Source organism: Festucalex cinctus, chromosome 11, assembly GCF_051991245.1.
Source record: "Festucalex cinctus isolate MCC-2025b chromosome 11, RoL_Fcin_1.0, whole genome shotgun sequence".
Classification (NCBI taxonomy): Eukaryota; Metazoa; Chordata; class Actinopteri; order Syngnathiformes; family Syngnathidae; genus Festucalex; species Festucalex cinctus.
The window spans coordinates 24417859-24561528 of record NC_135421.1 but is presented as its reverse complement, the minus strand read 5'-3'; the positions used below and the strand labels follow the sequence as shown (position 1 = coordinate 24561528).

Sequence of the window (143670 nt, the reverse complement as noted above, 5' to 3'; positions counted from 1 at the left end):
ATCTATACCACAATAAATATATAATATAAAACACACTATAAACCTTCAAATAAAACTGATACTTCTAACTAAGGAGAATTAAACACCAAAATGTTCAACCAAACCTAATCATTTTGTCTAATGAAAGTATGCTAGCTTAATGCTAACATTAATGCTAACCGTGTAATGGCAGTCGCTTTACTGACAGGGTTAGCATAGAATAGTATATACTAAAGTAATCTATACCACAATAAATACATAATATATATAAAACATACTATAAACCTTAAAGAAAATGATACTAACACACACGGACACACAAGAGAACAACTATCCTCCTCTTCTTCTTCTTCTTCTTAGTAACGCTGCATCTCTTCCAGGAGCGCCTAGCGCCACCTGGCATGTTGTGGCATAAAGTGGTACTACAGTGAAGTGACTGAAGTGCGACCCACACCATTTGAAAATTCAGATTTGCTCGTACAGTTTATTTCATTCTATGACTTGCTTGTAACTCAAAACATTCAAATTTCAGATAAAATCATTCTTGTCCTACAAAAATCACTACAAAAATAACGCTATACGTTTACAGCAACAACATAGTTGAATAGAACAGAACGTAAACAGTTTATCATGATTTATCATGATTTAATGCATTCACACTCTATCTGTGGCTCAAAGTGTTCTCATGCTAATTTTGTTAGCTTGTCTATGGGGTTAGCATTAAGCTAGCAGGCTTTCGAAAGTGTTTGTTTTGTTTAAACTTCAACTGGGAATGTCAAAAACCATCTTGAAGCAAGCACTTGCCCTCTTTTTTGAAGAATTTCTCATTGTCTGCTGCTTGATGTCAAGTTCGCTCACTACTCATGGTAAAAAAAAAAAAAAAGTCAGCCGAGTGACAGCGGGAAAAAAAAAAACGTAAGTGAGGTCACTCGCAAGTTGAGGTACCGCTGTATACTACAAGTCACCATAAAAATGATCGCTTAAAAATCCTCAATATAGCTGTGGCGCGCATGATGAACCGATAAAGCGGACAGTTCACGGTACACACCTTTTATCTTTTGTTTTTTTTCCTGACTGCTGGTGTGTGTGCGTGAAATTCCAAGGTGGTGAGCAGCACTTGATGAGCTAGCTCTGGAGACCTCTGAATTTTAATGATGTTGGAGATGATATTGTGTGTCCTTCAGCTTGTTATACTGACACAAGCACTCCATAAATCATCATACCTAGCTATCGTAAAATCAATAGCAAAGTGCTACCTCAGCGCTAAGCCGTAATAAGTTTTTCAGCCATCTAACGGCTTAAACTTTGCTGGAACGCCGTTCGACCTATATGTTAAGATCAGAGCACGCTTAATTTGTTTTGTAATAGAGACTTTCTAATCCTTAATGAACCTCCTATTAGGGAGGCTTTTGTTGCCATGGCGGTGATCAGTTGGCGGAACAGCCGCTGCAATTATGTTTGAATCTTTGCAAAAAAAAAAAAAAAAAAGGAAACAAGAGAAAAGAAAGCTTGAACAATCGTCAATAAATGTTAATCCAGTCAGGGGTTGTCTGTGCCTTTGAACAGGACTCACACTGTGCCCCCCCCCAACACATGCACTTGTTTCATCCTTCTCATCCCTTAAGGATACTGCTGGTGATCTCGACAGCAGCAGACTTCCCCTCGCTAACAAGAGCCCAGGTGTTAAGTAATATTGTCCACATCAAACACATCAGTACCGGGCTTTGTGTAAATCATCAGCCATAAGCGTACTTGCCGAGAGAAAATATACAGCAATCTTCATGAAGATATTTCATTCAATGGATCCTGCATGCGTCACTATAAATGTGACTTCCCCCCAAAAAATGCCGGTGTAAAGTACTTACGTGACCATATTTACATTTTTAAAGCAATTCTATAGGGGCCCTATTTGCACATAATGATAAAACATTTTAACACTTTAAGATTATTTTAGAAGTAATTGAAATCATGATTATTCAAATGTTTTTTTTGTTTTTGTTTTTTTTTTAAACAAGAAAATGTTTAAGCATTTAAAAATATTAAAACTTTTTTTTTTTTTTTTTAAATAGAAACACTATAATTATGTAAGTTCCTTTTGGACCAAACGGATTTTGTAATAATAATAATAATAATATTTATGTATGTATTTATTTATTTATTTATTTATTTATTTTGACAAAAACTTTAAGTTTGAGCGCAAGATGATTTTTTTTTGGGTACAAAACGAGAAAATTTCAAGCGTAAAAAAAACAATTAATAATAAATATTAAGACAAATAAAATTCTTTGAAACACTATAATTATGCAAGTTCCTTTTGGATGAAACAAAATTTATTAAATTAGTGATTTAAAAAAAAAAAAAAAAGAAGGTTCAAATGTATTTAAACAACTCACAAAAAGAGTATTAATAATCTTGTTTTTTTTTAACGATTATACTGATTTTGTAATTGTGGAGTGTAATAATTGAAATTGTAATTGAATTTTTATTAATTTCACAGCCCTATTGTGTTGTATTTTTAACTGTACTTAATCCTGCGAAGTGCATTTCTCCAACATTGGAAAAGCTTGTGGTGGCCTAAAACTTTTAAACTACCTGTCCAATTTGTTGTCAATTTTGTTCATAGTTCATATTTTTGCCAAGAAAAAACATCCTATTATGCTGTACTGAAAGACCAAAGAAGATACAAAAAGAACAAAACTTTAAATGACAAGCCCATGTTCCACCTTTTTTTTTTTTCTTTTTAAGAATGATAGCTATAACTGGGGCAGCAATTCTGAAACACACAACATATGTAAAAGCCTTTGCACAAGAGAGAAGCCACTGCCACAATTTCTGAAGCGTAAACACCTTATGAAAGTCAAATGGATGGTGTGGCATAATCTGACACGGAGATTCGCCGCTTCAAAAACATCCCTAACAAACCGCCGTGCCACACAACTGAGACCATAGTTACATACCCCCCCTATTTTTTTATTTTTTATTTTTTTTAAACGCTCCGCAAGTGATCGAGCGATCAAGCACTCACAAGTCAGCAAATGAAAGAAACGGAATATTTCTTTTTGACGAGTATCTCAGGAGTTGTTATGAGTAAAACTGTATTTTATGAATGTCCTTCCGTGTTACATGCTAGAGGTCAGACACTGACATGAGTCATAACCTGGAAATTTCAGCTTCCAAAGCATTGGAGCATCGTGGCCCCACATCAGATGTAACTTTTTTTTTTTTTTTTTTTGGTACATCCACATCACACTGATGTGTGATTTACATGCATAAAGAGGCGGTGACCAATTGTCGGAGGTCTTGCTGGCTGACCCGGAAACATCTGTGTTTTGGTTCTGTGTTTTATTACACACAGAGGGCCAGGCTGAAGGTATAATGGAGCAGATTTAGTATGACATGTCGTTTTGTTATTATCTAATAGTGAATGCCGCGCTTGTCAAACGTTTGACACCAAATACCACCTAAAAAAAAATAGTTACTCTCCAAGTATCACCATCCTGACCAATACTGTACTGCAGTAGTGTAGTGGCCTAACAGTTCATCAAAAAGGCATTTTTTTTTTTCAAACCTAAAAAGTACATTTATTATTATTGTAAGCGACTGTAACATTATGCATCATTTCAATGTTAACATAAACATAACAAAAAGTTAAAATAAATTTTGACCTAAATAAATGTGTGAAAACAAACATTTCTAAATAATTAACTGTATTACACTTAAAAGTTGAAAACTACGGAACTGTTCTTAACAAATGTATTGTACTGAATAAAAAAAAAAAAAGTCGAAGCCATTGGAACATTATGCAGTTTGAATAATTCTTTTGATCACCACTAGAGGGAGCCTGACACAATTTGAGAATTACTGAATTCTGTCATACGTTTGTGTATTTCTTGAACACGTATAAGTAGATGTTATTCATTTCTTAATTTTAATTGTGCATTTTTTTTTTGCATTGAATTGAATTACAACACATACTCACTGTTCCGCACTTGTGAATTTGCAAATTGCAGCTTTTCCCCCCCGCCATTTTTTTTTTTTTTCACAGAAATTCCATAATTATTTACCATGGAAAATGCTTACTGAATGTTTATCTTTTTTTTTTTTTTTTTTTTTTTTTTTTTTTTAAAGAATTTGGGTTTAATTTTTTCTCCAATACATTACAATAATATGCAGATTCTCACTATTATGTAATAGCGTGAGTCCGATGTATTTTCCCGTGTTTTTATTACGTCTTCTTGAGTAGCTTGATTCCTCATTGATTATAATTACGTTCCATGTAACATTCAGGAAAATATCTACGAAGGGATTTGCATTTTAACTTGAGTTGCTTTGGAATTTCAGAATAAAAAGTAGACTTTACACAATCAGGATTTTCGTGGCCTTCACCGTACCGATCACAAAATGTAGCAATAGGCCGATGTCAATTTCAATAAATTACTCAATCATGTACTTGATTGGATCGGCGATTTTAAGACATTAAGGCTAATCACAAAATTAACAAAACATCAGCAGAACTGATAAAACTAATTAGATGAGATCGGTGGAAAGTCTAATAAAAACACAACCTCAACAAAAAAAAAAAAAAAAGACATTTTGTTGCATGCATTGTTTATGTTGGTGTTCAGCAAAACAGCAACTAGACAAGCAGCGATAAATCCTCAACCCCGGAATGATGCATGTGTTTTGGTCCAGTTTACATTTTGCAGCATCGAGAGCCTGCGCCTGCCCTCCCTGCTGATGGAACCAGTCATGAACCTATAAAAAGATGTTGACATGGTGACTTTGCAGAGAAGTGCGTGTTTGAATACAAGTGTAAAAGTTGAGCTGCTATCTGGCGTGCCTGTCACAGGCCTCCCTTGTGGCTCTGATCGGCCTGTTAGGGACTGAAGGGGCCAAACGGGCAGCGAGCAATGGGGGTGGGGTGGGGTGGGGGGGCCACACGCGGGGCTGACCAGAGCTGGAAAACGTCAGTAGTTGCGAGGGGGAGGTTGGCGTGACCTGCCACCTTTGACAGAGATCTGAAAAGCGCGATATGACCCACAGTCTGAGGAGTTGTCCCTCACTGTCACCATCACGCCGTCTACGTTGTGTATATGGAGGACCAATACTGCCAAAATTAAAAATAAATAAATGACTAAATACCCGCGACCCTTGTGAGGAATAAGCGGTCAAGAAAATGGATGGATAGATAAATGACTAAATAAATAAATAAATACATAAAAGTGAAAATAAAAACAGACATAAAAATATAATTCAAAAATAAAAATAAATAAATACAAAAATAAATATAAATGGAAAAAAAATACATAGGACTGTCAGAAAATTTGAATATTGTGATAAAGGTCTTTATTTTCTGTCATGCAATTAATTAATTGGAATATTGCAAGCCTTTTATTATTATAATATTGCTGATTATGGCTTACAGCTTACAGCTTAAGAAAACTCAAATATCCTATTTCAAAATATTATAATATTTCCTCAGACGTAATAATAAGCTATATATATATATATATATATATATATATATATATATATATATATATATATATATATATATATATTTATTTATTTATATTTAATAAATAGCTAAAGTAACTAAAGTAATAATAAAGACAAAAAAATCAAGATTAACTCTTTGACTGCCAAAAACGTTTAATAACGATTCGTAAAATCACGATATATGCCGCCATAAACGTTATATTACGTCAACTATGTTTTATTTATATATTTATTTATTTATTTATTTATTTATTTATTTTAAATCAATGGACAATGCAACATCTTAGTGCAGCGTTGCCTGGTCAATAGGTTGTGGAATCAAAAACACCCACTAACTATGGCCAGCAGATGGCAGCATCGTATCTCTTTTCAATGGACTGCCGGTGTATGAAATTGCAATGAAGCATGACGAAATCTGATGAAATAGTACTTTTTCAAGGATGATGTGAATGATCATATTGAAGTTTTTTTGATAACGTGTGGCAGTAAAAGAGTTAAAAAAAAAAAACTATATAAAAATAAATGTCAAAATCAATATAAAAAGAAATATATAAATAGAAATAAATAGAAATAAAAATGCTCTGCTCTCACATTTATTTATTTATATCCATCCATCCATTTTCTTGACTCCTCACAAGGGTCGCGGGGGTGCTGGAGCCTATCCCAGCTGGCAATGGGCAGTTGGGCGGGCTACACCCTGAACTTGTGGCCAGCCAATCGCAATGCATATTTATTTATATATACTGTCTAATCATTTTTGTCAATTTTGGTCCTCCATAGCGTACTCTGTCGACCTATTTTAGTTTAGAGAAAGGTTTACCTTAAACCAATGTCAGCATCGCAAACACCAATTAAACCAGTGCGGCAGCATCCACCCCGCGCAGATGCAGTTTTTCACAAGTGTGTGATCCGCCAAAAAGTCCAGTCTCGCCCTTTGTTGAGCATCTAGAAACACAGCTAATAAAGGTCTCTTTATGATGAGGCTCCTGCACACAAAGCCACACACAGGAAAAAAAAAAAAAAAAACTTAAGAAGAAAGATCTATCAAGAGGTGGGAATTACATTGGCTTGTGCTGGGGTGGGAAAAATGAAGCAGGCATTTCTGAGCTGGCTGGCAACATAACCTTCAGAAACATCCTATTTTTCATTAGAGTTGTGTCAGACAGCTATGCCTTTAATAACATTCATCCCCGCACCAAGGAGAGGATAACTCAAGCTTTAGGCACATAATGAATGGGAGAGAAAAAAAAAAAAAAAAAAAGCTCTGGCACTGCACTGCTGCACACCGAGCGAGCCTTCGCGGCGCGCCATCCTCTCGCATTAACGTCATGCAAATGAAGAATCCGAATTCCTAATGCCGACCTGTTAATTATAGCCATTAGAAGACTAACAAGCCACCGTGCTCGTGATCTCTGCATTTGAATATCATCTCTGGTGATAAAAAAAATATGTCACAGTCCCTGCCAATCCCTGTATGGAGATTGCAAATTGGCAAATATGCTGACAGCGTTAAAAAAAAAAAAAAAAAAAAAAAGGATGGTTCTGCTGACTCTGAGGGGCGGGCCGATGATGGATGTATTCTTGACACAGTCTTGGTGTTGAGACTTAAGAAATAATGAGTATCAATGTCCCAGGCAGGCAGGATGAAAGAGCAACTGTGTGTTTAATTAAGGGAAGCAGAGGCAGGAGCCGCTCTCAGACAGTGACCCGACATGATCAGGTTCTTATTGCTGTCGTTTCTTTTCTTTTTTCTTTTTTTTTGTGTGCTGAAGTATGGACGATAAGGTTCGGGCAGTGCTTTAATAAGAACGACATCATGTCATAGCAAGCCAGCCCTGAGGCTGTGAGTGCACTGTAAATGTACTCAAGAGAAGTTCTTGCGCATGGGTAGAATATTGTAAAAGTGTTTTTAAATTAAAAAAAAAAATGGGGAAAAAGTTGTTCAATGACACAATTTTCAGCTAATATGTATTCATTTATCATTTGAAAGCTATTTATTTTTAAGATAATGTCAATTAAGTTTGATATGATATTGACCTGTGTTTCACACCACTAATTTTTTTTAAAAACGTGATTAATGACCACCTTACTTGGAAAGCTTGTACTGGGGGAATTCCAGTCGCAACGAAACAGACACGTCCACGTCAAAATTTAGCAGTAATACATTTAATAATAATACATATATTTAAGGAAACTGCGAGGGGTCAAGTTGTATTTTACAATTTTAAAAAGGTGCACAATTTCACAAGTTACTTTATGGTAACAATTAGCAATTAATATGAAAAGAAAAATGCACTGAGCTGTCACCAGCATCTTAAAAATACAATGATGCCATCTAGTGGCAGAATAATGACCTCAAAACAAATCAATATCACACTCGTTTTTTTTACAGTACAGTACATCTTTTTTTTTTTTTTTTTTTACTTAATTGTATTAATTATTATGAAATTACTGTATCAATGACTAAAAGATGCAGCCATATTTCTATTAGTTTAATATTTTTTCCTTTTGTGTTGAAGTATGAAAACTTATTTTATAGTACTGGTATAAAATTTGTGATTAGTCGTGAGTTAACTATTGAAGTCAAGTGATTAATTACACTTACATTTTTTTTTTTTTTTCATCGCCTGACAACCCTAGTTTAAATCAGTGATTCTAAAAGTGCCACCTAAGTATTACTACATGTGGAACATGGGCTCCCTCTAGTGGTAGACAAATGAATCAGTGACTTAAATTCTAATAAAATTCAGCATTTAAAATTAAAGTGTTCCTCGCTACTTCGCAGTTCGGTTATTGCGGATTCACTTTATCGTGGATTTTCATTGTAAATTGATAAGTATTGGGCAAATGTACCCGATCGTATCTAAACCTAATTGTAGCGTGCCGTGAAGTGGCTCTAAATGTGTCATTAAAACAAGCGGACGATTATCGTTTCCCGAATCAGTTTGAGTATTTTGTACAAATGCTCTCCAGACATTCGCACCCCTTAAAAGCTTACACTTCAGAGAGAAAACAAACACACCCAATTATATCTGTGATGCATCAAATCCCTCGTGGGGCTTTGAATTCTGACTCTCCTCCCATCACCCCGCCCCCCCAAAACTGGAAGACGACATAGTCAATAAAAAGTCCAACAAACGAGGCCACATTCTGGTTAATACTTCATTCCTGTGTTCTTTTTTTTTTTTTTTTTTTTCATACTGTCCTTCAAAATATGATGTTCTTAAGCACAAATCAAAGGCTCTATGTGACTCGTGTTAACGCCGCATAGAAAGATAGTAAAGCAGCTGCTGGGAATAACGAGGGACGGGCGGGGATGTGACACGGACAGGCTGAAACGGATAATTAGGACAGGACATTTCTGCGAGGCCGATGGCACTCCACATGAGTTAGGAATAGGATCATTAAGTTCTTCAATCAAATCTACTTTTGTGCAGGCAATTGCTCATCCTGTTCATGCTTTACATTACATTTGATTTTTATTACGACTATTTAACACAAGGTGCAGCTTGAGAATGATAAGTAAAACATAGTCAGAAAGGCCCAGAATTATGCAAATCATTAACTCTTTGACTGCCAAAAACGTTTAATAACAATAAGTAAAATCGCGATGTATGCCGCCATAAACGTTTAATGACGTGAACTACGTTTTTTTTGGGGGGGGGGGGGGGGGGGGGTTATCAATGGGAAGTGCAACATCTAAGTGGAGCGCTGCCTGGTCAATGGATTGTGGAATCAAAAAGATTGAATCTCTTTTTCAAGGGGCTGCCGGTGTACGGAACGTTTTCAAGGATGGAATGAATGATCAACGTCTTTGTCACATTAGAACTAATTTGCAGAGCGTCACAAAACAAAAATATTTTGTGTCAAAGTGACTGTTGTGGAGAAAATGTATCTTCACAAAAAGCTTGTTTTCTCATCTTTTCAATTTTTGCTCAATGTCACTCAAATGGTTATTATTACTAACGAACGGAATAAGGTAGAAACTTATTTTTTCCTAATGAAAGAATGGAATGCGAGCTTTCATTTGGTAGCCACAATATATATGTAGTAAAAGTACACAATATTCTGTTTGCCCTGAAAGATGAGTTAAAATGCTCAATTTTTTACATTTTTTTTAAACAATGTATGGCAGTAAAAGAGTTAAAATGTCCTTGGCAAAAAAAAAAAAAAAAAAAGTTGTTCAGTATAATAAAGGATACCAGCAAATCAGAGGACATATACACAGGATTTTACGGTAGCCTTTTTTTAAAAGGAGTTTTTGTCAATCGTAATTGCAATATTGAGCAAAAAAAAAAAAAAAAACGAAAAAAAAACAAAAACCCGCAATAACATAATTTGTTAAATTTGATGCTATTAAGCAGAGTTACAAATTTTGACCTGCTGAGGAAGTCCTCCACTCCATCGGTGTCCAATAGAGGGCGTGTCAAAATGGTGTCGTTGGCCTTTGAGGACGCCGCTCACATTTAAGGAGTGTTTCACACAGTTTTAGTCTGCTGAATAATGAGCTGCGTTTGAGGGAGATATCACTCTACGTTGCTCTATTATGATTAGATTTCTCCTTGACAATATGAAAAGATCAAATCAATATCTACTGAGATTTTAATGATCCGCGATCCAGCCGGTGTGCCCCTCCCCTGGTGCAAGTAAAAGAGCATCATCTGACACCAGCCAGCACTACAACGCGAGGCCTTTTTCAAGCGAGTCCACTCAAATATAATAACGCTTCATATTTCACTCTCGAGCTAAATATTTGGGATTTTTTTTTCTCCTAAATGTTACTGGTTATTGGATCTGTTGTGCTGGACTGTAAAGCAATTGAATTAGGAGTCATTAGTCCTCTTGAGTGATTACCAGTGGCCTATCGATAGCTAGGAAGGACACACTAATTAAAGGGCATTTAGATGCTTCTCTGCGAAGAGTAAAAGGGAAGAAACGGCGCATTTAAAGCGCAATTTGTAGGGAAATATCCTTGCACAGCAAATGACCGACATAACATGTTCACTTTGCTCTCTGCAAATTCCCTTTATAGACGCGTATATGCGAATGGACCCCGGAGGAATACTAAAAATGTGTTCTCACGAGAAGCGCCAAGCTGCTCGCATTTCGATGATAATTCAGGTAAATAAACTTGTTAAAAATGGAAAGAGCATGATTTGAGTGCAAGTGACATAAAATATCAAAATTGGGCATAAAACATTTCATTGTCTTTATCAATAACATGTTGACAGAAATATGTATGTATTTTGGAAATACAGATGACAAAATATGTGCATTCACCGCTAATACTGCTCACCCACAGAAGAGTGATGCTGCACCCCAGCACTCAAAGTGTGCTTTGTGTTAACATGGAGGGGGGAAAATATTGATTTAAGAATGATAAGAGGAAGCTTCAGTCCCAGGGCAGATCCACCATGATTAAATCTGTTGCACCAATGTTAAGACCTACAGTATTTCTCAGCAAGGAAAAGAAGCCCTCTGTAAGTATGGCAACATATATTTACGCTGCAATAAAAAAATCTGTCAAAGCCTGACAGTGTTTGAAATGAATGTAAATTATGTGGTTTTATAAATACATCTAGCATATCTTAAAAAGATGGCGACAAGTTGATTGGTTGCATCAAAGCCAAAACGTATTATACATCTTTGGGAGCATGGTAATAGTTAATATTTAAAATAGAACGTTTTTATATGTTTTGGGGAATAAATCAGTTAAGCACGATAATAATAATAATAATAATAATAATAATAATAATGATAATCTTTATTACAGACTCAAAAGGTCCAGGTAAAAGCAAAGAAAAAACATTACATAAAATAATACAAAAGACACATAAAAGAACCATTCACAACATATTTATAGGACAATTAGTTAAAAAAAAGAAAAAAAAAACACGAATAAAAAAATCAAAAAAACTCAGAGGAGACTAACATACCAATGCTTCCAAAATTTGGACAAATACCGCGTAGTGCTCAATTTGATGCTAGTCAAAGGCATTATTATGGAATTCTCTAATTTTTTCAGCCGACATATAAATTTATACATAAAACTTCTCAACATAGATTGCACTATAGTGACAGACATGAAAAAAGCCATTTTGACAGAATGGTAGAAAAACACTATTCTGGTATATTGCTCACCCCCCCAACCCCCCACATACCACAATAAAGTGCTTGTCCTTGGACATAAATGCCATGTTACCGACATAAAAACCTGCTGGGATCATAACAGACTTATGCCTTTAACATGCCAATAAGTCAGTCGAAGAAACGGGAATTCCGAGGACGTTTTAAGTCAAAAGCTCATTTGTCGCCCGGACATTAAATTCCAGATGATCCAAATTGCGCATGCCGACCGCATTGCTCAATTTGAGCTGGGCGGCCAAAACAACAGTGAGAAACGTCCCCTTGGTGTGACTTTTATTCCTCACCTCATTCCCAATGTCATTCATTTGCCACCCGAAGGTAACAAGGCTTTTCCACTCGCTGCTCTGTAACGGCAGACCTTTAATAGCCATTTCCCGGTGTGGCGAGGGGAGAGAAGTGGGGAACCGTGTTTATTTGTGCGTCTGCACATGCCTCTCCGGCGATTCTCTCCGCTCCACTCGCCCCCGCTGCCGGCTGCGGGAGTGATTCATGGGCCTGACAGATGCCGGGTGCAGCTGGATCTGTCCTTGATCATCCCAAAAGCCTGGACAGCACTGTCATTCACCATTGCCCAAATTATCTCTGTATTGACTGCAGAACCCTCTGTGACAGCGCCGTAATGGCTAATTACCCAGGATGCTTTGGGTACTTTTAAACCCCAGAGTGTTCTCTTGCTGCCTTTGCCATAAGGCTTCGAGCTGCCGACGCTCGGAGAGGCCTCCGCTTTCTCCGCTCGCACCTGAGTACCACGCTTTAAAGGGTCTCGCGGCGCTAGACACGTCATCCCTTCTGCCGAAAGTTGGGTAATAATTACAAAATAATAGCTTTATGTCTTAGAGAGGAGCGTAATTCAAGAGGTCTCGTTTGACTTTGAAAATGTTTGTTAAATAAAACAGTAAAAATAAATAAATTAAAAAAAACTAAAATATTAGACAGATACATGATGCTTTGACATCCAACTTGTAATTTTCAGTGACCACATTCGTAACTCAAAACGCTGATTTCAAATCACCCTTTCCCATTGAAATGAATGGAAATGCTATTAATCTGTTGTTTTTGTGTTTAATAATGAATGAATTTCACTCCATAATATTTCAGTATTAAAAACCATACAGTTACATGACATAATCAAATAGAATTCAAATTAATTCAACCGTTTTTGTCAAATTAATGGAAGGGCCATTTTGCGCCTCTTTCTGGTGGGCACACCTTGTCCATCTGGAGGGGGACATGCTGTTCATTGAGAGTCTTAACTCCTCATCAGTACGGCACTAATATTAGCCATTCTTTGCAGAAGATAAAGAATATATGACTGAGTACTGTTATACTGTCTGGCTACATGACAGGTGTCAAGCTCAAGGCCCGTGGGCCAGATCTGGCCTGCCGTATAATTTTATGTGGTCTGTTAAGCAAAATATGTTTGTTTGTTTTTTGTTTTGTTTTTGCTAATATGCTACAATTGCAAGTTGTATTCTTACATCGTAAAATTGAAACATTGCAAGCATTTTTTTTTTGTTACTAATACCCTTTTAAAATACATTATTTTTTTCTAAACTGGATTCTGATTTCAAAACCCGATATCCATCAATTTGTTGTGTGTGTTTTAACATAAGGCAATCATAAATTTATAGGGCATATGCGCCAAGGGAAGCGATAACTACGATGTGGCCTGCAACAATAGTGAGTTTGACACCTGCTGTAGTGTTTCTTTTAAATCCATTGCTTAAAGGGTTATGGCACCACAACATAGATCTAAATCACCATTAGCATTATGCTAGCTGACTGAAAGGCTGAGCTATGTTGTTATGTTTAGTTTGACAGTAAACTCGACCTGGGAGTGGCAATAAACATCTTAAAGGCCGAGTCTGCCGGTTTCACTCTGGAAAAGGCACTTTTTAAATACAGGATTTAAACAAATAAACAACTTCTCAATTTACAGATCTGGGTTTTTTTTAACGCGTGGGGGTGATTTTGTCCTAAACCCCAACACCCCCAATGTATTTTGCCATTTTGTGTTTGTTTTGTAAACAGCGGGACGTTTCTGTTGAAAGACAGTGTTTACAATCCTCCAGCCAATCGCAGAGCGAGGGTGGGTGGCGCGTCGCAAACGGGGCCGGGCGAACGTGTCGGCTGCGTGACGTCACTCGCGCGGCAATTTGAAAGCACGCACGGATTATTATTATTTTTCACTCACTCATTCACACATGTAAGTTTCTGTGAGTGAGTGAGTGAGTGAGTGAACAAAATTTCAGAGATTTCAGTTCACTGCCACCATATGGTGATCTCAAACTTTTGCTCGAAGAAAAAACGAAAATTTGTCCACAGATTGTATCTTAAAAAAAAACAAAACAAAAAAAATAGTTGTAAAATACACTATGAGACCCCAATCTCAGTGTCATCCTACCAGTAGCTTCGAGCAAAAAAAAACAAAAAAAACCATTACAACAAATTGGCATGTAAAAAAAAAAAAAAAAAAAAAAAAAAAAAAAAACGATTGCCAGAGCTAATATCGAAACCATCTACATTTCCAAGATGTGGTCAATTATGAGACGCCTTCAGGAGCGGTGTCAAAGAGAGGTGAAAGGATTTGAGAGCCAAGACAGAGAGGAGCAAGAAGAAGGTGCAGGGAATAGAAGGTACAAAATCCCATCCTGACTGTTAGAGAAGATGATGAGCTCCCTTGAGAACGCACCGAGAAAGGCAGAAGCATTTCCTCACAAAGACTCCAGTCATTTGCTTCATCCTGTCTGCGCACGCCGCATGGAAGCCCCTCCATCCTTAATTACCAGGCTAACAAACACATCCCCTCCCGTGCTCTTTTCCGTCTCGGGTCTCTCTTCCCTCACAGCCCAATGCGGCCGCCGCCAGCGCTTCCCGCGCTCCTCCTCCCCATCAATGTCTGCGGGGGGAAATGGATGGCCTCTACCGCCGTCTGCAGACAGTGGAACGATGGACACCAAATAAAGTGATAAAAGCCCAGAGAATGGCCCTGCCTCGGTTAACGGCTCTCATCTTGATGGACAGGGGGGCTTTAATGACACGGAGGCCTCACCTGACAGCCGCATTCGCTGGAGATTGGCCCCCTACCATCGATGGGGCAGCTAATGATGCTATTACTGTGGAAATCTGCTGATTAGTGCTTCCGATTGCAATACACCCACAATGAGAAATTGCACTATACTACAGAGTAGAAAATACATAATCCAGCATTATTAAAGAAGAAGTCAACCCCCCTCAAAAATTCTTGATAATAATATTTTCTATGCAGCCCCACTAGTCTAAATGCAGTATTTTGGTTAATATTGAGTTAGTGGAATATGAGTTAAGCAGCAAAATCCAGCAGTTTTTTATCAAATGACATCACTGCTACTCAGGTCAGGTAACAACCAATCACAGCTCAGCTTCAGAAAACAGATGAGCTGTGATTGGTCGTTGCCTGAGCCCAGAGGAACTGTGATGTCATCGTCAGTCGACAGCAAGTGGCAAAATGGCCGCCCCCTGAGAGGGATAAAAACGGCTGGATTTTGCTGCATAACTCATATTCCACAAATGTAATATTAATCAGAATGTCATGTTTAGACTAGTGAGGTCACTTATATTGTTGTCAAGAATTTTTTGAGGTTCCCTTTCAAGTATTCGAGCTGAACTATTAATCCAATTGAAATCGATATGAGCGCCTTATGGTCTTATTTAGGCACACATCAAGCCATTTATGATTAAAATTAAAAGTGTAAATTCTTTACTACACATACAAAAAAAGACAAATATTGCATAATCTTACTGAGATACTGAGTGGAAAAAGTACAATATTGAGAAACTATTTTTTCTTGGCGGGGAGACTGGAACGGATTAACGGCATTTCCATTCATTTCACAGGAGAAAGATGATTTGAGATACAAGCGTTTTCAGTCACATAACAAATCAAACTCACATCCCAAAATAGGGCTGTGCAATTAACACATTCACTGCCAGCCCAGAAAAAAACTACATCATTTGACGTCTTTTGCCGTCAATGGCAGTGAATGAGTTAATTGAAATTCAATGAAAATTTCAATTATTATATTCCACAATCCACAATCACAAAATTAGTCTTTTTTTTTTTTTTTTTTACATTTAAACATTTTCTTATTTTGCACCAAAAAAACAAACAAATGTTCATCCTAATCGTGATTTCAATTATTACCAATATATTCGTCATAATCCAGCAAGCCGACTGCACTGTATGCGCATTTCTGTGGCGTAACTCTCAAAACATAACACGGCGAAACATTGCACAGCGTATGGCGAGTAACGATGTTTCTGTCACCGGGCAAGGCGAGTAAAGGGGCCACGGCCTTTTCGTCTGGCCGTCGTCTGTCGTGCCCAAGATGGCGCCGTGTCTTGCGTGGCCTTCATTTGCATACGCCAGCGCCGCTTGCGTGTGCGATATGACGCCGCCAAAATCCAAACAATAGAGGAGAAGCGAAAGTGAGGCTTGCAGTTTATTTCCACATCCGAGCTCGGAGGGGCTGCATTAGGGCAGCGTTTGTGTGGCTTTTACTCCAAGCAGGCAGTGGGAGGGCCGGATATTCCCCGGGGTGAAGGGGTTATAGGGGGGGGGGGGGGTGTATGTGTTAGCAGTCACCTGCTGCTAAATCCTATTAGCAAGGCCCGGGGGTTAAACCAACCATCACCATTAAAGGCCTGTCAAGGGAAAGGCTGCAAATAATAGGGCTGATTGCTACAACTCACAAATAATAAGGTGCTTTGATAGAGGATAATCAATTAGTTCAAATAAGAGCCTTGACGCTGTGAGGGGGAGGCTGACAAAAGCTTCGGAAAGAACATGAATAGAGGTGTTAAATCCACTTCATTTTAAAACGTGTTTAGGGAATGTAAAAGAGATCAATTAAAACAGTAGTCCGCCTACTGCCCGAAGCCAGCTGGGATAGGCTCCAGCACCCCCTGCGACCCTTGTGAGTATAATAAACAATAATAATAAACGTAATAAACAAGTGCTATTGAAACATATGTGGCTATTAAGTGACAGGAATGTGTATTGCTATTTTGTTATATATAGAGAGTAGCATATGAATATTCTTAAATATTGTTGAGATATATTGAGAAAGAAATAGAGAGGGTGTCGGAACCAATCAAATTCAATTATTCATACTCCTTTTGGAACATGAAAACGATTGATTTTGTATTTATTGTCTTTCACAACTGATTCTTTTTGTTTGCTGTTTCATTTTCACAAGTTGATTTATTATACTTTTCTAACAGAAAGGTTTTTGTCACATCTTGCTATGCCTTTTGAACATAATTCATAATGAGGTCATTGTTTTGTTGTTTGGGAGATAATATATTATTCTTTTATTCATTACAGAATTCAGAGGTCATTTGTTTTCGTTTATTTAATAAACATGTTTAATAAACTTACTACGGCTCTTTATTTTTTTATTTTTTGTTTTCATACATGTTCAAAATAAACATATGAAAAATTTAATATTTTATGCATACAAAGGACAAAATTATTCATAGCTTTGACAAATTTTGAATTGACGTGAATAGTAATCTTTTTGGTATTTTTTTTGCCAAAAATCTTGTCTTAGCTATGCTATTTTATTAATTCTAGTAAGCTAATTATTTTTTCTTTACTTTGATTTTGAATGTCTTAAATTATTTTATTTGTAAATGCTGTAAAATGTTGTATCGTTTAATTATGTTAGGCACATTGAATTACCTCTATGAAATGCAATACATAAATAAAGATGCTTTGCCTATAAATGCCAGACTGTAAGAAGTTACTATAAACAACATCCATCATTTCCATTTTTTTTCATTTTTCATCTGAAATATTTTTGCACTAATTTTTAAAACATCTTTTAACTTTTTTCTAGAGCTGTCAAACGATTAATTTTTTAATCAGATTAATCACAACGTAGAATTATGATTAATCAAGATTAATCACTGACTTAAAAAAGCTTTTTTTTCCCCGCTGCACACGCTCATCCTGCTTTTTCTAATCAATTAATTATTTGCATAATTTAAAATGGGAAAAAAATGACCTACGGCATACGTAATCATTTATTAATTGATTTACTTTAATGCATGTAGTTATGTTTATTGCTCAAACTCCAACAGCTACCTTTAACGTAACCATCCACTGTCGGCTAAAAAGGATCATCTGCGGTCAAAATTAATAGTCTGATTAATCTGTGGTAATACAATGATTAATGCGATAATTTTTTTTGTGATTAATTAATTAGTTAGTTAAGAAAATATATTTAAAAAAAAATGATAATAATAACAATAATAATAATAATAATAATAATAATAATAATAATAAAATAAATAAATAGATAAATAGATAAATAAATAAATATGTCAGTCAGTCAGCCTATTTGTCACCTTTTTACGGGGCTTTCCCCACTCAGTGAGAACTACAGCAGTCGCAAAGCCTGTACATGCTGTTAATGGAGGATTAGCCCGCAGGCCTAAACATTTCCATATGCTTCCCAAAGCCGGCGAAATGACGTGAGAACAATTTGGCGACGCAAGTGTTAAATGAGATGAGAAGTGACAGTTTACATCTCCAGCCACAATTAACACGTTGATGGCGTTTTTCCGCCGCCCCCCCCCTCGCAGTGATAATGCCTGTTGTCAAATCTGTTTAGCGGCGCCAAGTCTCCTGGAGCCTTCGACGAGGCGCCGAGCTTTTGACAGATTGAAGGTTCAGAGATAGGCTATCATGGCAGATGGAAGCTGGCATGGATGTTCCGCTCTCGCCAATCGCAGGGGACCTGCCCCCCTTATTCTGCGGGGCGCAGCTCCGCAACCCCCCCCCCCCCCCCTTCTGATGGGAGCAGGGGATGGCATTGTTAAGCAGTGCATCTGTGAGACTCACTCTCGTCTGATGGAAGCATAAGGCAAAGAGCTCTCAAGCAAAAGACGGCCACTGCTGTAAGCACATTTCAGATATGATGGGAGGCGAGCACGGGGGAATAGAAGGGAGAGGGGAAAGTTTCTAACATTCTGAAAAGCCCACGAAGACCCAGGAGAGGAAAGAGACAGCGCTCAAGATATTCACGGGTGGCATCAATACGTTTTATCACCAGCTGAATGCTAACAAATACAGCCGCAGCACATGCTTGTAGCGTTGAACTGATCAATATTTTGTGACAATGTTCCCTCAGCCGACAGAATCTCACCTGTTCAAGCCGATACGGAGAGGTGTAATCAATTTAAAACTCATATGAAAAGATAATTAGCCCTCGTAATAGGGTTGAATGATTCAATTAGCCCATTATAGCCATAAAAAGTTCATATTTTGTCTATAATTAATTTGATACTTTCATTATTTTACACATACAATTAGTACCTTTAAAAATACATTTTGCAACTTGCTGTTTTCTAGGTTTGGTCATGTGACATTCACAATTTGAACTGTGATTGGTTACCAGAGCCCTTGTGATGTCATTTTCAGTCGACAGCAAGTTGCAAAATGTGTTTTTTAAAGGTACTAATTATATGTGAAAAATAATGAAAATATCACATTTATTATAGGCAAAATATTAATGTTTAACTGCCAAAAACGGATAAATAAGTAAAGTATCCCTTTAAATCGACATCGCAGTGTAGTAGAATGTAATTTTCATATAGTAAAAGTTGCAATTTGGGAAAAAATAAAAAGTAGGGATAGGGGCCGATTATCGGCGCCGATATTTGGCATTTTGACAAATATCGGCATCGGCCATGTTTTGAATCTGAAGGCCGATAAAGCTCACTGAGCAGGGGATACTTGCGAACGTAGCGAATTTGGGGTTTTCATCAGGATTTGTAAGATGTTCGCAGTCAGTTTTTATTTGTCGTAAACACATTTGGAACATATTCACACAATTTTTCACCGCAAAAATCTTTTTGAAACGTTTTTACGAACCCTAACAAAAAACCCAAATGAGCTACATTCACATGAATTTGTTACTCAGTGAGAAATTATATATAGTTTGAAAGAATTCCCCCCCCCTCCCCATTTTACTGCAAATGAATATCGGCTTGAAATATCGGTTATCGGCCGACTTGACTACAAATAATCTGTATCGGTATCGGCCTTGAAAAAACCATATCGGTCTATCACTAATAAAAAGTTATTTATGGATTTATTTATATAGTGTCTAAGTACAGTTTTTTAAAAGTGCATTCCACATGTTTACATATCATTTACTTTTTGTCACCGATACCAATACCAAGTACCGATATCACTAGTACTTTTGATACATAAATCCCCCCCCCCCCAAAAAATAAATAAATAAATAAATAAATAAGTGGAGTAGATAGACTGTCCTTCATATTAATTCACGGTTCATTTGCTTTCATATTAGCATTAGCCTAACCTATAAGGCCAAAACATTTATGTTTCATTTAGAGCAGGGGTGTCCAAACTACGGCCCGGGGGCCATTTGCGGCCCGCCATACATTTTTTGGCGGCCCGCGGCAAATACTAAAAATAATTTTTCAATGCTGTTTAAAAAAAAAAAAAAAAGAGGGTGGATTAAACATTTCTAGCTACGCAAAGACACAAATTTGCTGCTAATAATTCAGTTTCAGAAATAAAAATAGTTTCATCCACTTGTTGCTTAGTGTCAAGGTCCAATTTGTGAAAACGTCACATTAAATTAATGGTTCTTAAGTGTGGTCAGTTTACTAGCGATTGTTCTTGTTGTGGTTCAGAAGGTCAAGTTTGGGTTCAGCTGCTGCTCAGTGGAGAGCCGTATCTATTATAGTGGCACACAGTGGTCACTATTTGCCTTGTGACTGTTCGCAGTTTTCAATAAGTAACTGTACATTATATCAACAATTTATAATTGCTTCATTGATTTTTACCATGTTTAACTCATTCACTGCCATTGACGGAAAAAGACGTCAAATGATGCATTTTTTTTGCTGGTCTGGCAATGAATGTGTTCATAAATAACTTTAAAAAAAAAAAATCAAAGTGGCCCTTGCAGCTTTCTATTTTTTCTGAATGTGGCCCTCAGAGAAAAAAGTTTGGACACCCCTGATTTAGAGTAATGTATTGCTTTTAAACGAAAACACAGGAAGGAGACCTTGAAATTTCATTGAATATTAAATCACAATCACTACCTCAAAATATCACCATTATATTTCAAAATGGTTCTGAATCTGAAATGGCGGCATAGGAAAAAAACCTCATTAAAACTGAGCTTGTTCTCATCAGACAGCCTTAAAAATGAGAGTGGAAAAAAAATGTACGAGGCCCTTCTGAAACAGAGGAGAGAACGCGATAATTACGTGCCATGCGCTGATGATATCACGAGCGTTAATGATGGCTATAATGACAGTTCACACCACACGGTTGATTTACAACACGCCTACTGCGAGGAACCACAGCGAGAAACGTGGCAGCAAACAGACCCAAGTGAGAACAGGAAGTTAAAAAGCTTCGACTGAAATTGTTTTTAAATACTCCGCCCACCTCCCCCCCAAACACAAAAAACACCAACTTTGAGATGCAGCATTGTCGGTTTACTTGCAGACGGCCGTTGTTTGCTCTCTCCCTCCCTGTTTAGGCGAACACATTGTTGATTCAGACCCATCATGTTGAGGTTTGAGGTCACCCTGTCTCAGGCTTGGCTAGTTAGCAGCAGCCCACCTGATGGCCCAGAGGAAATCACAGCAGCCGCACTCACAGGAGAGGGCCTGACAGCCAGGCCCTGTACCGGAGAGAGGGGTCCAGTCAGGGGGGTGGAAAGTGGAGGGTCAGCATGGGGGGGAAGAAGTGCAGGGGGTGGTGTGGTGGGGTTAACGTCTAAAGAGGACATTGGAGATGTTTTGCGGTGAGTTGTGTTATTGCCAAAGCAGTGAAAGTGAAAGTGAGGCTTAATGAACAAAGGAAAGTGAGTGATGATCACTTGACTTGACGTTCACCATAATTTTTTGGATAGAATTTGTTCAATCGGCAAACTGTCCCAGTCATAAATTAACTCATTCCCTCCCAAAAACGTATTTATACGTTTTTTTTTTTTATAGAGTTTTTGTTTGCTAGAGTTTTTGTATGAAGGCTTTGATGCAGTTTCTGACCTGGAGTGGTCACATAAAGCGATGGTAGTTATTACAAAAAAAAAAAAAAAAATGATACCAGTTAGCCCCAAGGACAACATGAGTAACCCATGGTTGTGTTCTAAAAATAGCTCAACGGTGATGGGACACTGAAGAATTTATTTATTTATTTATTTATTTATTCATTTATTTATCAAAAGGTAACAGGGTACATATTTCTTCCTTACCAAATATTCTACAAAATAAAATAAATTGTATTAAATTGTGTGTACCCGACTGTGGCACAAAAAAAAACAAAAACAAAAACTTGGGAACTGTGTCTAATCAACTTTGACTTTAACCTGGACTTAAAAACATTTATACTTGGTGCTGACATCACTCCTGTTGGCAACGTATTTGCATGCAGCATAACATCTAAACGCTGCTTCACCATGTTTGCTTTGAAAACTGGGCTCTTCTAAAGACCAGGAGCAGAAATTAAAAACTTATTCTACATCTAATCTATTCTAGGCAGGTACTCCGTCGCGGTTTACCAGTGCAGCTACAACGCTATAATTTCCCTACAAAAATTAGCACAAGTTATGGTCAGTATGTCCCTTGCTAGTAAACAGATCTTTGACTTTTGCAGAGGTTTCTTTTGAGTGGCTGGTCCACTTTCCGCAACACCTCACAGCGGCTTCTTCTCAAGCCGAAGCAAAAACTGCAGTGCGGAAATGAAGAGGGGCATCAGCGCAAGTTATCCTGGGGCACTGACGCTCCTCTCGCACAGAAAAGCTCGCCTGGAAAGTGGCGTGATGAACAGCAGACGTTTCCAGTTCACAAGTCTCCCAGTCTCTCTTGAGAGTCTGTTTCATCCCTATTATAGCCAATAATAGCCCATTGTAGTCAAATGCTCTTCCTCTTCACCGTGACTGAATGAGGACACATTATTTACCGAGACGAGACAATGCTAATACGCCACTGCAGAAAAGTGCTGACAGGAAGAGGGCAAAAATCAGAGGTTTTTGCCTCCTGGAGGACGTGACGCTTGCCTATATTTATAGTTGCAGTGAATAACGTCACGCATTCCGCCAACACAACACTTTCTCATTTCACTTTCTGCATTATGTGCGTATTGATAGTGATGCTTTCTTTGGCAAAATGCAGGCAGCGTACTTAAGTTGAATGTTTTCAATGATGCGCTCTAAAAAATGCTGGGTTGTTTTCCTAGACTGGGTAGCTGTGGATTTTGAGCAGATTGGGTATTTTGACCCAGCAGATTGGTTGAAAACTGTATTTGGGCAGGCTGAAGATCTGAAGCTGGTCGCCATTTTGGAAAGTAAATTCATATTTTTATACACTCCTAGAACTGCTGGGTCAAAAATAACCTAATATTGGTAAAATAAATAAATAAATTAACTAATCTATAATAATTATAATAATAATAATAATAATAATAATAATAATAATAATAATAATAATTGGATCACCCTCTATTTGGGTCAATTTGACCCAACTGTGTTTTTCTGTACAATAAAATAAAATAAAATTGTATTTAAAAAATAATAATAATAATAATAAAATAAAAAAAAACTTGGGTTATTTTGTAGTTGTTTTGACCCAACATTCTGGGTTATTCTGTACAAAAATAAATAAAAAAATAAAAAAAATTGTATTAAAAAAATAAAAAATAAAAGGTCAAATTGACCCAAGTAGCGGGTTTGTCCAATTTTTTTTACCAATATTTTTGACCCAGCAGTTTTAAGGATGTATTTTGTTCAAATTTATATTTTTTAACCACAGCTATACTGATCACCTGGTAACACATTTCTTTGTAGCTTTTTCTAATCGTTATGGGTAGTTTTTTTAATCCCTTGTTTGATCAAACTTTTGACCCGACACGCTGGATCAAATCCTCAACATAGTGTGCCGTGTATCAATAACCCAGCATTGGTCCTTCTCGAGTTGTCCCAATCCGATCATGTGATTGGAAATTAGGGGCAATCACGTGATTTTCAATTGATCACTTTTGGCCGGATATTTGAATTTTCTTAATTTCGAAAGTCAAGAAAGAAATTTTATTTGTTTACCTGATTTGAACTAGTGCTGACTAATAGCCATATAAATAGACATTTATTTATGTATTTATTTTTTTTTTTAAATTACTACTACTATAATACATTGCTGAGGTATCCGATGGAGACTCAGACTTGGTTGTGATCAGAACATCTCGAGGTCCAACCCTTTCTGCCTTCTTCACCCAGTTTTGATTACTTTTAACCCAGCAGTTTTTAGCGTGTAATTATTTTAACTGATTATTACAATATGAGCAATGCCCAAGTGAGAATGTGTAAAAGTAGCTAATCATATGTAAATGAGTTCTTTTAATGCCCATTTATCTTATTAACGAGCACTTTTCTTCAGAGGCAATTCAAAAAGACAATACCCGAAAATGTGCATCGAGCAAATCCGGTTTCCATGTGCCTTTGAACACAGATATGCTTTTTAAAGCTCCATTTTGTGCTCATGTGCGCAGGCATCCCGAGACAAATTCCTTACAACAAAGTCATACACCATTAATGCAGTCAGTGTTCCTGCAGCCTCGGAATCCTATTATCTAAGATGGTTCAGCCTCATTAGCTCCTCTATGCATATTAATAAATGGGAGTGTATCACTAGACCCCATTTAAGAGCGAAACACGCTCAAAGTACTCGCTGCGTGGACGTTATAGGACATAACTCACTCCGCAAATTGCTATCATCGGGCTGCTGGCAGAAGCCTGCTGTTTTCTTTACCCAAAAGCCCCTGGTTCCCTCGCACACTTTCATTAACCTGCACTCCATTCAGACACCATTATGGCTCTAATTATGGCACACGTTCTTGTGAGGAAATGCGCAGGTTCCCAAAGACTTTTATGTCCAGCGGTTGTCCTGTCGCCGAGTCCGGGGGTCACCCGCACTGCTGAACAAGTTCCAGATAAAAGGAGATGCGCTAATCTCCCAAGCATTGAAGCTGGCTTTGGAGACTTATGCGGGCGTATTAATCATGGTCGCAACGGCGTCCGGATATAAGACCTTAAGTTTGTGGGCACAAGAGTTGAAAGGAGAGCAAATTAAACACTTCTCATCGACCTCCTCAGCTGTGTCCAGGTTGCATCAGTATCAAAGAAGAAGAGAAAAAAAAACACCTTTGTACTAAGGGCTGTTACTCCAACTAAAGAAAGCCCATTTTAGTCTGCTGGTTCTTTGTGAAACTTAAAAAAAAAGTAAAATTATGGCTGATGATTTTGTGAAACTGCTATTAAATTATGAATAAATCATTTCTAGTGCTGTATAGTGCGAATTAATCGCATTATATTCCGTAATTAATCACGATTAATCTCGATTTAATCGCATGTTTTTACTATTAAATTGATTGAATTATTGGAATTGACATATAATCATTTGCTGTTAGATGCCCAAAGAGAGCCGGGATAGGCTCCAGCACGGCAGTGACCTTCGTGTGGATAAGATAATGGATGGATGATCTGTCAAAGACATACATGGTTTGCAACGTGCGCAAATTATTTTAGAATTTTCCAACAAGCATCTCGCAAGTAAAACAAAACGTAAAGCAACCTATAGTCCGTGTTTATCCATCTTCCCGCCAGTGACTTCTTCCGAGTTTGGCTCCAAACGTGAGCAGGAAGTAAATAAAACTGAGTTATTAGTTTTTTTTATTTTAATGCAAAAGGATTTAAATTAATCTCCAGAGTTAACGCTTTAATTTCAAAAGCCCAAATATTTTCGCTGTCATCAGTCCTGACAACAACTTGCTCATTGAAATACATTTCATTTCAGACTGTTTATTTATGGAGAGCAAAATGCCTCTTATTTCAAATCAATTTTACCGTATTTTCCGCACTATAAGGCGCACCGCATTATAAGGGGCACCTTCAATGAATGACATATTTTAAAACGTTTTCCATATATAAGGTGCTACAGTAGAGGCTAGGGTTTACGTTATGCATCCATTAGATGGTGCTGCGCTAAAGGGAATGCCAACAAAACAGTCAAATAGGTCAGATTATAATAGATTACAAACCAGCTTTCTGACAACTCCATTCACTCCCAAAATGAATAAACAGCTGTTTTATTATTTTCTCTGAGGGAAAGTATTCGTGTTAGCTAGCGATCCAAGATGGCGGGATCTTCTGCCGATCGTGCAGGGTCACCGATAGCGTCTTGACAGCGAGACCTGTTGCGGCTCAATATGGATCCATATATAAGGCGCACCGGATTATAAGGCGCATGGTCGGCTTTTGAAAAAATTGAAGGCTTTTAGGTGCACCTTATAGTTCGGAAAATACGGTACCTATTCAAATGAATTGAAATGCAATTAATCTTTTTCAGTTCACCCCAAAATGAAAGTGAAAAAAAAACAAAACTTTATGAACTTGTAAATTGGGTCACTCAAGACAGCACTGCATATTCACCCTAGTTTTCACGAACGCAGCAAAAGTACAACTTGGAAGTTGCTAAGAAACCAAATAATGATCGTGATTGACACTGTGAACTCACTTTATCGGCCCATATACCAATGAAGACCTTAGCTTGGGAATCAAATCAAAACTCTGTCCAGTATCTCATTATCCATCAAACTATCTTCACTGCTTCCTCCGGGTGATATGAGAGAATGAAAGTGCAGGAACGATGTGGAAAAATTCCCACCTTGAGGGAGAGTGAAATGGTTCCCTTAGCATTGCTCACTCGTAGCTGATAGCCAAGGTAAGAACATCGTTTGGCAGGTGCTGTGCGCTGTCAGAGCCCGAGATGAGTTCTGCTGCAGTATAACATCTCACCAGATCCTGCAGACTTGTCAGTTAGCAGCCTGACAGGAAAAAGGTGGACACCTACTAAGCTCTCTGAGAATGAACAAATACTTGTGGAAAGTTTTTGCTTTTTGTATAAAGTTTGCAAAGAGATCGGACTGCTGAGGGGACCAGAACATATTGTGATGCACGACATGGCTACAATATTTTCTATACCGCGTTTGGAAAAAAAAAAAAAAAAAGAGATCTTAATCAGCAGTCAAAACATCAACAAATGATGATTAATGGATCAGAACAAGCATCTAAGCCACTGAAGAGGTAGACAGGTCAACACTGGACTTTTAAACACAATGAAAAATTATAGATGATAATCAGATGGGATGGAATTTAAAGAGTAGCAAAGTATATTTTTAGGAATCATGATTGGTGAATATCTTCATATCGACACTATATAAAAGGAAAACAGATAAAGCTGTCATAATTTTGGTGAAAACATTAACAATGTAATGAGTATGTGTATAAATATAAAATAATATATAATTTATATACAATGTATATTTATTTTACAGAAACGATATTGGAAAATCATTAGTAACTGTCGCAAAATAGAGATCACTCAAAGCCATTATTGATACAATATAAAGGTTAAAAATTCCATTATTTAGTTGATTTTACAATATATAATGCTAATGAAGTTATCTTATTAATCATTATTTATTTTTAAAGTTATCAAAAAAGTGAAAGCTAAAGAAGCCCTTAAAATATGAAGCTTTACAACCAAAGTGATGGACATGAGACGTTATGGAATAATCAAATCAAATAAATGAGTTAAGATCAATGTACATACATACATATATATATATATATATATATATATATATATATATATATATATATATATATATATATATATATATATATATATATATATATATATATATATATATATATATACGTACATGCAGGTATATTAAATCTCATCAAATCAGTTATTAAATAATTGTGAAATTAAAAGTAACAATAGATCAAAAGTCAATTAATGTGATCTTTCACTTCATTGAAGAGGCTAAAAAGGAAATTTTAATCTAAAATGTAAGTGTGAAATTAAAAACAATATGATTTATTCTGCTCCTATTCATTTGAATAGTCCCTGCCTTTCAGGCAAAATTATAAATTTCCTCTCTTTTTTTCTTCTTATTTTTCCCTGTTCATATTATGAAACTAGTATGAATTGTTGCGCCTGTGTTCAATTGTACACTATTGTCTGAAATAAAATGTTGTTGATGATGATGATGATGATGAATGTTGTAATTTAGTGTCAACATTCAGTTGTTTTTTTGTTTTTTTTTATGTAACAAAAGAAATTCAGCAATTCCAGTCAGAGTGGAAGTTTCAAGTCAAATAAAAATATCGTATGGATGACCTTGAAAATAAATGCATACAAATAGTAGCCATGTGAAGGTAAGGACATTGTAGGGTATTAGCATTCAGGTACACTAATCCTATCAATCAACATTCTAATTGTGCAATTGAAATTTGACCATTACTCTCTTTTTTTTGACTGCATTTTATGAGCCTTTGAATAAACAGTATTTTTCCCAACACAAATTGACAATAGTATGATTCCAAAAGTTCAGGCGAACGTCTTTTTCACGTGGCTCTTTCCATGTTCTTTCCTAACAAGCCCAATTCATTTGAATTAATGAAACATCATGATGAAAATAAAGTTGACACACTGAGCAACACCAATTCCAATAAAACAAAATCCTATCTGAATAATTCCGCTTCAATTATAAGAGCCATAACAATGAGCCGCAGTGAGATAAATAAATAAGTTGACTGTCCTCCCTGGAATTGTGCTGATGCGGAGGCCTGCCTAGGCATTATAAAGCTAATTAGCAGAAGATTACTATGCAGTGTGCAAGGCTGTGGTCCAGAAAGACATCATTAGGTCTTCTGATGGGGATATGCCTTCAGCACATTGATTCTTTTTTTTTTTTTTTTTTTATTCCAAGAACAATGCAAGACTTTATAATTGGACTTGCAGGTCACTTGTGACCTCACTACTGTTAGGTGTGGCGGGCAATTTCATTCTAAACAAAGACAAATAACCAAAAATAACAAACAAAGACAACAATGAATTCCTGCTGGGCTCACAGAATGAAGGCTCAAATAACTACATAGACTTAAACAGTGGTTAATTCATGTCCCTCAATTAATGAACCAATACGCAGTCCGAGATGACCAACAGATTTGAATGACCAAATATCATAGACTGTAAAAAAAAAAAATAAAAAAAAAAAAAAATAAAAAAAAAATCATTTAATTAATTTACAAAAAATAAACTGATTTTACATGTCAATGTAAAATAACATGAAATCAATGTAATTGTCTAAACACAATATTTCTGTTTTGTTTTTGTTTTTTTGTTTTTTTTTTTGTTTTTTTTGTTTTTTACAAAAAGAATTATGGAAAAAAATGTTTTTACAAGAAAGTAATTTTCTGTTATTTCACAGTGTTTTTCTGGTGCACCAACTGCCAGAAAATTTACGGTGTTTTTGTTGTTGTTGTTGTTGTTGTTGTTTTGTTTTTGTTTTTTCTTAAAGTAATTTTTTGTTATTTCACAATATTTTTCTGGCGCCCCAACTGCCAGAGAATTATTGTTTTGCAAAATTTTTGTTTTGTTTTTGTTCATTTTTTTTGTTTGTTTGTTTGTTTTTTTAAACAAGAAAGTAATATTCTGTTATTTCACAGTATTTTTCTGGTGCCCCAGCTGCTGGAAAATTACTGTTTTTGTTTGTTTTGTTTGTTTTACAGTGTACATCGACAGTAAATTCCGGTGATCTTGAGCCCGTGAGCACTTCAGTCACATCTGGATCAATTGGATCTGGTTTGAAATTTTTTTTAAATACTGGGCCCAGATGATCTGAGTCAAATATAGTGACAGCCTCTATCTGTCCTAATTATATTTTGTTCACCCAGCCTCGCTTGTGTTAACTAACTTCCCATTCCTGCACGCGCTTTCAAAAGAGAGCTTGTTTAATCAACTTTGCTGCAGCCCGCCTATCCGGATTCATCAGTCCTGTCTCCTGAACCTCGTCGTTTGTGGCGGGCGTCTGCGGCGCGGCGCTACAGCCCCATTTGAGGTATGATAATCAGCTGATTAGCCGGCGAGGCCCTTTTCCCAGAGGCTCCTTTGTGTGCAAAATCCTCGCACTCAATTGACATGTGGACATCATCAAGCTGATGAAATGCAATTGTAATGAACAAGTGAGGCAGAGCATCTGCAGTGGGACCCGGCGCGAAAAAGGACCCTTCCCTCCTGACATGCTAATGCTGAAAGCTGCCTGCGCTCCCCATGGGTCTCTCATGGAAATGTGAAAAGATGCATATTCAAAACGTGAGCCTTCTGAGGGAGCTGCATGTACGGTAAAGGGATGGAAAGGGGGGAAGAAAACTGCGAGGACTTGGCCAAATGCTAATTCTGAGACAGATTATATTGCATCACGCACAGTAATGATCTGACAGTTCATTTGTGAGGAGGGTTCAGGATCTGAGGTTTAATGCTTGGGTGGACGCAGGTGCTGAGCCCGAGCTGTCAGAGAGAGGCAGAGGGCTGCTGTCAAATTATCCCACAGTTAGAAAGGCGGAGGCGCCCGCAAATATGAAAGACATTTTAAGAAATTAATGCATTCGTATTCAACACCCATTTGCAACAGTGTTTCATTAGAGGCGCTAAGTCATCTGAAAACTGACATCTGACCTTTCACATTTCTCCAAGGCACTCGGGAAGATTCTTATCTCGTACATGCAAAAGTCAAAGAGAAGGTAATTGTGATAACTAGCAATAATTCAGCAAACTGACATTTTAGCACCAACGTTTACTTCTCTTGTGGCATCGCAGGCCAGAATGAACTCAAATCCCATTTTATGGAGAACAGAATAGGATATGTCACTTGAAAAAATGGTCACATTGGACCTCACTCACGAATAAACATGTAGAAATTTTCTTACTCATTTTTTTTCTCACTACCTCGCGTATGTTAGTGAATCCAAAGACTTCATTCTAAATGCTTCATTCTTGTGCCCGTGAGCTACAATCTGCATAAACCACGCCCATATTTGCCTGCAAAATGGCATTTTTCCATCAATCTAAGGTTTCTAAGCAGTTTAAAGTTGCAAGACACGGAGACGGCCGCGTAACTTTCTTGATCTTTTATACTTAATTCTCTTGTATAAGCAGGGATGTACCACCAATAAGAGTTTTCCATGAGAAATGGGGGTTCACTCCCAAAATAATTAAAAAATGAATAAAATATTGAAAAAAAAACCTGCAAATTGAGGAATCTATGAGTATGGTTATGTTGGTCCACTGTATAGTTTTATACCAGGGGTGTCCAAACTTTTTCCTCTGAGGGCCACATACAGAAAACCAGAAAGCTGCAAGGGCCACTTTGATTTTTTTTTAAGTTATTTATTAACACATTCATTGCCAGACCAGCAAAAAAAAAAAAAAAATGCATCATTTGACGTCTTTTTCCGTCATTGGCAGTGAATGAGTCAAACATGGTAAAAATCAATGAAGCAATTATAAATGGTTGATATAATGTACAGTTACTTATTGAAAACTGCTAACAGTCACAAGGCAAATAGATACTATAATAGATACGCCTCTCCACTGAGCAGCAGCTGAATCCCAACTTGACATTCTGAACCACAACAAGAACAATCGCTAGTAAACTGACCACACTTAAGAACCATTAATTTAATGTGACGTTTTCACAAATTGGACCTTGACACTAAGCAACAAGTGGATGAAACTATTTTTATTTCTGAAACTGAATTATTAGCTGCAAATTTGTGTCTTTGCGTAGCTAGAAATATTTAATCCACCCTCTTTGCATTGAAAAATTATTTTTAGTATTGGCCGCGGGCCGCCAAAAAATGTATGGCGGGCCGCAAATGGCCCCCGGGCCGTAGTTTGGACCCCCCTGTTTTATAGCATTGAGAAGCTTTAAATACATGTAAAAACTTTTTAGACCAAGCTCGAGCCCTGATTCTTGACGTCATTACATCTTGCAATTGTGATGAAATTGTATTTAATCAAATACTTTTCAAAAACAGTAGTTTCACTCAATCATAACAGCTTTTCGAGTAACAGCTTTTCTCATTATTGACATTTTAACAAACGGCATTTTTTGTCAATGTCAAGTGGAGGTCATCCATTTTGCAGAGCATCATTTGCAGTCGGCTATCATCTGTGTTTACGTTAAAGAAATGGTGCCCAAAATATGGCCTGGGGGCCGTTCACGGCCCACCATCAATCCTTAAGCGGCCTACAACATGTACTAAAAATGATATTTGACACGGCTCACAAGGGTAGTTTATTTATTTATTTATTTTTTAAAAAGGGGGGCAGAGTGAGAAGGGAGGGGGCCAAAAATAATAAGTGCCACAACTATTAATAAGTTGTTTTTTATTGTCGAGATTTTCTAAACATGTAAAGATACAAATAAACTATTCATGACAACACAATTTCTCTTCGCAACACTGTGCTGAATAAAGAAGCAAACAGTTTCTTCCACTTTCTGCTCCGTGTCAAGGTCTAATTTATGAATCTGTCTCATTACTGATCTTCTAGTAACTGTTTTAAAATGGTGAGCTTACTACAATTTGGGTGGGACTTCGGCTGATGTTCCATGCAGGGGTGGATCTAGTGTAGTTGGAGGGCTATTGGCCACCCCAAAATCCAACTATTTGCCTTTTCATCTTCAACACAAACCTGTTACTTAACAGTTTGTCAGATTAACTAGAAAAAATAAACAACATGCAATTTCTTGTGTGATTGAGTTTAGCGTGTTAAATAAATTAAAGTTGCAAAATCTTGAATCTTGCAACCTTTCATTTGAAAAAAAAAAATGCAACACTTATGTATAACAGTTGGTGAGGTCAAATCAGCAGTACACACTCTTCTATATGATATGTAGGTCATCACACCTGTGGCTTACAACTGAGCTGCGTTGTGATGACAGGACCTCTGTGCTTGGACCTCAGAGACAGGCCAAATGGGCAGTCGACGCCCCCTCCCGCCCTCCAACTTCACGAACCTTTTGTGTCAGGAGCTGATAACAAAATCGCTAACCCGGCGTATGCACGACTAGACCCAAGGCTCTGAGGTGGGCTCCCTCTCCCCAGGTGTTCGGACCGCTACGCGTGTCTTTTAGAGTATAGCGTGCCGCGGGCCCGCCCATGACTACGCGTGGAGCTTGGGGGTCAAACATGGAGCCACGTCGGACCAGCTGTCGCTTTTGCCGTTTGGCCCGCGGAGCGAGCCAGGCCTGTTTGAACGGGCCAGATGCGCATACTTAGTCATTCCTAATAGCTCCCTGCACTACTTACACGAGGTGCCAATATCTGACCTGAGTGCTTTGGCACAATCTTGCAAAGATGATTGCCGCAATGTCAGCGGAAATGTCGTTTATGGGGAAACCTCAAAGGTCGAAGGCAGTCGTGGATACTAGTTCACTTCTAGTTTGTTTGGATTTCTTTCTTTCTTTCTTTCTTTCTTTCTTTCTTAACAATAATATGTTATATGTGACCTCACTAGTCTAAACATGACGTTCTGATCCCGGCTGTTTTGCTGTATTTTGACTGATTTCTTAAGGGGGTACAGAATATTCTGTTCTATTGCTATACAAACATGGAAACTACCAAAAGAAAGATTAGAGTCTCTTCTTTCATCAGGAAGAAAAGTATATTTGCATCTGTTTGTTTTGCAGCAATTAGCATTAGAATATAGCTAAGTTTCATCATTATTTACAAACCTGTTGAAAACACTGGCAAAAAAGATGTTGCAACATGGCCTTGGTTGATCTCTTATACTTTGCTGCCACCTGCTGGCCATTTTATTATAATAACTACCATTGCTTTAAGCAACCTCTTCATGTCAGAAGCTGCATCAAAGCCTTCTGTATGCTCTAGAATTTAAAAATAAAAATAAAAATAAAAAATTCAAAAACGTATAAATACGGAGTGCAGGACAAAGTATTAAAAACGATATATACGTTTTTGGGTTTGAAGGAGTTAATTTTACATTTGTGGAATATGAGTTATGAAGCAAAATCCAGCCGTTTTTATCCATCTCATTTTGCCACTTGCTGTCGACTGAAGATGACATCACAGTTGCTCAGGCAACAACAAATCACGGCTTGCCTGTTTTCTGAAGCTAAGCTGTGATTGGTGATTACCTGAGACCTGAGCAACTATGATGTCATTTTCACTTGACAGCAAATGGCAAAATGGCCATCTTCAGATACTGATAAAAACTGCCGGATTTTGCTCCTTAACTCATATTCCACTAACTCAATATCAACCAAAATAACCTATTAGACTAATTACTAGTGGGGCTACATAGAACATAATATTGTCAAGAATTTTGACTTCCTCTTTAAAACTCATTAACTCCCAAAAACGTATAAATACGTTTTTTTTAATGCTCTAAGTGTCCCAAAGACGTATTTATACGTTTTGTTTTGTTTTTGTTTTTGTTTTTTTATGCTGGAGCATACAGAAGGCTTTGATGCAGCCTCTCAACTGCAAAGAACGGTTGCAGAAATGGTAGTTATTACACAAACGGCCAGCAGGTGGCAGCAGAGCAAAGGAGATCAACCAGGGCCATCTAGAAAAAAAGCTAAATTACTTACAATTTTAAATAGATTTGTGAAAACAGATGAAACTTAGCTCACTTCTAATGCTAATTGCTGCAAAACGGAAATAGATAGAAACATCCTTTTTTTTCCTGATGAAAGGAGAGACTTTAATCTTTCTTTTGGTAGGTTCCATGCTTTTATAGCAATCGAACACAATATTCTGTGGGCCTTGCAAAATCAGTAAAAAATCCAGTAGAACAGCCGGGAGCGAACGGGACTGCTTCTGTGAAAATGGCTGGGAGTCAATGAGTTAAGTACTTTAGCTGAAAAATTAGGTCAAATTCCAAATTGTTTGACCAAAAGGGTGTTTGACTTGAAAGGGTCCACCATAATTCCAATTTGGAATGCGAGCGCCTTTCAATCCATTTGGCATCAAGGCTTCCCATTAATATGGCAAGGCTAGCAAGCATGCTCACATGTATGCGCACAGAATCAGATCACAGGCTTCCAGCGAGTATCGCTTCCAAGGCTGTGCTCCATCTTATGTCGAACCGCGGCGAAAAGCTTGAAAGCAGCAGCGAGATTTCATTTGGCTAAACTGACTGAAAGCACACAGGGAGCAAAGCTTACTAGAGAGATTTCAACACTATGTCTGATGCCTCCCCTTTTTTCCTCTTGATAATAGAACAAAACTTTGTTGTCTCTCCCAATTACACGTGTCAAAACGCTTATTTTAAGGGTTGTGATCTTTTTTTTCCCCCATTTAATCTGCCAAGATAAAAGGTCTAAGCTTCATTAGCATGTGTTTTCTCCCCGAGACTCAAGATTCCCTGCAAGCATCCAGCTCAGCCTTACAGCCTATTACCCACTCCTGGGGCCATTAAGGTCTAACATTAATGATGTGTAATTAGCATATGATGACAAATAATAACAATGCACTCCTACTCAATGTAATTGGGGACGGATAATAACACGGTGTCCCACTGTTTCCAGCCTACATAAAGCTGACGATATCTATGTTTTATTGCCTGCCCTGTTGTTCAAAGGTATAATAGAGTGCAGCGCTGGATGTGTGCATAAATTATTCAAATTAATTTGTTTATCAAGAAATTTCATCGCTACAATACATCAATGCGTCAAAGTGCTTAATGTGCACAAAGTGTAATTTAATTATATTCAAGGGCAGCAGACATCTTAATATATCGTATGTGTACTCTACTCGCACGCATTTGAGCGTGTTAGTTTATTCCAAAAACACTGCGGGAATCTTTTTGTCGGTTTAAATGATCCAGGCTTTATTTTATTTATTTTTTTAGGCTGGAGGTTTAAAAAGCCCAATTCTGCTTGATGGCCTTTATTTAATTTTCGGGATTGTCTATGTACATGTGCATTTCAACTCACACATATCTAACATTAACCTGGCAGTACTCCACAGTAATTTGGTCGGGAAAAGGCGGGACATTCTGTACAATAATTCGAGCGGATTGGACAGCTGAGATAGGCTACAGCACCCCCCGCGACCCTTGTGAGGAATAAGCGGTCATGAAAATGGATGGATGGAGGGTTAAGTTTTTATGTTGCAATGTGTTAATGTTAGCTAATATTAGCCGTTAAAATCAGTCGGCTATTTAACTCATTCACTCGCCGCCATTTTCACAGAAGCAGTCCCGTTCGCTCCCGGCATGTTTTACTGGATTTTGACTGATTTTGCAAGACCCACTGAATATTGTGTTCTATTGCTATAAAAGCATGGAACCTATCAAAAGAAAGATTAGTCTCTTCTTTCATCAGGAAAAAAAGGATGTTTCTATCTGTTTCCGTTTTGCAGCAATTAGCATTAGAAGAAAGCTAAGTTTCATCAGTTTTCACAAATCTATTTAAAATTGTAAGTAATTGAGCTTTTTTTCTACATGGCCCTGGTTGATCTCCTTTGCTCTGCTGCCACCTGCTGGCCGTTTGTGTAATAACTACCATTTCTGCAACTGTTCTTTGCAGTTGAGAGGCTGCATCAAAGCCTTCTGTATGCTCTAGCATAAAAAAACAAAAAAACAAAAACAAAAAACGTATAAATAAGTCTTTGGGACACTTAGAGCATTAAAAAAAACATATTTATACGTTATTGGGAGTAAATGAGTTTTAAAGAGGAAGTCACAATTCTTGACAATATTATGTTCTATGCAGCCCCACTAGTAACTAGTCTAATACGGTATTTTGGTTGATATTGCGTTAGCGGAATATGAGTTAAGCAGCAAACTCTGACAGTTTTTATCAGTATCTGAAGACGGCCATTTTGCCATTTGCTGTCAAGTGAAAATGACATCACAGTTGCTCAGGTCTCAGGTAATCACCAATCACAGCTTAGCTTAGCTAAAAAACGTATTTATACGTTATTGGGAGCAAATGAGCTAATCAGTTGTGCCCGAATGTATGAATTTGTTTAGTTCCTAGCCAATATGGAGACTCTTGTATTGTTGGTTGTGAAATGCACCACACCTTTTTGTCAGCTCGATCACAAGAAAAATAAAAAATAAAAAATAACCAATTATCCAGATGCCAAACCCAAGTTTAGTTTCAACACTGTTGGTTACCTCCCGCAACGAGGCGTGCGGGGCATCTGGGAATTCAACTAATCAAAGCAGCTGAAAAGTAAAAATTGGACCGATATTGACCTGCACGAGAGGGAGGTGCAGTTGGAAGGAACAAAATGCGAGATGTGTTTTTGTTTCAGGTGAATGAAGAGTCACGCAAACAAAGAAAAACTGCCAGGAAACCATTACCAAGATCACAAGTATTTGTATATTGATCAAATTTCTCAGAAACTATTACAGCAGTGCAAAAGTAAAAAGTGCAAATAGAAAACCATAAATTTACCGCGTTTGAAATTCAATCGCTCTCTGGATGCCCCCTGCACATATTCTCCTTTTTTTTTTTTTTTTTAAACAAGCAAAGCAGCACTACTCTACGCCCTGTTTACAGCAGCCCGATCCCAAATTGACTTGCTAATGTTCACTTTTATTCCGTTGCCACGGGTTACCATGTCGCATGATTTGACACCCGGCTACAGACGCCGCTGATTAGTAGCATCCAGTTCTGTCCATCTCCGTGCATCACTGAACCATCTGGTCATTTATTCACTAATAAGCCCCTAATGGCCCAAATATTCCGGGGGCCTGTCATTGTGACATGGCAGAAAATGCCTACATCTTTCAACTCGCCTTGACACGTTTGCTTGTTTCACATCAAAAGTCGTCATTTACAGGAGGGGAAACTCTGAGGGGTAAAAAAAAAAAAAAAACTTGACCTAATCTCCAGTGTTAACATTGCGTCAAGGAGCTTTGTTGTGCGCGAGACTGACGGCGAGGATGTTAATGCATTCATCCTTCAAGATCTTCTTTTTCAGCCACGGGCAGAAAGCGGGATGAGGGCTGTCAATAGGCAAATTTGATTATGCAGGCGTTGCACTCAAAAGGGAGCGATTATGCGCGGCGCGCAACACGCATCTCGCCGCGCCGCCATGCGCGTTGGCGCCCGTCATTTGTCGCCAAAACCTTGACTTTTCGCCATAAATGTTTCCAGATGAACAAAGCCAGCCGAGGTGGTAATTGGCGACACGCGACTGTAAATGTAACCTTTCCCGGGGACGCTGATGGAAACCAATTAACTATCCATTGAGTACAAAAAAATGTGCAATTATCTGTCTCATTATGGCTTTGCTGGCCTGCATGCACAAAGTGCAGAGAGCAAGGAGGACAAGCTGTACCAGCCAGATCCCACTGATTATTTTTTTCCTCCTCATGTTAAATTACACTCATTGGCCAGGTACACTTGCACAATCTAATGAGATCAAATATGAGATGTTGTGTTACGTATGTGACCCTCATTCAACAATATGTTCATTGTTGTGATTGTTTACAATTCTGCAAAATGAGAATTATTCCTACAGAAAGGAATGATGATTTATCAAACTGGAGTGCACTACTTCGCCAGCAGAGGCGCTGTGGACTCAATCTCAACTAGTTTGTAAAGAGCGACAACATGACGTCAGCTAAGGCCAACTTTGACACAGACTTCCACTATGGCACATTTCAGGTCTCATTATTCTGCGCAATGTGATGCTGACATGGAAGTTAAAAAAAAAAAACTCATAGCAATAGAAAAATGAAGGTACTTGAATTTATTTATGCATTATATACATTATATTTATTGTGTAGAGACTTACTTTGGTTGCACTTCTGCTATTTTCCAATTAGGGCTGCAACTAACAATTATTTCAGTCCTCGATTCAGCTGTCGGTTACTTTTTCACGTTCAAATTTTCATCCTTTTTTCAAAAACATGACATTATTTCAAATCAACGATGCAACAAACTAATTAGGAATTATTTACGGGTTTGGTCTTTAATGTGAGGAGGAGACGCAAAAATTTAAGTAAAAGAAATTGTTTTGTTTTGTACCATAATAAAGATAATTAGCCCACTTTTATGGACTATAGAAATCGGACAATATTTACTGTTGAGGAACTGAAATTCCAAGCATTTGGACAATTTAATATTAAAAACAGATATCGAAACAATTCATCGATTATCAAAATAATTATTGATTCATTTGAGAATCAATGAATTGCATTGCGAATCAAGATTCAGTCCAATGTCCATCTCGAGTGTAAAACTATCATGATGAATGTGATTCGACCAATTTGATCTTTTCATGGATCTCAAGGCTTCTTAAGCGGTCGGTCGACACAAGGGCAAACTACAAATTTTGAGGTTGAATATGAAGTGCATTACAAATAAAATGTATTATTATTATTATTATTATTATTATTATTACTTCTATCACACTAACCTTAGACAGAATATGTCTAATTATATAATAACTATTATATATTAATTAAAATTAAGGAGATATATATATATATATATATATTTTATTATTATATATATTATATATTATATTTATTTATTTATTTATTTATTTATTTATTTATGAAATACCTAATTATACCTGACCAATAAAAATGTTCAATTGTTAAAAAAATGCATAAATTATTTTTTTATTACATTTGATTGTCTAATGAAGTGTCTGCTGACTAAATGCATTCTTTCTTTCCTATTGCTTTTATCATAGCATTTTTAATATGTGAAGCACTTTGGGCAGTGTTACTGTATTTAAATGTGCTCTATAAATAAACCTTGACCATGGCTATATTTCCATTCTTACATTGCAGCCCAAGAAAACACATGAATCATGCATTGCCAATGACCTTTGACATTACGTGTGATGCGTCCACATGAGCTGGTAACAAATAAATACCTTAATACAAGTGCTGTCTAAATCCAAATCTGGTAGCCGCCTCATTCTAAATCATGGGAGTGAATGAGCTTCGTGTTGACCGGCCCGCCGCAGAGGCTCTCTGTCGACTTAACTAGCAGCCCAGGATGGCGTGAATGTATACTTAACTCCCTGTCACTTAAGCAAGGCATGCACCCTGAGTCTCCATCAAGACGAGCTAAGTAAGATGGAAGACGAGCAGGCTTTGGCCGGAGAGGAGACGGCAAATGTCACCCTTGGCGAGCCCGCCCGGGTCCCAGATGTCCCTGACTGGTTTCAATGTTGAGGATTCAGGAATGAGTGTGGCTTTCACGCCGCTGATATTTTTCGATTGTACATATGTTGGGGTTTAGCTGTACGAGGGAGTTACCCCATGCTATGCATTGGTGTTGTAAATAGTGCTGACACAATCGAATATTATTAGATTCAATTAATCTATTGATTATTCAATCGGAAAAATCGACCAGTCTGATTACCGGTAATTTTAATTTGCAAAAGCATTTTTTCCCTGATTACTTTTTTATTAACCAGTGATTGGTGTTTATTTCGTACTTCCTATTCGTGTAGTAATAAAAAAAAAAAAAGGGGGGGGGGGGGGTGATGTTGTACTATGTTAGTGGTTCGGTCATTGTTTTCCAAAGTAAAAACATCATCATCAAGGACAACAGAAATCAGTGAACAATGACTGTTGGTGTGCTGAAATCAGAGGATTTGGATAATTTTAAATAAAAAAAAAATGCCTTCAAACAATTACTCAATTATTAAAACTAATTTGCTCCTAAAAATGTATACGTTTTTTTATTTTTTATTTTTTTATTTTTTTATGCTAGCAGGGGTGGCAAACTGTGGTCCTCGAGGGCCGGAGTCCTGCAGGTTTTACAGATTTCCCTACTCGAAGTGAAGCTGATTCCAATTAACAGGCTCGTTATCAGGCTTCTGCAGCGCTTGCTGATGAGCTGATCATGAATCAGCTGTGTTGTAGAAGGGAAATATCCAAAACCTGCAGGACTGCAGGACCCTCGCGGACCGGATCTTGCCACCCCTGTAGCTAGAGCATACAGAAAAGGCTTTGATGCAGCCTCTGAAGTGAAGAGAATGGTTGACAGTTATTACGAAAACGGCCAACAGGTGGCAGAAGAGTATAAGAGATCAACCAGGGCCATGTTGCAACAAGTTGTTTTCTCCACAGTTTTAAACAGATTTGTGAATAATGATGAAACTTAGCTATATTCAAATGCTAATTGCTGCAAAATGGAAATAGATAGAAATATACTTTTTTTTTCGTGATGAAAGATCCTTTCTTTTGGTAGGTTCCATGTTTTCATAGCAATAGAACACAATATTCTGTGGGCCTTGCAAAATCAGTCAAAAGCTAGTAAAACAGTTGGGAGCGAAGCGGGTTGGGTTTCTTCAGTGAAAATGGCTGCGAGTGAATAAGTTAATAGTTGTCGATTAATTTGATGATCAATTACTCGTCGATGAATTGATTAATGTTGACAGTTATACTGCAGGCAGAGAAATGAATATGTACTGTATGTAAATCTAGAGTTGAAACCCAAGAAAGGGACCGAAGTGAATATAAAGCCGAGCACAGCTTCGGGTCCACTTTTTAGCGCTTCTAATTAGCCTACGTAGCCAGACACGAGCAGTCGAGCCTGTCCGATGCCAAGGCTGCTGTGCGGGTGAATTTATGTAAACTTGTTTCGTTATATAGGCTGCTAAGAGCATCATTAAGGTTTGTTTAAACCCTGAAACTCTTTTCAAGCAAAACCAGCATCAAGCACAGCCAGCTCGTCTCATTTGCTCCTTTGTGTTGGATGTGTACTCTAATGAACGGCTTACAACAATGCGACCTGCCAGTGCAAATAATTAACCCCAAATGAAACCAATTACATGCTTTCCTGCCAAAAACAACCGTCGGCAGCCTTGCCCTGATAAAGAAAACTGCAGTAAGTGGAGGATCCTGGGCAAATCCGTCGGCAACAAACGGACGCTGAGGAGTCTCTTTATGCAGCCGAGTGATATCTAAGGAGGACGACCATAAACAACAATTATTCGGCGCTCCCTGTCAGCGCGCCGTGTCTCGGGTCAGTCCAGTCCGGTGTTGGAATATGAAGCGCGGCCGGCTTTTGACTGGCAGTTGGAACCGAGAGGCTGTTGCGTTGTGAGCTGCCTGCGAATGCAGTTGAGAGAAGCGTGGGGGGGGGGGATCGGAGCAGGGGTGGGGTGGGGGTTATCCAGACATAAACCTCTGCTGTCAGCATGGGCAATCATGGCACTTCATTGTCCAGCAGCATCATTACAATATGGTTATCATCTGAGCTCGAGTCTGACACCTTCGCCAGGACCTCTCCAATCACCCCCCCCCCTTATAGTCGGCTCCGATCGCAGGCAGTCGGGGGCAAATCTGGGCTTTGTGCTTGTCTGCCTTAATAGAATGGATGTCACTTCTGCCTGTGGAATGTGCCCGGTCTTCAGCTGTCAGTCAGAGGCGCGGGTGTCAGGCCGGAGCGTGGCTGCAGCCGTCTGGATTAGAGGGTAGTTACCATAGCTGTCAGATTACTGACAGCCTGACGCCCCCTCTCCCAACTTCCTCTTATTGTTTCTTTGTTTCTCTCAAACATCCTCCAGATGGGAGAATTACCACAGAGAGAGAGCGAGAGAGAGTGATGGAAGGAGCGCGGGTGGTGGGAGAAGCCGGGCGGGTGTGTTTTAAAAGTTCCATGTCACGTTAGCTTTGCGATGAAGGGAAAGAAGAAGCTTCCCATTGTGAGGGAAGATCGGGAAGATGAGAGAAAGAACATTAGACCTATTCCCACCTCTCCTTGTTATCGTCGGTATTCGTGTCAAGATAGGTGATTGTGTTGGTCATTAGTGTTCCTGTCCCCAACAGGCTGTCTTAGTTAGTACCTGCGCGGAAGGCTTCGTCTTCATTGAATATTCACCTCGACGGCCGCACCTGTCTCGTTCATCTGGAGAAATGTTGACCATGTTCTGTAAATTCCCTTTCTTTTTAAGACAAATGAATCGGCTTAATGTGGAGATGTAGACAGGCATGCTAAAAAATCAGTTAGATCTTATAACCTATTATGAAGAATGGAATCAGCCATGGATATCTGGAGGTATTTAATGATTGAGGAAGCTGAGGGAACGCCACGGGTCAGCACCCGTCTTTACATTTTTTTCCCCCCGTTCCTCTCATTTCGGCGACCCCGTACGGGCGGCGCTGTCATCCTGCGCTTGGTAAATGAGCAGCGGACCATCAGCGAGCTCTCGCATTAGAGGGACAGACGAACACGGATGTGAGAGGTGACGCGCCGTGTTTTCACAGCTTCTCAAGTGACAAGATAAAATTGCTTGGAAATATGATTAAAAATCTTAACTGGATGGGGGGGCTCAACACACTTTTCTATTATATATCTAAGGTAGGGCCTATTTTTTGCAGTGTTGCAATGATGAATCTCTATAAATGCACATCTGTGGTCAAAACAAGGTAACAATCTAATCAATTTCACTACAAGAGTGCACTACATCATACTGAGAGGTGTGTAAATATTTTGATTATTGTATTAGCCCATATGAGCGCAGGTGCAATTAAGGGAGTTCTACACCACTGCAAATAATACAACATTGGGTTGTCATCTAATAAATAAATGGCACTTTTTCACGAGTAATGATAAAAATGCAACGGAGAACTTTTCTATAATAAAAGTGTTGAAACAACCACAACTACTGTGCTAAAATAGATGAATGAATTCCATTTTGAGGCTTAAATCGATCTCCATGGATGTAAAACTGTTCTGAAGAATGTAGTTGCGCATATAAATGGCAGATCTGAACAGATCTGCGATCGGACTGATGAAAAATTCTGCATGTGAACCTGGCTCGTGTAGCTTGAAAGAACAAGTAGCAAAGTAAACGTGCATCGGTATTAGGGGAAACGGATTATCAGATGGGCTGATTATCGGCGCCGATATTCGATATTTTGACAGATAGCGATATCGGCCTTTTTCATGAACCTGATGGCCAATAAAAGGCCAATTTAAAACTGTTAACCTCAGGGAATTATCTAAACTTTCTGTTAACTTGATAAGAGTTCATGAAAAAATTTATTTACAAAAAAAAAAACGGAATTTTTTTTTTTTACTTGTTTACGTTTTCATTTAACTTTTTAAGACATACAGATGACTTTGGGGGCTTCATGAAATCTTTTTGATAGACATCTTTGTTTGCAAGGCCCACAGAATATTGTGTTCTATTGCTATAAAAAATGGAACCTATCAAAAGAAAGATTAGTCTCTTCTTTCATCAGGGAAAAAAGTACATCAGTATCGGTTTCCGTTTTGAAGCAGTTAGCATTAGAATACAAATAAGTTTCCTCATTATTCACAAACCTGTTGAAAACACTGGAGAAAAGAGCTTGTTGCAACATGACCCTGGTTGACCTCATATTCTGCTGCCACCTATTGGCTCTTTTTTGTAATAACTACCATTGCTTTAAGCGATCTCTTCAGGTCAGAGGCTGCATCAAAGCCTTCTGTATTATTAATAATCAAATCTAATAAATTTTTGGGACCATGACAATAATTAAAATAGAATGTGTTTATACATTTTGCGGAGAAAATGAGTTAAGTTGGAATTTGTATTTTTTTAAATTTTGACAGCAATATTTTTTGTCTTTTACTGATAATGAATAATCGGCTCCAAATATCAGTTATCAGCCTCCTTGACTACTAATAATTGGTATCAGTATTGGGAAAAAAGCACATCAGCCTCTCTCTAATTGATATTGGTTCAGGTCAGTGAAAATGTAGTACACCATTATTATCCAAAATTGGACAATCATTGTAAATTCAGTCCACTTAGGGAGTAACCAACAATATATACATTATGTTATGTTAAAACAGTATCAGCTCCGAATCTACACCCAAGCAAAAATTGTTAAGGCGCTATTAGTTCTTCTTCGGCCTTCTAAGGACGTTTCATGAATATCCTTCAGCTGATGATAACTACATGAGGGTTGAACTTCAGAGAAATGAGGTGTAATGTTTGTAAAATATGGAAAGACACCCATTCGGGCTGTGGCCTTTAAACTGTACCAAAGAAAGAACTGAAGGCAGATTACAATTTGCCCTGACCTCCAATCTCCTCTAACAAGCCCGGCTACTAAAATCAGCGGCACCGTCATGTTCGGGTAAAGATAATGAGAGCGTCTGCCTGAGGTGCGAGAGGATGCTAAACAATTATAGTTAGTTACAGGAGCACAGGTTAATATTCTCTCATGTAGCTCTTCTCGGCCGTTTCCCTTTTTGTCCGACATCAATCTCGGAAGTTATGAGACCCGTCCGCAATGATAAGCAGCAACTCAGGCGTGCTCCGTTGTCAAGGCTCCCGCATTATGGCTCCCTTCAAGCCTATGTTTTGCATAGCCTAAAGCATCCATTAAAATCCCCTTGTAAAATTCATAAAACAAAAATGTAGCGGGTCAGGTCTAGAGGGAGCTAAAGTAAGCTGCTTATTAGCAAGGAGTCGAAAACACCGATCCAATTACAGATCCTGAACAAGGAGCACGAAGAATCAGCATTGGGGAATAAGTATTTCCTTCTTTTTTCTCTCCCCTTCGATTGGCCAAGGTGCGGGCGAGAGAATGGGAGGTATCAGGGAGCAGGATCCTCGAATGGTAATTACAGAGCCAGTGTTTAGTGCATGAAAGCCAGAGTTGGAGCCATTCAAGTACAAACTCATGTAAATCTTCACTTTGCCTCAGATAGTAAATTGGTGGGGTTTAAGAGGAATCCCAGTAGGAGAGGGGCTCTGCCGAGAGGAGCCATGAGCTCCAGAGATATGTTAAGGAATCTCTGTCTGGAATTTAAAGGTCTACAAATTAGGCCTGATATTAGCCTCTTTTTTTTCTCTCTCTTTTACAGAGCCAGCAGAATGTGAATGAAACAGAATAAATAACTATAAGGCGGCTTTCTGCCCTTACTTCTTATAAGATGACATTAATCCTTTCATGTGCAATGACAGCTTACAAGGTTTGACCCGATCCCCAGACAACCATATAAAAGCAGAAGATTTCTCCAGATCCCATCTTTTCTTTTAATGAAAAGACGTCAAAAAGGTCTCGTTAATATCGCCACTCAACAAGCTGATCAAATCGATCGTTCGGATTGGGCAACTGATATCAATTTGTTTCCAATTGGAGCGGGTCGCTTGTCTGTAACAAGCACAGAGCAACGCTTACGTTCTTTTCATCCTGGCTAGTGAAGGGTGAAGTTCCTCTCGAGCGTACAATCGTGGCAGCGTTTGAGCCCTTTGAAAGAAAAAAAGATCAAATGCGGCGAGTCCTGCCCGCCCGCCCGCCACCGCCGGGTTTAAGCTGTAACCGGCACTCCACATCTGGGATGGCGCATAGTGGTGGGTGGCGAGCTGACTGATTGCCAGGAGTGTACTGCCAGCATCACTCTCTCCACCCAGGGCCACGATATTGGGGGGGGGCAGTCTATGCGGGCCCCTCACACCGATAGAGAACCGGTGCCACATTTGTCGTAATGACCTCAGTGGCTAATGCTGAGATAGGGTAATTCATGTGCACAAATAATCCATCATATTTTTTTTCAGACAATAAATGAAGTAAAATGGATGCCGCATTAAGTTTCCAATACACGGTTCGAATCAATAGCATTGCGGTGTAATTTCTGTAAGAGATATTTAACAAGGACAAGGTCAATGTATTTTCTGCATTTAATTTCTGTATTTTAACTTGGGAAGCTTAGTGGGGGGGGGGGGTAAACAAAGTGAATAATTGAGGTATTTTAAGTTGTACATAAATTAATATTCAGTGTGAAATCCATCTGTTCATTTTCTCCTGCTTAGTTCAGAGTCAAGGCCTTTACAATGTCTGTTTTTGGAATATGGGAGAAAAGCCAGCTGAGATAGGCTCCAGCACCCCCCGCGACCCTTGTGAGGAATAAGCGGTCAAGAAAATGGATGGATGGATTTATTATTACATTTATTTTGACGTGGACGCGTGCGCTGCGTTGCGACTGGAATTCTCCCAGTACAGGCTTTCCAAGTAAGGGGCGGTCATTAATCGTGTGTTAAAAAAAAAGAAAGAAAATAGTGTTAAAGGAACTTTAAATTAACTCAAAATTAATCCACTAATTTTGACACTCCTTGTGATAATATAATTAAACAGAATGTAAATAATTAAAAAGTTTGTGAAACATGATTAAGAAAATGTGCGCCTCATTGATGCTATTAGTTACCCTGTCTATGGCGTTTTGCATTGTGCGTTAGCATTAAGCTAGGGGACCTTCCTAAGACAAAGTTATGGGGACTCTCTATGTTTAGTTTGAGAGTGGTAATAAACAGCTTAAAGCAAGCATTGCCATATAATTGTTTTTAAATTTTGCTCTCGCGCTCTCATCTTAAATTTCTGTTTGTAAGTCAAAGCAAAATATCTGTTAAGTGACTGTAAAGTTTTAATGAAGGTGAGTTTGTCTCATGAATGCATTATTTGTCGTGGCATCAAAATATGAGCAAATTGGATGACAAGTAGAAACCTGGAACGGCTTGTGGTCAACATTGGAGCTTCCCCTGTAGTTTGAATATGTGGAGGATGTAAAATACTGTTACATGGTAGAAAACACAAAACGACAAGAAAACAATTTTCACGGGTTAGTGGCTATGAGGGGACACATCTTGTGGTTTCTGGCCTGGCTTGTGGCCTATGCTATGTGTAAACCCTTTTTTTTTTTTTTTTAATCTCTTTATCTTTTTTCCCTCTTTATCTGCATGAGCATTTTATTTTGATAGTTTCGTAAAATGACACCCAAAGGGGGTCGCCACGAGTGTTATGTCACACGGGGCTAAAACACGCCAAAGGTCTTCGGACCCTTGCATAAATCTTAACACACTTGTAAGAGTTAAAAGACACTGCGGTGCAATTACCAGTCGGTGGTGCACCGCTGACATTATCAGGAGAGAACCAACGTTACAAAGGTTTTCTCTGCTTGAAACAGCCTGTCCCTGTCGCGGCCCCTTTATTTCCACCTCTTTCCAATCAAATCCCGCTCCTACCAATGGAGTGATCCAAACGCGACGCGCATTTGTGCATCCCGCCGCCCACGACGGCATCTGCAAGCCACTTCATGCAGATTAATTGGAAGTCTTTGTGCCGCCATTTCAGTCGAGTGCAGTTTGACTAACATCTTAACCTACTTAGTGCAATTAGTGCTTCATTAGAGGGGCTAACTAACTATTGCTTCTCTCCATAATGATGTGCAAGAGTGTAGACATAAAAGTACATAATCAATGGTTTCCAATTACTCCATGAGTGCAACCACTATTTCAAATAAACTGGATAATAATATCATAATATAGAGCCATTACAGCGTCCAAGGTAGCAGAACCATTTAATTGCAAGCGCAGTTCTTCTCAGCACCGAGATTTTTTCACACTAATGAAGTGTCATACAAAGAGGCTGTATTGATTTTTTTTCACCGCACAGCCTCCACCACAAATATGTAATTATCCTTTTTATATCTGGCAGGGGATTAAAGTAATCTATAGCATCTAGCCTTTGCGCCTCTCTGACAGTGCGGCGCTTTTACCCTTTTCCAAAAAAAAAAAAAAAGATGCAGCTTCTGATGAATGAACTTTCAACAAAACGCCGCTCTGTTCTTTATTGTTTCGTGTAAAAACCTGCATTCTGAAGACATCATGCCGCATGTACAGCTGCCCGAGCCTTCAGTACACAATCATGGCATTTCAAGCCCTGTCATCCTGTTAAGCGCGAACCGTCAGCTCACGCACACACGCCAAGCTCGGCTGGACAAAACAAAAATACGCGCGAGCTCGATAGACTTCATCACAGCCGGTTAATAAGGTTAATTTAATCCGATAACGCGGCCGCGGAAATCGCTACTTCCTCCGCAGCGCCGGCACAAAAGCGCCCCGCTGTTCCCTGTCAAACATCCTCGGGCTTTCACATCATAACAAGGCAGTCCGTTTAAACTTTGAAGCCGCCTCTCATCTCTCACTCGCTCGCCCTCCCTCTCGGTCTCGCCGTCTCCGGAACCTGAGATGGACGAGCAACCTTAAGAACTACCCCACGCTGGGCTGCCCTTCACGATAATAAAAAGCCATTACCTTGACCACTGACACAAGGCCAAGTGTGAGGGTCAGAGTGATATTTATTGATGAAACTCTGAGCTCCCAATCTGCTGCACTCAGTGCGCATCATACAGCTGTCAGCACAGACAGGGATCAGGCAGCATGATGGCCCTCGACATGGCCCATCTATAATTTATGAACTACACAGAAAACAACCGGGAGACAACAGAGAAGCCCCTGGCTGCCCGGGGATTTACCCCGCAGGCCGGCTAAAGAGATCTGAGCGAGGAGCATCCGAGGGCCACGGTGAGACGGTGGGGTGGGGGTGGGGGGGGCAGGTAAGCAGCGCGGTGGCCGGCGTTCCATATTCACAAGGGTCTCGCTGGGATCCGTCTCTCTGGAGGACGGCCGGTGTGAATAATATAATAGACGGTGTTTACAGGAGGGATGTAAAGCGAGCGCGCTGGTGCGTCGCACAGCCCAGCGCGCTTCAGCTGAGCCCAGTAAATGAGCAAACGGCAGATGAAAAGTTTCACGCATTTCAACCCCGGTGACCCCAAAATGTTGGCGAAGATTTGCCAACATTTTTTTTGTAGGATTTGATTTTTCATCAGTCTGTTATTTGGCAGAATTAACCACAAATACTTCCAAAAATCTTGTGAATAACACTTTTTTTTTTTTTTTTTTTCCCACATTGTTTACATCAGGGGTGTCAAGCTTACGGCCCGTGGGCCGGATCAGGCCCACAAAGGGGTTTAATCCGGCCCGCGAGACAATTTTATGAAGTTAAAAAAAAAATAAAAAAATAAAAAAATGAAAATGTAATGTCGGACCAATTAATCAGCCAAACATATAAATTTGTAATTTTTAAATAAGCAATGTAACTTGTACACAGAATCGTCCTGGATGTCATTATTTTACACACAACCTAAAGCTACGGTTTGTTTCATGAATTCATTTATCTATTTATTTATTTTTCATCATAGACCAACATAAACGTGTTAAATACGACACAAATTAAATAAATGGTAACAATTAGGTACAATATGATTACAGTTGAGCTCCGTAATTTAGAGCTGGGCCACAAATAGCGAAAAACTGCGTATAATTGACGGCAATTTTTTTTGTTATATACCATTATTTTACCGATCCGGCCCACTTGGTAATCTATTTTCCTCCATGCGGCCCCTGAGCTAATATGAGTTTGACACCCCTGGTTTAAATGTTCACCAATATCTCGGCAGAAAAAATGAATCACTGATTTATAGCACATTTCATGCACAACACTCAATATGCTGTACTGTAATTAACAGTGCAGCATTTAAAAGCAGTTAAAGAGTAAAGAGGTTTAAAAGCAAAGTTAAAAAAATAAAAAATAAAAAATAGCCAACTAAAAATTACAAAAAGAGCACACAGTGCTAGAGCAGGATTTTCGAAAACACGATTTTAAAAATACTTTGAAAGATCTTTTAATCATAAGTATGGGAACGAGTGCAGCTTTTAACCTGGATTTAAAAGCATTTACACTTTATCGGTATTTTTTTCAGTCTTTATTTATTCATATTCCTCACTCTGATAATAAAAAAATACCAGCAAATTAGTGGACTGTATTGCACATATGTATAGAAAAAAAAAGAAGCTTTTTAAAGGTTATTTATTATTATTATTATTATTATTATTATTATTATTATTGTTATTCAGCGTATTTTACAGTAATGTTTCCACAGTAATGTGGTTTCTTTTGTACGTTTTTTTTTTTTGTGTTAAAACTGTGAAACTACATTTTTCAGTACAATAATGCATAAATCAATATGACAACATTATCGTGTATGTAGAAGGTGATCAACTATGAAGGTGCACAATTTGATAATCAAAGTAAGCATTGGTAGTTTTCTGTATTTGACAGAGGGTCATTTTGAATGAAAAACAAACGAATGAATGAATGAATGAATGAATGAAAACCCAGGGACAATACTTTTTTTTAAGAAAATAAACTTGTATATTTGAAATATGTAATATCGTATATACGTAACATTAAATTATAATATTTCATATTAATGTCTAATTTTATAAAATAGGTAACAAATACTATTTTTCCAGTGTTCAAAAATGTTGGTAAATCCTCTAAAGTGTAATTTCTTAAATATGCACTCAAATTAATGTGCACAATGCTTTAAAATACATTTTACAGTTAACTTTATTGTGCATGAATACATTTTATTTCCTGGGGAGGCAAATGGCATTGATTCAGTGACCCAAATATACTTTTCAGGACTAAATATTTGCCTCGTTTTTGATTCACATTAAGGTCTATTAGCTTACTATACCTGTATTTGGTGATACTTTGGAGAGCAAAGTATTTTGTGAGGTGGTACTAGGTGTAAAAGGTTTGACAATCACTTCTGTAGCTCACTCGTTATTCGATTCAAGAGAGGTTGACTGGACTCTGGCGTGCATTAGCATGCATCAACCATCACATGTCTGTCGGACATTACATCCATCCAACAACACAAAGCATTTGTTTCCAGTTCAACTTTAATAACTGTGACTTCTCTAAAAAAAAAAATGAAGGGAAAAAAAAGAAGAGTTTTCAGTGGTTTGACTTTGCATTGTTATGCGTTTTCTCTTTTTTATTCTGAACCCCACTTGACAGTTCCTTGTGGAAACCTTTAATTGCAAATTCACCTCTGGTCCATTTTTTTATTTATTTTTTTTAACACAGGGGTATTCTGTCTCCATTCTCGAATTCCCACTCAGATCAAATGCAATCCTTCATCAGCCAATTTCCCTGACACTTTATTTTTACCCACCGAATTCATCTTTACACGCCGCAGACAGACACACATTGTTTCTGATCAATAAATAACCATATAATTGAATACTGCTGCATCCCAAATGAAGCCCTCATTTAGCAAGCTTCAGTAAACAGGCTCCATTTCTTCGCCGAGCTAACGCTGACATTTCAGAATTCAAACACATTCAGGGCAGTCGGTGCACTGAGCCTGTGTAGCCCACTTAGGCTCTCGTTTCCAATATGGAACCATACTGCCACCCGATAAATTATCCTCTAAAGTCATCACACATTTATTTTGATCTGGCATCATAATTCAAAGAGCGGCGCGCGACGCGTTTCCTCAAAATGCACGGTAATTCCTTGGTGCAGAGCAAAGTTAGGATTCATTTATACTGGAGTGACAGCATAATGCAGAGACGTCAAAATCCATTTAACTGTTCAATGTCTCGGGATTTACTTTGAGATCCAATTGAGATTTAACTGATGGTGAAAAATATACAGTCAGGTGTGTTTACCTCACCTTTAAAGGAATGTGTTATGGTTCCAATTAATCTGTTATTCCTGTCACTAAAGGCGTTGTTTATGTCAAAACTGTCACGGCGCTCTGGGCACTGTTTTCCCGAGAATGGCATTTAATTTCGCGGCGTACTTTCATAACTGTGGTCATTTAAAACGGTTGCGTTTTATTTAGAGACGTCTGTTGCCTTGACCACAAGACCGAGCTAAGCGATCATCCACACTTTGAAAGACATTCAATTACATGCTGTGTTCCTCTGGAGAGGTGTGCACAAAGAGAAGATGCAGTCTGAGTGGATGCAAAATTGCATTACTGTGGACATAATGCTATCATTTAGCATAGTTAGCTTTGTCAATGTATTCCAATGTAAAACAGTCGAGGCCTTATTGGTACTGTTGTGTTTTAGTGGCACGATGCCCAATAACTAGGGATGTTCAATACCACTTTTGTTCAGACCGATACCGATATTCAGACCCTCAGTACTCACCGGTACCGATACCAACTGCCGATACCAGTAGTACATTTTGACAAACAAAAAAAAATCACTAAAAGATATTTTTAAACAAATATATTTCCTTTAATTTTGACAACAACAAAAAACCAGTACAGTCTTCAATAGTCTTAACGCTCAAAATAAAACACAGAAATGCTCTTTTAGTTTAAGATTGACAATTTTGAAGTATTTTCAAACCGGTGAAGTTTTGGTGAAAAACTGCTGCAAGCTAGCGCCAGTTACAGGCAAGCAGGACTCACTTAACGTCTTCCCCCTCTGCCATCGGTCGCTTGTGCTCGTCTGCGTCACGAGTACTCGAGTACTTGAAAAAAGGCTGGTATCGGCCCGATACCGATACCTGGTATCGGTACTCGTCCATCGCTACCAATAACTATTGTCAATCAGCTCTCATCCAGATGTTACATAAAGTTTGTTCTAGTGCGGGTTTTAAAAAAAATTAAAAAATCAGATAATCGATATCGAACCGATTTTCCTTTTTGAACGTGATATCGATTCGTAAAACCATGAATCAATTATTTTAACATCTTTTTTTTTTATCATCTCCAGGATATTTAACTCATTCACTCGCCGCCATTTTCACAGAAGCAGTCCCGTTCACTCCCGGCTGTTTTACTGAATTTTGACTCATTTTGGAAGGCCCACAGAATATTGTGTTCTATTGCCATAAAAACACGGAACCTATCAAAAGAAAGATTAAAGTCTCTTCTTTCACCAGGAAAAAAAAAAGTATGTTTCTATCTGTTTCCGTTTTGCAGCAATTAGCATTAGAAGAGAGATAAGTTTCATCAGTTTTCACAAATCTATTTAAAATTCTAAGTAATTTAGCTTTTTTTCTAGATGGCCCTGGTTGATCTTCTTTGCTCTGCTGCCACCTACTGGCCGTTTGTGTAATAACTACCATTTCTGCAACCGTTCTTTGCAGTTGAGAGGCTGCATCAAAGCCTTCTGTACGCTTTGGCATTAAAAAAAACAAAAAACGTATAAATACGTCTTTGGGACACTTGAAACATAAAAAAAACGTATTTATACGTTATTGGGAGCAAATGAGTTAAGAAGAGTTGATGTTCCATAATTAATCGATATCAAATTGAAATGAACTCTTGTGACTCAACATCGAATCGATTGAGCAAAATTGGAATCGATACCCAGGCCTAGTTTGATCCATATTCTAGTGATTTAAAATGACACATTATCAGACACTACCACCATGTCCAAACAGGCATTAACCGTTAGCGCCACAGTAGCGCTAGCTGCTCACAGTCTCAGGTAGGGAAGGGCGGGCAGGGGATTTTTTTTTTTTTCTTTTCTTGTACAAGGATTTTTTTTTTTTTTTTTTTTTTGGTGTGTGCAGTTATGGTCCATCATTATTAAATGTCTCTCGCTGGATGGGAGAAGCGCTTTATCAAAAACAGCCATTCATCAGGCGCCGAGCAAGACAGCTCACATCTGACCTCTGCGGCAATAATGCCGCATCAAGTAGGCCAACTACCTAGTTTAGTGGCAGAGCAGGGAGCAGGGGCCGGCTCCAAGATTAAGTGCGCTGTTTCAGGTTTTCATTCCCAGGGGCTCCGCTGGCTGATGTTGTATTGATTGCAAAAGTTTACCAGTAAGTATCACAAACAACAATAGCCAGGTCAACGATCGGTGATGCCTGAACCGCTATTCCCCCCAGTGAGGGTGGGGGCGGGGCTACATGTTCAGGGCTAAAGCACTGCCATCATCATAGCTGTGTGTATGGTGCTCTCGTGAGCCGGGGGAAGAGAAGTACGCTACTGACATTTAGGAAAAGCGATATGTCAGTGTGAAATGAGCGGGCGTGAGATAATTACAAGCCTTTGCATTATAAAATGCTGCATCGACAACCTGTCCGCAGAGCTGGATACTCCTTCATGTGCTACGCTCATCACATTTAATGGTTTGCTAATTCTTTCAACATAAAAGCCTTCGGTTTCACCAAGCAATCGAGGCAAGTCTCCATACCGATGTGCCGCAACCCTGAATCGGCTTTAGATGCCCAACATATTCTCAACAAAAATATAAACGCAACACTTTTGTTGTTTCTTGAGATGAACTCAAAGATCTAAAACAGGGGTGTCCAAACTTTTTCATTTGAGGGCCACATACAGAAAATCAGAAGGACTCAGGGGCCACATAATGTTATGAAGAGAAATTGTGTTTAGTCCTAAAAATTGTACAAATAATTTATTTGTGCTTTTGCATATTTAGAAAAATGCTACAGTATATAAACCAATTTAGTTGTAATATGGCAGGAGGGTTATTATAGTTTTGTTGGAATTTTTCATTTGCGTTTTTATTTCGTTTTTTGTAATTTAGTTAGTTTTAATTAGTTTTCAGAGTGGTTCTGTTTTTTTTATTTTTTTTTTATTAGTTTTAGTTCTTTAATAAATGCTTAGTTTTTGTTTAGTTAGTTTCAGTACTAGTTTTAATTTTTATTTTTTATGTGTATTACTTGTGCGCAATAGTTAAAAAACACCGTGGGCGCGATATCATTATTCCAGTTTATATCAAAACAAATCTACTAAAAAATCACATTTAAAATCATGCATTAAATTAATTACCAAAGACTAAAACGAAGGACATTTTTGCTATAATTAGTATACGGGGGGTAGTGTTGTGGCCCCCTGAAAACAACATGACCGCCGCTAGGTGTGTTGGATTCTGCAATTTGTTTTCATGAGTGGCCTATCATCGCAGAGAGGTGGCAAATCCAAGTCCAGAAAGGAAAAACCCTGCCACTGTTTGGCTTTAGCCCCAGGTGCTCGCTAGCTAGCTCCCAAGCTAGCTCCCATTGTGCTCATTTACCTGCTAGGGAGCTAGCTAGCTAGCATCAGGGACTAAAGCCAAACTGTGGCCGGGTTTTTACTTTCTGGACTTGGATTTGCCACCTCTCAGCGATGAAAACAAATTGCAGAATCCAACACACCTAGCGACGGTCATGTTGTTTTCAGGGGGCCACAACACTACCCCCCGTATACATACATGAAAGGTCTGAGCGGAACATGATTCACCCTGAGGCCACCTGCGGCAGGCTGAATGATGGCGCATCCTTGGCCCCGCACGGAGGACAGCACACAACCCTCCATCACAGTGCTACCGGACCATTACCCGGGGCTGGCAACAGCTAAGCCCGCCTCCTCCGCTACCCCTGAAGCTAATCATGTGATTTGATGCAATGACAGAGTAATGACACAGATTGGTGGCGTGTTCGACTTCTGCCTCCTGGAGGCGGTAAACGCGGGAGACCGCGAGGCCCAGAGATCCAACATTAGCAAAGAGGTTAAGGTGGATACCCAAGTAGTCTCACAAGTGAAATCAGGATGAATGGTACTGCCGAGGGGTTCTTTTATGTCCTTGAGTAACTATATCTCACTTAATGAGGGACATTAGCCGCCATAAAACTACTCAGAAGTACAAGCCGTTAATTAATGCATCCGCATTACCACCGAATGAGAAAAACTGAGTTGTTGGACCCATTGGACCAAATATTAGAGGTGCAATCTGTTAGACTATAATATTCTATGTCTACCAACAGCATACCCTCCTACTAAAATTCCTAGGACAGTACGGTGAAACTTGGAACCTTTGTGTCAGTGTTGACTAAAAGACACTATTTCTTCAGGGTGGTGCTAAAACTCAGTGTTGCAATTAAATCAGTTTTCCCTAACCACCGGGCCACTTTGGACCGGACCGCGGTGGGCCACACAGTTGAAAAAATAAGGCTTAAACGGACAGCAACATGAAAAATCAACTTTTTTGGAGCTTTTAGCCGTGTTAATTCGAATTCCTCACGAAAAACATCACCAAAGTGGTGTTTTCCTCCATTCGCCCCTCTCTGAGAAATTCTAGATCATTCTGGTCTCCAGGCACCAGCCCCTCCCAACCCGAGAAAATGAGCTGTTGTCACATTATGACATCATAAGGTGTGGACCCACCCCCGCATGGGGTAAACGTACGCCCACTTTCTCTGAGACCTCCATGGGATAGTGACAAAAGTAGGCTTTATCAATAAACATTCTGTCCAAATGAATTCAAAACAATCAATTATCCTTCACATTTGCAAAGCCAAAGTGCAATGACAATTGACTGTCTTAAAATTTTTCTGGCTGACACTTGTGTAAACTAGAAGTAAAACTTTTGTACTGGTGAGCATAAATGAATTAATAGTATAGTGGTTCATGCGCTTGCTCTGTAAGCAGCAAGTACCTGGTTCGAGACCAGCTCTGGTTTGTTTTTCCTCTCTTCTTCCCCCTCCTCCACGATTTCTTCCACGTTAGAAAAATAACCAGCAGACCACCTAAAATTTCATTAAAAAAAATTGCATCGCCATGATGTCAAAGGTAAGATATGCTTATAGTTAACTTTTGGAAGGGCTTAAAATACCGTGGTGTAATCCCTTTAAAAGGAGGTTGTTGCTAATATAATTACATAAAAATGTGGCTTCACGTTTATTGTTATAGCTCCACAATACCCCAGTTTTTGTGTTGCTCGTATCATTAATGATAAGCGTTACCATAGTGACCATATTGAAGTGTTGTTGTTAGTCTTGTTATGGTGTTTGTCAGCCAACACGACCACCCCCCCCCCCCCCACTGCAAAAAAAACAATATGGATGGATGGATGGATATTCAAACACCAAAAGATCATTTCCATCATCCATCCATTTAATTTGGTCTAACAAAAGTCCGCTAGCTTAATGCTAACGTACTGTATAGTGTTTCTCTCATCACAAACCATCAGCAACACATACAAACTTGAGCATTTTCTCTCTGCTCTGTGGGAACAACGACTGTTACTGGAGCTTACAGTAGTTGGGGACCTTCTATGCCTCTTCATCTTGCTCTTCATTACACTGCATCTGAATTCAGTAGAACTGGGTTGCCCGCACAATGTGGTTCTACTGTCAAGGTGAACAACTGAAAATTCAGACTTGCTTGTACAATAGAGTATAAAACCCCATTCAAAAGAAGTTTGCTAACAAATATCTACGTAGCGGGCGTTATTGTAATGATATGATATGTAATGATTCACATATGGATGGCTGTAGATGCCAACTAAACCTACTAGTGGCCTAGATGGCCTTTGATAGCAAGTAAGAGGTAAATAAAATAATATCCAACTAAATATTACTCTCTTTATTTTCTGGGAAAAATTGTATTTTCAGATCTCACCGCCATTGAAATGCCTCATACTAGCCAGCCGTTAAGAGTGTCGTTATCTGGACTATAATCCTGGCTGTAATGTGTCCTCGTTAGCAAAGCACTGCTGGCCCACACCAGTCGCAACACCAGGAAGGCCTCGGGCACCACTGGAATTAATTACAGACAAAAGCGATGGTGTTTGCAATTGTCATGCCAAATTTATCACTCGCCACTTAACGTGCCTCATCTGAACTGATGCGCACTCGCTGAATTGCCCCAAGGCATCTTATTCTTCCTCTGCCAAGGGTGGGGTGGAGACTTGGGAGTGTGTGTGTGTGTGTGTGTGTGTGTGTACGTGTACAGAGGGGTCTACATCTGCTGGGGGCCCGGCCAAATCCTGAGCTGGAGGCGGTGTGTGCTAACAATGCCCCCAGCAAATACAGAGCGGCGAAGTCTATGACAAATGTTAACACCCCCCTCGTTCTCAACTCGGTTAGCGAGATCTCCAGGGAGAAGCGGAAAGCCGATCTTGACAACTTTAATTCTGTCATTTTTGTGATGATAATCCCTGATATGTTCCGATGTGGTGTCAGTGGTTATTTGCCACACACCGGAGTACAGCTTTACATATGCTGAATCAATGACAAAATCTGACTGAAATTTGTCAATATACATTGTGGGGGCACACAAGATGGAGGTTTACTAATAATTACAAATAGTAGACTTCACACAGGTCTGATCAGATGGATTATATCGGCAGATGTTTAGAATTTTATACAAAATCGGTGATCGACTATAACTTGCAATGACATCATTGAACAGATCCGCGAAATAAAACATTACCGTAAATACAATCTTATTCACTCCAGGGACGTTGACAGCCATAATTTTTTCCTTTTTTTTCCCCCCAAATTTTGTTTCTTTGTTTTCCCCGCCCAATTTCCCATGTATTGAATGTCAGTCAGCATTTTGGTGAGAATATTTAGTGTTTGCTTGTTATTGTTTCCCAATGCATTTCTACGACTGTTAATTATATGCAAATTTTGGCAATTTGTGGGCCGGGCCAGTCTCAATTCCCTGCGAATAGCAAGGGTTGACTGTTCAGCAATTTAAAAAAATTGTTTAAATAGATATGTTGGTCCATCTTCTGATTGGATCGGTGAGTTAACTAACTTCTTTTTTATTTTTTTTTATTTTTTTATCTCCAAAATCCTGATTGTGTAAAGCTTAATAAATAGAATGGCAGTGTTGTATTATTTTTCTTAAGTATTAATTAAAATATTTTTGATATATTTTTTTATATACTGTATTTATATATATATTTCTCAGTGGATAATAACTGGATGTCGAGGATCAAAATGTAGATTTATGGTTATTTTTTTATACATTTATTTTAATTAATAATAATAATACTAATAATAATAATAATAATAGTAATTTTTATTATTGTTAATTTTATTATGCTGGTTTTGTTATGAATCATAATTTATCATTTGACTAAACGCAATGTTGTACTACAAAAGCCTCACAGAAAAGGTGACACATTCCTCTTTTGAATCCAGCCATTCATCCAGGTGTTGATTTCCAAGAGTGTCCCAAGTGTGCACTTGAGCATAAGCCACTATTATCTTTCTGCTTGTGTAGCTAGAAACCAAATAGCTTAGTTCAATAATAATGCAAGGGGGCAGCTCGATGGCAGCCCGGTGGCACCACAGAATAATAGCGCCGGAGGACTCCCGTCTCCCCTAAACAAATTTGCAGGTGCTTCGCTTCAACTTACAGTTCATATGCAGCAACAACCTTGTATCCACAAGTGCATAATGTCTCATCAGCACTGATCGGTTATCAATTAAAGCAAAAGCATCTCATTATATTAGTGAATGGCTTCGGCTTGTAATAGCCCCGTCTTATTGATGTCTGAACGCGGTAAGCAAAAACCCCCTTACGCAGCGCCGGCAGCTGAGAGGGAGAGAGAGAGAGAGAGAGAGAGCAGCTTTGCAGAGAGGAAGAAAACTAAACAGGCAAAGGGAAGCTGAAGGACACACCAGGCTACTCTCAGAGGGACTGCATTCATTCCAGGAATTGTCATGCAAGCCTTGTTGTAAGTAATAATGTGGCCTTTAATGACGGAATGATGGACCTGCCAAACACTGCTTTCTGCTTTCTGCTGGCTGCATGTCCCCGCCGCCCGCTTTCTCACGTACCCGTCTGGGACGAATTAGCATATCCTCATCAATTCACAGGCCTGCTTTAACATAATCCATATTTGTTGGATGAATTTTGCGGCAAGCCTCGCCCCCCGTGCAGCGGTCATATGACACGATGACACACTTCAAGAGCCTGACTCGCATGAAGCATGCTTGGCCAGCTGAGCAATTCATAAATGTAAAATAGTGAGGAGGCAAAGCGCCCCCCCCACCCCTCCTCCTCCTTGTACCTGAAGGGACAAATCCCTTTTGGCCAGACATCTCCAGACTGTTACCTGGCTATTCCTCCACAACAGCACTTTGCTTTTTATTCTTCAGCGTTTAGGAAAAAGGAGAAAAAGGAACAAAAAGGAGCCAGTCTTGCTGTCATGGTTGGCAGTGTAGAATGCTGGTGCATGAGAATACATTGAGGTGCTGCTGGGGCATGTCTAAGTATGGATGCTTCACTTATCAGAAAATATTAAAAGTAAACAAATATGTATCAAAATATGCAATTATTTTATTTATTATTATTTATTTTATTATTAAAAGTAAACAAATATGTATCAAAATATGGCATTATGTCTAGTCAAACTAGTCTTAGGAATTAATGTTGGGTTAGGTATCAGGGATGTTCGACTTTATTTGAGATTGATACCAATACCGACTCAATCAAATCTTCAGTAGTCACCGATACCATTAGTACTTATGATACATAAAATTTTCAAAAAAACAATGACAGATATTTTTTTTTAATGACATATATCCCAGCTACAGCAAATTTCCTTAAAATTGCAATGAATTAATGGCAATTATATTTTTTAAATTTGCTCATAAAAGTCATTTTGCATAGAGCAAACAATAAAATTAATAATAATAAAAAAATAAATAAAAATAGTTCAGTGGCCAGGGAAAAAAAAAGTCCCAATCAAAATATGTTGTTGTACAACTTCCTTTTAAGAAATACACTGAGGTGCAAAGAATTCACTTCCATACAATAGTGCTTCAAGTACTTTAATAATATCTACCATGTTAAGAATAGGGATGTAACGATATCACGATATGAAGGTCACGATACGATAATTATCACGATATTGTGTGGGGAGGTTGGCGAGACAAAAAAGGTCACAGTATTGTAAAAAAATAATAATAATAAAAATAAATAAAAAAAAGGGCTCATACTAAAAAAACTACAATATTTTGCCTTCGTACTTTATAGCAATGCATGTAAACAACCTACAATCTCTAATAACACTTAATATTGAGGCACTTTACTTGCTAATGCACGCACACATTGAGTTCCTCCACATATTGAGTCAGTTCACAAGCATATTACGTTCCCCTTCATCTGACCATTAGCGTGGATTTTAAACATTCGAGGGCCAAAACATGCCTTGCGAAAATTAAATTGTGCAAAAAGATCTAGCCACCAGAGGGTGCTAGAACTTCACAAATGGAAATCAACCTGACTTTTTTTTTTTTAACTGATGTGCTGTTTTTAATATTGTGACATGACGACGATGATATATTGTGGCAGTTTTAATATCGCAATATCACGAATATCACGATATTGCGGTTATTGTTACAAATGGCCATAAGAGCACGGACCGATACCAGCTTCAATATCCGTCACAAGTACCGATACCGTGAAACGTGTCCTGGTATCGGTACTCGCCCATCCCTAGCATCAATAATCTCTAATGAGGTTTAATTGTGTAAATATTTTCAATAGCTCACATCAACACTTCCAATTCAAAATTGCTCGTTTAAATGGCGAGCAGTAAATCGAGCCTGACCTAATGAGACGTTCCTCAAGTGCTGCACAATCTTTATTGAAATTAGCTTTCCCCAGGACAAACATCTTGACATTTATTTGTCCGGTCATGTGTCTGAAACAGTTTATGACAGAATAAACCAAAACTTTAATCAATCAGTGAATCCAATATGGCCAAAGCAAATATTAATCCTAGTTAAACGTTTTTATTGATAGACTAGTTTGAAGTCGTGTGCGTCTTTATAGATCCTTCAGCCACTGAAAGCCTCGTCTGTCATGAACCATCATCACAAACGCCTTCTGAGATATAATCTGGGAGAATTTTTCAAGCCCTCCCTTGTCAAAGAGAAAGCAAAGCTCTCGGGATCGTGACACGCAGCAGTCACACGGCTCTGGGCCTGATGCTTCTCAAGAGCTGCGCTGTCTGGCGGCCAACGGGGGGCCAGGGGCTGAATTCCACGAGACGCGCTTAAATACAAATACGAGGATACAGAGCATGAATTCATCACGGCGCGTTGACTGCTTTTTGTATGTCTGCTATGTTGATCTGAAATCTGGGTTAATATCCTTTCTAAGGATAAGCTTGTGAATGTGAATGCTTCAGCTTGTGAATGTCACATGACCAAACCTAGAACACAGGTGAGCTGTGATTGGTTACCTGAGCCCTGGTGATGTCATTTTCAGTCGACAGCAAGTTGCAAAATGTGTTTTTAAAGGTACTAATTGTATGTGAAAAATGAAAGTATCAAATTAATTACAGACAAAATAGTAACTTTTAATTGCTATAATGGGCTAAATAAGTGAAGTATCCCTTTAAGTGAGACCAACAGCACCATCTGGAGTGACACTGCCTTCTTCAATGTACCTTGAGCTCACCTGTTTTCTAGGTTTGGTCATGTGATATTCACAAACTCAGCTCTGATTGGTTACTTGAGCCCTTGTGATGTCATTTTCAGTCAACAGAAAGTTTCAAAATATGTTTTTAAAGGTACTAATTGTACGTGAAAAATAATGAAAGTATCAAATTAATTAGAGTTAAAATAGTATTTTTTTATTGCTATAATGGGCTAAATGAGTTGCGATTTGAAATACTTAAAAAAAAAATAATATTTTTTTTTTAAAAAGCACATTTTCAGTTCATTATAGCATGTCAGCAACAATTGTGGACTATCACATGGCAGAAATTTCCGTTGTTTTTTTTTCCCCCACAATTTTCTAAGAAATCCTCACAAAGTTGCATCATGCTGCATGTCATCATCTTATTCAAACTCCATCGACGACGGCCAAGCATGCAGGTTCACACGGATCTCGACGCGGACTCCAACACGGAACACGTGTCCGCCTACACCACGCGAGGGGGGGTGAAGTAACGACTCCCGAACATCCCCATGATGGAGGGGCGGGTGTAACACGACGTTGCGGGAAAAACCTTACAAAGGGCCGTTAAAGCTCTGTTTGATTGCCCAAGCAAAATCAATATGACATTACTGTGTCAATCTATCTAGATTTGGCCAAACGTTCTCATTTAAGGAAGAATTAAATCAGCGAGCCAAAAAAAAAAAAAAAGTGTATTCATGTAAACACAAAGCCCTCATGTGACCGGGAGCGGCCTCAGTCGGGCAGACAGCCGAGGGACTTTAACAAAGCTAATTAGAAGAGGCTGACATGTTCAAGTGAGCGGCTGCTCGCCAGTCAGCTCCGTCACATATGTTTCCTTTGTGGCGGCTGAAGTGGCTCCTTTGTTTAGCGAATTGATAGCGTTTCGCTCCACCATCCCTTTGGGGGGGGGGAGGCGCTGACCTGCGGAGGCCCCGGCGGCGCCTCCCCCGATGGCGGCCGCTCCAGCTGTCCCCCGCTCCTCTCCCGATCCTTGCCAGAGCCGTGGCAAAGATGGGCAACACCTGTAAAAAAAATTAAAAAAAAAGAGCGAAGACCCCCCCACCACTCTTGCCCGGACACCTCGGAGCAGCCTGCCCACCTGCTACCGAGCTCTCTGGGCCCTGCAGCTTAAACGCTCATTTTGTGCCTCTCAGCACGGGACTTATTGATATAAATAGCTGTGCACAAAGTGCACACTCTGTTTTCTCTTGGTCTGATGCAGAAGGTGTGTGTGCGCGCGTGTGCGCACGCATGTGTGATTATATTCTATGGAGGCCTCTTTCAGGTGGGGATGAAATATGAGGAGTTTGGACACTGGTTAAATGTCAATCTCTGCTCGACTTTACTGAAAATGATTATTGTACATTTCACAACAGATTGAAACGGACAACAACACTCCCGCCTCGGTCTTAAACAAGGATTCGATATCTAATATGTAGCCGCAATATGCTGTGCATTAAGCATTACAGATGCTACAATAGATTTAATGATGACCTTACCATTTGTCTTGATTTAGCATGTCCTTCCTCGGCGCTGAAGGGAAGGTTTGTCCTTGAATAAGATCTCCAATAGTAGGGAGACGGGGGCTAATTGTACCACTTTTTATACTTTTACGTATTTCTTGGAATCAATACATCATATATAAACTAGGGGTGTCAAAATTAGTGCATTAATTTTGAGGTAATTCAAAGTTTCGTTAATGCCACAAATTTTTTTTTAATGCGCGATTAACTCATTGACTCCCAAAAACGTATAAATACGTTCTAGTTTAAATATTACCATGCTCCCAAAGATGTATTTATACGTTTTGGCTTTGATGCAGTCTCTGAACGGAAGAGAATGCTTGAAGTAATTGTAGTTATTACAAAATCGGCCAGCAGATAGCAGCAGAGTATAAGAGATCAAAAAGCTCTTTTCCCACTATTTTAAACAGATTTGTGAATAATGATGAAACTTAGCCATATTCTAATGCTAATTGATGCAAAATGGAAACAGATAGAAATGTGATTTTTTTTCTCCTGATGAAAGAAGAGGCTCTAATCTTTGTTTTGTTAGATTCCATGTTTTTATAGCAATAGGACACAATATTCTATGGGCCTTGCTAAATCAGTCAAAATCCAGTAAAACAGCGAAAATGTCCTGGGAGTGAATGAGTTAATGACCACCCCTTACTTGGGGCAATTCCAGTCGCAACGCAGCAGACGAATCCATGTCAACACTTAGCAGTAATAAATGTAATAATAATACATATATTTGTGGAGATTGGGGTCAAGTTTTATTTTACAATTTTAAAAAATTGTGCAGAATTTCACAAGTTACTTCATATTAAAGATTAGATATCACATGTGCGTGTATGTGCGTGCGTGCGTGCGTGTGCGTACGTGCAAATACGTGTAAATTTATACTCATTAATTCACCTAAAACCTAATAAAAATCCCATTAGCCTTCACCTGAACCGGATACTTCAGAGTCTCGCCAGAGTCGTCAGGTTCAGACGGTCAGGAAACCAGAGAAAATGTCGGAAAAGATAAAAAGAAAAGAAAGATAAATCAAAGTAAAATCCAGCACCGACTAAACACTTTCTGCCATCCGCATGGTTACAAAATCAGAGTCTTACGCCAACCCCAGAAACCTCTCAATTCCAACAAATTAAGATCTCAAGAGACCAGAGGAAAAACTAAAGAGAGGAAGGAGGGAAGGATAAAGCAGAGTGAGATCCACAGACACCAACACCCACTGATTCAACGAGCAGTGGGAGGAAAATCCATTTCTATCAATGAAACCTGGCAAACTAAATTCCGCACTCTTCAGACTCATCATCTGAAGAACAATTCTGTCATACGTAAACAGAGTTGCCAAGAGGTGCATTTTTCATTGGCCCATTCTTTGCATATGTGACAACAAACCCCACAATGACTGAGACAAGTTGCCCCAAACGACCATGTTGGCTAATACTTGCTCTATTTTAAAGTTAGCTTAAAACAGAGCAGTCACCGAGGCATGACAAGATGCCCGAATCTCCCCTCTAACGAGTCCACGTGATTTGATGCAGGAATTTGTTTATGTACGACAGCTGTTTGAAAATATATGAAGGTGAAAAGTTTTACTTTGGGTTGTGCAAAACAGATAACCGGCACTCATGTCAGCTCACAATGTGCTATTCTCTTCTCAGAAAGTAAACAACCCCTGACCATTTATACGAAGTATTCCACTTTTTTGTTGCGCCCCCTGGTGGAGAAGAAAATTGCAATGTGACAACTTACCTACTCGGCCCGGTCTCCCTAACTATAAAAACACAAAGCGAAAGGAATGCATGCTAATCGTCGGTTGACAAATAACACTTCACTCAGATGAATTATTGGTGTTTACCCGACATAAACACCAAAGTGGCACATTTAAGCATTAAATAGCTCTATGAGGCCGGAAAGAAAGTTTTGGAAAATAAAAGTCCATCTCTTTCATTCACCTCGGCCTGCTTGGCAACAGATTAATTGTCACCCATTAAGATGACAAGACAATTTGTGGAGTAGCTGAGTGTAAATAAATACGCTGAGGAGGAGATAATACATCAGGCTGCTGACCGGGCTTTTCCATTACAGCAGCACATTTGTTTCCATCCACGCTGCGAGCGGCCGGGCGAATGGCGCCTTTCCTTCATGAGGCGCAAGCGGAACTATCTTGAGGAAAATAAGGACTCCATGACATTAACTTTCATTACAAAAGTCATCTCGCCTGCCAGACCAAAAAAAGCGCTCGGCTCATTTTGCAGGAGAAGACGTGAGACGGAACCCGACGCAGGTAACAATTGTCTCGTCTCCGTTATGGTGCGATAAAACTACAGCGATAATAAGGGCCTCGCCATTCCAGACACTAGCACAGTAAAACTCGAGCCTGCATTGATTTTCCAGCAAAACAGAACCATTAAAAATATAATATAGAATGAGTTTTATATGCAACTTTACATTTAGTAGACCATTCATCCTCAAAGTGTGGTCTGTGTACTAGGGCTTATATGGATTTTATTAGGCCGATGCCGATATTTGGCAGAAAATACTGATTGCCGATTAATCGGACAATATAAGAAGCATATGTAATGCATTTTTTCCCCAATGCATTTCAATTGCTGTGAATTATATGCAGATTTTCACTATTTCCTTTCGATGAGTGGTTATCAGCTGTAAATAAATCTAATAATTTAAAAAAATAAATAATAATTCTTTTTAGGTCTCCAATTTTTTCCCAGTGAAAAAGGCTCGCTTGCATAAAAATTACCATTCAAAGACAGCACATAACTTTTGAACAAGAAACCAAGAATCAGTGTTTTATGGAGAATATTTTAGGTTTGTAAAAAAAATAAAATAAAATATGGGGGGAAAAAAAAAAAATCAATCTGACCGATTATTTTGGCCAATGTTTGAAGGCTAATTTAATTTGCCGGCCGATTAATCGGTGTACCACTCATGCTATTAACACAAAAGGTACTACTACTACCATTTGTAGACTAAATTTAATGTTCAAACTGTGCATAATGCTTTGTTACAATTGGTTAAGTGCTGTTCAGTTGTATTTAACTTTAAACTACAATACTTTTGTATTAATCTTTTAGAACCGTTTGCTTTAGAACATTTATTTTATTTAGGTAATATTTTGTTCAACGTTCATTTGTAAAACAATTTAATTTAATCATTATTTAAGAGCTTTATTTTTTAAAGTGCAGTATTAAAGTTCAAATTCTGTACAGAGATGTTTAGCTTAATGCTAACAACAATATCAATCAATCTAACATCAATATCATGGTAAAACAGTTTTAGCAATAAATACTGTATTTAAATACAAACAGTGGAATAAATGCAGACATATAGAATAACAAATCAGGCTTATGTTCTTTATCCTCTGAGAAGAACGACTGACTGAAACTTACCTGTGACTGTCTTCATGTTGGTATCCATCTGTATTATACTGCCCCCAGATGGCCAAGATGCACACAACACGAGGAGCAGGACAATGTCCATTGAACTGAAGCAAAAACATCCTTTTTAATTATGTATAATGGTACAGTGTCTTAAAATTAAGGATGTTCGATACCACTTTTTTTCAGACCGATACCGATACTCAGACCCTCAGTACTCACCGATACCGATACCAACTGCCGATACCAGTAGTACATTTTGACAAATAACAAAAATCACTAAAAGATATGTTTAAACAAATATATTTCCTTTAATTTTGACACACACAAAAACAGCACAGTCACTCTTCAATAGTCTTAACGCTCAAAATAAAACACAAAAATGCTCTTTTAGTTTAAGATTCACAATTTTGAAGTATTTCCAAACCGGTGAAGTTTTGGTGAAAAACTGCTGCAAGCTAGCGCCACTTACAGGCAAGGAGGACTCACTTAACGTCTTCCCCCTCTGCCATCGGTCGCTTGTGCTCGTCTGTGTCACGAGTACTCGAGTACTTTGAAAAAAGGCTGGTATCGGCCCGATACCGATACCTGGTATCGATACTCGCCCATTCCTACTTAAAATGATATTTAAGTTCTGTATTTCATTGTTGGTCATTATGGTGGAAATTTGACAGCCAGGTATTTTTTTGTAAGACGTATTTGGTCTTTAAAAAAAAAAAAAAAAAACGTTTGAGAACCACAACACTAAACGATTACCAGGAGGTGATGAAGGGAAGAAAGCAAAGTACACCCAGTGTGGTTTGCATTGATTGTGTCGAAATTGATCTGATGGGTCCTCGTGATAATTGACAATTATCCCTGATTACCAGACAGGGGCTTAAAAATCAGTTGAAGAAAATGACCAACATTACACGACGTTGTACGATGGCCGAACAAAGATAAATCAATACACCTCAGAAAGAGCACGAGACAAGACAGACTCGCACGAGTGAACCACATGGTGCTCTTCCCAATAAAGGGCACAGTTCATAGTAAACATAATGCAACACACAACAAGGGGCTGTAATGAGCACGCTAATCATTTAAGATTAGAACACAAGCTAATGGAGTCAGTTGTAAACGGAAGGACGCTTAGACGCAGGCGGCCATTTATCCGCCGCGTCCGCACGTGCGCGTTAGCGTGTCCCCGTGTGTCTATATTTCTCCATTACGACGTGCGTGACCCCCCCCCCCCCCCCCCCCCCCCCCCCCACCCCCGGCTGATTGCTCCTCTTGATTCCAGCAGACAGATGCAACTCATTGCGGCTCAATAAATACACGGGGCCCCTTGGGGGGGGGATCTCGGCTAAACAGTTCTATTAAGTTGGAAACACGTCCGCCGATATAAAAAGCAGCCTGACCCCGAGAAAGGTCAACTGTGACACGCATGTTTACCCCGAGAAAACAAAAGCGGGGCGAGGGGAAGGTCCCGTTTTTCTGTTTTTTTTTGTCGGATGTCTTCATACGTGAGCGAGCGTGTGGGTGGCAAATTGTTAGTTTGCAGCCAACGTGTCCTTGAACGATTCACAGAGAGGTAGGAAGGAAGCGAGATGGATAGATAGATGGGTGGCGCCGCTAATCTGCCTGCACAATATTTAATAAGCACATCACAACATTGACGCAGAGAAATTTCCACGCTCGGCGAGCGTATTAGAGAGTCACAGCATTAAATAGCATTGATGAACTGTTTGCTTATGCTGTAATAATTAACTTACATTACATTACTTTGTGTGATTACTTTCTTAATTGGCTGAATTATGCATCAATTTAATATCTAATAACCAGTCTCAGACATTAGACAGTGTTCAGACACAAATTGCATGTAGTTTCCGAGCTTTAATTAAACACCGCAGAATAAATGAAACGATGTGGGATGGATGTCTCGCAGTGATTTCCTGGGTGCTTAAATATGCTATTTATTATGAAGGCGTATAAAAATTCACTTTCTCCTCAGGAAAGCAAACCACAAGATGCCAATTACGGTATGCAAGTTGCTTTGCCGGGGCTTTTTCGGAATGGAGACTAATAAATTTGCTGCGTGGGACTCGTTATTATATAATACAAATACATTACTATGCCATTTTTCAAGTTTCAAATTCTGTGTGCAGAGCAAAATAAGGCCCCTAAAGATTTGTTTAATTACATAGCACAGTGTGCTTTTTTTTTTTTGGTTATTGCATTGAGGAATGAGCGGGCTGGCACAATAAGTGAGGATTCTTTGCAGGTATTCAAATTACTCAATTAAACGCTGCGATTATATATGGCCGACTTGTGGAAGTGCTGAAAGAGAGACCTTGTCATGAATATCAATTTTAGAGGTGATATGCACGAGTGCATCATGCACACTCTTATTTTTAACCACATATTATTATTATTTTTGCTAGGGCTGCCAATTATTATACTGTGATTCTGAGAATTACATGTTTTATATATATATACACATTCGTCTTGAAAACATCCGTTAGCTTAATGCTAACACAAAACGTGAAACGCTTGAGCTAGCGAATAGCATCAATATCATAGTATAACCCTTTCAGCAACAAATACATAAAGATGCTATATATAACAAAACAATATTTGGTTGCAGTAGAGATATATATATATATATTTTTTTTTTGAGGGTAGATACCGCTACCGATTAATGGTAGTCAAGGAGGCCGATAACCGATATTTGGAGCTCATCTTCAGTAAAAAGGAAAAAAAAAATGGTGGATGGATGGAAAAATGTTCATTCTTTTGAATTGACAATACACGTATTTGTTTTTAAAATTCTTATAAAAAAAAAAAAGTAAATAGCTCGTTATTTTATAGTTATCGTTATTATTTGTTTATTTATGTTTTCCAAAATGTAAAAATATCGGAAATGTTAAATTTTCAAATTATCTTGGTTTTAATTTCAAGAAAAAACAGGTGTCTAAGTCGATATTCATCAAAATGTTGAATATCGGCCAGGCCGATTATCGGTCTATCCCGAGTGTAAAGCAGCGTTGGGTTTAAGTGAAACATATGCCATGATCAAATAGATAACCAATTATTTACCTTATTATCAGTGCATTTGACAAAAACATCGTTAAAAAAAATTAGGTAAATACCATATGAATTGTATAAAATGATGTACGAATTTAAATGAGAGTGTTTGGAACACGGCTCCGCAGATAAACAGAATGTTAATCCAGGTGAGTGGTGTCGGATCGTTAGCCTGCTTTTGAAACGAGATCTCCAAGGTTGGACAGAAAACGACGGCAGCACGCGGATGCTTCACAGACCTCATGATGGTTTCCGTCTGTCACTTACGTTTTCGTCTTTTACGTCTGACTAGACGCGTCATGTCAGCAACCTAGAGGAACGAGACCCCCCCCCCCCCCAACCCCCTTCTCCTATTGCCTTTGGCATGCGGTTTGGTAAACCATTAATTCTTTGCTTCGCTACCTTTAGGTGAAGCTTGCCCTCCCATCAGCGAGACTCAAAGACAGATCAGCTCACCTACTTGATATTATACATGCCCATGCACTTCATAGCACAGTCACTTGTGCATCTCATTTGACAGACTGCATTAAAAAAAAAAAAAAAAAAAACACTTGAGGATTTAAAAAAAAAAAAATCTACTGAATAATTGCATGATGAATATTTGAAATATTTTCTTGTTACCTTGATGTATTCGACATCTGTCAGCATTAGTTAACGCGGCGCGCTAAATAATGTTGCGGCCTTTCAGGACTAATCAACGGACGAAAGGCTGAGAGCAAAGCCATGAGGCGCCTCTCGTGGGTTTTCGTACACAACATACAAATTCATTTCACAACAGTTAAGTCTCAAAGCGGGTAAGATGGCCATTTATCATAGCGCAAGCCATGAATCAAGTCACACCGTAAGAATCGAACATTGATTCACCTTATTCCCTTGTTTTTCCATCTGAACCACATCATGATCATTAAACTGACCGCAGCATGTCCAAAAAATTGATTTAGGATATACTGTGCTCAGCTTGAAACATCATAAGAACGGTATCCCGACACACATGTGGTTTTAACAAAAACAACGTTCATTTTAGTGCAGGGGTTTGCAACCTGCGGCTCTCTGTGGAGTTCTAAAAAAAAAATAATGAAATATACATTTTTTTTTTAACATAGATTTAGTGTTTTTGATAAAATAGACTTCAATAAATTAATGATTTAGATAAAAAGTGAATAATTACATATTTAAACAATGTTAGAGTCCAAATTTTTAAGTAGTCAGAAAAAGAAAGAACGATGGATGAAAAAGTAATTTTTTAATTACCTACAAATGTCCAAAAAGTGACCATAAAAATCTATAAAGAGGAAGAGCGATAGCAAAAATTGACCATAAAAAAAATCCATGAAATTGCCCAAAATGTCAGAGAATTGAATTTTAAAAAGGCAGAAAAGAACGTGTTCAAAAAGTAACTATAAAATGTCCAAAAGACAAAAGAAGAAATCCCGAAAAATGCCATAAAATGGACCCAAAATTGCCAAACAAAAAAAAAGCAAAAAACTGATTTAACAGGCAGGAAAGAAAATGTTGAAAAAGTACCCATAAAAAGAAATCCTGAAAATTATCATAAAATGTCAACAAAATTGCTAAAATAAAGTCAGAAAATTAATTTAAGAAAAGGCAGGAAAGAAAATTTTTAAAAAGTAAAAATAAAATGTTAAAAAAAAAAGCAGAAATCCTAAAAATTACCATAATGTCCACAAAGTTACTAAAAGAAAATCAGAAATTAGTAGCAAAAAAGGTAGAAAAATTGTAAAATAAAAAAAAGACATAAAATGTCCAAAAAATGGAAGAAGACATGCAGAAAATGACCACAATATGTCCATAAAATTGCCAAAAATATCAAAAATTTGACAAAATGGCTGAAAAATGAAGAAAAAAAAACTGGAGGATAGAAGAAACTGAATCTCAAAAGTGTTGGATATTTCCTGTTACGGCTCCAATTAGCTCTTGGGCCCTCAATACATTTGACCAACACTAACACTGTTTTGCTCATCACAATGTTCAAACGTTTTACGGCGCCTGACAGATTTTTTTTGTTATTTATTTTGACAGTAAAGACTGCTGACCCCCGATTTAGTGCACGCTAGCACCACGGAAGAGCGAGAAAGGGAAGTGGTCAGGAGCTCTTGGCTCGAGTCCATCTCGATGCCACGCGCACGTGATCCTCGCCTAGATGAGCATGCTTTAATGGGACTGCTTAGCCCCATCATGACCCAATGAGCGCCGGCTGTGGAGTGGACGTGCTCGGTGTATGTGTTCCCAGCAGGGGGACCGTGTCTTATGAAGGTCACAACTGCAGCAGTCTAAGTGAACTCTGGAGAGGATAACAAGCCACCTCCAACGCTTTGTGCTACGGCGGCTGCCGAACACGACAAGCTCAAGCCCAGAATCCTGAAAAAACATGTTCCTCATAAAATAAAAAATATGCCACTTCCAATTACAAAGGGAGGGTCAACGTCATCAGTATGCATTCAAATTGTGAAACGTAGTATTTTGAAAGGCAATTCGGAGAGCCGAGCAAAATGGGAAATTAGCCTCAATGGAATTTGAGTCCAAACAGTGTGTGACAGCATTGGCCAGTGTTATGGTCGCCTAATGGACAACGTAGCATTAATTCAGCTTCAGATGAACAGGCAGGGCAGCCGAATCACAAATGAGGAGGGGGCCCAAGGTGTATGAATTATGCATATTACATTACCATAACCCTACTATACGCTGCGCAGCTAAACAATGCCGTGTAAATTGGACTCGGACTGAGATATTGAACAATTTTCAACATGGGTCTTGCCTACCTTGCTAGTGAAATTGTGTTTCGCTTCCCCGGCAGCGGCTGAGCCCATATGAGATTTGTATGTCCGGCTGTGTAAACAAGTCGGCGATAATTGAAAAGAAAGTCTCCTGACTGCTTTGCTTTCGACCTATCATTCAAATAGATGGGAATTTGCTCAAATGGAAGGCGAGGAATTACTTTTTACATTGATTTTCCTTCAAACATTAAAGGCACATAAATGAAATGGAGCAATTTACTTTGCCGGAACGGTGAAATTGTGCTCAAGCAAAACATGTCAGAAACTATTATATGCAATCATGTTGCTCTTATTAATCCCGAGGAAATCCGATGGAGGAAATTTCACTGGTGCTAAAAAAACAACAACAGTTTTTCACTTTGTATTGTGCAAGCGACATAGTCGCAAGGAATAAAACTGATGTACAAATTTCTAATAAAGTTTATACCAAAACCTAATGTGAAAATAGTTTTGTTTTATTAGAGCAATGGCATCATACTCACATTCTGAATTATTATGCAAATTATGTTTTCAGCTTTTTACAACCTATTAAACGTCTCGAAACATTGCTGCTGTGCATCATAATTTGGAAAAGTGCATTTTAACAAAACTACATTTTTACTTTTATTTTAAAATGTAGTAATTATTCAGAGGTTGGTTTAATTAAAAAAAAAAAACATTCAAACACTCAAACAGTTGAGTTGAAAATTATGCTGAGTGCCACTTGCACACACTATTTATAAAACATCATTTGCATAAATATTTGGTACATGTAGGAAAGGAATCATTTACATTTTGATGTAAGAACAATATAACAGTTGCAGATACATTTTTAACAATTTTAGTTTTTCATTGCACAAGTCTACACACCCTTTTATAACTAGGATATGATTGTATTCGGAGCGTTTAACTAATTTACTCCCAATAACGTATAAATACGGGGGGGGGGGTTATGTTCGAAGTGTCCCAAAGACGTATTTATACGTTTTTTTGTTTGTTTTTTATGCTAAAACATACAGAAGGCTTTGATGCAGCCTGTTAACTGCAAAGAACGGTTGCAGAAATGGTAGCTATTACACAAACGGCCAGCAGGTGGCAGCAGAACAAAGGAGATCAACCAGGGCTATCTAGAAAAAAAAAAAGCTAAATTACTTTGAATTTTAAATAGATTTGTGAAAACTGATGAAACTTAGCTCTCTTCTAATGCTAATTGCTGCAAAACGGAAACAGATAGAAACATACTTTTTTTTTCCTGGTGAAAGAAGAGACTTTAATCTTTCTTTTGATAGGTTCCATGCTTTTAATAGAATACAATATTCTGTGGCCCTTGCAAAATCAGTCAAAATCCAGTAAAACAGCCGGGAGCGAACGGGATTGCTTCTGTGAAAATGGCTGCGAGTGAATGAGTAAATGTAAACCACGTACCGGCTGGCATTAAAAATGTCTCTGATTAACCCCAACTAATGTTCAGATGTTTTAGTAGGCTTTTGTTGATATTTTTATATCACGAAAACCTGGCATTTGGTAAGTGTAGACTTTTTGTATGCACTGTATATGTACAACAAAAATTTAGGATAAAAAAAAAAAAAAAAAAACAGGTGTGAATCTTAACTGATAGCCCCGCCTTTGCGGCTTTCTACTTTTTCTGTGGCATATGTAGGAATAATCTTTAAAAAAAAAAAAAAAAAAGGTTGAAGGTAACTTTTTGCTTTTCACCATCCAATTACTTTAGAAGAGCAAGAACATTTCTTTGACACCATTTAAAGGAAATACAGACCTCTAAAATAAGACAATAAAACAATTCCTTTTGTTTTTCCGTGGCAACAATGTATTGCTGAGAGTGCATCTCTTATTTGGAGATGATAGTTTGGGCTTGCGTTTGGCCCGCACTCGCGGCTCGCTTTGTAAAAACAATACGTGGCATCGCTAACTGCCTCCGTTGGAGCCCTGTAATCATTACCTGGCATCTTATTGCCTCTGTGGCTCTTAAAGCCCTTGTTTCACTCCCAGAAAACAGCAGATCTTTTATTAAAACTTTAGGAGAGCGTCACCCAGCCCCGGAGGTGGGGTGGGTGGGGGGTGGGGTGCCAAGGAGGAGTGGGACAAATTAGTGTTGACAGTAGACACTTAAAGCAGGAAAATCACAGGCCCGCTGGGAGGCGGGAGCCACATGGGGCTCGGCACTTGTGTAAAGAACACTCCAGATTTCACTTGAGATGCAGTCACCTTTTAACAGAGCAGGGGGAATGTCAAAAGACCCTCTTGAATGAGCCAATAAAGCCACTAAAAGGGGAGGATTAACCAGCTGATATCAAGGACAGCGGTTTGTTTGGGAAGCGGACGCCCCTTTTTTTTCTTTTTTTTTTCGCTGCAGCACACTGGGCGGAACATTTGCTTTTCTAAGCACGCCGCTACGAGGCCAAAATTGTATTGACGTCTTCATTCCTATTGTGGTGGCAGCAGTGTTATCCAAATGCTGCTCGTGTTAACATGTAACCGACGGGATGAATTGCTTTGTCCTTTTGACGTAACAGGAGCCCCTTTGGCCCCCTTTGTATGCTATCATTGCCTTTATGGCCCATTCGTCAGAGAGCGCCGCTGGTTGAAGTGAAGCCACACAATATGAAACACTTCATTACAAGACATCAGGGGCTTTCAATCTCCTCTTAATTTCCCCGCAGCTGTGATGAAAAAACCCTTTATCCAATTAATGTGTCAAAACAGCACCCAACAATGTCACGGCCTCCTCGCAACCCCATAAACAGCAGATAAAAGACAAGGCTTAAACAGCGGAGATGCGTTTGAGGTACAAGGACGCCACTGGATTTCCACACGCATGCCTCAGCAAGGCAGTTTTGTGTTTTGTTACTAGAAATCAAGTTTTGCTCATTTGTTGATGAATAAACGTTTTATATTGAAATCATACTCCCTGTGTGTTTATTTCCTTTCTTTCCTTGGGGTGCAGAAAAGATTGTTAAACTTGAGGGGAAAATGCTTGGGAATACTTTTCTTGATACATTGTAAACGGCACACAATTATATACAGTAAATACTAGGGATGGGCGAGTGCCGATACCAGGTATCGGTATCGGGCCGATACCAGCCTTTTTTCAAGTACTCGAGTACTCGTGACGCAGACGAGCACAAGCGACCGATGGCAGAGGGGGAAGACGTTAAGTGAGTCCTCCTTGCCTGTAAGTGGCGCTAGCTTGCAGCAGCTTTTCAGCAAAACTTCACCGGTTTGAAAATACTTCAAAATTGTGACTCTTAAACTAAAAGAGCATTTTTGTGTTTTATTTTGAGCGTTAAGACTATTGAAGAGTGCCTGTGCTGTTTTTTTTTTGGTCAAAATTAAAGGAAATATATTTGTTTAAAAATATCTTTTAGTGATTTTTTTTATTTGTCAAAATGTACTGCTGGTATCGGCAGTTGGTATCGGTATCGGTGAGTGCTGAGTGTCTGATTGGTATCGGTCTGAAAAAAAATTGGTATCGAACATCCCTAGTAAATACATGACCTAAATCGATATTGACACTTTTTTTTTTTTTTTTAACTCACTGATCTGCAAACAATGATCGGACCCAGAAATCCTGATTAGCATTACTCATAATAAAGTTGTCTTTATGTGTTTAGCTATTTTTAATATTTGAAAAAAAATGTTAAACAACATGTTAAGGCCAATTATGAAAGGTAGTTCATTAAGACTATAAAGAAAAAACACCTCAACTGCTCTTGCGAAGGAAATACTGTATAGTAAATTGTAGGTACTTTTTTTTTTTTTTTTTTTTGTTCTTTCCTGAAAGCCTTACGCTTCCAATTTGCAATCTGCATTTCATTTAACTATATTATAGAGAAGGTAAGGGTGAAAGGTAGTGTTTCTCAGGAGTCTTTGAAGAGCACCAATACCACATTCTTTTCTACAAAAAAATAATAACGTTGATATTGGAAACATAATTTAGTTCTCTTTTAGCTTTTTCCATCGCTGATAAATTCCTTTTTTTGCCCCCATCTCTTAACATCTTGTCAAAACAATGAAAATATACCATGTGAATTCAAAAAAAAAAAAACACGCACAAAAAGTGCAAAACATCAGCTGTACCATCTCAGTCATTTGGCAGACTCTAAGTTGATAAAATGCTAAAAGCATTAGCATTAAGCATTAGCCTCAACACGGTATGCTAATCAGTAAAGTACCTGTTTTATATTTCTATAGCTTGTCAGCATTGATGGGTCTTGGATTATTTGTAATTTACTCAATCTACATTGGCCTAATTTATGCACTTTGCTGTAATTTCATTTGACATGGTCATCTATATTTAAATTGCAGTGACATCACATTATCTTGTGATTGAAAGACAATAGTTAAAACAATGCTATGTTTTCTTTTGTAATGCAATTCATCACTTTGCCTAAGTGCCCCCATCGGATCTAGCACAAGATTTGGTCCTAATGCATTCTCAATGTGTCCTAGTGTAGTTACAAGGCATTCAAGGTGAAACTTTGCTCGATCAAAGTGCTTACACTTCAGATTTATTTCGCCCTGTCACGACACCGGCTGCTACGACTTGCTAGTTTATCAGCAACGGTTGTCACTCCACGTCCGACGGCGCTTTCCACGTAAGTTATCGTAGCTTCAAGACAGCAGCAGGTAGTTTTGCGAGCGTTTTATTTTGTAGTCTGATCTAGTGCTGCTCCGTTACGGCAACGCTAAACCCTCTGGTGATAAATCAAACGAGCAGCGGCTGCCTCTGATAACTCAATAAGCACCTGGACTCCTCCTAACATGTCACACCTGCACTTCTCCGTCGAGCGTCTTCCTTCTCGGCCCTCGCTTGGGGGCTTGATACACCTGCCTGGTGGGTTTCACAAGCATAGCAGCTGGGAGAGTGGCATCATGCATGCTTAATTAGGATGAACAGGAACTATGCATGGGGGGGGAAAAAACATGCATTTTGTACTTATAAGGTGTTTTAATTTGTAAAGGGTATTTTGCAGGCTATTGGTAAAATAACGGGTAAACAACAAACTTAGCTATTTTTTGCATTCATTTGGTGCATTACACTTTCTTCATACTGCAGTGCATCATCAACTTGATTTAATGAGCATATTTTAACAAGAGGATGGTGAGAGAGAGGACACATTTTTGGTCAATATTGTACACTTTCTATCCAATCAATGGCATATATTCCTATGAGCCACTGTCAAGTGTTTTAGTTTAAAAAATAATCATATACTGATTCCTAAAACCCAAAGGCATTTATTAAATGATAGAAAGAAAACGACTACCAATAGTTGAAAGTCAGCATATTTTTAAAGGGGTTTATTTCCAGCTTTTTTCAAACCACTCATTTCACGGAAGGTTGTTTAAATCTATACTAGAGTGCTTTTGCAACTCTTCAACACTGTAGTGGTTGATAATTGAAAAAAAAAATCAGCTAATAAAGTCCAAAGTTGCAAATACCATTCGACAAAAAATTATACAGCAGATTTCCAAGAAACTTTGTAAATGGATGACTAACAATAATCCATTAACTCATTTACTCCCAATAACATATAAATACGTTTTTTTAATGTTCTACGTGTCCCAAAGATGTATTTATACGTTTTTTGTTTGTTTTTCTGCTATAGCATACAGAAGGCTTTGATGCAGACTCTCAACTGCAAAGAACGGTTGCAGAAATGGTAGTTATTACACAAACGGCCAGCAGGTAGCAGCAGAGCGAAGGAGATCAACCAGGGCCATGTAGAAAAAAAGCTCATTTACTTTGAATTTTAAATAGATTTGTGAAAACTGATGAAACTTAGCTCTTTTCTAATGCTAATTGCTGCAAAACGGAAACAGATAGAAACATACTTTTTTTTCCTAATGAAAGAAGAGACTTTAATCTTTCTTTTGATAGGTTCCATGCTTTTATAGCAATTGAACACAATATTCTGTGGGCCTTGCAAAATCAGTCAAAATCCAGTAAAACAGCCGTGAGCGAACGGGACTGCTTCTGTGAAAATGGCTGGGAGTGAATGAGTTAAAGCGAAAGTCAACCCGCCAAAATATTCTTTAAAATAATATGTTTTATGAGGCACCACTAGTTTAAATACAGTATTCTGGTTAATATTGCGTTAGTGGAATATGAGTTAAGCAGCAAAATCCAGCAGTTTTTATCAATATCCGAAGGCAGCCATTTTGCCACTTGCTGTCGAGTGAAAATGACATCACAGTTGATCTGGTCTCAGATAACAACCAATCACAGCTCAGCTTCAGAAAACAGGCAAGCTGTGGTCGTAGCCAGAGCCCTGAGCAACTGTGATGTTAGCTTCAGATAACAGCAAGTGGCAAAATGGCCGCCCCTGAGATGGATAAAAACGTCCGGATTTTGCTGCATAACTCTTAATCAACAAATGTAATATCAATCAAAATGTGTGTGGTCACATATAACATATCGTCAAGAAATGTTTAATGTTGACTCCCCTTTAAATATCTTGTTACATCTCTAGTCATTCTCTGAAAAGTAGCCTGCTTGCTAACGCATTGTCCGAACACCGAAATTACCCAAATATACATCCAAAATGGTCGTGTAATCTTACATCATGCTCCATATACGAGAAATTATCATTTGTGACAATATGACGTTGCGCTGGGAGTTAACTGACTGTTAGGAGGACAATGTGCTTGTGTAGGCCTTCAAAATAAAGGCCTTTTCAATGAAGGCCACCTTTATTGCTTCATTTTTGTCCGACCAGAGAGTGATGCTCGCCCGAATGTGGTCGGACAACAAACACAGATACAGTCCTCGCTTTTGTTAACGGTTCAACCTTGGTGAAGGAGCACACGCTTTACATCCAATTCTGACTCGAGGTCTTACATTGCCATGGAGGCTCGAAAACCCCCTTAACGGTGTAAGAAAGTACGAAGCGGCATGATAACTCAGGAGTGTCCTTCTATAATTATGGTATCCATGAAAAGATGAAATTGAGTGCTGACTAAATCTGTAGCTGCAGGCAAAATCAACAGCTTCTGACCCCCGACTATCTGGAGGATACAGCTAACATAGCAAAACTTTGCTGCTTTTTTTTTTTTTAACCCCACCAGACAGGACTGAGGGAATGAAGTGCATCGATTGCTTGTGATTATTAACTAGACTGAGATAAGCCCTCTCCTTATTATGCAGATTACTGAGGCTCCCCGCTCCAGCATGTTGTACAGATGCACGGGAGCAGATGCTGTTACAGATGGTGGGTACACGGATCTATCATTATGCCTCCATTGTCTCCACTTCAATTGTTTGAGGGACAACAGAACTGCATCAAAGAGGAATCCAACTGCAATGAATTAAGAAAGGGAAAGACAAACAATCAGGCAAATTTATACACCGGAGGCCACCCAATGGAAAAGGAGCGTGAAGCCGAAGCCACTTCATCCATACGAGCATGGTGTCGCCCAGTCATGTATACTGCACCCAAATCTGTTGGATGCAGCACTGTGCACCAGACATATGTTGCTTTTTTTTCCATGAACAACTGCAAATTAATTCAGTAGAACCATATTAATTCAAATGTGCCAGCTTTTTAAAGGTGCACAGTGAAATGAACAATGTTTTCATTTTCACCACAAAAGTCAATTTGATGATGCATCCGGAGTCAATATCACCATAAGGTGTCTTTGAGACATGTCTCTTTTTCACCCCAAAAGAAGTTTCGACTTTCCATCAAACTTCAAATTATTAATTGGATGCTGTTAGAAATGTATGCTGCAACCCTCACACTTTATATAAATCAACTGGAAGATGACCATGTTAATGCAAGCTTTAAAATATGTAAGTTTGCTGACAGGGTGGACATTTTCGGCTAGGATTGTTAAAAAAATCAAGTGAATTGGACAAAAAAAAAAAAAAACGATCGGGACATCCGTATTTTTTGGCCAATTCAGTTATTGGCCAACGATAATTCAGTTCGCATGTTTACAGCGTAATGTTTAGGAAATATATTTAAAGTTTCAAAATGATTTTTATTTCAATTGATGTTTATGACAGAGCTGACATGTTGAGCGTGACAACATCCAACTACTGTACCGCATATTCTTTTTTTTTTTTCCAATTCCAAAGCGTAAATATTTATTCAGCAAATATCCACGTAATTAATGTCACTGAAAACATTTTTTTTTTTTTTTTTTTTTTAAAGTTACATAATAATGACAAGATGGACAGTAATTACAGGGCCACGTGCAAAATGTTCAATATGAATAAGAGTATATAATCCATATTTTAACTCATTCACTCCCCAAAACGTATTTATACGGGGTTTTTTTAGGTTTTTGTTTGCTAGAGTTTTTGTATGAAGGCTTTGATGCAGTTTCTGACCTGAAGTGGTCGCTTAAAGCGATGGTAGTTATTACAAAAACAAAAAACAAAAACGGCCAGCAGGTGGCAGCAAAGTATAAGAGATCAATCAGGTCCATGTTGCAACAAGCTCTTTTTCCCAGTATTTTCAACAGGTTTGTGAATAATGATGAAACTTAGCTAATTCTAATGCTAATTGCTACAAAACATAAAAACAGATTAAAAAAAATATACGTATATGTACTGTTTTTTTTGTTTTTTTTCTGGATGAAAGGAGAGACACATTTTTCTTTTGGCAGGTTCCATGTTTTTATAGCAATAGAGCATGAAAATGGCTGGGAGTGAATGAGTTAAAAAATGGAATAATTTATTATGGACAAGAAAACCATGTAAAACTAATTATTTTGAATCATGTAACCACTTTTTAAACACACTGTAAGCAGAGCAATGGGTGGAAGATATTTGAAGAGACTTATTGTACTGTTATGTGTGCAAATGTTTAGCCACTTATAATAAAACCTGAGTGTTGTATAATTCTTGCTACATTTTTATGATGACCACGTGATATTGATGACACCAATGTCACTTTTTTAGTGATAATGACTCACCAACCTCCACTCAGTATGAGCACGAGGTGATGTGACAAAATTGAATAAACATCGTACGCAGATCTACTGTATATTATTGCTGTCCTATGAAAGCAATTTACTTTCTCAAAATGCTATTTTTTCTCATTGCAAAAGAACTGAAATCAGATTTTAAGTTACTGTAAATTATTTTCACTTAATAGCAACCATATCAGAAAAAAAAATGTGAGAGTAGAAATTTGTCATAACGAGTACAAAACAGACACATTTGGATTTACTTTATCAAGTTTTTGCACAATTTCTTAACAAATCTCTGGACAACCACGGTGAGTAAAATGCATGAGAGCTCATGACAATCTTGCCCTTAAGTGTAACCTCTTCTGCCCATCTGAGCTGCTTCCACTTATGCGCTCCTGAGATCAGGAAGGACACGAGTAGTTCCTCTGATCAAACATGACGTTACACTCCAGAGAACTACACGCTTACATTACAAAAAGAGAAAAGGTCACGCGCAGACTTGTAAATCACGATGGAAGTCTGAACGGTTTTTGACTCGCTGCAAGAGCTCACGTGATTTAAAACGTGAACAAGGCACAGCCTTGTTGGACAAGATACGAAGTTCAAGAGGCAATATTTCGACAGTATAATAAAGAATTTTGAGTATGAACATCGAGTGTTGTTTTTTACTTTTCATGTCGCTATCCTCTCAATGCTAATTTAAAACACATGCTAAATGCAATAATGTCCATCCTTAAAACAGGGTTACGCTAAATGCTAAATGTACGGTATGTCGGATTTATGTCCACAAGACAAAAGGTTTTTATTTGTTTTCAGGCAGCACGAACAATCAGTAACGCCGGGCTTGGCTTTGGCTGCATTTATTTAGTTTGAAGTCAAACATTGATTACAAAGGAGTCAACTCCCTTAGCAGCAAGAAGCTGGCGCAACCCAACAATAAATATTTCTCTTGCTGTATTGAAATCAAAAATTCTATTTTGCGGTCATGTGTCATGGGTGGATACATTGAGCTCTTGTCAAAGCACAAAGAAGTCCACATTGGCCTGTCGGTTGTTAGGGCGTGCGGGTCCACATGGGGCCGCGTTTGATTGGAAAGCCCAAAGGGAGGCGTTCCACCAGTCACAAGGGCATTGTTAGTGCCTGCAAAATGGCCAGAGAAGAATGACTGATTATGCAACCACGGCCAGGGTTACTAATAGGAATTCTATTTGAATTTCTAACATAACAGATGTTTGCTGGGCACCTCCGTGGAGCGCGCATACACAGTTATGCTAATTCGCCAGCGTTCCCCCTCAAGTTAGCTCACAGTCATTAGAGCACACAACTTGCTGGGATCCCTCTGTCAAACTAATAATTGGCCATTATTGATATTAATTAACATTTTTGCTCTCTATGTCCTTTTTGACCCACTATCTGTTGGTAAATCCAGTTACTGAGGCCTATTAGGGCAATAAAAACCACAGGACTCTGTGGTAGTGGCAAGCCATTTATCAGAAAGAGAACATAAAGCCAATTAGGAAAGGGTGCAGACAGTTGTCTTCATTCTGCACTGACTACTTCTTGATCTCCATTATAAATTGCTAATAGGACAGATACCGGTTTGCAAGGGAGGACGAGTAAAGGGTTGTTACCATTGCTCACTCCCCCCCGTGATGACAGGCCAAAGAGACTGGTAATAGTATCCTTGTTTGATGAGGCTAAACCATCATCTGATGCTGTTTTTTTCCCTTTTGGTCTTTTGTGTTCAGAAGGATCTTGGCCTGTGGAGTCTCAAAGACCTTGCAATTGGCGATAGTGACCAAAATATAAGCAGCAAAATTGGCAGATTAACGGTTGTATTACAGTCGCAAATGTATAAGCCAATCAAAAACCACGTTGAAAATGTTGGTTTTAAAGTGCTCTATAAATAAAGTTGACTTGAGAATTGTACTTAAATATTTGTTATAATTCCATATAATAAAACAGTGGCTAAAAAGTGAAGCGTGGAGAGTCTGTGACGCATCAATAGATGTGCAGCGGAGAACCGCCGACTGTGAACGATTCGTGACTGTCCAGTCTCGTCATCTTCCATCGCATTACACAGTGTGCGGGGCTTTTAAGTGGATTTGCATTTAAAGAAGTAACTCTCCATTGAGTCCCAAATTTTTGTCCAGCATTACAGAGTATTTCAGTACCATACCAGACTGACGTGCAACAATGAGCCAGGAGTTGAGCACCAAGAGTTACTGAAGAGACATCATATCCAGACAGTGGAGCTGACGATGAGCAAGTTAGAAATTCAGGCCAATTGAAGCAAATGAGCCAAAATGTAGTGCACCACTTGATTCTGTCGCAAATTAGTTTGTGGTGTCTAAAAGGACAACACAACACTGGCTGTAGGAAGTTGAGCTACATACACACAGATCCCCTCACTAGGTCACAACTCTCCCAGAAGGACAAGCACGATAGAAAATGGATTCAAACAATCTGAAAGTGGTTTTAGTTAGCTATTAGCACTACCCACTAGTTGGCTAACAACTCGCTATACATATACGGCAAACGATATTTTTGGGGGTATGTAAGATTCCACAATATTGGTGCATGCTTCTATATTATCATATGTACACAATTTTGAACCCATGCAGCCCATAAACGACTGTATTCAGTAAATTCGCCACAAACCACCTTCACATGAGACTTATGAACAGTATTAACTAGCATACTTGCCTGAATAAGACATGAGCATAAACTGATGCGACATCACAAGTGAACAAACAAATACGGACCCACTTTACACAAACGGTATTAAATCATTAAACTTACCTTTTGACCTTTATATATAATAATGAATTATGAAATATAGACAAATTGTAATGGCCAAGTAGACTACACAAGTTATAGCTGCTTTTGGGGGGGGGGCTGGGGGCGCTAAAATTAGGATATCTCAAACAGGCCAAAAAATACAATTACTTACACTTAACTAGACTAAGTGCAATTTCTGGAGAAATTGTGTGGGAATGCTGAAAGCTGAATGCCAATTCCTGAATGTTAAGCTGAATGCTTATCATGTAAACTGAAATATAAATCATGTGAAAATTACAAAGTTTTAATTGAAGTTGAAAGATAAATGAATAAAAAGAACTGAGCAGTATCACAGAGCTGGTCATGATGTATGTATGGAAGTACACGTGGAAAGTGGGACTTGGAAAAAATTCAATGTCACTCCCATTGAAAACGAATGTGGAAAAGTTTATATTTAACGTCAAATTGTGCAAGTACTGTAAGTAACGTGGAATCAGACGATATATCAGACGATATTTGAAGCAAGTTGAAATTTGAACGGTAAAATCGGAAGTATTACGTGGGAGTTGTTTTTCGGCAAAAAAAAAAAAAGTGAGGAGAATAAAAATCCGAATAACATATGTGGGATGCTTTCAGCATTCCCACAATGAGAACACAAACGATCCAGCAGACGGCTCTAAAGTAATACTTTAATTTGACCTGAGCATAAAAACAGAAAATAGCAAAGATTTTTAGCGAACTAGACTAAGTGCAATTTCTGGAGAAATTGCGTGGGACTGCTGAAAGCTGAATGCTAATAGCGGAATGCTAAGATTTGAATGCATGTGGAATGCTTATGAAGTAAATTGAGAGATAAATTATGAAATTATGACCTCCTGGTTACTGGACAATGCACTTCACCAACTGTGCCACCGAGCAGTGTAAGACACCCGATAATGATGATAAGGGCGTGGAAAGTGATACTAAGAAAAAAAGTTCAACGTCTGTCCCATTGAAAATGAATGGGAAAAAGTTGATATTACAAGTTAAATTGTGCAAATACTGTAAGTAATGTGGAATCAGACGAGATATAACTCGGGAGGCGTGAATTTTTTAAGCTAGTTGAAATTTGAACAGTGTGAATTGGAAGTATTATGTGGGAGTTGTTATATAAAAAAAAAAAAGTGTGGAGAATAAAAATCACAACATATGTGGGAATGCTGAAGCATTCCCACAATCATGGAGTATAGGTTCCGAAGAAAATTCCGCTAGTATGCAAATTCACAAATGGTGAATAGGATATAAGCGATATTTTTAGCTTTGCTGGTTAAACATTGCTGTAATTAAGGGTGATTAAAACTCATTTAGTCCCAGCCATTTTCACAGAAGCAATCCCGTTCGCTCCCGGCTGTTTTACTGGATTTTGACTGATTTTGCAAGGCCCACAGAATATTGTGTTCAATTGCTATAAAAGCATGGAACTTACCAAAAGAAAGATTAAAGTCTCTTCTTTCATCAGGAAAAAAAATATATGTTTCTATCTGTTTCCGTTTTGCAGCAATTAGCATTAGAAGAGAGCTAAGTTTCATCAGTTTTCACAAATCTATTTAAAATTCCAAGTAATTAAGCCTTTTTTTCTAGATAGCCCTGGTTGATCTCCTTCGCTCTGCTGCCACCTGCTGGCCGTTTGTGTAATAACTACCATTTCTGCAAACGTTCTTTGCAGTTGAGAGGCTGCATCAAAGCCTTCTGTATGCTCTAGCATTAAAAACAAAAAACAAAAACAAAAAACAAAAAAAAACGTATAAATACGTCTTTGGGACACTTACAACATTAAAAAAACGTATTTACACATTATTGGGAGCAAATGAGTTAAAATCAGTCAGTGGGTAAATTACAGTATTTTATAAGTGAATAGCTGACAAGAAAATAAAAATTGGTGATAGTTATACTAATTTACTGAACTTACATTATTTCTCATGAGAAACCATGAATCACATCAACCAGCTTACAGCAACGGACTGTATTCGACCTTTCAGGTTCTACTGTATTTCCAGTGTAATGCAGGTCAATTGCATCGATTGTCCCCAAAACAACGCTATTTCAGCAAGCCGCTCAAATGTTGCTGGTTCATCTTCTACAAGTAATAGCCGCTGCTCTCGTTGCTATTATGATGCAATGAGCATCGGAAACCCTGTACAGCGCAGCTTTATGGGCTCAGATCAAGAAATCCTAATAGGTGTATATTGACTGCTTTATTTTCCGCAAAACTCCAAAGGGACTGGTGCTTTGCTGGAAAATATATCAAAGAGGCTATCAACAACACACGGTCTTGGGTGTAAAATCAATAGTGAGCCATAGATGGCTTGAGTTTTCACACCTCTCTCTCGTCATTTAAAAAAAAAAAGAAAAAAAAAAAAAAAAGACTATTATAGGCGCTATGATGCCTATGAGGGACCCGTGAGATTGTTGTACGTTTTTGTGCTCTTAATTCATGCTAACCTAATGTGAGTTGACATTAGTGAATACGCAGTAGGGCTTTCAGCTTGATAACAGGATTGTGTGTTGTTTGTAGTTTTATGGAAGAAAGAGTGGGAGGACAAAGAAAGCTGGATGCCAAATGTAACCTCAGCAAATTACAACTTTGGTTAGTGCTCCCTAAATCCAGATGCTCCCGCGATGGCGAGGGTTTATGGCGAGAGGTATAAGCAGCAGTCCCGTAAATGAGCAACTACTTAACAGCCTAGATTCAAGTGTAAAGGCTTTTTCCCCAGTGAATTGCACCAAGAACCTAATTACCACTTTCATCATCAATCATGAGCATTATTTATTCAGTGAAATGAATTTCTAATTAATAACTGATGAGCATTATGGCCTTGAAGATTGTAAAGCAATTAATTATGGTTGGCAACGGGGAATATTCCAGTAAAGAACTATATGGCACACGGTTGCAGTACCAACAGGCTAATAATGTCCGCAAAGATAAGGCTTTAGACTGCTTCTGTACCTTTACTGAGATAATTTACTCTTATGAATGTTGTCTCTGGTTTGTCATGATGTTGACAATATTTTGTATTAGTTTCCTAAATGTCATGTTTGAGGTTTTGCACTGCCACCCTCTTTTTTTTCCACTGTGTTACTCTAGATTTTTGACTTTGCAGACGGCAGGAGTGCCCAGAGAGCAGTTATGGCCTAAATATAGCTATAAATCCTCGATACTATACACTCGGTTTGACTTTTATGTGACGAGCATCACACGTTAAAACATCAAGGACACTAGCAAGATTGCCATTTGTATGGTTTCTGAAGAAATTTCTCCTTGCAATCTTGAAAAGTGCACTCAGTGGATTGTCTGCTACCTGCCAATCATAAAGCTAAACATTTATGATCACATTTTCAGCATTCGATTCATATGTAAGGTATGAATCTATGATCAGGATTTACAGAGGTGTGCATGAAAAATAAACTGCAGATAGCTTCAAGATTTCAAAAGCAATACATAATCTAACCAGTGCCTAATTATGCACAACACAACAATAACAAGACGTATTAAAACACAAATCTATCCCAAGTGATGCGTCCTCTCATAACATCCATTAGCAATTGAGTAAAGTGTTTTATTAGGAATACACTAAGTACTCTGTAAACTTAGCATCTAACAGTAAATTGCTAGCATACACCTGTGCTCTACTTACGTGGCCTGTCGTGCCCAAGAAGAGGTCTTAATTCCTGAAATGACAAAAGTCCGCCGTAAGATGAAGAACTTCCAACTACCTTAGAGAGGAAACAAACGTCACTTCTTACCTGGTCCGGTCGACGTTGTTGGTGTTGTCGTCCCTAATGTATGTTCCTTTTTCCAGGTCGTGACATCACGCTAACGCAAGCTAAATAATATTAGCTGTTTTGTTTTGTTTTTTTAAATAACACGGAAGAACTTATTAAGAGACGGAGGGGGGGGGGGGGGGGGGGGGGGGTGAGAGAGAGAGAGAGAGAGAGAGAGAGAGAGAGAGAGAGAGAGAGAGCGATAATGAGATAATGATCTACTGAATAAATAATGTCATTTTTTTAACCATTATTCATTAATAGGTTTTTTATTTGTTGATATATTTTTATTATTTAATTCATGATTTTATCGATTAAATTATTGTTATTAATCCGTGCTAGAGCTTGCAAAACTTTTTTTTTATTGATCAATGTATTTATATGTTATGTTTTGTTTTTTATATCTGTTACAGCTGTCATGTATGTGATATACTGCGTAACAATCGGCAGTGTGGCACCGCGCCACGGGGTGGCGCTTCTCCGCTTCTTTGTTTTTGTGGAGCTCTGTAGTTTCGTTTTCGTTTTTGGCAAGGAATTATGCTACGGCTATGAGCCCACTCTTCTTTTTTTGTTTCTTTTAAAGAAACGTTAATTTGTGGAAATCCATTACAACAGTATTGTAAATTGTTTAAATAAAGTTTTTAAAGTAACATTAGCTGTTAGCTAGCTACTAACATTTCGTTTGATGAACAGCGAACTTTTTAGAATTCTGTGGCTATTTTTAATCGATTCATGATCTCGCAAATGAGTGCTTTTTTCAGTATATTTTACATTATTGTATCTGTTTCAATTTTTATGTATTTAATATATATATATATATATATATATATATATATATATATATATATATATATATATATATATATATATATATATATATATATATATATATATCAATGGAAATTATTTGAGTAAAGTTTTGTCACGTTAGCTGCTAGCTGTTTACCATCTTATGCGGTGGAAATATTTTATATTGTTTATCTTAATACATAATTAATAGCATCAGTTAGTTGGAAAACCAAACTTTTTCTTGCAATAGTGACTCTCCTATGTGTCATCAAATAATTGCATTGTATCCATTTTATTTTTCGAAGGGCTTGGACAAGCTTGGTTGAGTGGAATTTAATACAGGAAAAAAAGAAGTCCTCCAAAGTCAGCAGGTGAGCTTAATATGCATTATTTCTCTCTTTTTGACGCTGGCAGCTCACCACCAAAGCATACCGTGTGTCATCATTCAGCAAAGATGCGGCCCATCCTATCAGCGTCCTTGTGTGCACATCTTCAACGTTATCCATACACGCACGCACGCACGCACACACACACACACAGCTCTCATCTCTCCATGTGCTAAAGTGTTGTGATTGATTTGTGTTGCAGGCTCCCTCTCTTTTCCCTCCCCTTTCCATTTAAGTGAAATAATGTATGGAAGCAATCTGCCAAGAGACATTTTGGAAAATCTATTTGAAATCATTTCAGCTGAAGCCCGGGCACTTTGTCTTCTTATGGCGAGGGGAGCAAAGTATAATTGTCTGCAGTCTAGTAAAAACACAGTATAACTGCCATCACACTTGACTGAGCTTATGGCCCGCTCGTCCCATGGCCTCTAGAAGATAGAGCAGTTAATGTTGCCTTTTATTTTAGAGGATATGTCACTTGTATGCCAGATTTATACCATGATACAGCAATTTTGTCCAAACAGATGGATAATGTTGTCACCGGCATATATATATATATATATATATATATATATATATATATATATATATATATATATATATATATATATATATATATATATATATATATATATATATATATATATATATATATATATAGTTTAGGACATCCTGGACTATTTGGAGCAGCCACGCCTACGTGTTTCTCTCTTTATCTCTCTAATCTTGCCTGTATTAGATTTGATCATTTTTGTTTGAGGGAGCAAAATGTGCTTGTAATGTGCTTCCTAATAGCGAACGCTGGGGATACAAATCCGGGAAAGGCTGTTGTGCAGCGCTTCCATGAGCACCGCTGATTTATCGAGGTCTTTATGACAGAAAGGAAAATGATGTGCTGCAGGTATAAATCAGGTGAGGAGTAGGAAATTGAACTTAGATATCATCTTGTCAGATGCTTAATGCTCTTCCTCCTGTCACATTCGATAGGACCAATTTGGAGAATCCTGCCGAGGTAAAAAGAAGACAATTAACAATGACAGAGTGGTAATAGATGGAGCCATAAAATGAACTTGCTGCCTGCAGGACGCTTTGTATGATTTCCACATGAGCTACTTATGCAGCACCGGCTCTCGCCTCTCCCCTTCCTTATCCCGCTTGTGTTTCTGCAACCCTTCATAAGACATCGAACCATAATGGGTAACCTCAACTTTCGCTGAAATGGCCGCCACCTGCCTGACTACGATGTGATTTCTCCCAATGAATCAAGGAGACAGGTAAGCTAATGACAACATTTAAGTATAATGACAGAAACGTATTTTACTTAGTAGCCACCAAGACTCGAAACAAGTGGTTTGGTTTCGCATAGCAGTTTGTGAGACAAAAAAATAGCATTTTGTGCTTCATCAAAACACATTGAATAACAAAACTGAGAATCTACCGTCCTAAAAAGGTTTACTGATCTGGATGCACACACATCGTAGTCGGAGGTTGAGCCAAGTTTGACGCTACTTACGCCGCACCAGCTAGCTAGCAATGAGCTTCGGCTGGCTACTAGTGTGGCTAAAATTGTGGAGACGCTCCTAAGTGAGTAACAATCGCTTCTGTGGCGGCGAATAAAGATACACTTCTAACAAGTTTCATTCTCATGAAGACATGATGAGGAAAGTCGGAGTAGCCACGCTGATTGATAAGCAAGTTTGATGCTACTTACGCCACACCAGCTAGCTAGCAATGAGCTTCGGCTGGCTACTAGCGTGGCTAAAATTGTGGAGCCGCTCCCAAGTCAGTAACAATCGCCTTGGCGGCGGTGAATAAAGATAAACTTCTAACAAGTTTCATTCTCATGAAGACATGACGAGGAAAGTCGGAGGAGCCATGCTAATTGCTAAGCTAATCTAAAATTGAGCGGTGGGAATTGGAAATTCAATGTTCATTCATTTTTAAAACCCACTAGTAATTTCAATAATATGCACACAAAAAATTTATAACTGCGTGATGTTTTCAATCTCAGTAAAAAATTTGGACACCCCTGCGATAAATACATAACACAACAGCAACCCCTTTCGTAAAACTACACTAAACGAATCCCAAGCCAATGCTGCATTCAAAAGTCTCTCAAATGCAAACACGCTTGAACAGATGATTTCACGCTGCAATGCAGCGGGATGAGTTTGTAATACAAGAGCATCCTCACAGTTCAGTACATAATTACAATACAGTGACATATTGTTTATAGTAATAATTGTCAAACAGAGACGTCATCGCTCTTTCGTCGTAATGACCTCACGACAGGGCAGACAATGACAATGCTCTCTGATCCCTGAATGTCATTCTGCTATATAAACAGTGTTTTATCATGCATTTGTCATTTGACACATCAAATGCTTTTTTTTTTTTTTTTTGCAAATCCAATCTACGCATTTAAATGGCTCGACTTTCTGGAGCTAATTTCTCGGAAGAGGCTGATGACCTTTTGTGCCGCGTTTTTTTTTTTTTTTGTCAAGTGGCAATCGAGGAAGCTAGCGAGTGCGAGTCAGCACAATAATGGGCCCGGCTGCTCGGAACCGTCACCCCTTCAGTGCTCATCAAGGCCGGCGCTCGCCGACTCTAATGCGATTTTAATGCCGCTCTCAAGGAGATGCTGCTCTTATTACGGTGTAATGATGCTGTTGTCGAGAGCCCGTCGTTACGTCTAATATCGCAAGCGCGTTAACGGCCTCAGTGACACTCATCCCGGCATTTAGCACACCGCCGCCATCATGACTTTTGTTGTTTGCTACTTCATGATTGGGAGAATCAAGGCAAATCTTTAAAAGCCTCCTTCGCCTGATCTGGTCTTTTTTTCGTATTCAGTACAGTAGATAGAGCATAACGATAAAGGTCTCTGCTGAGATGAGGGGGGGAATTTTTGAAGTGCTCTCACTCGGGGTGGGGGCAGCAAATGGAAAAGTGACAAGCCTGCTGCACTTGTCTATTTTACTTATTCGGGGCCTCTGTTTCATATTCCGCTTCGCACGGCGGGCTTATTTTCCTCCGGGGTTCACGAGGGCACGCTCTTTCATTTCTTCAGAAAATTGTTCCGCAGGATTTCAATCTTTGGCCGCGAGATATGACAGAACACAATATCAAGAACGCTTATGTTTCTTATCTGCCATTTTTTCTGGGTATAAATAAAAGATCAGTATAAATTTGAGTCAAGTGGCCTCCAATGCGCGCGTGAGAGATGGGAGTGAAATGGAACTATGAACCTTGGGACAGCTCCACTGTGGCTTTGCACCGCTTGTACAAAATTACCTCGGCGCTGGGGCTTTGGATTTCATCAGTCATTTGTTTCAAGTGAGAATCTGTTCGTGTTGCGTGACAGAAATCCTGGTTCAAGAAGTTTTAAGTGAAGCTTTTTCCGTGATCTCCACTTATTCGCAGATTCTTACAAGATGTCGATATCGATAATGTCCAATGTCTTCATGTCCACAGCAAGATCTGTATTCTGATTCTGCCTTTACAAAGATTCAGATTCTGCATACAGTGGTACCTTGAGATACAAGTTTAATTTGTTCCTTTACCATGCTCATAACTCTAAGTACTTTTAAAATCATCCTTCCCCATTTAAATGAATGGAAATGCCATGAATCCGTTCTGAAAAATTTCACAATTGCTTTTTAATGGCGAAAACTAGCACTATATTTATTATTATACTTCATAAAACTACAGAGTAATGACATAATTAAATAGAAACAAAAATAATTAAACCGCTTTTGCCACAATTTCTCACTTGGAGGCAAAATAAAGGCCTATTTAAACTTTACAGGCTGCACGGTGGAAATGGATGGATGGATGTTAAGCTGTGGCATTTTGGAAAAATTCACAACTAGAATTTGAGGGGTGTTTCTAATATATTGTCTGTTTCGTTTCTCAAAATCAGTCAACCGATTGGAATGAGCATTTTCATATTTTTGTAATATTTTTCCTTGCAGCGCTTATTATTTGAAAATGATCTTTCGATGGAGGAAATGATATCTGTGACAAAAGGCAAAAACAAACTATAACTTCAGTCACTGTCACAAAGCACTAAAGATGGCACGCATGTACATGTGCAGGCTGTGAAAGGCGAAACAAACTCCCAGTGGTGCGAAAACATCCAAACGTTGTCCTATTGATGTCCCCCCCCCACAAACCCCACCCGGTTCGACTCTTGTCAGAGGTCAACCCCAAACAGCATGCGGTGGAATCAGGCGTTACTGTGGATGTCACATTGATGCATTACAAGGCCCCGCAGGTCACGTCTCTGTAAACATACATTATCAAAACCCATAGAAGATGCAGCGCGTTGACCTCCCCCGTAGTTTACAGTGCACGTTGAGGGGGGGAAAGGGGGGGTCAGGCGGTGGCAGCGGAGCAACTTTGGCGCTGCAATGACTTTTCTGCTTGCAAATGAAGAGGGTCAAGCAATCAAGACTGGTCGGGCGCCGTGTCAACACCATTATGTTACGCTGTCTGAAATGATCAATGAGCGAAAGTAAAATGATCACAAGGTAAAATTGGCCAGCTAATGAAAACGGACCGTTTAAACATTGGCGGTGAGGATCCGAAACAGGGCAGCAATTTGTAAAGCCTGACACACATACGGAATACACAAGAGTTGATGTAATCACGGCTATTTACATGCTCTACCTTTTTCTATTCCCCATTTCATGCTTTTCTTAGAATATGGAGTCAATTACTGTCTCGCTAGCTACTAGCGTCACTCACACTGTGGCTGTGTTCGGAATGATTCATCAACAAACTGGTGGACTTTCCGCAATGAATATTAAACACATTATATAAACATTGTTTTAAGAAACAAAGCACTGTATTTTCATACTGTGATGAGTTGCTCGACAAGTGAATGGGCGTCTCGATTCTGTGGTATCAATATTCAGAATTATTTTTAAAGAACAAACTCATGAAATAGAAAAGACTGAAAATAATTTGGTGAAGGTGTGTCATCTAATTAGCATCACAGGTGTCTTCAAACTTTGAACAGCATCACAAATGGTTAAATAGTGGTGGCAACCAGTATTATAACAAATGCATAATACACAAAGGTTTTCACAAGTGAGGTGCTTATAATAGTCATTTTTCACAGGGCCAGTAAATAAGTGAATTTTGAAAACACTGATAAACACATAGGCTGCATACATTCTCAAAAGTTTATTTTAATATTATTTACACTTAAACCCACACATTCACAGCAAATACATTCATTCACTTGAGTGAAAACAGTTAAAGGGATTGTCAAAATGTAAATAGGCCACATCAAAAATACTCAAGAGGAAGCCATCTAAAATGTAAAAGGCACATCCAGCAGGTGCACAGTACCAACGTTAAGCTACCTTCCCTGTCTGTAGAAATAAATACATATTGCAAGCGCTTCCTATTGTATGTCACATGTAAACATGTTGGTTGCACCACTTTGCTACACAGTACCCGCAGTCAACAACAGGTTAAGGCACAGCAGTAAACGGACCTTATAAATAAAAACGTGTTTCATTAACAGTTTCCTGTTAAGATGAGGTCAAATACAAATGTAAACAAGTACAATGCAGCTTTGACCCAACTTGACAGTATCAGACAGGACTCTGTTATGAAAGCAGGCTGGTGAGGAGCTTCTTACCTACCAGATTCGAGTGCCAAACAATTCATCACTACTATAAAAATGCTTGCCAAAGCAAAGAGCTGAGTACATTGAAAAGCACAGTATGACATGGTGGTTACTGCGCTGCTCCAAAGTACGGCCAATTTCATTTCATCAAAGTTCCAGATGATGTGAAATGTGCTTTCATTACTCCACCTCCATGGCAGACAAATCCTGCTCGCCGTCAGATTTATCAGAGGGCTCGTCTTGTGACTCGGGAGTGCTTTGGTGGTCAGACTCAGGACTGGACCCAGGGGGAGTTGGGGGGGTTGCATGTGGCGTGTCCTCTGGTAACAAAACATCTATGTTTTAATATTTATACAAACATATTGTATGTATTTTCAGCACAGATAAGACTTCAATTTTGGCTTGTTTAATGGGCTTGTTCTCTCTCCCACACCACAACTCTTCAACTGTCATGTCGATTAAAGGCTAAAAAACTACACAAAAAAGCACTTCGTCAGTACTTAACTAGAAGCTGCTATGTAATTACATAAAATATACATTTAAAAAATAATAATAATCATACTGACCATCCAAAAAGAGGCGGAGATTGTGTTTTTTCCAAATTGCAAGATGATCAAATTAATCAACAACTGTTAATAATCGAGTAATCGATTGGAGCTATTTTTTTTTTTTTTATTCAAAATTGTCCAAATCCTCTGATTTCAGCATATCAACAGTAATTGTTCATTGATTTCTGTAGTCCGTCATGAAAGAAGACTAATTATCTTCTGTGATTAATCAAAATAAGACCTTTGCAAACATTTGTTTTTACTTTGGAAAACAATGACTGTAACATAGTACATCAATCCACCTTTTTGAAATCACTATATCGAATATTATGTACGACATAAACACCAATCACTGGTCAATAAACAGTAATCAGGGGAATAAATGATTTTGTAATGCACTTTCATGCAAAATTAAAATGAATCCGATTAATTCTAAAAATTCTATAAATATTCGATAGCAATTTGAATGTGATTTATTATTCAGCCCAACCCAAGACTTTGGTCTAAGTATTATATATGAATTCTGTCATCACCTTTAACAGGTCGTGGGGTGTCTGGGTCAGCGCTGGCCGGTGACGAGGGTGCCTCAGAAGCCATCTTGCGCTCACCGGTGACCTCGGGGAGTCTGGGTGCTTGAGGTCTGGTCTTTCTGGCAGGGTTGAGGAAATAACAATATGCGCAACGGAAGGCTGAAACACAAATAAAACAACACGTGAATGTCATCTCACAACAAACAGACCTACATGAATATGAGCCAATTTAGTTTTTTTTTTTACAGGCCTAAGATGCATAAACACACAAGATTGATGCGCAGCATTGGTTTGCATATTCAATCTTGGTGTGAATTTGCTCACAGGGGTCGGCGGCGGTGGCGGCGTTTAAAAGCCACATGATATACTGTGCTGCCAAATGCTAGAGGGCAAATGGAGGCGCATGCATTTGAGGGAGACTGACGAAGAGCTGAGTGCTCTTACCGACGTATTCAAATTCTTCTTTTAACGCCATGCCATTGTGGGACAAACACTGCTGGCATATGAGAGCGAATCTGAGAGAGGGTGAAAAAAAAAAACACTATGAATGAACACGACAAATTTACAATTTACATTTAACACAAGAAGAATACAATCATCGAAAGAGTATATATATTATAATAGATTCATAGCATTTACCTGTTTTGTGGGCCATCTCCAACAAGGTACTCGATAACTCTGTCCATAGTCCCCCTGTTCCTCGGCAGTACTGGTCTGGCCAGGGGCGGGCCTGGCGGGTGCATCCCTTTTCAAACAAAAACAACATTTATGCTGTTGTGAAGATCAAACATCATGAGCCGGCCACTTAGGAAACAAGAAGAAACTGAGGTACATTTCATAAAAATCTTTGCCATTAACGACTCGCATCTCCCTTGCAAAGCACGTCCAGATCCCCCGCGGTGTCGGAGAGTAGTAATTAATATAATCTAACATCAAGAGCAATCATAGGAAGATGACTGGTCATTTCAGTGAGACTTGGCACCGTCTCAGTACCCTGCTGGTTATTAATTCGTCGGCATATGGAAACTCTGCGGCGACTGTGTGTATCAAATTGCTTTTCACTTTCAATTTTCTGCAGAAGCAGGTGATATCAAGTCGTGTAAACCATTTGTGAGGTGCTGCCAATGCCAAAGGCAATTTTGCCAAGAAGACATTTACTGAGATTCCACCACCATTGCCCAGAGAACAAAACGGCGCTCCGGCTAATTAATCATAGTTAATGTAATCCTGCTTCGTGCATTGCTCACAGTTGGCATTCCACATGGCAATTACGGCTCGCGGCTTCCTCTAGGAGCACATTTCCTTTACTGTTTGCACCCATTTGCTTCTTCTATTGAGTGTTCATAGTCCAGAAATAATTTATATTGAATAGTTTAGTGCCTCTGTATGGATACACAGATGTCTCCCACACAGGACAACTGTTCTATGGAAAGTTTGTCTATTTCATTTTGAAAAGAGACAGCACTTTCTACACACAAAAGCACATTTAAATACTTGTTAAAAATAAATCAAAATCTCAATTCATGCCTAGGGATGTAACGATATCCAAATATCACGATATGATATCACGATATCTGTGATGTCATCTTCAGTTGACAGCAAGTGGCAAAATGGCCGCCCCGACATGGATCAAAATGGCTGGATTTTGGCCTCGTAACTCTTATTCCACAAATGTAATATTAATCAGAATGTCATGTTTAGACTAGTGAGGTCACATATAACATTGTTAATAAATTTTTAAGGTGGACTTCCTCCTTATAGGGATACTTGATTCATTGAATAATTTTCAGCAGTGAAAATTTAATATTTTGTTCAGAATTAATTTGATAACTAAATTATTTTTCATGTACAATTAATACCTTTAAAAAAGTATTTTATCTACTTGCTCTCGAATGATGATGACGACATCACCTGTGCTGAGGAAGTAGGTAACGACCAATCATGGCTCACTTGTTTTCTGGGTTTGGTCAGTAAACTGAGCCATGATTGGTCGTTACCCACTTCCTCAGCACAGGTGATGTCATCATCAGTCAACAGCAAGTAGAAAAAATACTTTTTAAAAGTACTAATTGTACATGAAAAATAATGAAGTTACCACATTAATTATACACAAAATATTCAGTGCTGAAAATGGCTCAATGAGTCAAGTATCGCTTGAAGTAACTAACACAGTTTCATCTACATTGTAGTCCATGCTTTAGATTAAAGACAGTACTGTAGAGAGCCTGAGCAACTGGGGAGAGAAAACCAGGAAGAGTAAATCACTCCTTAATCGGCCACATTATGATGTGGTCCCCCTGTGTGCAGGTAACTCACCAAATCCTGGAGCAGGTGTTCCAGGGGTCACAGGCTTCCTCATCAAGCTCTCCTGAGCAGCCACGGCCGACAGGCCCCTCTCTGGGGGTCCTCCCGGAGCGGAGTGGGAAGCTCGTCCGGGATAGGTGGGCCCGCCGGAAAGAGGAGGGCGGCCCACTACGCCGCTCGCAGGATTCGCCGCCACCGGGGTTTTCGGGATGACATTGCGCTGGCGAAGCTCTAACGAAAAGGAGAAGCTCCAGGTGAGGTGTGGTAAAGGAGGAAAGCACAGCACAGAGAAGCCAGTTGTACTACCTTGGCCTGGTTTTGGCGTCACCTGGGGTCCGAGTGGCGTTGATTCAAGTTCCTTTGTGTAAAAGATGAAATAAAAAAACAAAAATAGTAGGGCGAACTTTCTACTTTCCTAAAAACAAAAAACACTGCTCACCATTCTCCGCTTGGAATCAGGATCAAATCTTTCCAGAATCATTTTTGCATTTTTATACGTCTCTGTTTCCATAACTTCTTCAAGCTGTAATGAGAGTTGCATAGTGAAAAATACTGTATACTCATTTAATGATCATCTAATATCTAATTATCTGGCTGTAATAAACTACACCTACCATGACATTAGAAGTGACAGAAAGTGCATATCTTCATTTACAGTACGTAAATCCCAAACATTTCTACATGTTTACATGTAATGTGATGAATAATTACATTCACTACTTCGATAATGGAGATGGTGAAAATCCATCAGCCCTAATTATTGAAAGTTATTAGACCCGACAGAGGATGACAAGTCATTTCTCAGATTTATTTTGCTGCGGCGCTACATGCTATTAATTACTGTGACATTAGCGGAGTACTTTACTGGGTTAAGTCTTCACACCTATCCAATGCCGTCTGCACAGAACCTTGATTAACAAATACAAAGTACTGATAGGATCGATAAGAGCAATAATGATAGGTTCCGACATGAGAAGTTGTTCATGTCATTCAAGAGCACTGTGGTTTTAAATAGGGATGTAACGATAACGGCAATATCGTAACATCGCGATATTAAAACTGCCATAATATATCGTCGTCGTCATGTCACGGTATTAAAAGTAGCACATCTGTGAAAAAAAGTATGGTTGGTTTCCATTTGTGCAGTTTTAGCACCCTCTTGTGGCTAGTTTTTTTACTGCAGTTTAATTTTTACAAGGCATGTTTTGGCCCTTAAACGTGGTATCGTATCGTGATGTTTGGATATCATTACATCCCTAATTTTAAAAGTTCATGTATTTGACAAGGCCAAAAGAAAACTTTTGTGATTTCATAAATATGTTTGCAGTACTTCCACCACATTAGTGTTTTTATTTTTAGAAAGCTAGCACAACAATAACCATGTACAATCTATAACTTACTATTTTCTTCTTTTCTACTTTAAGAGTCTCCAGCTTTTCATCTGAAAGGGAAAAAAAAAAATCAATGTCAGTCAAATGTCAATTAATATTGCATTGATCAATCAATGAAAGTCTCATACTATTCTTTTCAGTTCTTCGTAAATATATTACTATCAGTAGTTTTCGAAGCAACCACACTCTAAAAAGGGAAAGAACAAATAGGAAGGTGTTAATGGCTAGGTCATGGCGCCGTTTCATGTCGAGCTTACTGTACTTACAATAAAGGAAATATGACAAAGGGTAGAGCGAGAATAAAGCGTCCCATGAACCGTTCCGGGAGGTACCAGCAATACACTACGACGCAGGTGATCAGGTAGAGCAGAGCAGAGTACAAAAGCAGTCGGCCAACCCAAATCTTCAGCTGCCGTTGGTATTTTTCACCATGTTCCTCATAAAGCTGAATGTCCTGAAAGAACGCAATGCTGACATTGAATCAAAATTCACAGCATGAGTTCTTTCCTGAAAGCTTGAATGTTTTGCAAGGTGGGATTAATTCTCATTTATCTTTGTTGACTGAACAGCATAAATGAAGTAACGTGTCAATCGCATTAGTTTCATTGCCAAAGCCAAGCTCACTTTTTGACATTGTGTGATTAGATAACTACCGCAGCCACTGCAGTCTTTTATAGACGGGTACAGTATCAATTGTACACCTCTTCAAAGTATTGGTTACCCAATCCACAAATAGCGAATGAGGTCAATGTACCCCACTCTCCGCTCTAACATGCGCGTCTATCACTCCACAACTGCATTACATCCTCACAATCTGGAATAGTAACAGAATGATGTCATGTAAGAATGGACAAAAAAAAATAAAAAAATAACTAAATAATCTTTAGCAGCAGGAGATAGGATGTTTTTCTAAGGATGTTTTGCTACTACTTGACCTGAGAAGTGTCAAGTGCTCCAAGGAGAGTGGGCTGAAAATAGCCCGCAAGCTTAACTGTAGCGGCGCACTAAAGCCCTGTCAGTCCTCAAATGAGGAAGTGTTTTAGGTACACAAGGATTCATTTTGACTACATGTCTATTACTGATTTGAGCTTTGTTTTGACAGCACCTTAAAGCTTTGCAATTGTCATGAAAACTGTCACACCTGATGGCCTGCCTCATCCGCGCATGGGTCCCACAGAGCCAATTAGACGATACACTAAATCTTAAAGTATTTTATCTATCAGCGTGTGGAAAATAAATAATGCAGAGCATACAATTAAGAAGCAAAGTGTTCCTTTTTTAACCATACCTTATCAATTCCCTCTAAAATCTCCACAGTGGAAGGTTTGGCCTGCAAGGAAGGACAAAAAAAAAAGAATAACAGTGAGTAAACATTGAACTTCCTGTTTTATATCCTTATTTCTGCATGTGATTTACACATCATGCCTGTGTCAAAGACACAAAACTACACTTGCACTGTCATTTTTGAGGGCTTATGTAAGTTGTAGTTTGTTCACTGGTATATTAGTGCAATGTATGCATGCATGTTTCTAATACAGTATCTGGCCTAACGTGTAGCTACAGAATGAGAATTTTGTTCAAGTTGAACTACTGCCTTTGTAAAAGCACAACTGTTGCGACTGCACAGTTGCATCAAATGGTGTGACCAGTGACTATATATGTACATAACTTAAAAACAAAACAAACACACACCTTCCACCGAGAGATGACAGCCCCCATAGTGGTGAAAGGAGATTGTAGCCTCCTCGTCAATGTTTTCACTGACGTCTTCCACCTGTAGACAAAAAAAAACGTCAATGTTTCACTCAAGTTGTCAAACTGCAAGACATGGGGACACTTAAGGTAAGCCTGTCACTCCAGCTGATTATTTTCTAACTTCTTGACGCCTCAAAATAGTCTAGTCAAGTGCTATAGATACACCGTTGTACTGTAGTAGCGAAAAAAGTACACGGACCTTTTCAACGGCAGCCACCGGCTAGTTGATTGCTAACTATACGACGCGACTAGCATCGCTAAGAAGTGGACACCGTGAGGTGTTTTAGACACGACATGAATTCACAATATTGCTACCTCAGTTGTAAATCTCCAATGATGCGCCAACAATGCTTTAAAATAACTTTCATCCACTTTTCCAAACAAGCGTTAGCCGTGCGAGCTAACCTTGGTTAGCGAGCGAGCCAACGCTAACATAACGTGTTGCATTCACGTTTACGCTTTGAAAGCTAGTTAACATATTGGAATGGAAGTTGAACATGTAGCAGCCAGGTAGAGTAATGATTATACATACCTTAGGTGGATCCGACTGGTTCCGTGGCTTGAACTGACTGTCTGCTGCTGTCCTCGTCTCCTGGTTTAGATGGTGTCAAATTTAGGGGGTGTGTCCCATTCTGTTGCGATTATTTCAAAGTCACGAGCCAGGAAGGACTTTTCTGATGGACTAAACGCAACCACAAGCCCTGACAGCCTAAATTGTATTCCATAAAATTGTTTATTCCAAACAGTCTAATCTCTTCATTTTGTAGCATTTCTCTTGGTTGTTACATATATATGCATGTTGGATTTTTTATTTTTTTTTGGTCCAACTTGTTTCAGCCTTTGTGTGTTGCCATGTCAATCTAATCTGCCAGAATTAGTAGTGCTGGCTGATATAATTTAAATGGTAGCAATGGGATTCTTTTCTTTAACCAAGCCAAGTTCAAATTCATTTTCAACTAGGCCAGAGCAAAGCTGTAGAAAACAAAAGACGTGTTTGGATTCTCATTTTTGCTTAGGTACATTGCTTTCCTATCTGAGCGAGATTAAGCAGAACAGAAGTAATTGGAGGGTTCGACTTGTAAAAATGTTTATGAAAAATGCCTCGATACATAAAGGTTACCCTGGACCAACCTTTACGAAAGGTAACTTAACTTTATTTTTTTCATAAAGCACTTTAAAAACAGTAACTGCATACAAATGTATTTTAAGACTCGTTTTATAAATGGACACAGGGGGGGCTTACCTTACTTAGCTTTTGTTTGTTAGTGCTGTATATTTTTATTATTATTGTATTTTCTGTTTTTTTTTATTTATTTTTTTTTTTTTTTGATTGTGTCATATTTATGGCCTATATGTTTACACTATTTATTATATTGGGCCCAATTATTACTGTATGGGCAAAGCACTTAAATTCAACTTTTAAAAAATGCATTTTAACAGATTCCATGCAATACTTTAGTTTGTTCAACGTAGTGTGACACTGTGATAAATACGGCGTTTGAAGTATCCATTAGTCTTTATTTGAATGTACCGTGTATTTGATCTGACAGTGTGCATTGAGAATATACCACATCTGTTACATGTGATGAGACACTACATAGGGTTTTTTTAACCTAAAAAAAAAAGATGTTTTGAATTGCCTGTTCAAATAAGTTTTTTTGCAAATCCCCAAGCATGCACCAACATAATATATATATAAAAAAACAACCTGAAAACCTAAAGCAAAAATCTCATCTCAGGAATATTAATTTGTTGCACCGTCATTACCATATGCAGAGCAAAGAACCTCTGGAAGAATTAATCGTTAACCCAATAAAAGCAATTTCCAAAGATAATTGAGAACACGTTTCAATACATATGCATGAAAAAAAAAATCCTGTATACAACACGCTCACAGGCTCCAGTAATTGATTGAGGGGATGACCCGTTATATTAAATGTTATTTGAGAACCATCAAAACGCACAAAATTGCAATTTGCCCAGCTTGTATCAGAATTAAAAGCCCATTCATCATGATTATGACTTGATAAGCTAATTTAACCATTTCGCTCCGTCTTAATGAGCTATAGTTGAATTAATGCCATGTAATATATGAAGGTAACATTTGAACAGAGGCAATGATTTGAGACAAACAGAGCAGAAACCACTTTGGAAGCGTAATGGCGGCATAAATCTCATTAAGCTCTCGTCTTCCTAAAACGTTTGGGGAGCATTTTACAGCATTAAATGAGATCTTATAGGTGTTGGAAGCTACCTGATGGTCTGAGGCTCCGTGTAACAGCTGCGGTGTGTGATGCAAATGCTCCAAATGGGAGGAAAATACTATAGGCCTTCATTGGCTTTGGCTGTAATAATAAGGAACAATACAACTAAATTGGTCCTCATTCACCATCTGTATTTATGAACTCATTTGTTTTTAAGTCCCATTTAAACCATTTTGAAGAATAATCTACCAATGGTATGTTTTCTTAACAGCAAAAGACTTGCCGTTCGTGCAACCTGCGCACTTCCTGACTTTATGGTCTGTCTTCCACAGTCTTGTGTCCTTCACGAGAGAATAGGACATTTGACCTTGCTGGATAAAACCAGTCAGAGGAAGCTTAAACTTTACAAGGAAGTGGATCTACTAATACAGGTACAAACAGTTCTGCAATTTAAGTTTTTTTCACAGGTCCAAATACATGTTTCTTAAGACAGAATAGACTGCGTAAAAATACTAAAGTGGTGCCCTGACGATTGCTATTACTTAGTTGCATTTTGTGCTAGCATTAAGTTTATGGCAAAGTTAGTAGTTTTGTAAACTTCAATTGAAGTGATAATAAACATCTTAAGTCTCTTTTTTTTTTTTTTCTACCAAACTGCTGCTTGTTTTGAAGTGGGCTGAACTGAATTCATTGCCACTGTTTAGCATTCTTATGTCATTTTTTTTTTTTTTGCTCACAAGTCAAGGCAAAAAAAAAAAATAAAAAATCGAGCCACAGCTCATATCTTAACTATCAAAATATCCATCCATCCATTTTCTTGACCGCTTATTCCTCACAAGGGTCGCGGGGGGTGCTGTAGCCTATCCCAGGATTAGGGGGTTAAACCCAAGCTGCTGGGTCAAAACGATGAACCCAATCTGGGGTAAATATTATTCAATTTGCTCAAAATAAATAGCTATATAATCGAGTGTGTTTGGAAAACAACCTAGCATGTTTTAGCATGTAATTAATGAAGAACGAATATGATCTGGTGCGGCACTGCCCCTTCTGCCTTTAAATGCAGCTGCTCCACTTTGCGGCTGGTCTTCCACAAGTGTAAAAAAATAAAAAAATAAAAAAATGGTGATCCGGGTCATGGCACCAATTGAAAAATCTGGTAAACTTCTATATTGGCCTTTATATCTTTAATGCTTGCAATACTGCTAGAAGACTATATTCTGAACTATTTAACGAATGCCAGAAAGATCGAGACATGGCCTTGGAGCCCTTTTCCGACAGATGCGGAAGAAGGTCTAATCTGTCCAATTATGGTCTTGGTCACCCCCCACACTATAGCCCATGTGACAATGTATCAGCGTTGCCAGGTGGGAAATATGATTATCATACCATAGACTCAGAATTATCGTATTTTGATGGAAATTATCGTACACCCCTCATAATAACCAAAATACACTGATTCACGACAGTCAAATGTAGTCGTTCTTGTGTTTAAAAGCGCTCACCGCTTCACAGGCACTCAAGGCTTCGTTGCGGGTTAACATCACTGATCTGTATATATTACTGGATAGGTGGTTTGAGTCTTATAAGTCTAAATTTATACATAAGAAACCATCCTTTATTGATTTTTTTGTGTACATGAGAAATTATTTTTTGTCATTGTCTGGTTGTCTGTGTCCAAAAGGTGTAAAAACATATAACTATTGCAAACTTTATCATCTATTTATATGATTTTCTATTATCCTATTCACTTTTCTTTCAATTATTCTATTGACTCTTTTGTTTAACTTTTAAATGTTTTAACTTCCCTGGCGTGTTCTATGTTCTAATTGTTTATACTGTATACAATGATTGTATTCAACTTTCCCCCATAATTTGTACGTTGATTGCGTAAGTAAATAAAGAATTATGGAAAAAAAGGAAAAAAAAAAAAGTCTTGCGCGGTTTCCTGTTTGGGGGCGTCTCCTGGGGGCGGGCACTTACCATTCAGCCAATCAATGCATGGACGTCTCTCGTTACTCATGCTCAGCAAAGCACGATTGGCTGATATTATGTCACATGATAACAGATGCCTTCAGGGTTCGCAAAAAAAACCTCTGGCAGTTTCAGTTTTACCGGAACTAATCCAAAATGGTCAAATTAACGTATTTGCCATTTCTTAGGATTTTGGTCACACATCGTACAGAGGGTGAAATTATCGTACAAATACGATAATTATCGTACACCTGGCAACACTATAACTCAACTATAGCTCTTAGCAGGACTAGCAGGTGTGAACTTCTATTCCGGAAATGGAACGAAAACATATTTGTGAGTTTAGCCACAATAACAGCGAGCTGCCACTTGCTCATGTACTGTAATCGCTTCTGTTCGCCATGCACCGTTGTGGTTCCACCTTCAACGTGTTTTGGCCCCACTTGCTCCCTGTAGTTTACCCTCCGCTCCATACCTCCTCCCCCCCTTTTCTCTTTTTTTGTCCTCCCGCAGCAGCTGTCACCCCGCATTACTCGCAGTCAGCTAAATGAAACATTATTCTAAACATATGCATCGTAATCAGTCCGGTCACACTTACAAGAACACGCGTTAATAAGGCAATCAATCACGGTGGAACAAGCGAGTTGTGCAGTAACAGCTCATAAACAGTGTGTAATGAAGAATTGGAGGTGAGCGTGACACGGCGCTGATCAGATAATCAATGTCAAAGACGCGATGAATGTCAGTAAGCGCACTTTTCTATAAAATCCCTCAATTTACAACAAGCCGTCCAATTACCCTGCAAATACAAGCAATTAAGTGGCGCTCTGATTGGACAGTAGGGGCCCGCGTCATCGATCCTCGCGTTTCTATCCCGCGGCTGCGGTGTGGACATTTAATTTGGTTTTTCTATTAGCACCCAAATAAAGCAGAATATAGCAGAATATTAAACAAGCCAGAGATTTATCCCCGTGTCAAAAAAACATTCAGTGAAGGTGACAGCCACTCGACGACGACGACGATGACTCTTCTCGGTGGATGCAAAACTAATGGCGTTATTGTGGCCAGCGTTGCCCCCCCCCCCCCCCCCTCCATTTTCCTTTCACGCCCACCATCTATCTCAATGCGAGGCTTGCTTTTAAAAGCGCCAGGAAACACGGCGATACATCACGCCCATGTTCGCGGCCCCCTAATCCTGCTTCTTTAATGGGCACGTTCAAAAAAAAAAAGCAACTTATCTTCAAGTCCCCGGGGGCCATTCTGGCGCACGTTGCGCGTATATTTGAACCCAGCGCAATTAACGACAGGATCAGCCAGTATCATTTAGAGGTAATGTACAAATAATGGTAAATGATAGGGCTGGAGTGACCCCTCATCTAAGCCCCTCCCTGTCCCAAAATTTGCATGCATTTTTAATTAACTGTGTCGCCACATGCAAATAAATCGAGAGTAAATAAAAAGATGGAATGTGTGAAGATTTTCTATTTATTTTTTTCCCCCCAAGAACAAACACGATCAATAAATAACAGGATTTACATTTCATATTGCACATTTTTTCCCCCCCAAGTTAAAATATTTAAATCCATCGATATTTTAAATACAGCGATAGTTATACAGACCAGAGAAGGTCAAAAGGTCAATATTATTTTCATTCATGTCAGTGCTCGTTAAAAAAAATCATTGAGTGTAAAAAAAAAATTAAAAAAATCTGCAGATTTTAGGGGGCGATTGGTGCGGTTGGCTCATCAATATCCAGTGTTTTCAACAACAACATTCAGAAAGTCACACAAAATTAAACAAACAAAAACTACATCCACATTTATGAAGCATTTCCCCTTCCCAATAAAATAGTCCACAATTTACAATTCAGATGTTTTAAAATGAACATATCGATGATGTCCCATATAAGGAACGAATAAAATAGCACAGCAGACAATTTTGTCAGAACGTGGCTTTGTATATGTGAGCTGAGGATTTCTCGGCCTCGACTGTTGAATCAGTTGGTTTTTTTTTTTTTTTTATCGAGATAACAAAAATAAACATAAAATAAAATTGTGGTCTTCCTCTTCGTTGTATTTTTTGGCCATCATATTTCGCAAGCCTTCACCAGTGACTCATTAAGCATATATACAGACTTTCCTTTGTCTTCGCCTTGCCTCTTTTGTATGTCTAATGACTTCCCTGCGCGGGTTGTTAGGACTTGACAGCGGGTCTCAAAACGAGCAAGTTGCCTCGCAGCCGCCCATTGAAAAAAGCAGTTCCATCCAGGGTGCATGATTGGCAATTTTTGTCATCATGCTCGCATTATTAAGAGAAGAAATGACAAGGAAGAGGGCGATGCAAAATGATGCGCGCCTGCAAGCTGATTAGTGGTGTTGGGGGGGGGGGGGGGGGGGGGGGGGGGGGGGGGGGGGGGGGGTCCCCGCAGAGGAAGAGGTGGCTGCTGCAAACATGCTGCAGGATGCCAAACTGCTCCGATGCTGTCTTTTGTGCATGGCGAGAAAATATGAAAATATGGGCTGCACAACCAGGAAACGAGCGCTGCATGTGGTTAAAAAAAATAAATATGGTAGGAGCGAGTAAACATTTTGGAATGTTGAGGAAATGAAGAAAAGCACAGCAGAAATTCGTCAGCAATTATTAGGCTCCACTTGGTGAGATGAAAAATTGAAATTGGCGACGATGATTTTGAAGCTTATAAATGAAAAAGGTCAGCAATGGTGATGGCCTAAAGACATTTTTTTTTTGTCATTTGTTGTCGCTTTAACTCAAAATATATTTAATTAACAACTGAAATTGACCTTAAAATGTGATGATAATTCACATTTGGTAGCATTTTGAGAATTTGAGAAAAAGGATGACAAAATGATTGTGGCTTAAAGACACAATTTGCATGTTATTAAGCATTTTAATTTATAATATATTGGCCTTAAAATGCTAAATATCTCACAGTTAAGAGAATTATTCTCAGGAAAAAAATGGTCAACGTGATAATGGCTTTAAAGACGATTTGTATCTTTTTTTTTTATATATAAAAATGAAACAAAACTGGACATTGTGCAAGGTGCAGTCAAATTTTACAAATTGGCAAGTTGAGGCTGAAAGATTTTTAAATAATTGCTTTTGTGCTTTTCAGACGTCCATTAACATTTAAAAGACCAAATTAAAGTTTCACTATTGTGCTATAGGTGACAAGACGATTTTGAGAATTGCTGAAATGTAAATAAATAATTCATTTTAATATCGAAAATAATGAAACGTGTAAAAGTGACTCACAACTGTTGACATTTTGTCACCTGCAAACAAACGAACAACAACAACAAAAAACAGAAACTGCATGGTCAACAATGGCTGACACAATCTGTTGAAGTTTTGTAAGGTTTCACAAAAAAAAAAAAAAAATTGGATTGTTTTTTTTTTGGGGGGGGGTGAGATGCAGACAACTGAGGCATGCAGAAACAGTCATGTGTGTGTTAGTGAGAGAGTCAGACAGACAGACAAACAGACAGAGAATGTATGTTTGTTTTCTTTTCAGGTTTCAACCCAGAAGTTTGTTTAAATGGTTTAAATGGCTGCCATTGGGCCAATACAAAGTGCATTTTTTAACGACTTCCAGCTTTAATCAATCACTTTCAAAACGATTAACTGGAAAAAAAAGAGCCTGCATTTTGTTTATGGGGAGAAAAAAAGCTGGCAAAAATGCAAAAGTCATCATGACTGCAAGTCAAGCTTTGTGAGGGTTCATTTAAAAATATCAGATGTTTTGACAAATGTTCAGAATGTTTTTTTTTAAGGCTTGCATATTAAAATGAATGGTAATTGGTTGATATTGGTCTATTAGAGAAATGCTTTTTAACGATTTCCGGGATAAATCAATCATATTTGTATATATAGGCATATTTTTAAAAATTATTTATTATCATTATTTGTTGACAATATTATATTGACAGTGTGACGTGTTGTGTCTTTTAAGTCTCTGCATGCTTCAAAATTCAAAATTAGGCCTGGCACTTCATTTGCTTTTGCATGATGGGGAGATTTTTAAAATGTGTATTTTACAAAAGTGACTCTACAATTATTGTAATTGGCTGACATTTGTCTTTCAGCGTTTTAACGAGCTCCACTTTCAATAAATAGCTTCATATAAACTTTAAAAAAAAAAAAAAAGGAGCGAGAGACAATGTGTGAAAATAAATCTTACGATAAGGAAAAAAAATGCGCACAATTAATTGACGGCTGTTTTGTTTACAGTTATCTGTTGAGTGTCGTCTCCTCTCGTTGGTCCGGCGAGGGCACGGAGGTCTTGCTCAGCACAGCCGCCGAGTAGGGCAAAAATCCACTCTCGGACCTCTGTCCGGAGGCCGTGCAGGTGAAGTCGGCGCCGGCGGCCCTGGAGCCCAGCGCGCCGGCCGCCTGGCTGCTGTGGCAGCTGAGACATGAGCAGGGCGCGCCGGCCGACGGAGCGCCGACAGCCGCCGCCGCAGCCGCCGCCGCCGCAGCCGCGGACGCCGCCGCGGAGCTGTTGAGGCCCGCCGGCGACTGATAGAGTCCCGGGTGGCGGAAGCTGCACAGGAGCTCCGGACGGGAGTAAGGGTGAGAGAGGGCGCGGAAGGTGTCGAGAGGTCGGATGGAGGTGGCGAAGGGCGAGGAGGCGGCCCCCGAGGCGGCCGCGGCGGCCGCGGCGGCCGTCACGCCGACGTGCGGGTAGTAGTGCAGGGGCATGTGCGAGTGGAACGGGTACGGGAGGCTCCCGGTGGCCGCCGCGTGGGTCATCATGTAGGTGTAGAAGCTGGGATCCGCCGGGTGGGGCCACGACATGGCCAAACGCTGACGCTTGTCCTTCATGCGCCTGTTTTGGAACCACACCTGCGAGTAAGGGACAACAAATGAGTTAAATTAAGTGAATTAAATTGTCTTTTTTTAATTTATTTTTTTAAATAAAGCACTTTCAAGTAAAATCATAGCCTTCATTATTCGTTGACAAAAAATATTTTATATAGTTTTTTGCAAAAAATAAAATTGAATAGCACAGGAACCACCAAAATATTGCTAATTATTATTATTTTTTAATTCATGATGAATTGATTGTATGCATCAATCCTGCAAAATATATTTAAAAAAAATAACAATTACAATTACCAGGAACAGCACGTGCAACAAGAACCAACCAAAACATACATTTCATTTTATTTTTACATTTGAATTTATTATTAAGGCAAAAAAATAAATTACCACACACAAAACCATTATTATTATTATTATTATTATTATTATTATACTTTATGTTTAAATTCACGATGAATTGACTAGTCGTGAAAAAAATGCAACCAGGTTGAAGCAAAATTATTATTTTGTTACTATTTGTGAAATCATCTACAATTAACTATTCCAAAAATGAAAAAAAAAGTTCAGAATGTAGTTATTTAATACATTAAGAAATTGCACCAAAAATAGTTATTAGGTACAAATTAATTTAAGAAAATATTAATTGCAGCAATTTGTGCACCACGTGCTTTTCTTTACCTTGATGGTAGTTTCAGGCAGATTGAGGGCAGCGGCCAGTTCGCATCTTCTCGGCCTGGAGACGTAATTTTCCCGGTAAAATTCCTTCTCCAGCCGGCCGATTTGCTCCCTGGTGAAGGCTGTGCGGTACCTCCTGACTTGATCGGCGTTGGAGTTGTTGTTGGACGACCCCGTGGAGTTTCCGTTCATACCGGATAGAGAACTCGAACTTGTGTTGGACGAACCGGAATCTGAATAACCTGGAAATATTTTTTTTTATTTAAAAAAAAAAAATTACATTGTTGATTTGGATATTCACAATAAGGCTGCACAATATTTAAAAATGTTTTTTTTTCAATAGATAATTATTATTATTATTTTTTATTAAGGTACACATTAAATATCGTAATAATATGGATACCGAAATATTCAACATCAATATCGCACATCGCAAGTTTTCATTAATAATAATAATAATAATAATAATAATAATAATAATAATAATAATAATAATAATAATAATAATAATAATAATAATAATAATAATAATAATAATAATAATACCTTTGTTGTTCTCCTTGTGCTGGCTCGGCGAGCGATGCGTGGGGCAGCCCACTTCCACATCACTGTTGATGTCCGATTCCTGGGACACTTCCGAGTAAATGCTCATTTTCTTCCGGCTCTCCGACGACGAAATGTCGGCCGCGGGGCTGTGCTCGCTGCCCTGGTGTGACCCGAAGAGGCTGTCGATCTCGAACTTGCCTTTACTCGGCATGTCGGCGAGGCTCCCGTGCAGGGAAGCGGACGTGATTCTCGGGCTGAGGCGACCCCCGTGCTGGGAGTTCTCCAGGGCCTCCAGCACGGAATTGCCGGCCGAATCCGCGAGCCTCTTGGCGGCCACCGGACTGTGCAGCCCTCTCTCCATCAGTATCATCTCCTTTCTTATCCTCTCCATCATCAAGGCGTGCGGGGATGAAGGGGAGGAGGAGGAAGAGGAGGAGGAGGAGGAAGAAGAAAAGTGGTCCTGCTTGGGGCTGGATGCGGGAGCTGAATCCGCATGCAAGTGTCTCTTGCGATGTCTCTAAAGCTTTTTATAAGCAACACGCAATAAATGGAAGAAATGGAGGCGAGCGCGCTCAAAATGTGCCTGGCATCCTCCCCTGCACGCCGGCAATATGTCATTCATCCAAAATGGGGTGGGTGGTAAAAAAACAAAAACGCTCTGCTGGCTGACGCGGCTCCAATGATCATTTATTGTAACAGGTTTATAAGCAAATAAATAGGAGAGGGCTGTCAGTTGATGATGGAGGCGGCCTTCGGTCAGACGAATAATATCCAAGAGGAGAGCAAGGAGAGGAGTGAGCGAGGAGTGAGGAGCTCTTTGGCTTTTTGGCCTCCCGGCAGGCTCACATTGACAGTCTGATTAATAAAATGAGCGCTGCAACATTTCCCTCTTCATTTAGGAATATTATTATGCTTTGATTCTCTATTGTTTCCCTCCCCTCGCCGCTCGGTCGGCCCTCCCCTCCTCTTGCGAGCCTTTATTGCTTGCCCCCCCCTTAGTTTATTTAGCTTCATTTTTGGGACCGTGCCAGATTCTTGCAACTGAATTTTAATGCTAATTTCGTTTCTGTTTTTTTCTTTTTACTTTCTTATATGTTGACAACGTGAGGTATAGTTATTGCATTTTTTTTTAACAACAAAGCAGCTAAAATATTCCAATCCTCAAAGCTCTATTCATGCTAATTTTCATAAATTGGATATTTAAAATGTCCCTCCATTATCCTGCGGTGGCATCCTACATTATTTACATAGTTGCCTTATAAGAGAGTATCAAATGCATGCATTACTGCCAAGGAAAGCACTTTTGTTTCTCCGAAAGACTGGAAAGGCATCATCACAGTATCCCCTCATCGTCCTCTGGCGCCCCCTTCAGGTTATTTCCGTGACCATACTGAAATGAATGGAAATGCCATTGATTCGTTCGTTTTTTTTATTTTTCGTGACAATTTCATCAGAAATGGGCTGTCTTTAACTTTGGAGGAGGCAAGAATTTTTCATCCGCACTTCCCAACTAGATGTATGACAAAATGCCAATTTAAAAGGACATAATATGTCCATGTGTGTTTTTTATTTTTTTTTATTGAGACAACGTGCATAAGATTATCTTGATATATTTTAATGCTGAAATACATATATAAAAGAAGAAAGAAAGCCATTAACATTAGTAACTACTATTGTTTTTGGAGGGCACATGTATAGTAACTGTATATGTACTTCAAAGGAACTGTCAACGGTTCAAGTGAAAGAAAAAAAAAAGGCTTGTTTGTGTACTTTTGAAATCAATGGCTAATAGATGCATACTCGGCATATAGATTTGCTTTTGAATTCGACAAATTCTGTTTGTTTGTTTGTCTATTTATTTATTTATTTATTTATTTATTTACTTATGTACCTCATTTGGTTTTAATGCCGCTTTCCACCGTGATCCACGCTCCCTTCTTTTAGTAGCCTACAGTCTTAGGGTTGGAGGTGCTTAGTAAGCAATGTCTGCCATCTAGTGGTGAACACGCTTACTAAAACGTAAAAACTGCTCAGCTATCGTTTTTTTTTTTTCCCTTCCCAAAAATCATCATCATCTCTGATTGTGGATGCAGGTTGCCAGTCCTCCATCTCTGCTTTAAAGCAATGGTTCTCCTAGTTTGCGTGCATTGGCCACAAGGGGGAAGTATTTAATATAAACGTAGATATACTTTCATGGTGAAATGGGAAGAATCCACAAGAAACCCGAGGCCATCTTAGATAAATTGATACAAAGTGGAAAGTGGTTGCATTTACGTCATTCTTGTTATTGTCTCTTTTGACTTTTTATTTGAGTTTGTTATATGTTTTCATCCACAATTCTACACTGATAATTTTGTCAAAATATCTCATCTAGAAGATTTGTCCCACTTTTTAATGTGTTAATGAATGTGTGAAGTCTTTTGGTCGACGATCGTCGTTAAAATGTGTATTCTGTGGCTTCCAAACCGGTTTCAGGGTCCTCAATGTTGTTGGGGTCTTCTCAATTCTTGCTCAAGGAGCCAGATTCGAACCATCAAGTCAATAGTCAACCGTACTACTCTAATTATCTTTCAATGTAAATGAATTGCCTACAAAAATGTTACTATTGTGCTAAAGTGTTGTGACTGTCTATTGTCAATGTGCGTTTAAGTTTTTACTGCAGTGAGCCAAGCAAGCGAGAACATCTATGGACTCATCCCCATCTAGTGGCCATCACGAGAACTGCCAGCTTTCAACATCCTTCCTCACGTGACCCTAGTTGGAACGTGGAGCAACTTCTGGTGTCTGCATTCACATTGCCAAATGTTTTCACGAGAAGATTCGGTGTCATCAAAAACTCTGTGGAAGAGTTCATTGTACTTTTTACTTCTAACTAGTTGAATCGGTACTTTGACTTTTCCCAGTCTGAGCAGCAGGGTGTGTAAGGGGTGGGGCTGGCTATCCATCTGAGGGAGGGGAGGGTGTCATGGTTCTCCACTGGATGCCAAGCACGCCTGAGATGGACTAACACAAAGTGGAAAGTATGCTGTGGTCTGACAAGACACATTCCACATTCCACATTGTTTTTGGAAATTATGGGTGCGCGTCTTTCGAGCCAAAGATGGAAAAGAGCGTCCCGACTGTTAGCATGCGCAAAGGTCAAAAGACAGCATCTGTGATGGTGGTGTGAGGTTGAGTTGCTGTGATGAGAAACAGTTCTAAATTACACTTAGGACGTTTTTTTTGTTTTGTTTTTTTGCCACTGCGGTGACGTTTTTTTTTTTTTTTTTAATAATATTACACTTTTTATTATTGCTTTCTGCCAGCGCTTCTGTGCCCCTGTTTACTTGCGTTAGCTCACCATCTAGTGGACATTTGTTGCAATTACAGCTTCCATCCCAAGACAGCGGCCTGAAGTGTCTTAATGGCTTCAACAAATGGTCCCAAGTTACAATTAGTAATCCCAAATGGAACACTGTTCTTGTTGTTGATGTTTCAATCAAGAGTTAAAATATGCTCGACTAGGTTAGCTAGCTAGCTAGCTAGCTAGCTAGCTAGATAGATAGATAGATAGATAGATAGATAGATAGATAGATAGATAGATAGATAGATAGATAGATAGATAGATAGATAGATAGATAGATAGACAGACAGACAGACAGACAGACAGACAGACGTCACTATAGTCGCGGCCATTATTCAGCTTTCTTCTGGATTGACTATTAAAAGTGTGAATTAGTAGCACCTTTAATGGAATAGAGTTGAGGGGATACTAAAGTGTTATTAATATGCACAGTAGCGATTTCAGCGTGTACTGTGCGGAATGCAAATGAATGGCGGCGAGAGAATTGCCGGCTGCCTGTTGGTTGTTAATAAAGTGCTGACAGTTCAGGTTTGGCGCCAGTTAGCGGATTGTGTTAGCGGGAGCGCGGGAAGGCTTCCTCTTCGTTCTTTGCATGCAGTTGCACAGTACGTATATGCACTACATTTTCTTCGTCTCCTATACATAAACACTTGATAAGGTGCAAAAGGGCGCATGTGCAAAAAAAAAAAAAAAAAAAAAAAAAAACGGATGGAAAACTGCTTTATTGTAGCGTTTTCTTTACTGTCAAAATTTACCAGTTTTCACAGTAATTAAGAGTAATATTTGACAGTAATTTATTGTAATTAACGTCCCCTGTAATATCCCAATAAACACCAGCATAAACTACAGCATCCTTTGAGTTGACTGCATTTAACTGTGATTTTACAGTAAAATCCCGCAATAAAGAAAACCCTTTTATATCACAACAAAGGTCTGGAGTACATTCACGATAAATTGCTGTAATCCTTACTGTGAAAGTAATGCAAAACTTATCCAATATATTAATGTAAATTCACAGTAAAAAAAAAAATGTTTACAGTTTTTTTTTAATATTCATGATCATGTGATACTGATACATAATGTATAAAATATATTAATTTTAAAACGGTTTTCCTGCACCCGTTTTACTTCGATTGATCTGAATCCCTGATTTAAAAACCTAAAACTTCCTGTACTTGGTACTGCATATGCACGTATTAATTGGCCATGTATATACAACATAAAAACTCAAAATTGACCGAGATTCTAATTGTTCATTTTGACCCAACTTTCTGGGTTGGTTTTTTTAAGCAACCCATTTTATTTATTTATTTATTTATTTATTTATTTATTTATTTATTTATTTATTTATTTATTTATTTATTTATTTATTTATTTATTTATTTATTTTAATAAAGAAACCTGCAAAATGTGGTTGTGTTAAATCAAACTTTGGGTTGTTGGGGGAAAAAAAACAAACTTTTGTGTTGTTTTGTTTCGAATTCTGACCAAAATTGGGCTATTTTTGACCCAGCAGTTTTAAGAGTGTAAAGCATTCGAAGGTTAACATTGACACGACTCATTTTTACTATCATAAGGTGTTGTGTAAGTTTTTTTTTTTTTTTTTTTTTTAAGAAAGTAGGCCTATACACTTCAAAAAATACTTGACATAAAAAAAATTGTGGTTCGTTTTTGGCGACGAATGTACGCGGGTAGTTTAGCACATATTATATGTAGTGTATACATATACTGTATATACTATATATTTATTTATATTCAACCAAAACAATGGTTCTATATCATTAATATAGGCCCAATGAACTCGGTGCTATATGTAACTTTATAAGAATGGTTCATGAAAGAACACCAATGGTGTTCAATGGTGCAGCAAAATGGAACCCTTTTCTGTTCCCTCCCATACCAATAGTCATGTTTGTTTGTTTTAATAAAATAAATTATTGAATCGGGACTATGCGATTCGGACCAATTCAAGAACTGATTTTTTTTTTTTTTCCAAAAGGGCCGGAACAATACTAGAGCTGACATAGAGAGAAATAAAAGAAATTATATTTTGTTTTGTTTCTAATGTTTCTTCTTATTAATCAGAGCAGGTCGAAACAAGCAAATATTGCGCAATTGTATTTACTACTAGGTGCATGGAAATACAATTTTAGAAAGTATATCTCGAAATTTCTACAATTGTAACGGGACATCTTGCAAGAGAAATAAATAAATAACGCGCATTAAAAATGATCTCAGGCCTTCGTTTTGCAACAAAATAAATAAAAATACCCCCATCAAATAATTAACTTGGCGTAATTGGTTAAATTATTTTTGACTCATTGTCACAATATCATATATGCTAGTCATTTTTTTATTTTATTTTTTTTAATGGTTGTTGTTACAGTCACAGTAATTCAGGCCAACGTAATCCGCAACAGATGAATTGAGGCATTGTTTGTTGAATTCGTTGTTTTTTTTTTCTTCTTCTTCTTCATTTCGAAAACGTTAAAACAACTAATATGTGAACGTTACTCACCAGTTTACTGATTTCTGAGCGAATAAAGAGTGACAGTGACGGTTAAAAACGTGGACGTGGATTTCACTACTTTTGCCTTTATAGCGTGTAACCGGCGTGAATCACATTTACATGCGTCACCTTTGTAAGGTTATCCCTTTAAAAAAGTTTCAACTTTGCTTTTTGTAAACCTTTGAAGGCCCCTTTCAACACAAACGCAACACACTCAAGTCTGTAAAACGTCTCTGTAAAGCAATCCTATTAAAACCACAATAAAAATTAATTTTGATGAATTTGCATGTTTTTTGTTCCATCTTCAGTCTGACATGTGAACTTATCGTGCCAATCAGGACATTTGAAAAGTCTCCCACTTTTTTTGTGTGTGTGTGTGTTTGTGTGTGCGTGTGTGTGTCTGTGTTGCAGACAGACGTGCGGAGCAGCAGAGAACTTGAACGAGAGAAGCAGCATGCATGCAGCACAGGCAGCAAGTTTATTACCAAGGACAATAGTGCAGGGGAGAGTTTCCTTAACAGGAAGCGACATTGCACTGAAGCTCTTCACACAAAGAGCCGTAAAACAACACAACACAACACTTCGTCACGTGGTTTAAAGAATTCACGTTCATTAAAAAAAAAAAGGAACGTTTACAGATTTCAAGATGTTTTCTGTGCAGCATATAACCGAAATGGCATGTTCTATAAAATATTTGCAAAAAAAAAAAAAAAAAAAAGCTCCGCCCATTTAAGTCCAAATATGTGCTAAAATTCTTTTATTTTGTCAAAACATCAAAATGCAGTTTTGTTTTCAGGAAAAGTCGTTTTTCGTGTCAAGGTTGAGACGTTCGTTGAGTCGCATCAGCTTAAAAGAAAAACAGCGCATGCATCTGTTTTTCTTATTAACCTCTTTTTTTCCTCGTTTCTTGGCACTATAAAGACTTTTATGGCTTCAAGTGCAGGATGTTGATGGAAAACGCAATCGTGTTTTTTTTTGTTTTTTTGTTTAGCTTTGCATACTTGCATTTTTTTTTAATGCACGAACGAATTAGGAATGAAAAATTATGATTTGTATGCGTTTTATTTTCCCCTCGTTTCGTGACCGCGAACGCAACACTCAGTGTCGACATATTTGTTTTTGTTTTCTTGCTGATTTGAGGACAGGCGTGAAAATTAAGCTTATTTTCTCCACTGAATTCCTTCCAGAATATGATCAACCAAGTCCAGTGTGTCCGAATTGAACAAAAAAGAGCAAAATGTGCGTTCCTCGTGTGGGACAAACCAAAATGTTTTTTATTTTTATTTTCTAAATTATTCGTTCTTCGTGGTCGTGCGTCATGAAAGTAGCCAATAAAAGCTCGTGACAAGTTCCAATAAAGCCGGAAGCGTATTGCTGCAAAATAACCTCATTGTTGGCGACCCTCAAACAACAACATGAGATGAATTGTCAATAAAGGTTGTCCTAAGATGCCACAAATATAACGAGGTCGACGCTCTGAATAATAATAATAATAAAAACATTCCTGGAATTTCTGTAACGTTCCAATTGCTCGGGCGTGGGTTGAAGCATTTTACGGTCTTTTAATTTCCAAGATGCAATTAGTGGACTAAATATGAACATATTAGTCTTTAATGCGCATTCTGTATTTGATCACAAGCAGTGTAAAAGTCGTTTAGGTGGCTGAAATGCTAATGACCTTGAATAATGAACGTATTTCCGTTTTAGTTCCCTTTAGCTTTAACATTGCAAGTTAGTTTGCTGAGAGATTCGCATGGTTATTATGGGTGAAAATGTATGGAGGGTTTGGAGTTATTTTTGTAACATTATTGAAGGCTATAATTTTAAAAAGACCTTCATAATTAAATCAATATACATTTATACACACACCAGAGTATATACATAACACGTGTCCATTTTTCCAAACCGCTTATTATACTCATATATATTTTATAAAACCACGTGTCGCACTTAGCGAATTTTCTTTGTGCATAATTAAACTTCAAAAGTTCACGTTAAAAACAGGAAATGCTATTTTGTAGTCTTTTAATTAAATTTTATGTTTTTATGTAGCCTTCAATAATGTTAAAAATAAGCTCTCAACGATATGTGCTTGACACGTTATTAGAATTATTTTAGCATTATTGTGGGGGCTTATAGCTAAAAAAATAAATTAAAAAAAACTACAAAAATGACTGTTATTTCCTTTAAAGTTTGAAAACAGAAGTACAGTGAGTACATTTTAGATATACACATACGTGGTTTTAAGGGGAAAATGTGAATGTGGAATGTGGGACAAATACAACCAAGAACGCATGCGCAATCAAGTCGTATCCAAATCAAACAAATTCCCAATGCACGACTACAGGAATGCCTGCTTAAATACGAAATATGGTGACGTAAAATCCAGGTGCGCGTCCAAATGTGGATTAATATCAATGTTGAGTATTCGAGTAGAAGTCCTCGTGTGCATCCCCCCAAAGTAAAAGCTCTTGCTCCTGTCACAGGAGCTTTACGGTTCTTTTATGTCCATAAATCAGACGAAAGGTGAAAATGGATGAATCCCCCCCCCCCAAACACACACACACACCGAGCATGGCGGACTCATAGGTCTCGCTCTATTTGGAGCTGGCTTATAGGGTGGGGCCGCCGTGCGCACTTTGCATATCACGTGAGCGCCCGTTGACAAATCACCAATTAGCTAGCCGTTAGTCTTGAGAAGTTGCTAGGGCGCTCCGGGAGCAGCGTGCGCGCGGCCAGCTCCATGGCAATGTGCGAACGGAACCCTCTGAGCCCGCCGCCGGGCTACGTCGGACCTCTGCTCAATTTGGCCGCGACCCCCGAGACGCTCTACTTGTCCAACTTGCGAGCAGGCGCCAACGGCGGCGGCGCGCACCACATGCCCCCGCTGCACCACCACCACCATCACCACCACCACCACCTCCCTTACAACAGGAGAGCGGAGCTGTGCACGCTCCCGTGGTCGAGTTCGTGCGCGTCCGGGCCGCCCGCGCAGAGCCGCGCCTTCGGAACGTACTGCCCGACGTTTCGCCCCAACTCGACCGCGCCCGGAATCAACAACAGCGCCGCCATCAATAACAACAACAACAACAACAACGACGACCCGGCCAAGTCTCCCTCGCAGCTGGACGAGTCGCGATGCCCGCCCGTCGCAGAGCACAAGGCGGGGTCACCTCACGAGGTTTACGCCGACGAGCTGCGGGGATACTTGGACGGCCACGGTTCGGCTGCGGGCCACCTGGAGCAGGAGTGCGCGCGACGGCTGCATGTAAACAACAAGCAGCAAGACCCACCTCGGCCTCCGTCCGCTCTCACGTGTTTTGCTGAAGGTCAAGTAGCCCTTTTTTTTTGTTTTCATTGTTAATATGCAATTCTCAGTTGGAAAAATACTGCAATTACGTCGAGTTACAACTTTTTACGAGGGTTTCCTCTCTGCAAGAAATGTAGTTGGCAGTGGGGTATACTCATTTTCCGCAGGACCCCTTTCAAGACCAAATTCAAGCACTTTTCAAGCACTTCCAAGGTCATGGACATATAGACAGAGAAACATCAATACATTATTGTCTCCTTTGTTTCTGCTAAGAAATCTTTGTAACGTGGCAGAATACCTCAGTTTTAATTGACACGTTTTGAAAAAAATGTGTCAAATTAAATTTGTATGGAGTAATCATTTCCAACCGATTGAATTCAACTTATTTTATTTAAAAAATATCTTTAAAAAAAAAAAAAATTATATGTATATATATATACATAATGTAGGTCATTTTTCTCCCCCAGATTGTCTCTAAATTCTGTCATAAAATGGAAGTAGAATAGAAGTCACCATGCATGTGTTTTTCATTATAGATAGATAGATAGATAGATAGATAGAGATATAAATTTTTATGTAGCATATAAATAACGTGGAATAAATCGTATAGTTATTCAAACATATAGAACTAACTATATAGTCAACAATAAATAAATAAAAATGAAAAATTCAGAATAGTGCCAACAAATAAAATGGAAATTATTTTCTTTCTTTTAGTCACCCATATGCCACTGTCAACTGCAATGCTTATGGCTACTATGCTAAATTAGAGTATGACGTCACCATGCAGTAGATGGACCCTATACTCCCATATATATAATTTCTAAAATTCAGATTTTTATTTTTTTTAGAACACTACCCCAAAAATGGTTTCCGGATACATTTTCTTAAGTATATTATATTTTTATATACTGCTATGATAGAAGTAAAACGGCAAAAGTTCCCATGTGTTGCCAAACCCATACAACATAGATCCATATGACATTTCTGTAAGAAGAAATCTGTACAAAATTGTTTATCATAGTTTAGTACTGTATACTTCTGTACGCAAACATAAAATCATGCATGTTTTTAAAGACATTGCATTCTATAGTGCCAATGAATGACATTTACTTGTATTACAAATATTAGCTCCTTTCAGCTATTCATGTCTAATTCACTCTCAATTGTGATTATTACGGATATATATCACTGCTTTGAAGTACAAACGAAGACGTCACCATGTTGTTATTGTATGTTTTAGCTCTCTTTTTGACACTCATGTGTCGCTAGATTTGCAGATAGCTAGCAAGCTAGCTCGCTAGCTAGCTAGCTAGCTAGCTTTATTGCGTACAAGAATGCTATCGTCTCCGGTGTTAATTGTGCGTGTGCGTGCGCGTGCAGGTGGTCCATGGTGCTCGTCCCAGCAGGTGAGGAGCCGAAAGAAGAGGAAGCCTTACTCCAAGCCTCAGCTGGCTGAGCTGGAGAGCGAGTTCCTGCTCAACGAATTCATCAACAGGCAGAAGCGCAAAGAGCTGTCGGACAGGCTGGAGCTGAGCGACCAGCAGGTGAAAATTTGGTTCCAGAACCGCAGGATGAAGAAGAAGAGACTCATGATGCGGGAGCAAGTCTTTGCTCCTTACTGATGGAGTAAATATAAATACATAAAAGAAAAGAAGCAAGAAGAAGCTGCTGTCTCGTGGACCACCGCAGCAGCGCCACGTCACGTCACGGCGACTCTGGCAGACGTGTGGGCTTTTATTTATAAACGTGTGTGAAATGCTTCCAATCCCCGTCGCGGCAGACATTTCACACTTCACATGTGGACGCTTTGGAGGGCGGCCCAAGCTCCACGCTGACTATTTCAACTATGTCGTGCGATTTTTTTCCCCCCCTCTTTGTCTTGTGTGTCGAGAAGCTCAAGTTCACGTTTTACGCCCATTCGATTATAGCCGAAATATATTACACATATGCATGCTTGTCTACGATTTGATTTGATACATTGTATTGGAAATAAATGCAACTGTTTTTTTGTTTTGTTTTGTAAACACGCTTTGTGGATGTGTGACCAATTCTGATGGTCACTGCTTAAATGTGAATTATTTTGAAAGTCTGAAGAACACGTACCGTTAGCTAACTCGAGTCATTTTTGAACGTTTTCAGAAAACAAGAAACAACAACAACAACAGCAAACAAACAAGCAAGCAGATCCTTAATGACTTTGTAATCTGCATAGACATTAAGAAAAAAAACATTTTTATAAGCAAGCACATCATTGTTTTAGCAATATCGCTAGCTTAATAGCATAGTTGCTCACGTCATGTTTGAACGTGCAAAAAAAAAACAATTTTCAGCAAGCAGGTTTTTTTTTTTATTGTGACACTACATTAAAAATTAATGTCAATTATGTAATATAGTTTGTCATATATTTAAAAAAAAACAAAAAAACAAAACAAAACAATGAGCTAGCTGAATCCCCCACCAAACCAAAAACTTGCCAATATGCTATTGGCATATTAACATTTAGTAAAAATTAGTTTGGCAACTATATCAACAAAAAAACACCAATATTCTTGCTAAAGCTTGTTCCCATTTTCTAAAAATATTCAAATATGACTCAGGCTACTGTGCAATTAAGCTAACTATATTGTGGTAGCTATTAAACATGCATTTGTGCTATTATGCTAAAGATACAAAATTGGTTGCATTTGTGATTTCTGACGGAAATGCAGTCTTCGTATTTGTCCATGACATTTTTAGAATTAAAGTTGAATATAATATTTATGCAATACCATTTTTTAAGAACTGACTCGTTTTTTTTGGCCAACTTGTTCACCTGATGATACAATTAACGTATACGTGTTTAACAAAAAGTTACAATTGTATGGAGCAGGCTGACGTCATGTTGTTTATAATAAATACTAGTAGTCATGAAGTATTCACTTTGGAGTAGTTTCGTCATTTTCCCTCTTTCTTTCTTTCTTTTCTTTTTTTTTTTATTGGTGGGAGGAAAATTAAACGGCAGCGTGCTTTTGTAAGTGTTACTCAACTTTTTCTTTCACACAACACTCACGCCAAAACCTTAATTGAGCAACTCGTGTCACGTTCAAAAAACAAAATGAGAGCTTTTGTTTTGCTGTTACCACAACCCCCAAACACTCACACGCGCTCTGTAGTTGCAGCTGCACTGTTGCAAAGTCACTTGAAGGTGACTGCAGCTGCATTTAAGTGACTTTTATTTTTAAATGCTCCACATATAGTCATGCTAAAATACAATGAATAGTGAATATGAAATACCTGTACATAATCAAACACAATCAATATTTTAAAAAAATAATAATTTGACCTGGTTTTAACTTTTTTTTTTTTTCTTTTTTTTTAAATGTACATTGCATGTTTCACTGAATCTGATATGGAGCCCCAAATATAACATGAAAAATCCTAAATTTGTGTGCACAAATTAGGGTTTATTTCCACATCAAAATGCAATTTAACATTATGCATTATAGTTGATGTTGCAAATATATATATATATATATATATATATATATATATATATATATATATATATATATATATATATATATATATATATAGTATTATGTTGTCTTCTCTGCAGTGTTGCCCTCGAGGTGCTAAATAAGACCTTTGAGCAGGCGTTTTTTTTTTTTTTTTTTTTTTTTTTCTCCACTTTTTACTGCTGCGGCAAAGGCTCGCTTCCTCTGTGCGACGTTTCCGCCCCCCATTTTGTGACTTTATTGCTTTATTGCGGCAAAACGCGGCCAGACAGCGTCATTTAGCTCAGGACACTAAAGACAGTGGGGGTGCCAAAACAAAGTTAAGGTCAAGTTAGTGGACTGTGCATTGCCGCTTCCCACGCATTCGGACCTCTCTCTTGTCCTGACTTTCCTATTTATTTATTTATTTATTTATTTATTTATTTATTTATTTATTTGGTGCAGGTCCAACTAACAACATAGTGGTGAAAAGAAAATGAAGATAGTGTCCATTTGTGAAGCACATCAAATGCTGTGGTTGTTTTTGGATAATGCATCCTCTTTTTTTTTATTGTTTCTGTAATCATGCAGACGCTAATAAATAATTGCCTTCATTTTCCGTCACACTATGACTGACAGCTTTTGATCCATCGTGGAGATAGTGTTCAGGATCTATTTTTCTGAAAGGGGCCAGGTCATAACTGTGCTCAGAAGTAGATTTTTTTCAGAAACACTGCAGCATACGCTATATTCCTTACAACTTCATTGCCGAGTTTTATTACAAATAACAAATAACTAAAATTAGGAGTCGACAAATAAAGCAGACAATGACTAAACACAGTTAGCGGTAAAGTAAATAAAATGAAAATGACACTGTTGGAAACTATTACTCGATTATATAGACTTTATTTATTTTAGAAATTGTTTGAAAGCAATTTAGAATAAATAGTGCGAAATCGAGTATTCTCTCACATACATATGGACAAACACGCACGCGCACACACACACCCACACACACACGTTTTTTTTTTTTAAATTATTTATCTTCACCATTTCTAAAAAAACAAGTGAACAGGAAACATAATATTTTTGAGCAAATATGGGGTGGGATTTGGGTGGCAAAAAATAGCACACAAAAAAATAATCAAGATATTAAATACTTTTAATTGTTGGAACTCTATAAAAATAAATAAATAAAAACACGTCTATAAAAACGCGTCTTTTTTTCCCCCTAAAAACGTTTTTAGTATATTTGAAATATAGCTATTAATATTTCCTACAACCTAGTTGCAAGTTATCTTCTCTATTTGCCCATCAATCTGTCTGAAATGAAAAAATAAGGGAGCAATTCGAATTGAATAAAAATAAAATATTCCTCGGCAACTAGTCCGCTGCTCTCGGAGATTTTTAGTCCTGTATATGGTAATTGTAATTTAACGCACTTAAATGTGCATCATGTATTTAATTGTGTGTGTGGGGGTGTGTGTGCAGTCGTCACACACAGTGCGGTGGTGCAGTGAAGGACAGAAATGATGTCCCCTCAATAACAATAAAAACCTTCAACACAGATTTCTACTATTTACACTACATTGCTCCCTATTTTATTTATATTTATTATTTTTACATTTAAATGTCTACCATATAATTTACACTACTGCTCCGTATTTATTATTATTATTATTATTATTATTATTATTATTATTATTATTATTATTATTATTATTATTATTATTATTATTATTATTATTATTATATTTAAAAGTACTTATTTCATCTCCCCCTTTACAATGCAATGCTGTGCAAAATGATACTCATGGCGACATGCTGGCACACTCATTTTTACCTTTTTATTTTATTTTATTTTATTTTTATTTTTTATTTTTTTTGTCCTTACAATATATGCGTGCAGGTTAGTCTCATTAGAAGCACGTGATAATACTGGGAAATACAACAAAACTGTAATAGACATGTATATTTATTGCTTGTTTTATTTATTCACTTATTCATTTATGGATGCTGCAGAGTTGTGTATGCATGCCACATATTAAATCAACCAATGCATTTATGTTAACGTATAAGATCTTTTACATATAAATACGTATAATAAATAATAAATCAGATGTTAATACACAGATTCATTTATTGTTTGTGTTTATTTAAAAACGCGAACCAAATCATTGCAAATTGACACGAATTTGTACGTTTTTATTTATTTATTTATTTTAAACTCCACCAGAACACTAATTGCGAATCTTCCACTGTGATTTGTACACGTGTGCCTCTCTCCACTATCTTCATCCTTGAACAATCATCAGGCGCCCTAATTGCATTTTAAGTGCATATTCCTCGAGTTAATTTCTTGTATGATTGCTTATCGCCTCACTCCTGAGGGGCGGGAATGGAAAGCAGCGCGGGGTGAGGGGGGGGGGGGGTTGAACGTGTTGTATTTATGCAAGCGTCTGTTTTATTGCGCCGGGGACAATAAAGAATGTCGAATTAGAAGCCATCATGCGTTTTGTTTAACTGCGCCAAAGCATCAACTCGCGTCGGCGCAATGAGGCTTCAAGTGCATAATCACATGTGCGGCTTTTTTGTGCCGCTCGCTCGTCTAACATGGACCGTGCATGTGGCCTTGGCGTTTTCATTAATAAGGCTGGAGGTCAACGTCAATGCTGGAAAATGAGGAGGAGGAGGGGGGGGGGGGGGGGGGGTATTGGCGGGCGAATGCCAGATCAACTTGTTGTCAATGAGTGCAGATTGAATGAAAAATATCGCACTTCCTCTTTTTCTCCTTCTTGTTCATGATGATGGCGCAAAGAGAGGAGTCCCCCCCCCCAGCATCCAGGGAGCCAATGGAGGCTCTCACACGGCCTCACATGAGTTTCTCAGGACGTCTTTTTTTTTTTTTTTTTTTTTTTTAATGACCGATATTGATGTATGGTAATTTCTTGGCCGGTGGATCACATGACACAATTACCTCAAGAATCGATCGAGATGTATAGCGAGCCCGCCGGCGGCTCTTTACGCGCGAGCCAGACGGGCCAAGTTTAACCCGACAGCAGAACCGCCCGAGAAGAAGAAGAAGGAAGAAGAAGAAGAAGAAGAAGAGGAAAGCCGCCGCCTCCTCCTCCTCCTCCCGCCGCCGCAGACATGACGGACTACGACGAGCGCGCGTCCAACATGTATCTGCCGAGCTGCACTTACTACGTCTCCACGCCCGATTTCACGTCCGTCTCCTCCTTTCTGCCGCAAAGCACCTCGTGCCAGGTGAATTTCCCCTACTCGGCCAACATCGGACAACCCGTGCGCGAGGTCTCCTTCAGGGATTACGGGCTGGAGCACCCCAGTAAATGGCACTACCGGGGCAACTACGCGTCCTACTACTCCTCGGAGGAGCTCATGCACCGGGATTTGATCCAGTCGTCCTTCAAGAGCGAGCCCCAGCTGTACGGAGCCGCCGGCGGCGGCCCCCACGCGGGCGCCGCCGGCTCGCCCTGCAACCTCTTCCCCGGCGCGGGACGCAACGGGGTCCTGCCGCAGGGCTTCGACCAGTTTTTCGACGGCTCCAACCCGGAGAAGAGCGCCGCCGAAGCAGCGCCGCCGCCGCCGCCGCCGCCGCCGCCGCCGCCGAGGCAGAAAAGCGGCGAGGACGCGACCGGGGACTCCAAAGCGGACGCGGCGGCCAGCGTGGACGACGACTCGTCGTCCAACTGTGGCGACAAGAGCAGCCAGCAGTGTGGGTTGTATAGTCCCCCTTTATTAGGGGAGAGTCCAGCGTGGACAATAATGGCGTGTCCTTCGCCGTGGCCGCGAAAGCGAGCTCGTGTGCGGCTTTATAAGCATGCAAAAGCGTTTTATATCCCAATAAGACGTTCTTTACGGTTGTAAAGGTATTTACAATGGGAAACTGTTAAAGCAAACCCGCACGCTTGCCCTGCTGTACTCCAGTGGCAAACCTGCTGTACTTGTAATTACACAATGGAGCTTTATTTACATCACATGATTTCGAGCAACAGTATATTATTAAAAGGCAAATTTAGCCCTCACATTTTTTTTTTTATTCTCAACATAAGGGGAAATATATTTTGTGCTGCACAATAATGCACGTGTCCAAAAGTAAATGATGTTTTTGAAGCTTGATTTAAATGCATCTGTCGCCTATAATGCCGTGTAAATCCTGAAAAAAGGACATTTACATTGACAGCTATAAATAAATATTTTAATACTAATTTCATTATTGAGAAGGAAATTAATGGCTTGGAAAAAAATTGAAGGGACCAAAAATATTTTCAGACATTTAAAAATATATTTTATTTTAAAATAAAACTTTATTTTATCGTATGTAACGACTTTCTAAATTTCCCCACCTTACAATAAAGTAAACTTGTTTTTCATTTTGACTATACTAAACTTTGTATTTTGGCGTCATTTCCTGTGGCGATAGCGAGATGGCAAAATAAGGAGAAAAGCCGAATTTTAGTCTCCCCTTTGCTCTTGTTAAGTGCACATCCGCAAACAAGAAGCGCCATATGCGTTTTAACATGGCACAAGTCAGAGATAAACTCATTAACGTGTCACGCTCATGCAAATGCTTGCAAACATGCGTCACGTGCATCGAAATAAAGACTATTTATTGGATACATTTTATTTAAATGTACATTATATGTCTACAAAAAAATATCAAACACTATATAAAATTATGCTAACCGTGTGTTTATTGCATTTAAAAACACAAACAAAAGTAGGTTCACCTTTTGCTCATGCAGTCTGTGTACACAGGTGACAATGAGTGGATTTCACTGGAATTGGCTAAAACACATTCAAAATGTTGGGAAAAAAGGGGTGAAAAAATATATATATTGTGAGCATGTTAAGTGTCACTGAAAACAGTTTGACGTGCCTAAAGGCGCAAAAATAAGTTAATAGATCACTGATAATATTATAAGAAAGGGAAGCAATTTCCCTATTATTGCATCTGGCGGCGGCTAGCTTATATATATCAAATATGTATACTGTATATTCTCTGCAAAAAAAAAATCTTGGACTTTGGAGATGGAAAACTGCAAAGTGCATATTGATTGGTGAGTGCAAAACATGTCACATGCGAAAACATGGCGCATAGCGAAAACCATTTTTCGGCCATAGATGCAACAGGGAAAATTAAATGCAAAATTATGGACAGTCTTGGTAGATCACAAAAAAACATCTATAATCGTCATTTGTACACATTTGAAAAACGTCTTCCGCTTTCAAACTAACGACCCCCCCCTCCCTCCACCATCTTGTCGTTTTGCGTCCAGCCTCGTCCAGCAAGTCCCGGAAGAAAAGATGCCCGTACTCCAAGTACCAGATCCGAGAACTTGAACGAGAGTTCTTCTTCAACGTGTACATCAACAAGGAGAAACGTCTGCAGCTCTCCAGGATGCTCAACTTGTCCGACCGCCAAGTCAAGATCTGGTTCCAGAACAGACGCATGAAGGAGAAGAAGCTCAACCGCGACCGTCTACAATATTTCACTGGCAATCCTCTCTTCTGATACACACAATATAGGCTACAAACAATACACTAAGATAGCTATATATATGTATATGAGTGTATATATACACTAAAAGTGTAGCCTATATACACACACACACACACGCCAAAGACTGCTTCCCTCTCAGCCGCCATGTATTCGAAACGGCAGTGTGACGTCACGTGTCTACATTTATTTATTACGTTCTCCACACCTGACGAACAAACTATTTTAACCATTATTTATTGGTGTGTATGTGCATTTAAAGGATGCATGTCATGTGGTGTCAATGTGTCGAGAAAAAAAAAAGAAAAGAAAAAAAGACTAAATAACAAACAGCTGATAGGGAAAGTTTGATTTTTTATTTTTGGAAGCCTGGGGGAGAAATGTGGCTCCTCATGCCTTTATTTCCTCTCCTTTCACACACTGGATTGTTTACTAAACCTTGAACCGTCTAGACACAATCATAAAAGCAGCTGTAAACGGCTAAATAAGGGGCTATTGGACATTGGGCCCCCCCACCACACCCCCTCCTCATCCTTTTTCTCCCCATGCAGACCTTCTTTTCCTGCCTCAAAGTACAGTTGCAAATGGCCAAGGAGCCGGAGACATTTTTTTAATTTTATTTTTTAACGTGGACCAACGTGGATGTGGACTTGAGTTTCCTCAATGGACGTGAGTGACTTTCTCATTCAGATGTGTCGATGCATTTTATTATTTTTTATTTTTGAAATTCCAATCGACATCCGTGTTCAGGATCGCGAGGGGGGATGAGGGAGGGGGCGGGGCATTAAATAAGAAGTTTGACGAAGCGTTTAATTGCGTCGCCATCAAAAGCCAGCAGTGAAATGACATTAGTGACTGTGTGCGTCGTTTCCCAAAACGCCCACAAGAGGGCAGTGTTGTAGTTTGGAAGAATAGGGTGGCGCGTTCAAAACAACAAAACCGGCTTAATGATTTCAACATATGTTGGCTTTGGGGGTTTATTTTCAGCTTCGTATCTGTGATTATATGCACCAAAAAAAAAAAAAAAAAAATCATAGCTTTATTTAATTTTCACATATTCACCTTTTCTTTTGAACATCAGGGTACAGGGTGTATAGCCTACGTATTATGTACAGGGAGTAGCTTAAATAATACGTCACAAAAACAATATCCATAGTGTAATAATTATTCTAAATGTACGTACAATCTTTTTGTTTGACTTGAACGCACAAATGTTCCTGATGCTGCGATTTCAACAGGATTCCTCATAACGATTCTCTCATTTAAAAATGCAAAAATGTAACATACACACTAAATGCTAAACTGTCGCCCCACACCCGAAGTGTATTTTGCTTTAAGACATATTTAAAAAGTGTGCAATTATACTCGCGTATTATTATTTTTTCAATGGTTTGTCGTTGAGACATTTTGTGTACATAATGTGAGCGCGCGCGTGTGTGATGACGCATGGAAAATAAAAAATAAAAACTATACATTACATTTCTGTATTTCGCGTCATCAACGAAAAAGGTCTAAATAACAGATTTTAATACTCCAAATGTGCAAAATTACATCATTATTATTATAATTATTATAATTATTATAATTATTATTATTATTATTATTAAGGCAGGGACAAAATTTAATCCGGTTGCATAAAATGTTTTTCTTTGTCAACTTATAATACGAATATTTTTTTCTTTAAGTCCTGGAATTAGCTTTTTTTTTTTTGTTTGTTGTTGTTTTTTTGCCCTTTTTTCTTTTACACAAAGTCGCCATATATGTGCATACAAAAAAAATTCCTGGAATAAAATAAACTCCATTGTACCAATGGACAACCAATTATCAAGATTTTTCTTTCTCTGTCATTTGCGCCATTTGCCTCATCAAAACAAATTTTTGCATTTTAAACTGATTAATTCAATGCCGAATTGGTGAGAAAAACATAGAAAATACTTTTTAGCATTTAAATGTCATTAAAGCCACAAAACACGCTGCTACTTTTATTGTTGATTTTGGACAGCAACGAGTGTTTTAAAAACATGTGATAGTACCTGACGACTAAAGAAAATCATATTAATACAGATTATGTATTGCTTGTGGTTGTTACTATGTAAAAAAATAAATAAAAAAAATGGGTGGATTCAACATTCTATGGCAACAAACGTCGATAAAAATGTTAAGTGCAATTCAACAAAATATTTTCAGTTTGTAAATTTCCCACATTTCAAAACAGAGAAAGTTTACAGAAATGTTGTTTCTTTGTATTACCCCTATAAGATAAAAAAACAAAAAAAAACACGTTTAGAGCCAAACTTGTTGCCATGTGTCAAAATTGTGGATTTTAAGTTATTTCATGTTTTTTTTGTTGTTTGGATTATTTTAAATTATTTACAAATTGCAGTTTGTTTGTTTATTTTTCATAATCGTTTAACCCAAATAGGAGAATTTCCCGCTATTATTTGCGTATGACTTTTTCAACACGCTCTTTGTTTTTCTTTTCCTCTTTTCGTAACACCACAACGTGCAGCCTCTGCTGCCGCGGGCCGCAACCACAACCCCCACTCGTCCCCCCCCCCAGCATTGTTTCCGATCAACCAATTTCAAGTGCTGGTTCTAGGTGTCGCTGCAGACTGCATGCGCCTTCGGGCTTGGCTGAAAAGTGCGTGTCAAGGCCACTTTCAAAGCTCATTGGTGGGCTCGTCATGTGGTCGTCGCGCACGCGGACTCGACGCGCGCGGATATGTCAGCTTCCAGACCACTGCCAAAATGTCCTTCCCCGCCAACTCGGCTGCGGCAAACCCCTTCCTAATGGACGCCTTCGCGCCCGACTACGCCACGCAATCGTGCGGACTGGCGCCATCTTTGGCCAAAAGGGGGCAACTCGGCCACCACGGCGCGTCCGCGAGCGTCCCCTCGTACTTCGCCCACCCGTGGGGCGAACCGGGCCGGGCGTGCGGACTCGCAGAGTCGCCCGTCAGTCCCAACTGTACGTACGCACAGAGCATCAAGGAGGAGGGCAGCTGCTGTATGTTCACCGATAAGCCATCGCAAACCGTCAGCCGGCAGCAGGCGGACGGACACCTCCACGCGTACTCGCCCCTCGCCGCCGAACCGAACCGAGCCGAAGCCCCCGAGGTTCCAGTGCCGGGCTATTTCCGACTCAGCCAAACGTACGCCATCAGCGGGAGGCATCAGCACTGCCGCCAGCAGCCCGGCCCGACGTTGATGCAGCTGGACCGGATCGGACCGCGACCGCAGCCCGCGACAAAAGACGCCCCGCCGCGCAGCCCAGTAGCCGCGGGGAGCCCGGCGGAGCGCGGCACGTCCTGCAGCGTGGAGGAGGAGGAGGAAGAAGAGGAAGAAGAGGAGGATGAGGAGGAGGAGGAGAAGACGCAGTCCAGTCCCGAGCTGCTGGTGCCGCGGGATGGCAAAGGTGGGTTTGGCCTCCGCGGCGTCGTAAAAGCGAGAATAAAACACAAACAAGCCTCCGCAGTCGTAATGTTTCACGAGAAGCTTTGGAACGCGCGCGCGCGCATTTTCATCACGCGTGAGCCACAACGTGATATACTTTTTTACATTTGACACCACGACGTTTGAACTTTTTATTTGCTATATGTTAAACTTTAAAATGAACTTTTCTTTCAAACTAAACAAGAACAAAAAATATTGGTTCAGTTTTGTTGTTGTTGTTGTTGTTTTGTAAGAGGACATTAAATATAACTACTTTATTTTTAACAAGTTCAGTTTTGTCGAATAAACACATTTTTGAAATCATAAAACGTATGTAGCTCTATAAGATAAGAATTATTACCCCCTAAGGAACTATTAATCTTTTTCTTAAAAAGCGGCCAAATGTTTGCAATATTCACAAACTGTTACACTTTATAGAGCATTTTTCAGGACTCCATTTGTCACTTTTGGAAAGGAGGAAAAAAAAATGATAAATGTGGTGAAACCTGCATGTGTGAAATCCGTGTGTGATTTTGTGCTTTCATCAGTTGGAGCAGAGAAGCATGGACGAAACCAGTCCAGATCAACTGAATTTGGAATTTAAGTGATCCAAAAAAAATAAATAAATAAGAAACATTTTGGTGAAACGTGATATAGCATCCAAATGCGGATGAAAAATCGTTTGAATGGTTAATAATTTGTTGTCATTTTTATTTTTTCATAGTCAGTAAATTAAAAAAAAGAAACGACATTTGACGTCGTGCTAATTTGCAAACAGGCCAAAGTTATGGTGACGTCACTATAGAGAAAATAAGAGTTGCATTTGATTTTATAAAGGATGCTATAAATTGGACCCTATAACAATTAACATAAGGTTTGGAAATAAATAAATAAATAAATAAATAAATAAATAAATAAATAAATAAATACAATGAAGCCCTTTTAGTTATGTTTTTCCTTACAGTTGAGATGATAAGGTACATAATGTACCCATTTGACAGTGTGTATTAGAACCTCAAAGCAACTGTTTTTTTTTTTTTTTTAAACACCCTTCACACTTGACTTTTACTGCTGTTTTAGGCTTGGGAAAAGGCACAACAACTCCCAAAGTAGCCCCAATTAGTTGCGATTGCAACTTGTAATGTTAACACCCTCCAAAGTACAACTTTCTCACAGTTGTCGCTTTGGTTGTACCACTTGTTGTCCTTAGAAAACATGCAAATAATTCCTCAAGTGAAATCCCTAAATTATTTTATTTTCCACATTTAGATTTAACTTGCTCAGCATGTTGTTATGTTGTTATGTTGTTATTTTTTTAAACTTGGACACTAGTCAGTTTTTTAGCCTTAGATAAAGTTACAAATAATCATCAAATATTGTAGTTGAGATCTGACTTGCAATGGCTAGCTTAAAGAAACTATTTTTTATTTTTATTTTTATTACCCATGACACTTCACTTTTACCAATTATATAACACATTTAATCACAAAACTGTGTAGGCTACTTTTCTTTTTAACATTTTTTTTTCAATGAACTGGAATAAAACAAATTGGAAGCATTTTAAGTTTTTGAAAATGTACAAAAAAAAAACAACCTACTACTACTAGTAATGCAACTACCAAACTACTCCTATTTTTAGTTGACATTGTAATTTGCAATGGCTCAGTACCCTTTTAGGTTGTAACTTTTTTTTCATCCATAAACTTTTACCACATTTTGGTCTGGGAAAATATGCGAATAATCCACAAAATAGTCTTTTTTTTTAAGCATTTGTTTGGATTACTTGTAACGACTTGGCATTCTCAAATGTAGAACTGTTTTTGGTTTTTGTATTCCTTATAAGTGCTACAGAAAATGTTTGTATGGATAAATTGGTTTGACTTTCGCAACTTTTTTGGCCTTGGCATTTTTTTTGTTTACACTGTAACTTGAAATCATAAGTACTATTTTTTTTTTTTCACCCCTCAACATGTGACTATGACCGCTTTTTGTCCTTTGATAGAAGATGTGTCCCAGCTGAGGCACAGAAATTGACTTGTTTACTGGCTATACTGTGCATCTAATTTTGTAAGCGTACGGTCAGTGAGGGTATATTTAGAAGTACATTGCTTGTCCCTATGGCCGGTATAGTCTCAAAGGTATTAACTTTTACACTTTGGGAAACATATATATACTGTAGATTTTTGCCATTGAATTATGAGGTGTGCCAGAAAAAAAAAATCACAAAAGATTTTGTTGTTCTTGGCTAGGAAGTGTCAGATGCTCGGGGTAACTCTCGCTTCGTTTCGTGCACTGAAAGAAACTAATGTTGACATGCTAGTGTGTAGTTTGAGTTTGACATACTAAATTGTTTGTGACAATGGTCCTGTAGCATTTCCGACACACAGTGGACACCCTTAAAACTGCTGGGTCAAAAAAAATGTGATCAAAAAATGAAATAATCCACTACTTGGGTAAATTTGACCCGAATCTGGGTTGTTTTATACATTTTGGGGGTTTTTGTAAACCAAAAAATGGGTTGTTTGGTATTGGTATAGAACCATCCAGAAAATTGGGTCTGTCCAATTTTTCGACCAAAACTGGGTTATTTTTGACCCAACATATTTTTGGTTGAAGACTGGATTTGGTTGGGATGAAGATCTGAGGCTGGTCGCCATTTTGTATAGTTGTGTACTGTTAGTTCAAATATTTTTTTATCTTTATTTTTAGAAAAGGCTTTTACCGTGACAACTGTGCCAAACATGACTCTCAATGGCGAACCCTGACAGGGGAAAGTTGGAAAAGTTGGTAATAAAATTGGTATTATTTTTAATCACAGCTATACTGACACTATTAACTTTGTAATCCATTTCTTAGTAGATTGAACTCATCAGTTATCATCCTTGTTGGCTCGTAACCTTTACCCAACGTGTGAAGACTTGGATTGACCATCTACGGTCTTCTGGTTAGCTTTGTACAAAATACGCCATTTATTTTTGTACATATTAACCCAAAGATAGGTCAAACTAACTCAACTTGTGGGCCAGTCCAATTTTTGGCCTCAAATTGGTTGTCTCTCGATCTTACTTTTGTAGGCATAAACAACCCAGCGTCACTTGGCCGCAACATTGCGTTAGCTAACCCACTCAATTCCTATTACTTTTAACCCAACAATCTTAAAAGTGCATACTCGGATATGTGTGACATCATGTCTAAATCCCAGCATGTGGTTGTTTTCCCACGCAGAGCACAAGCCCAACCCCCAAAGCGGCAGCTGGTTGACGGCCAAAAGCGGCCGCAAGAAGCGCTGCCCCTACACCAAGCACCAGACCTTGGAACTGGAGAAAGAGTTCCTGTTCAACATGTACCTGAGCCGAGAGCGCCGCCTGGAGATCAGCAGGAGCGTCAACCTGAGCGACAGACAGGTCAAGATCTGGTTCCAGAACCGCAGGATGAAGCTCAAGAAGATGAACCGGGAAGGTCGAGTGCGGGAACTGAACTGCAATCTCACGTTCTCCTGAACTATCGTGTGGATTCCCCGTAGTAGTATCGCTGAATAATGTTAGCATTACACAGTTGCCTTGAGATACGAGATGCGATACATCAACTCAAATCATCTGTTCCTATTGAAATAAATGGAAATGGCATTAATCTGTTCCAGACACCCTAAAAACACATTTTTTGTGTTTTTGTTTGTTTTTCATAAGGGAGAATAGTATTCACTGAAAAAAATATTTAGGTCAAAAGATCAATTGGTCAAAAAATGGACCTCCCCTGCTTGGATCAATATGACCCAAACTGAGTTGTTTTTCATAAAACAACACAAAAAAAGTTGGTCATTTTGAGATGTTTATTTTTGATGTTGTTTTGGGTTATTTTTTGACTGAAATATCCATTACCCTAAAGGGTTGTCAAACCGTGACTATTGATGCTAACTGTTATAGCAAGTATACAGCATGTTCTACTTATGTTAGCATTAAGCTAACAGAGGACGTTCATAAGGCAACATAGTTTGTTTGTTTTGAACACAGAAGTTGAAATTCTCTTAGTTTGATGTTTAGTTTGACACTAAACTACAACTGGAATTGCAAAAAAAAAAAAAAAAAAAAACTTTTTGGATGAAATGCTCACTATTTGTCAAACTGCTGCTTATTCTGGACTGAGTTGAGCTCAAGCACTGCCACAGCGCTCGTATCTGAGATTTGTGCTCACAGTTCAAGGTAAAAAAAATTAAAAACAAAAACTCTTAAGTTGGGTCACTCGTATCTCAAGGCACTATGACTGTATTATCTTTTCTACGTTTCTTGGTGTTGTCACATTTTTGGGGTCTTAAATTAATGGACACTCAACGGTCACTTTATTAGGGACACCCGCACAAAAAAAAAAAAAACACTACACAAAATGTCACAAAAAAAACAGATACACATGTTAATTATGTATTTTTGGGACCAACTAAAATGAGATAATTCTGGTTGGGAATCACTGATTTAATGTCATCAATAATATCGACAGTCCATCAGTGTTAATTTCAAAATATGATTCAAGTTGAAGTAGCACTGTTATTATTGAAGTGGTACTTGCACTGCATCTTGAGTTGTTTATAATATTTTGTCTCTCTTAGCTATAAACAAGGTCCTGAAAATAAACCAAACAGGATGTTGCAATGACGAATGCACAAGAAATCAGCTGCACATATTTAGAAAGTATAAAGTGGCCATTGTGATGTAGATTTCTCCAGAAATTAGCCCAAATTTTGTTGTGTTTGTCTGTTTTGTCTGTATTTGCGTGTGAAGCATCAGCTCACCACATATGTGTTCCCACTGACCTGTGAATGGGCTCAAAAACAAAGTTCACGCGTGCTTATGTGTTGCATGTGTGTGGCATGTACATCCCTTGCAATAAAATGGTCAAATGAGTTTGTTTATCGTCTCTTTTCTATCAATAAAATGCTTGCTTTGGGCTTCACGTTCAAAAAACGAAATACAGAGTTGATGTATGAGGTCAAAGAAAGTCAAATGACATTTTTTATTTTCCTGATCACAACACAACATTTGAAATTAAGAATAGTTTTGTTATATTTTTGATCTTGAAATTCAGTTCGGTCAACAAAAAGCCCGATGTGTATTTTTTGCACATATTAATAGTTCCAAAACAAAAATGAATGCTTTACATTGCAACGCGCTTCCACGAGTCTGTTCTTGTATAATCGCACGCGCGCCATAAAACATTTATTGATACGCCGGTAGCACCATTTTTATTACTCTCTCTCCAATGAATATTTCACTGCATGCGCTTTATTTCAACTCGGTGTGAAATTAACAAAAGTAAAAATATGTTTCCAGGTCGATTAGGAAGTATGACGTCTGTTATTATTATTATTATTTATTTATTTATTTTTACAACGTGTTATTACATCTATTTTACGAGGATTCTCTAAGTCTATAAAGCTTTTTTTTACTGAGTGCTTGAGTAACGGAACGAGCGCGTGCGCGCGCGCGCGCCCCCGCCTGCGAGTTGAAGTTAACTAATTGTTGACTCAACATCCAGTCTTGTTTATTTTCCCTATTCAAGTCACAGAAGGGGGAAAAATAAATATATCAAATAACCAAAAGCAAAGTTGGTGCAGAAGGGTCGGCTTATTGGTAAATATGATCACGTGATCCGTGTAACCAATCCGTGCAGACGCAGGCCAGCAAAAAAATACTATGATTGTTCATAGAGGGGAGCTTCCCCTAACAGTGCGAGTCGTTTTATTTTCAGTGCTCGCTTCAAAACAAAAAAATGTCTTCCAGCGGCGGCCTCGCCGGCTGCTACGCGGACGCGGTTCTGGGTCCGGACGCGGAGGACGTGTACGCTTCCCGCTTCATGCAGCCGATGACCCCCACCAGGCCGCCAGGCGCCGGCGAGCACCGCGCCGACTTCTCCTCTTGCAACTTCGCCCCCAAATCCGCCGCCGTCTTCCCCCCATCGTGGCCGCCGGTTCACCCGCAGGGGCTCTACCACCACCACCACCACCACCCTTACCAATCGGACCCCAGATGCGTCGCGGCTCGACCCTGGATGGACCCGGTTCCCGACCTGGTCCCCCGTTTCGTCGGATTCCCGTCCGGCAGACGCGCGGCGTGCGCCCCGAAACCGGAGCTTTCTCCGCCCAAGATCCGCGACGACGAGCCGGGCCCGGAGCCTCGGAGTCGGGTGCTTGTCGAGGACCTCGCCGAGGGTCCGGAAAGGGCACAGAGTGGGAGTGAGCTTTCCAGCCACAGCGAGCCCAAAGAGGAGAAACAAGTTGACCCAAGTAAGTATAAACGCATGCATGCAAATAGCCCCCCCCAGCTGATTTATAACTGTGTGAGCTGCCTGCGTAAAACGGGATGTTTTACTGACCCATAAAAGTGTCCTCGAGCCCACTACTACACCGCGGCCCAGTACGGACAGAACCCGCCCTGCTTTTTTTTTTTTGAGTTATTACACAGGATTCTGCACATTTTTTGCGCGCGCATTCCGGGGTCAATCACAACATTCCTGACAAAGATAATAGTAAGGGAACATCTGGAGGATTCTCTATAGTTTCCAAACAGAATTTTTTTTTATTTATTTCTGATATTGTGCTTGCAGGCAACCCGGCAGCGAACTGGATTCACGCGCGCTCCAGCAGGAAGAAACGTTGCCCCTACACCAAATATCAGACTCTGGAGCTGGAGAAGGAGTTCCTGTACAACATGTACCTGAGTCGGGATCGGCGCTACGAGGTGGCTCGCATCCTCAGCCTGAGCGAGAGGCAAGTCAAGATCTGGTTCCAGAACCGCCGGATGAAAATGAAGAAGATGAACCGGGAGAGAGGCGGGAAGGAGCAGCTATAGGATTGCATTCAGGACCCGTTTGGATTTATTTCTATTTCTTTTATTATTTTTATTTCGACGCACCATGAGACACTGTGGATTAGTTACAAGTGAGGCCATCATTTCCCCACTTTTTTATTTTATTTTATTTTATTTTATTTTATTTTATTTTATTTTATTTTATTTTATTTTATTTTATTTTATTTTATTTTATTTTATTTTATTTTATTTGAATTTTTTTTGCAACTGGATTTGGTGACAAAAAGGGGACATGAGTGCGTGCGTGTGTGTGTAGGTTGTTTTTAGTTGTATATAAAGATTTTTCCACTATCCATTTGTCTGATCTTTCTGTTGGAATACATATTTATTTCGACATATAGGCAAGCGCATTGGACGTGCAAGAAAAATGTGTGCGTGTAAATATACAGTATATGTGACAACAGTGATTCAATATTAATGTCGCTTGTGCTGCAAACGAGTCCAATTAAAAGGCTCATTGAATGCTTCGCATCTAATTCCCCCAAAAACTTTCATTGGAGACTTTTTAGCGGGGGTGTTTATGATCGGCCGATATCATAATGACTTTAGAGCAGGAAGAAATAAAGCCATAGAGATGGCTAGACGTCTGGCCTAAATGAGTTTATTGGCCCTGGCAGTCAGTAATTACAGCGAGTCCCTTTGAAAGCTCCTTTTTCCCTCTCCGGGCCCTTCCCGTCTTTGTGCGCGCGTTGCTGACAATCAAAATGTGGACACAGGGGTGTCTGGCCGATGGATTGTTACACAGGAAATCACCCCCACATCTGAACGGTCACGTTAATTCATTAACTTTGCTACCCACTGATGGGAAACTAAACTTCACTCATGGACTGCATTGTGTAGTTTTTTTTGTGTTTTTTTTTTTTTGCCTTGTGTCAGATAGTAATTACTGGATGTTGAATGAAGACACAAAACTATTTTTGGGGGATCAACTCAGTTCTTGTTACACTATTACCACGGAGCTGTTTTCTAAAGAGTCGCCATGTGGCGCTAGAGGGAGCTGTGGCTCTTTTGGTATCAACCAAACACAATGGCAACATATGGAGCATATATATATTTTTTCTTTCTTTTTCTTTTGAGAGGGGAAAAAAAACATATGGAGCATATGAATAATATTGTCAAAACATAATAATGTTATGTCATTTGAGTTATGAATTTAAAAAAAAAAAGTAAAAAAAAAAAAAAGAAGAAGTTAGGATTACATGGAAAATATGAATAAACATGCAAATAAAGAATTCATAATAGTAAAATAAAATAAAAGTAAGAAAATGTATGAAAGGATATGGAATGATGATATAAGTCTTGTATGATAAGTTTTGTATAAGTCTGAACTTGAGTAAAAGTACAAATAACTCATGTGGAATATTATTAAAGTGAATATCTTAAAATATCGAAACATGATACTTGAGTACAAATACAGGCATTTTAAAAGCAAATATAAATTTCATAGAAGTTAAACCCAACTTGTGGAACATTTTCAAGTGGTACCTGAATTTGATACTTGAGTAAAAGTACAATTCACAGAAAATAACTTTGGTAAAAATTAAAGTTACCATTGAGCAAAAGTCTTAAAATACTTAATTAATATTAATTAAAAATGTACAAGGACCTGAACATAAAATAACTGGTAGTATTATTACTAGTATTAAATCTTACTGACATTTGTCAGTATTTTTTTTCTATTTAAATGTACCTAACAATAGTAAGCAAAAGTATTTTAAAAAGTGAGTTGTTGGTTACATTTTTTGTTTGTTTGTTTGTTTATTTTGATTTAATTGTCATGGCCTATAGTTAAAGACTACGCTGGCATATATAGCCCCAAACCGGAAAGAAAGAAAAATACAAAAAAAAAAAAAAGAGATAGATAGATAGATAGATAGATAGATAGATAGATAGATAGATAGATAGATAGATAGATAGATAGATAGATAGATAGATAGATAGATAGAAAGAGAGAGAGAGAGAGAGAGAGAGAGAGAGAGAGAGGCGTCTCTCCAGGCACTACTTCTTTTTTTTTTTTTTTTTTTTTTTTTTATTTCATTTTGCAGCAACGAGCAACGAAAATTATGCAGTATAGAAAATATTGGAATAAAAGGAAAGCCTACATTTTTTAATTTTTTTTTATTTAAGGCATACAGATGTTCTTTGCACAAATTCATGCAAGCATTAAAACAGCTGCATTTAATGTGTGTGCGTGCTGAGGTCAACAATCGTTTAGTCATAAAAGTGAGGACTGCCACGAGGATAAATGTTACAGGATGTATAAAATAATGAAGCAGTATAAAGCTAATGGATGCTCATGTTATATTAAGGCTATAGGAGAGATTAGTCGCCTTAATTACAATCAACTGGATCAATCACACTAATTCATGCACTTTAGCTTCCGCACCATTTTCGAGTTGTGCTAAATTAAGAAAATTGAAAATGTATATAGATCCTCATCAATGCCGTACAATAATGTATGATGACCCAATTGGACCCGTAATAGTATTTGATGCAGTCAGCCATGCAACAGTAAAAACAAAATAAAGCCCCAGAGGAACTGTTCGAAAAAGCACTAAAACCTTATACCCACAAAAGCTCAAAATATATAATAATAAATTGGATCCATTTTTTCCCTACATTTATTATGGCCCTTGGAAGACTACAAGTCGAGAAAAATATTCCCCACTCCTTAATTCTATATAGAATAACTGCATTGGATGCTAAAGTTTACAATACACCCAAATCATAAAAAATCAAAAACTTTAATAATTAATCATAAAGACTTTGCATATTGAGCAGTTATATTTGGAAAATAGAAGCCTAATTATATGCGAGATTAAAAATGCTTACGACGATGTAACTTTTATTATTTCTGCCATATTAGCTCCCTTAATCAGTGTACAAGAGGAAGACTAATATGACGTTTAATTAGTGCGCCTTTCTGTGACGTCACACGCCCGCGCCTGTCACGTTTACAAAACAGGGCGGACGCATG

General features: G+C 38.6%; 6 protein-coding genes and 1 long non-coding RNA gene across 7 annotated transcripts; 5 read left to right on the top strand and 2 right to left on the bottom strand.

Moving 5' to 3' along the window:
• The first annotated feature begins 89672 nt into the window (after positions 1-89672).
• Positions 89673-91068, top strand: LOC144030043 (uncharacterized). Its single transcript, XR_013287177.1, has 4 exons — positions 89673-89820; positions 90631-90747; positions 90823-90847; positions 90919-91068. It is a non-coding gene; the product is annotated as an uncharacterized LOC144030043 (long non-coding RNA).
• A 3942-nt stretch (positions 91069-95010) lies between these two features.
• lnpa (limb and neural patterns a) lies at positions 95011-102674 on the bottom strand. Its single transcript, XM_077537419.1, has 13 exons — positions 102537-102674; positions 101942-102023; positions 101538-101579; positions 100516-100703; positions 100378-100436; positions 100259-100299; positions 99298-99381; positions 99165-99216; positions 98871-99089; positions 97194-97299; positions 96999-97069; positions 96558-96713; positions 95011-95796 (listed from the first exon to the last, which is right to left on the bottom strand). Exons 2-13 carry the CDS (start codon positions 101966-101968, stop codon positions 95657-95659), a joined length of 1185 nt encoding a protein of 394 aa, XP_077393545.1. The 5' UTR covers positions 101969-102023; positions 102537-102674; the 3' UTR covers positions 95011-95656.
• A 6291-nt stretch (positions 102675-108965) lies between these two features.
• evx2 (even-skipped homeobox 2) lies at positions 108966-113139 on the bottom strand. Its single transcript, XM_077537418.1, has 3 exons — positions 112246-113139; positions 111703-111941; positions 108966-111045 (listed from the first exon to the last, which is right to left on the bottom strand). Exons 1-3 carry the CDS (start codon positions 112637-112639, stop codon positions 110431-110433), a joined length of 1248 nt encoding a protein of 415 aa, XP_077393544.1. The 5' UTR covers positions 112640-113139; the 3' UTR covers positions 108966-110430.
• Positions 113140-120803: 7664 nt separating this feature from the next.
• On the top strand, positions 120804-124204 carry hoxd12a (homeobox D12a). The gene is made up of 2 exons (XM_077537159.1): positions 120804-121426; positions 122791-124204. The coding sequence occupies exons 1-2, from the start codon at positions 120841-120843 to the stop codon at positions 123030-123032; spliced, it is 828 nt and encodes a 275-aa protein (XP_077393285.1). The 5' UTR covers positions 120804-120840; the 3' UTR covers positions 123033-124204.
• Positions 124205-127816: 3612 nt separating this feature from the next.
• On the top strand, positions 127817-130419 carry hoxd11a (homeobox D11a). The gene is given in 3 exon segments (XM_077537091.1): positions 127817-127949; positions 128032-128619; positions 130184-130419. Coding segments are annotated over 3 exon segments (957 nt in total).
• Positions 130420-133152: 2733 nt separating this feature from the next.
• Positions 133153-137336, top strand: hoxd10a (homeobox D10a). Its single transcript, XM_077537233.1, has 2 exons — positions 133153-133819; positions 137062-137336. The coding sequence occupies exons 1-2, from the start codon at positions 133153-133155 to the stop codon at positions 137334-137336; spliced, it is 942 nt and encodes a 313-aa protein (XP_077393359.1).
• Positions 137337-139596: 2260 nt separating this feature from the next.
• On the top strand, positions 139597-140675 carry hoxd9a (homeobox D9a). Its single transcript, XM_077537126.1, has 2 exons — positions 139597-140110; positions 140431-140675. Exons 1-2 carry the CDS (start codon positions 139597-139599, stop codon positions 140673-140675), a joined length of 759 nt encoding a protein of 252 aa, XP_077393252.1.
• Positions 140676-143670: the final 2995 nt, after the last annotated feature.

Coding starts and splice junctions, on each gene's coding strand:
- hoxd9a (XM_077537126.1), top strand. CDS start 139,597: ATGTCTTCCAGCGGCGGCCTCGCCGGCTGCTACGCGGACGCGGTTCTG. Junction 140,111..140,430: donor GGAGAAACAAGTTGACCCAA/GTAAGTATAAAC, acceptor TTGTGCTTGCAG/GCAACCCGGCAGCGAACTGG.
- lnpa (XM_077537419.1), bottom strand. CDS start 101,968: ATGGGGGCTGTCATCTCTCGGTGGAAG. Junction 96,714..96,998: donor AGAAGAATTTGAATACGTCG/GTAAGAGCACTC, acceptor TTTGTGTTTCAG/CCTTCCGTTGCGCATATTGT. Junction 95,797..96,557: donor CACCCCACGACCTGTTAAAG/GTGATGACAGAA, acceptor TTTTGTTACCAG/AGGACACGCCACATGCAACC.
- hoxd12a (XM_077537159.1), top strand. CDS start 120,841: ATGGCAATGTGCGAACGGAACCCTCTGAGCCCGCCGCCGGGCTACGTC. Junction 121,427..122,790: donor TCTCACGTGTTTTGCTGAAG/GTCAAGTAGCCC, acceptor GTGCGCGTGCAG/GTGGTCCATGGTGCTCGTCC.
- evx2 (XM_077537418.1), bottom strand. CDS start 112,639: ATGATGGAGAGGATAAGAAAGGAGATGATACTGATGGAGAGAGGGCTG. Junction 111,942..112,245: donor GCACAAGGAGAACAACAAAG/GTATTATTATTA, acceptor AAATATTTCCAG/GTTATTCAGATTCCGGTTCG. Junction 111,046..111,702: donor TGCCTGAAACTACCATCAAG/GTAAAGAAAAGC, acceptor CCTTACTCGCAG/GTGTGGTTCCAAAACAGGCG.
- hoxd10a (XM_077537233.1), top strand. CDS start 133,153: ATGTCCTTCCCCGCCAACTCGGCTGCGGCAAACCCCTTCCTAATGGAC. Junction 133,820..137,061: donor GGTGCCGCGGGATGGCAAAG/GTGGGTTTGGCC, acceptor TTTCCCACGCAG/AGCACAAGCCCAACCCCCAA.